This window comes from Candoia aspera, chromosome 10 (assembly GCF_035149785.1).
Source record: "Candoia aspera isolate rCanAsp1 chromosome 10, rCanAsp1.hap2, whole genome shotgun sequence".
Lineage (NCBI taxonomy): Eukaryota > Metazoa > Chordata > Lepidosauria > Squamata > Boidae > Candoia > Candoia aspera.
Genome location: NC_086162.1, coordinates 21,784,093 through 21,899,909, shown reverse-complemented (window position 1 = coordinate 21,899,909; position 115,817 = coordinate 21,784,093). Strand labels below are relative to the sequence as shown.

The 115,817-nt window shown below is 45.0% G+C and overlaps 2 protein-coding genes and 1 long non-coding RNA gene across 6 annotated transcripts; 1 reads left to right on the top strand and 2 right to left on the bottom strand.

The window, feature by feature from the left end:
* Positions 1 to 13,582: 13,582 nt before the first annotated feature.
* ZNF574 (zinc finger protein 574) lies at positions 13,583 to 20,171 on the bottom strand. Of its 3 annotated transcripts, XM_063311648.1 has the most exons (3): positions 19,996 to 20,171; positions 19,208 to 19,341; positions 13,583 to 16,962 (listed from the first exon to the last, which is right to left on the bottom strand). In XM_063311648.1, the coding sequence occupies exon 3, from the start codon at positions 16,940 to 16,942 to the stop codon at positions 14,273 to 14,275; it is 2,670 nt and encodes an 889-aa protein (XP_063167718.1). In that variant the 5' UTR covers positions 16,943 to 16,962; positions 19,208 to 19,341; positions 19,996 to 20,171; the 3' UTR covers positions 13,583 to 14,272. The 3 variants fall into 3 exon arrangements, with proteins under 3 accessions (XP_063167718.1, XP_063167720.1, XP_063167717.1); XM_063311650.1 differs by lacking the exon at positions 19,208 to 19,341 and having other exon boundaries at positions 19,996 to 20,058; XM_063311647.1 differs by lacking the exon at positions 19,996 to 20,171 and having other exon boundaries at positions 19,208 to 19,443.
* A 5,118-nt stretch (positions 20,172 to 25,289) lies between these two features.
* Positions 25,290 to 29,325, top strand: LOC134503612 (uncharacterized). Its single transcript, XR_010068564.1, has 2 exons — positions 25,290 to 25,733; positions 28,807 to 29,325. It is a non-coding gene; the product is annotated as an uncharacterized LOC134503612 (long non-coding RNA).
* POU2F2 (POU class 2 homeobox 2) lies at positions 26,448 to 58,024 on the bottom strand. Of its 2 annotated transcripts, XM_063312458.1 has the most exons (16): positions 57,905 to 58,024; positions 49,147 to 49,212; positions 47,286 to 47,320; positions 47,109 to 47,165; positions 45,021 to 45,152; positions 43,160 to 43,360; positions 42,700 to 42,805; positions 41,227 to 41,318; positions 40,224 to 40,385; positions 38,524 to 38,665; positions 37,803 to 37,951; positions 37,351 to 37,527; positions 35,721 to 35,787; positions 34,505 to 34,676; positions 33,737 to 33,810; positions 26,448 to 31,431 (listed from the first exon to the last, which is right to left on the bottom strand). In XM_063312458.1, the coding sequence occupies exons 1-16, from the start codon at positions 57,930 to 57,932 to the stop codon at positions 31,085 to 31,087; spliced, it is 2,007 nt and encodes a 668-aa protein (XP_063168528.1). In that variant the 5' UTR covers positions 57,933 to 58,024; the 3' UTR covers positions 26,448 to 31,084. The 2 variants fall into 2 exon arrangements, with proteins under 2 accessions (XP_063168528.1, XP_063168527.1); XM_063312457.1 differs by lacking the exons at positions 33,737 to 33,810; positions 43,160 to 43,360 and having other exon boundaries at positions 31,267 to 31,431.
* Between the last annotated feature and the right edge of the window lie 57,793 nt (positions 58,025 to 115,817).

Genomic DNA, 115,817 nt, shown 5'->3' with positions numbered 1-115,817 from the left:
GCTGTAATCCGCGGCTCCCCGTCGGGATCGCCCGGAGCGGGTGGCGGGAAGGGTTCGCTGGAGAGGAAAGGACGGGAACCGATCTTGCGCCGGTCGCCCCTCCCCTCCCTGGTCCTACCCCCCCATCTCAAAGCCAGGCGGGGGAGGACGGAGGCTGCGAGGGGGGGGCTGCCAAAACCGCAGCAGCCGGAGCGCTCCGCGTCTTCCGCCTCCCCGCGACCATCCCCGGCCAGCTGCGGCCCCGGGGGTAGAGAGGGACGGCGCTCGGTGCGCGCAAGCGGCGGCGGGGCTAAGGGAGGGTCCCGGCCCGGGCTGGGAGAGGCGTTGGCCGGCGGCAGCCTTCCTCTGTTTCATCCGGCTCCCGCTGCCCAGGCGGGGGCGAAGGGGGGAGCGCGGCGGCGGCGGCGGCGGCCGGAGGGGGGGGGGGGAGGGAGGGGGGGAGGGAGGGAGAGGAGCAGCGCATTGGCATGCGCTGCGGCGCTTCGCCGGCGCGCAAAGAATCTTGATGAGGCGCCGGCCCGCTGCAATCCGGACTCACTCCGGCGGGAATCCAAGATTGGCTTGGCTCGTGTCCAGCAGCCACCTGTTGATTGCGTTCCCCGCCCCCAGGAATAAAAGTTTAGCTATTTCTGGGGAGGGTGAGCGGGCGAAACGGGACCGTGCCTCTGAGCATGTGCAAAGCTTCCAACCGCTGCTTTGCAGACTCGTGTTCGCAGGCCAGGTGGAATATCTGCGGATGAAGACGGGGCAGGGGCCGTATAGAAAGGAACTCGGATTCCCCGGGGGTGGGAAGTCGGTGGCCCTCCGAAGGCTGCTGAACTACAGCTCCCGACGTGTGACCAATGGTGAGGGATGCCGGGAACTCTTCCTCGCCTGATGGTCTAAGCCAGTGTTTCTCAACCTCATCAGCTTTAAGATGCGTGGACTTCAACTCCCAGAATGCTGGCTAGGGAATTCTGGGAGTTGAAGTCCACACATCTTAAAGCTGATGAGGTCGAGAAACACTGGCGTAAGCGATCCCTCACTTTTGACCCCTAATTTCCATTTGCATCTCTCCCTCCAACCCCATCCGCCTCTTCTACTATAAGATCTTTGAGAATGGAGGCGTTTGTGCCCAAAGTATCTGTATTTTATGTATTTTCTATCATCATTTCTATACCATACCCACCTACTCCATAGACCAGTGTTTCTCAATCTCAGCAACTTTAAGCTGTGTGGACTTCAGTTCCCAGATTCCCCAGCCAGCATGCTGGCTGGGGAATTCTAGGAGCTGAAGTCCACACAGCTTAAAGTTGCTGAGATTGAAAAACACTGCCATAGACCCAAGGCAGGTTACAATACAGAACTAGCTCCCAGACAAAAACATCTAAAAACCCGCAGAAACAATAAACACCACCCAGCCCCCTGAATAAAATGTTTTGCTGCCTCTTGGAAGTGAGAGCCTGTCTTACTTCAGGGGATGAGAAGGGCCCCAATCAAAAATATCTGCCTCCTGGCTTTGACTCTTTTACCTCTCAAACACTTGGGAGCCTAAGGATCTCCTCTTGGTGACCACTCCAGGTGGGTAGAATCAGTTCGGAGGAGATGATCATTCGCATGTTGGATTTCTATCCCAACCTTTCCTTTGGGAGCCCAGGAGCAACAGAGATAGCGCTCTCTTCTCTTTTCCCCACAACAACCTCCCTGTGAGGTAGGCTGGGATGAAGACAAAACAGCTAGCCCAAAGTCAACCGGAGAGCTTCCATGATGGAGGATGAACAAACAGCTGAGTTTCCTAGTCCAACGCCTTCAGCATCCAGAAACTAAGCCTGGGCTTTATAGGTTCAACCCAGTGCTTTGAACTGGACTCGGAAACCTTTTAGCAGCCAATGCAATGATAGCAGCCCTGGAGTTCTGCTAAAACGGCCCATCCCCATTAACAGCCAGGCCGCTCCGGTTTGGGCCAACTGTGATTTCCAAGTCATCTTCAGAGGCAGCCCCACGAAAGAGCCTGTAACAGGAGTCGGAAGACATGGCGAGGAAGGTGGGAATCCCTCCCACCTGAGCTTCCTGTGCAGGAGGAGTTGCAGCCTGTTAGGTCAGCATAGTCTTCTCTGCTGCTCGGCCAGGAGCAGTGGGGTCAGGAGACCTCACGAACCTGCTCCTTCAGGAGGATGACGACCCCCGTCCAATGCTAGCATTTCCAGAGTTAAGCTCAGAACCCAAATCCCCAGAGCGCAGCCCTGAATTATGTTTTCAATAGCAGAGCAAGCTTCTGGAAAATGGAAAGAACAGAACAATACACACAAGGTCTCCCAGCATGTGTAAAATTCTTTTCTCTCATTAGCACGTGGCCACAGCCTGTCTTTGTATGTGCTATGTGTCAGCGATTCAAAATGATTCAAATACATTGATTATCATCTCATTCTGAATGTCACTTGTCCACAAAAATCGCATCCAAAGTGGCTTGCAATATTTAGAACCAGAACAAGGACAAAGCATAAAACAGCCGTGCAGAGGGAATGGCTCAGTTGTGGGCATCTAGTTTTGAGGAACCCCCCAGCTGGAACAACTCCCCTATGTGGAAAACATTAAACAAAGGGGGTGGGGTGTTATTTGATTTAGAAAAAAGATGAGAAAAATAGAGAGAAAAGATAAAAGGGCTTTTAAGTAAAAAATAGGAGGGGAAGGAGGGGAAGATATTTCCCCTCCTTTCATTTCCCTCTTTCACAACATCTATTCTTAATTTAAGAGAAACAAAAAAAGGATAAGCAGCATAGAGTGCAGGGTATCTTCTGGATGGTGGTCAAAAAAGTCAAGATGGTGGCTACAACACATGTGATTTACATGTAGGTTTTTTTTCTTATTGCAACCTTCGCAGATGCCCCCAGCAGGCTCATATCTCCTGTAGCTGAACCCCATCCCTTTCTTTTTCTCCCTATAGGTTGTCTGCGCCAGCACAATGTGCTTAGTCCCCAATACCTGATGTTTATTCTGCCGTGGTAACAAGGCTGGTGGGCAGTGCTGTCCTAACAGCTTTAATGTGAGACAAGTTAAGGAAGATGATGGTTAGATTTCCAGATGGTGGGCAAAACATCCACCGACCAGTCTTCCTAATGGGGGGGGGGGGGGTAGGAGGCAAGGTTTGACAGCTGGCTATACCATGGTTAGACCTATGTGAGAACCTGGAGTCATCCCACCCCCCAATGATCCATGCTTTTCTCTCTTGCTTGCCCTGTCATTCTGCCTCCTCCATCTTTCCATCTCTCTCTCTCTCTCTCTCTTACTGTCCCTTCAAGTCATTGTTGACTTCTGGCAACTGCCTGGACTAGTCCGTGCAGTTTTCATGGCAAGGTTTTTTGGAAGTGGCTTGCCCTTGCCTTCTTCTTCCTAGGGCTGAGAGGGAGTGACTGGCCCAAGGTCACCCGGCTGGCTTTGTGCCTAAGGCAGGACTAGAACTCAGGGTCTCCTGCGTGGTAGCCCAGTGCCTTAGCCACTACACCAAGCTGTTCTCTGTACCCATGGCAAAATAAAACATTCACAGCAAGCTTAGCATGTGATATTCAGGTTCCCTCCTGCCTCTGCTGAAATAGGTCTTCAGTTGGGTTTACACAACAACCTTCCATTGGTTATGGAATTAATCCATTGGGGGGGGGGGAGCCGGACAATACATAAATTGTGAGCTAAGTGGACAATATGTGTGTGCGTGCGTGCGTGCACGCACCTTCAAGTCATTGTTGACTCCTGGCGACTGCCTGGACGAGCCCCTGCAGTTTTCTTGGCAAGGTTTTTCAGAAGCAGTTTGCCATTGCCTTCTTCCTGGGGCTGAGAGAAAGTGACCGGCCCAAGGTCACCCGGCTGGCTTCGTGCCTAAGGCGGGACTAGAACCCACGGTCTCCTGGTTTCTAGCCTGGTCCTTAACCCCAAACTCTGTCTCTATCAGCATTTTCTCACCCGCACATGCTCTCCCGCTCCTGCTCGTCACTTGCAGCCTCCATTCTGTCCCGTCCCCTCACCCACCGTCTCCATTGCCTGCGCCATCTTCTGTTGGCTCCATTGCTCACCTCCATCACTTACTTTGGTTCATCTGTCTTTTGAGAACAAGAGATAGTCCAAAGAGCTGGTCTTCCCAAGTCTGCCCAGGGAAATTCAACTCCTTCTGAATCTCTGTCTTCGAGGTAACAGAAGCTGGTTGCCTTTTATTTTTCCTTTTTGGAGTGGACACACACAATATTCCGCACGCAACAGTTGACTTTCGGCTTTTATGACTATGCCGGTTTGTTTGACCAATTTCAGCATAACTGTGTGTTCTTTTATCATTTGTATTCTAGAGAACATGTGTTTTTATACTGTTATGTCATCAATAGCATTGCATAGGTTATCAGAAATTATTTTTAAAAAATACAGGCATAAACTACACGACCCGGTCTTACGGATGCAGACATCGCGGTTCAACATTTCCAGGCAGAATTTCTCGGAAGAGAGAAATGCTATGTAAGAGAGTCACTCATGAAACTAACCATGTATATGGAAGAGGAGCAGATTGAGAGGCAAGAGAGAAAGGGCATGTATGCAAGCAGAGATGATAACCAGTTTAGTATGCAGAGCATGTCAGAAGAAGGTAAAGGCATGGATAGATCTACCCTGAGAAAAAAGCTTCAGACAGAATATGATAAGGCGTGCCATTTCTAAAATCCTCACTCTGCTAAGGAGGCTTTCACATTTGGGACTGGTCTTGCTCCGTTTGGCCCCTCTTCACTGATTGTTTGTTACTTGTTTATTTTTAAAATTTATATAGCCGCCCATCTCACAAACAAGCGACTCTGGGCAGCATACAAAGAGCTAAAACAATCAATAAAAACATTAAAAATGTTAAAAACCAACTAAAACAAAGAATAAAAGACAAAGAGGTGTTAAAAATAAAGGAGCCACCTTGCTTATACAGTCAACTCATATATTTGTAAATGTCTGCTATTTAATCCAACGTACATTTAATCTGTAGAATTCACTGCCGTAGGATGTAGTGACAGCCAATGCCTTTACATTTAAAGGGATGTGTGGTGGAGGAAATACCGGTGGGTATTAGGCATCACTGATCATTACAGAGGCAGTATGGTGTAGTGGTTAAGGTGTTGGACTTGGAGTGGGGAGACCCAGGTTCTAGTCCACCCTCAGCCATGGAGGTGAATTTGGACCAGTTGCTCCCCCTCAGTCTAACCTACCTCACAGGATTGTTATGGGTGGGGTGGGGTGGGGTGGGGTGGGGTGGGGGAAACAAGTCATGTACTGCACTTAGATATAACTGCATACCAAATAAAAATACTACAGTAATATACACAATGGAAACTCCATGCTCAGAAACTATTTTCCATTCAACAACTGTTGCTAGAGCAGAAGGCTGCTGTTTTAGTGGTCAACTGGTAAAAGCACATGGCTGGGTTTTCACACGGTAGGAACCCAATGCTGGGCTGAATGGATTTTGGCCTGATGTGGGAAGATAGTTCTGATGCTACACGAGTCCAGGACAATTAGCTGTAATAACATTTCTATCATGCTTTAAAGCAGTGATTCTCAACCCTTAGCAACTTTAAGATGTATGGACTTCAACTCCCAGGGTTCCCCAGCTAGCATGTTTTAAGATGTATGGACTTTAACTCCCAGAGTTCCCCAGCCAGGGAATTCTGGGAGTTGAAGTCTACACATCTTAAAGTCTCTGAGGTTGAGAAACACTACTTTAAAGTGCTTCAATTCACCGTAGTGATCCTTACAACCACCTTGTAAGGTCAGTGTTATTATGTCCCTGGTTGCAGTGTAACGGTTGAGAGAGAATGTCTTGCCTAAGGCCATTGCTTACTGAGTCCGTGGCAGAAACAAAATCCAAACCAGGGATGCTCAGGTTCAGCATGAAGCTTTTTAGCTGCTAGGTTACACCAGTTATGCTAACTCAATGGTCCAAAATAAGTATGCAATTGAACGTCCCCTGGGTGGTGGAAATAGCAAAGCTCCATCACCTTAATGCTCCAAGGCATCCATGTGCTCTTAGAAGAGACACTGAATTTGGTGGCATTGGGGCCTGATCACAGCAGGACTCTGCTTATGCTTTCTGTGCGTCCGCTTCATAGATAACTACTTGGCTAATCATAATGAGTGATCACGATTACCTCTGAACACTCAATAGCCTCATACATAATCTACCTACATATTATGGGAGCTACAGGTTTGAACAGCAAGAGGAAGCGATTTAGGTAGAGGCGGCGAGAGAGGGTATCTAGCCAACTTTGACTGTTGTTGTTATCATTTTGATTTACTTCTAGGGTTGCTTTTATAATTTTAATCTGTTGTAACCCACCCAGTGTCTTTTGAGCTGGGCAGGCTATAAAAACTAAAATAAGTAAGAGTCAGTGGCTGACATCTGTGACTGTCTGGCCGATCGTTTACCAGATAAAATTGTTCACAGTTGCTCCGAGTTGGAAGCTGGTTGGACAACTGGATCTGATGAGATGGAAGAGGTAAGCGACTTACAATGTTTTCTAGGAAGTTTGTGTCCCTGAAAATCTCAAGGAAGTGGCCAGAGTTCTTTGTGATCTGAGATCAGCCATTGGTGGATTTGACCCCTGTCCCTCCTGGCTGGTTAAAGGGAGGGATAGGGACATGGGTCTACGCCACCCTGAAGGCCCATCCTAACCTGCTATTCCTGGCTAGCTGCCATCCTATATCTAACCTCCCCTTTATGAGGAATGTTGTGGGGAAAAAAAAGTGGTAGGGGGATAATTAAAACACGAGAAGCAGACTCTCTGGACCTATTGCAATCAGGTTTCAGAACCAGCCCTGGCTCTATAACTGCAATTGCCTCATGGATGGTTTTTGGTGGGACTCAGAAGGAACGCGGCCACCTCCGTACCACTGGATCTCTCAGCGGCCTTTGATGCCGTTGGCCACAGCATCCTTCTGAGCCACCCTTCTTGAGGCTTGGGAGGTCTGCTCCTTCCCGTATGGGCCAGCCCAATCTGTGGCTGCTGGAGGAAAGAGGTCTGACCCTCGGGCATTGCTTTATGGGGTGCCCCAGAGCTTGGTCCTCTCTTCCTGTTCCATGTCTGCATGAAACAACTGGGAGAGGTCATCCGCCAGTTCAGTGCAATTCAAGGTGCTGTTACCGGTCAGATGGCCTGTGCTGGAGAGGTTCTGCCCACGCGTGTGGGCAAACACGGAATGCCTGTTGAAAGCCCACCTACCAAGAAGTAACACAGGAGCCGGATCCAAAACAGGCATTCCGTTTTCCCCTCCTTTGCAACAACTTCCCTCCAAAGGCAAAGGTACCTCCCCCCCTCCCTGCCCCATCCTCATGGCCTCCAGAAGCTGGTAAAAATGATTGTCCAGGAGGCCTCTGGGAGTTGATTGTTTTAGAGTTGTTGGTGCGTTATTATTACTATTACATAAAGTCATGCTTTGATTTTATGGTAGGTTGCATTGGCTCTGGCGCCTAGACTCCTCAGGATGAAGGTGGCGGATAAATAAATAAATCAGGGGACCCCAGAGCTGTCCTTGCCAAGAGGGTGGCGTGCTTAATCATAAGGGCGCTATTTAAACAGACGACTAATAGAACAAACAGCTTGGCTCAAAGTAATTTGAAAACCTTTCTCCGCCCTCTTCCTTCCCTTTCCAAGGCTTTAGTATGCCGCAAGGGGACCAGGTAAGGAAATAGTCTAGTCCAAATGTTAGCAAAACGTGGCTTTGGAGGTTTGATTAGCCAGGTTGCTGAAAAGGTAGGTAACAAATGAACCGACGCAGGAGCAGTATTTCTAAGAAAAAGCCTAGGCTAATCAGTTGGATATATAAATGTTTGGCTGAGAAACTCACAGCCGCACTGAGCTTTCTGGAATGGCATTTTTATTTCAGCAGCAGCCTGATGGCCTTAGAGACAAGAGATACTTCAGGCCAGGGTTTCTCAACCAGGGTTCCGTGGCACCCTAGGGTTCTTCAAGAGGTCACTAGGAGTTCCCTGGGAGATCATGATTTATTTAAAAAATTATTTCAGATTCAGGCAACTTCACATTAAAGAGGTAAGTTTCATTCTTTATTTTTAGTTTAAGAACACTGTGCATATAGACAGGCCTACCCATGAAACGAATATAATTATTTTGTAACTTCTGGCCTATATTTGAGCCTGAATGGGCAGGGGTTCCCCAAGGCCTGAAAAATATTTCAAGGGTTCCTCCAGGGTCAAAAGGTTAAGGCTGCTTCAGGCAAGCAAGTGGCAAGGAACTACTGTACATTCCCAGGGTGTCCTCTGAGCTCACATGGAACCAGTTCGGCTATGGGAAAAAGGGCAGATGATTACACCCCTTCTCTATCAGAGCCTGGTAGAGTAGTAAAAAACCTTTGCTAGTTTATATTTTGGTGGGGAAATTATAACACTAATACATGCAATCATTTAATTGCACATTCGTAAATTCTTAAGTATGTGCACATTCTGTCAGAATGGTATATACAGAACTGAGAGCTTAAGGGAAGGTAGATTGTATATATCAGTGTTTTCCAAACTTGGCAACTTTGAGATGCATGGACTTCAATTTCCAGAATTCCCCAGCCATTAGGTGTGGACTTCAGCTCTCACAATTCATCAGTCAGCACGCTGGCTGGGGAATTCTGGGAGTCGAAGTCCACACATTGTAAAGTTGCCGAGGCTGAGAAACACTGATCTAAAGTACAAAAGTCCGTAAATTCAATTCCAGGGAGAGGGCTTGAATCCCATAGAATAACATCTTGGTTACCTATGTCTGAGGAGTCCCAAATAGGATGAAACTAGTCATGTGGTGCCTGCTTCCTGGTGGTCAATGTAAATATATGGATGGTCATCCATATTTGGCCATAATAAGGCTCCAACAATGGTTAATTGGAAGTGGGAAAAACTGTGGATTGTTACCGTATTTTCCATTTGACAAACTTGGTGTTATCTTCCCACAAGGCTCAAATCTAATTAAATTCCATGGCCCATCTAGCCCTTCTGACCAACTGTCTGGTCCAGCAGGAAGAGTTTTACTTTTTATCTTTCAATTTGTACACTGTCCTTCAAAACTAGGGTCATAACTTTTAATAGAGTGCAAAATGAAATCTTTCCAAGGAAGAGTTAAGAACAGTACACATCCTGATTAAAATCTGTATATATAACATTTACCATCAAGTGGTTTACAGCCGGTGCAGCTAATCTGTGCCATTTCATTGGCATCATTAATCTAAAAGGAAGTACAAAAGCAGAGAGGCTGAGATGGAAAAAAAAAATTCATCAGCCTTTCTCAATGTGGTGGCCTTCAGATATATAGATATCTCCCATCACCCACAGCCATCACATCTGGGGAAGGCAGGTTGAGGAAACTGGGTTGTGTCATTAATATGGAGTTTATGCAGTTTTGTTATGCCTGGCCCACAAAATGTCGGGAATTATAGTTCAGGAAGGATGCAGTTGGGCCTCACTCCCTACTTTCGGTAGAGGAACTAAATCTTTGACAGGCAACATGAGGCCACCTAGTGAGGAAGCCCATCCACAGTTGCTCTAAATCAGTGGTATGATTTCTTGCTATTTTGAGGCAGGGAATACATGAAAACTGAAGTGTAAATCCTAAAACAGCTGATCAGAGACTTCCCCAAACCTGCTTCCCAATCTACTTGCATGGCACGGCCCTATCTCACTTTGCCCATTGCAGCCCTCACTTTCCCGAAAGGCACTCAGCACAGCAAAGCATCTAGGCCTATTCCTGCCCTAAACAAAAAGAATGACAGGAAAATCTGTTTGCCCGCCAAAAAAAAAAAAGCGGGGGGGATATATTAGAATTCTGCCCTTCATTGATTTGGGTAATTAGAGCCAGTCCTGGTTGCAGAAAGGCTAAAATCTGTGTTGTACAGCATCTCTGACACGTGCCAGGAGAGGCCTCCTGGGGATCCTGCATTAAGTCCACAGCTATCACTTCCCCGTAGGACTTTCAATAGCCATTATCGCTGAGCTGTATGGAAACCCAAAGAATCCATCTGCAGCAGTGCTCTGAACAGTAATGTTTTATCCCTGCCTTCTTCCTACTTGCTTTTGTTTGAGGTGAGATTCCTACCTTAAATGGAGCCATTGCAGGATTCATTCCCAGCAAACTGCAACACAATAGTCTCTTTTCATTGGTACAATGCTCTAGGCTTACCTCCCTCTAACTCAGAAGGCATGACTAGACCAGAACCTGCTACAGAAATGCAGACAGAGATTTTCTGCTCCTACCAAAGAAACAAGATTGCAGAATTATTGTAACAATAGACTCTTGCACAGGTAAGGTAAGGACTAGATCAGTGTTTTTCAACCTTGGCAACTTGAAGGTGTGTGGACTTCAGTTCCAGTGCTGGCTGAGGAATTCTGGAAGTTGAAGTCCACACATCTCCAAGTTGCCAAGGTTGAAAAAGACTAGATTATTTCCAAAGTCCCTTCAATGTGACATTCAATGACTCTCTCAATATGCAAAGCATATTGCCTCATTTTGAGGAATGGAGAAAGAGTACCTCAGTGAGGTGTTTAGAAATCACAGGTGGACCAAACATCCAAGGACCCATTCCTCCCGTGTTCTTAATTATGTAATCACAAGGAAAACACAATATACTGTCTGTATGTGTGAGTGTAACTAATACACACTAGAAAAGACTGTAATGTAATGAGAAAAAAAGAAAAACACAAAGTCACCAGAGAACAAAAAGAAAAATTAAAAAAGAAAACAAAGAACTAAAGAAAAGTAAAAGCTCAAAATAAAAATTAAATCTAATTCTAAATATATGTAGAAAAAACTATTTAAAAACAAATTCTATCACTATTAAAATTAAGTAACTTCAATTTCAACATTAGACAATGCACTGAACCCAGACCAAGTAGAATCATATTGTCCAGTCTTGTATCACATTCAGTACAAAGCTGATTCAAAGGCCTCTGAGAGTTGGCAGATTTTGTGAAGCCAACTTTTAAAATCTGGAACACCTGCATTCTGCCAGGAGAGGAGACCATAAACCACCTTTTTCACAACAGTTCAGTCTTGATAATTCTGAAGTCCTTCATAGCCTTAAGGACTTAAAGTGTCTGGAATGTAGTTTTTTACTTCCTTAACCCTTAACTGCCAAGGCTGAACAAGCTGTGTAAGAGCTGCCATCTCCCCTGAAGTGAAAGGGAGAAATTTCTCCCACAGGCACTGGACATATTCATTGAAAACTTTGCTTCAGTGACTATTTCTAAAGCATGTCTATTTCTTCTCTAAACTCATCTATCATCCAGAATAGAGGGCCTTCTCTGGGATGATGCCCTAAAACCTGTTCCGATGTTAGGATATTTCTTTGTATTATGTATAGTTATTGTGGCCTTTGGAGCAGATGTTTTTCCTCCTCTCCCCTCCTTCCTGTTTCCACACATGAGTGGGTGTAGGTGGGAAGAGAAGGGTCCCTGCATCTTGCATGTCAAGAATGGTAGAAAAACTGTGTAACACAGTTATTTCTCTGTATTATGTACATGGTTGTGGTGTTCGCTACAGCGTCCTTTGGGGGATGAACGAACGGTCTGTGTGTGCATGCACACATGCCTTCATGTGTGTATACACATAAAAATGTGTGTTTGTGCACATCCCTTTTTAAAAAAAAAAAGCTTTTAAGTATTGGAGAAGATAGTCCTTCCTTCCATGCTGAGTAACATCTGCTCCAAAGCATTCCTTCAGTCAATCTTTAATGTGTTCCAGTGAACTGGAAGGCACACAGACATGTGGAAATGTACAGGGAGCAATAGCAGGAATGAGAAAAATGACCAGAATGGAATCCTTCCTCCAGCTGCTGCCACAAAACTGGAAGCGTACCATCAAGAAAGCACAAGAGGAACTGCTCTGCCATGCCAGGAGAATGGAATACTTGTTGCAGGGAAACCCAAAGGCAAATGTTCTTTGATCCAATCCATATTTACACGTCTGGGCCTTCCTGTCTGGTGTCCTCAGCACCACGGCCAGCTCCTAAGCTGGCCAAAGCACTGAAGAGGAAAAGGTTAAGAACTCCACCTTAGGGCCCCCCCGTGACATAAAGCTTTTTCTACCATTCTTGACATGCAAGATGCAGGGACCCTTCTCTTCCCACCTACACCCACTCATCTTGTGTGTGGAAACAGGAAGGAGGGGTACAAGAGGAAAAACATCTGCTCCAAAGGCCACAAGCAGCCTGAGAAAGGAACTGCTCCTGGGGTTTGCTTGCTTCAGTAGCGAGATACTGGGGAGACAGAGCAAGACGGGAAGGCTGCGTTAAAAAAGGGAAAACCCGAGAAGGGGAGAATCAACTCAGAACCAGGGTTTAACTGGCAGAGAAAGAAGAATTGTACCTTGCAACCTCAAACAACTCTCCTGATCCTAAAAACATTTAGTTTGGGTTGTAAAGGGAACAGGTTTCTGCCTGTGTTGCCATTTTGCATTTTTACTTACCCTCTCAGTATCAATTTCACTGGCTCATCTTACTTAAAGTAGGGCTGAGCAATTCTAATCCGAACTCTGTCTCTGTAACCCACCTCAATCTCAGCCCCTTTATCAGTTTCTTTAGGAATGGCTGTGCCTTGAAATTATCAGTGTGACAACAAAAAGCATGAACGGTAATTATAGTTAAGATGAAAGCCCCATCCTCAAAGCTCATACAAATGGGAGAAGACACCAGGGAATGGCCATCCTGCTTCTGATCTCTTCTGGGCTACATGACCGACTAACAGTGGAAGCAGATTGCTGGGCCAAACAATTTCTTAGTGAAGTTCAACAAGACGATTCTGGCGTACAGGCCCACCTGGTGGACGTTATGCCGAACTGCCCTCCTCCCCAAATGAATAGAGAAGGACCTACAAGATGTATTCACCACAGCAAATTCTTTGCCAGTCAAAAAAACCCCTCACAATATCTAGACAAACACATTTGTCACACCTCTTTACTTTCCATTAAAGCCAAGACTTTCTGGTAGATTAATTAACACTTGAGCTGATTATATCAGGAAGGAGGGCGTAGATTCAAAATGTAATGGCACATTTTAGTGTTACCTTAAACTCTAAAGAGGAAATATTGAATCTATTATTTCCTTCCAAAAATGAACAATTTTTCCTTATTAATTTTTTTACTCTCCAAAAGTCACTTTATATTTAGGGTTAAATGAAAATTTTACAGCTGGAAATACTTTGATTAATCTGTCAAGGATTTCCTCATGTTTAAATAAATATTATGACAAGCACTATCTTACAACAGGGTTCCCTCTTTCACGAGTAAGATGGAGGAATGTCTTTTTAAAAATGGTATCTATTTAAAATAAGTAACTACTTACCAGTTAATCAGGGACACTTTCCTAATTGATCAAACATTTCTCATCACAATAACAACTAATTAATCAGATAAACATATTTGTCTTAGAAAATTTCACAGATGATTATAACACAGATGATTATGAAACCCAACTAATAGGTTGAGAGTCTCTTTTTCTACTCAACCTTACTCCATCTCCATTACCACATTTCACTCACACTGGGATTTCCTCCTTCCCAAAATAGAAAGAAAAGCTACACTCAATTAAAAAAAATCACAAGTACTTAATTTCTATTTTATTTTAATATGAAATAACAAAATGCTCCCACAGCCATGGGAATGAGCCCAGTTAGCAAGAAACAAAATAAAAGAAGCTATCATGGATCGTGAACAATATCTGAGAGATGGTGACCAACAGCAAACGGGGAGAGAATCCGACAGTGAACAGAGCAGACTCAGCCAAGAGGTATTTACAGCCCAGGTTGATCCCAAGTAGGAAGGGAACCAACAACAACAACCCTCCCACCCACCCCCACAAAAAAATTAGCATGAGAGAGATTCAGCTGTGGAGAAGGTTGCCATGGGCACTGCTAGGGCTAAGGGTTGCCCAAGTTGTAAGAGAAAACGTTCCCTTCTGCTGAGTGGGAAAGAACTGCCCAACATCAGCCAGAAGGGAAGGGAAGCATCAGACCACGTAACGGCATGGAGTGCCCAAGCCAACAGCACGGCTATCTCAGGAAACTGAGTGGGAGGTGTGTGGGACAAAGCAACACCCAGCCCATCTGCAGAACTGGTGAAAAATAAAAGATGCAACCACATTCCAGGAATGCAGAGAGCAGCAGGAGCATGGAGAAAAGGCTGAGAGCAGTTGTTGTTGCAGTTACACCAAAGCCTGGGAAGGGGGAGCCAAAGAGCAGCAGCTCCCAATCCACGTCGTGAGACTAGCTGCCCCTCCTTACTCCCCCCAGCCCAACTCAAACTCCCCCAATCTGGACATTTTCCACTTGGATATTCTCAAAGTGAACCCCTCCATCAGTTGGGTAGATTTCAATGGTCTCCACAACAGGGATGGTTTCCATAATGGTCACAGTGTTGCCATAGACTTGTTCACTTGATGCCGCCGAGGCAGAGGACGTGGCTGTTGCAGCGGCTGCTGCGGCAGCTGCAGCAGCTGCGGCTGCAGCAACAGCCTCTGCCATGACCTCCTGCTCATGCTGCAGGCGCTGCTGCTGATGCATTTTACGATGCTTCCAGAGATTGGAGAAAGAACGGTACGCCTTGCCGCAAGCATCGCAATGGTACGGGCGTTCTCCAGTGTGAATCCGCTTGTGCTCTGCCAACCGCACGGCAATAGTGAACGCCTTCCCACATTCATCGCATTTAAAGGGCTTCTCCCCGGTGTGCAAGCGCCGATGATCCTTGAGGTGGGTGGACTGCCGGAAGGCCTTCCCGCAATCCGGGCAAGGGTAGGGACGCTCCCCGGTGTGGATGCGGCGGTGGACCTGCAGCGACGTCTCCGTGCTGAACAATTTCTTGCAGTCACTGCACTCGAAGGCTTTCGGGCAGGCGGGGCGGCGGGGCCGGGGTGGGGGGGGCTCAAGCGCCGGCGGCTCTTCTTCCGCCCCCTCAGGGATTTGGATGTCCCCATGCAGCCGCTCGTGGGCCCTCAGCTGCACCGTCGAGCCAACCTTCTTGCCGCATACGGAGCACTCGAAGTGGCGACTCATCTTGCCACATTTATGCTCCTTCAGCTGCTCGGCGGTGACAAAGGCAGCTCCGCAGCCAGAGGTGCAGCGGTGCGGCTGTTGGCCAGTGTGGCTCAGCTGGTGAACCTCCAGCAAACGGCGAAGCAAAAAAGAGCGACCGCAGGTCTGGCACTTGTAGGGATACTCCCCGGTGTGATGATAGCGGTGCATGAGCAGGCGGTAGGGTCGGTGGAAGACGCTGCCACACTCCTGACATTTGTAAGGGTAGTGGCGACTGTGCACCAGGAGATGCTGCTGCAGTGTGGAAGACTGTGTGAAGCACTTCTGACAGATGTCACACCGGTAGGGACGCTCGCCGGTGTGGGTCAGGCGATGGCGCTGCAGATTGGCTGGCGAATTGAAGCTTTTGCCACACTCCTTGCAGTGGTACGGCCTTTCCCCAGTATGAGTCAAGAGATGGTTGCGCATGTGGGACTTCTTCTTAAACATCTTGCCACACGTCAAGCATTTGTGGCGGCGCTCCATCTTGTGGGCAAAGCGCTGATGGCGCGACAGCTGTGTCTGCTTGGGAAAGGCCTTGCCACACATCAGGCACTGGAACTCAGATTTTTTCTCCTGAGCATCGCCGTCAACTGACATGACACTGTTGTCCACAGAACAAATGAGGGCCAACGGGACCACTTCTGGCTTTTTCTCTGATTGCTCTGAGGCTTCTGGTGGCTCTTCCTCAAGTGGCGGGTCCTCAGGGGGAGACGAAAGCAATTCGTAGGTCTGTGTAGAATTGGCACTGTGGGAGCGCCGATGATAGAGGAACTTTGTCATGTTGATGAAAGTCTTGCCGCAGGTGCAGCGGTACAGGGGGTTTGGGGAATGAGTGCGCCGATGGGACAACAGCACTGCCTCGGTGCCAAAGCCCAAGCCACAGTCCACACAGAGGAAGCGCGACTCCCCACTGTGCTCCTCCCGATGTTTCTCAAGGGCAGCTGGAGAGGGAAGCACCTTACTACAAAGCGGGCATTTGAAGGCACCCTGCCGATGACTCCTCATGTGCAGCTGGAGCTTATGGGCCGACGGAAACAGCTGGTCACACTCGGTGCACAAGTATTCCTTAGCGGCCTGCTTCACTTTGCGGAGTGGCTGCTCCCCAGGGTTGTTTTTAAGTTCGTAACTGTGGTCCGTGGCTGTGACACTAGTCTGGATTTGTGCTGGCACAGCACCGTTTTGTACAGCCATTAAACTTGGTGGCAACAACTCCTTTGGCTCTGCAGGGCAAGATACAGGCAACTCTCTCACTTGTGTCCCTGGGGTTGGTTGTATCACCTGATGTGAGGCCTGGTGTTCTAGGAAGTCTGTGGTTGACTGAAACAGCTGGAAACACTCACCACACTCATACAACAATAACTGCACAGTTCCGCAGGAATCTCCTCCATCCTCTGGCTTACGGTACGAATGCTCCAGGTTTACAAGTGCCTGACTCTGAGGAGGAGGAGCTGCTGGCTCTGGTGGCTTGCGGTGGCTCTGACGGTGGGCAAGCCACACATCCTGACTGGTAAACAGTGCTTTGCATTCTGTGCACTCATAGTGGATCTGACTGGAACTCAGAGGTTTGACCAAAGGTTCTGGTTCATGAGTAACCATCTTCAGGTGCATCTCCTGGTGTTCAAGCAACTGACTTGGAGACATGAGAATCTGTCCACACTCCAAACACTGGTACTGGCTTTCCTGCACAGTCACTGTTTGATAGAGACCAGCCTCACCACTTGCCATCAGCCCAGCTTCTGCCAACCCCACTACTTCGTACTGCTGCTCCTGGGAGCACATGTGGCTCTGCTGATGCACCAGTGCATCCTCTAAGGAACTAAACTGCTGACTGCACTCTGAGCAGACATAGCGGTGCTCTACATACAACAGAGTTTCTTCGGCTGGTTCCGCCATCATGAAAGATGGTTCCCAGTGTGCTGAGAAGAGAGAGAGAAAAAATTAGGGAGCTGATTGATTGAGACTGTGCTTGGAATATCTGGTTGATTGATGAGGACAAATGATTAAATTATTTTAAAAGTGCTCTCAGTCATGCAGACTTTTAAAAGGACCATTTGTAATGCAAGTACTTTCAAATCCATGGGTGGCAGGAAGCTACTCAGAAGCATTCTTCTCTTTCACACAAATTGCAAACTGCTGTGATAAATGACTGTCATCTTTAAACAAACAGCAACAAAAAAACCTTCCTCCATTCAATTGATGACCGAGATTTTTTGAAATTAAGTAACACCAGTCTCCCAAATTATACCTATTACAAAACAAACAGTGTAAAGGTCATTGGCAAATTCTCCAGCAAGAAGCTTGAGTTGTAAGAGCAAAAATGGCAAGCAGCACCATTCAATATGGACTGTCCCACTGGAGTTTACTCTCAAGTAAGGGTACAGAATTCCACTCTTCAGCAGTCAACTATGGGCTGCAGTTGGTTAAAAGGGAAAACTGTTAATTATTACTTGGTTTATTTGAAAGGGTTGTTTGGTTTATCTGATTTGTCTGGAAGACTTACTTCCATGCATTATTGCTTCAGGATATGAAAAATAAAATATTAAAGATGTCATTTCCTTGTAACAAGGACTTTCAGAAAGTGTAACAATGCAATGAAGAAGAGAGAGAACATTATTTGATTCCCGTTCAGCCTATTTGTCTGCCATATCCAATATTGTCTCCTGAGATTGACGTTGTCTCTGTGTCTTATTAAACATACTACTGCTCCTTAATTTGGGAGTGTTCCCCAGCAATCAGTCTGAATGCCAATTCCATTTCAAGATTATACTAAATTATTCAGGATGATAAAAACTCATGGAGGGAGCACAAAAAGCTCCAAAAGGAAATTTCTCAATTGGTAAATGAATTTCAGGGCAGGGCTGTCAGCAATTTATTTTTCACAGATTATAACTGCAGACTTCGAATGCACTGTTTTCAGATTTTATTTTAAACCAAGTTATTTTAATAACAGAAAACTCTTTTTAATACTATAATGGAGTCATTTTAAAATCCACGAGGATCCCTTTTCCCGCCAGCTGCCTGAAGACACAACTTTATTTTCTCTAGCCTCAGAGAATCATAATATCATATGCTGAAGAGGCCTTATAGGTTATCTAGCCCAACCTCCTGATCTGTGCAGGAATTTATTAAATCATCCAAAGCAGGTGGCAATCCAGTCCCCATTTGACAACTGCTAACAAGGAGGCGTCTTCCACTGTTCCAAGACTAACTTTTCTACTTCTTAACAATACTTAAAACCCAGAAATCTATATATTACTAAAACTCTCATTGTGTTTTTGTTTGTCTGTTTGTACCCTCAAGTTATCCCAAACAGTGCATTATACCACAACAATTTTTGAATCAAGGTACCTAAAGTCTGCTAACTTAAAGAATGCGTAAAAAATCCAGGAGCCATTATTCCCATGGATTTGAAATTTCCACAATGTTCAGACCAGTTTTATTTGTAAACTTGCGGCTGTTGCAGTGTCCCCGCAGCCACGTGATCGTGATTTCCAATGCTCCCTGCCAGCTTCCCTCAAGCAAAGTCAATGGGGAAGCCAGCAGGAAGTCGGAAGTCGCTCCCGCTTTTTTGCCTGCCTGTGGTCATTCTGTTTAGGTAAGTAAATATTAATATTAACTTATTACTGAAGTTCATTTGCCGCTACAATTATTTTTCTATTTATGATATGTACTCTTCTTAGATGATCACAGGATCGTCCAGCATTGGAGTAAAAAAAATATGGTCAGCCCAAAATTTAACGTTCATTGTGGTCACATCAGACTGCACTACCTTTCTCTCTAAGGATGACCCAACGGGTCACAGGGTTGTCTAGTTACCTCTAATATTCAGCCTGAATCTAATTTCAGTCCCTTGGTCTTTCTCCTATTCTTAGTTTCAACAGAGAACAAGTCCGTCCCACCCGCCCACCCCGCACATTACACCCTTTAAAATATTTGTACTCCACTACTTCATCACGCTTTATTATTTTCTTTTGCAAACTAAACAAGCCCAACTCTTTTAACTGTTGGTTTCCAGACCCTTATCAATCTGATGGCAATCCTCTGGCACCCCCCTTCAGCTTCTGTATGTTCTTTCAAAGAGCAGTGCCTGGTGCCCAGAAGCATATGCGATGCTCCAAATGTGGTCTAACCATTACAGTTTATCTAGTTTCTCTCACATACCTTCCAGGCCTTAGGTCAATGGGCAGTCCAAGAAGGACTTGGGGCCCTAGAAACTCATCCAATCTGGCCTCTTTCAGCAACATGCACCACGTTTCGTAGCAGAAGGTCCCTTCTGAAAATTTGAGTTTAAAAGACTACAAAGAAGACAGCAGAGAGGGTTGCAGATCATTCATCGGCCTCAGGTCAGGGCTTCTGACCCACCCTTCAGAATCAAGGACTTCCACTCTCCGTCAAGCCTTTCATTCTCAAGCTCCCGGACGAAGCAGAAACCCCCGCTCACCTGTCCCTTCACCTCCACACCTTTACAGTTAGCCTGGGCTACCTCGCATCTCACTCGCTTCCCCTGCAACGAGGAGCCCCCCAGGACCCTCGAGGCTCACTCCTTCGTGGCAGGGCAGTTCCAGGGATCCGAAGCCACATCCTCAGATGCAACCCCGCGGCCTGTTCCCCCTCGCCTCTGCCCGGGGGCACGACCCCTCCTCCCTCTGCCGACTTTAACCCCCACCCCGCTCTCCCTCGGGGAGCTCTGCCCCTCCCCTGCACGCAGGCGGGTTCCCACTCCCACAGCCTTGCAGCGTGGGGGGAGCACCTATCCTCCCTTCCTCTCTCACACCCTCTCACGTTGCGCGCTCCGAGCTCCCCTCCCCCACCCCGGCGGGGGGTGGCGGCCCGGCTGCTCAGCCGCTCTCCCCTATAGGGCGGGGAGGGCTCTAGCCTCCCTCTTGTCTCCCTCCCCCTTAGTTCCCCCCTGCACTAGGGGCGCTCTCCCCCAGTCCCCCTCCCCTCACCTTTTTCTCCCTTCTGTCCCCCACAGCCCAACCTTCTCTCTCACCCTCCTGCTCGAGCAAACCGTCTCTCTATTGGATTACAGGACGCAGCGAATCCGGAGGCGGCTTACTCAACGCTCGGCCAATCGGCGGCCTCGCTGGTGCGCAGCGCGCGAGCCCTTGCCCGAAGCCGTCGGGATTCGCATAGGGCGATGTCGTAATGACGTAGCTCCGAGGCCCGAGCCAGGCGGCTCCCTTCCCCTTGAGAAAGTGGGCGGGGCGGAAAGGAAAAGCGAGGGAACCGGCCGGCTGGGCTGTACCAACGTGAGCAGGCCGGGGGGTGGGAGCGTAAAAAGAGAGTGGCAGTTGGGCCGAACCAAAATGCCGGGCGAGCGTGAGGGCGGCGCTGGCCGTTTCAGAGGTCGGAGGAGCAAATGCCCTCCGCGTACACCTTCGTTCGGGAGGTTTATCCCGCCGTCTCTCTCGCGCACCGACCCGGACATCCTCCCTTAGGGCTGGTCAGTAAAGCAGGCCCGGGCGCCCGGTGGGCAGCGGCTGCGACTCCAAGCGCCGCGGAGGCCGGGATGGCGCGAGGCGAGGCAACTCCCTGCGGGCCAAGCGCGGGCCTCGCGGAAAGACGTTAAATGACACTGTTTATTGAGAACAACGAGCAGGGACATCTCCGTGGCAGCCGGCTCGATCTCCGCGCAAGGGGACGCGGGGTCCGCAGGGCAAAGGGCGGGAGGCGACCGTTATCCGGGCCAGGGACGCGCCCGAGGGCTTCCCCGGCCGCCCCTCCGCTCCCGGTTGGAAGCGGCGCCCGGCGAAGAAGCCCGCGGGCCGGAAGGGCCGCTCTTCCGTTCTCCGGCTGCCGCTCTGGACTTCTTGGAGGGAGGGAAGGAAGGTAGGTAGGTCAGTCAGTTGCATTAAGAAGACCTTTGGGCAGAGGCTTCGCCTTAAGGTCTCCAGTTGCAGCTCTGCGTTTGGAGAAACGGAGAAGGAAGGGAGATTCCTCAGCAGGACTTTTTTTTCCCCGGCTTCGTTGCACCGTCACCCAACTGAGGTCCTGATAGGCATCATGAGGGAGACTCTGAGGCAACCAGAAGAGGAAAGAAAAATGTTGGGTAAAAAGAGAGGAGGACCGGCGAATGAAAGCTCCCAGAGAAGAGGAGGGAGATGGAACGAAAGTGAGCGAAGGGACTGCTTCGCGAAGGAAAGACTGGAAAGGGAGATCAGAAGATCTGACGTGGTGGAGAAATACCATGAGGTTGTCCTACTAACAGTACAGTTTCAGAGAGAGAGAGAGATCTGGCATGTGTTTCTTGCCATTCAGCCAGGATATTAGATTGGTTCCCCCACCTCTCGGTAGTCTTCCTAGAGCGCAATGTTTAAAATAACTTTTTTTCCTTTATTGTATATACCTGGAGCACCATACTTTCATTATGTACTTTTCTCTTACTTCCCCCTTCCTAGCAGGTTAATTACTTAATGAAGGCTAGTCTTTCCTCCTGTCTTTTCATCCTTTGCAGACTTGTGGCGCTTAATCTTTGTACCATTCACAGTAATTTTTAGAACCCAGAGCTCCTTGATCTTTGTAGTACCTAGAGAAAACCTCACCCAGAGGCCCTTTTCTAAAGATGTGTATCAGATCCTGGCTTGAATCAGTTTCTTTTCCTAAGATCCTGTGGCCCATCAAGCCAAAACAGAGTGATTAAGAACTGAAGTATTTTCAAAGTTTTGGAAAGGAGTGGTCGTATTGGGGCTGTGAAACAATGTGTAAGAAAGCAAAAGGCTGATCTTTGCCTTGGCTTTTTCCATGTACAGAAAATGCTGTGTTTCAAGTGGGATAGGAGATGAATGATAGCCAAATCTGCCTTTGAATCATGGGGAATGGTCTAATAGGCATTCTCCAATCATAGATCTCAGGAATATGATGTCTCAGTAGTGCTGCATACTTTCTCTGCTGTTGATTGTGTCTCATTTAATACAGAACGTTTGAAGAACTTTTCAGTCTGGGGACATCTGTTCAGTGGAAGGCAAAAAGGTCAAGATGGTGGCCATGCAATCAAAGCCCTACTTTTTTTTAATGTGTATCACATACACGATGCACATTAAAAAATGGTGGGCTTTGACTGCACTGTCATGGCCACCATCCTGACTTTTTTGACCGCATCCTGTGGATATCCCTGACTGATTGAGGTTTCTTCCACTGAGTCTTATTCCAACTTCCCAGTTTAGCTATTAAAATTTTCCTTCTGATGCAATCCATTTGTTTATATTTGTGTTCCTTCAAGAGTAGGAATAGTCAGTCTTTTGTTGTTGATACATTTTAAAAACATCCTCACTTCTGTATAAATACTAAAGATGCAAGCACCTCTGATTTTGAATCAGGTTACTATAATTTGGTATTTGTCAGTGCAAAAGCAATACAAATATTACATAGTATTTAAAGTAGTAATATGGAACAGAAGTGTGGCATTGTCCTATCAGTGTGTTAAGTGTCTCACTCCTGGCATACACGATGCATGCTCCAACTTGTCCTCCTGACATTGTGGTCTACCACACTATCATGTTACTGTGACTTTGCTGCTAAATACACACATTCGAGTTACAAAGCTCCTTAGCAAGCCAGCAGCAGCACATCAGAAACCACAGGAAACACTGCTTTCAGAAATGGCAAGCTTAGTTCCACCCCCTCATTATGGGCTTTACAAGCAGGTGGAATGAAATTTCCTGTGCATTCCTCCCATGGTCGTGGGTTGCTTCTCTTTCATTGGAGAATTTGTCTATCACATACCCTATTTCCCAGCTCTCATTCTCAGGCCAGCCTGAGGACAAACAGTAACAATTGGGCTGCCACCATGGGACAGCAGGCTCAGAATTTGTTGGCTGAACTGACCTCATGGCTTAATAGCTAGCAAGGAGGCTTGTCTGCAGTGGCCCCCGCTAGCCTTTCTAGTGCCTTGGCCTTCTGATACAACCAATCCTTTAATCCTCTCTTGATGAGAAGGTGTAGACAACTTGCAGATTACATGAGCTGGGGTGTGACACTGTTCACTCTTTTCCCTCCAAAATCAGTTTTTCTCAAGTGCTTTTATGATGAGCTTTGCACCTGACCATCTGTTCCGCTTTGCATACTAATCCAAAGGACTATCTCCCAGATCTCACCCCAGCCAGATCCTAATTGCATCTAGAACGTATCTGGTGGTGGGGCAGGGGTTGCCTGCACTTAATCAGGGACACCTTATGTTCCATCTGCCTCTAGGGCACAGGGAGACAGAACAGAGCCATGGTTTCCCTGGGAGCCGCTGGGACTTCTTGTTTGTTTGAAACAAGGCCCAACCAGACTGCAGCCACTGAAGCAATGCTGGAGGTGTCCAGGTCCAGCTGCAGAGGCATCTTATCCCCATCCATCTGGTAGGGTTCAGTAGTTCTTTCTGGTCCATGCACTGCCAAATATAATGTGCTTCAAAGTTGAAGAAAATAAAATTGGCAGAAGTGATGGGAAAACATGTTTGTTAGGACACCCTGTAAATTCTGTTTTTGTACACAATTGTACACAAAAAGCCTCATGTGGAGACACTTGGGGAAAGTGTCTGACCTGGATTGCTCTCAACCAGCTGCAGGTAGAATTACAATGACTACATGCAGGACTACATACTTACGTTATCCACTAATGCCGCTCTGCGGAGACGAGATCCTTTTTTAATGTTTACTCATCTGCAAGCACAGTTCAGCAAAGGTTCTCTGCAATTAAGTTTCCCCTTGCAGGTTGTTCCTGTTTCATTGCTTTTTTGTTCAGTTTGCTGAGGGATTACTGCTGATTTACCACTTAATTAGAGTGCTTCTGTTCTCTGCAAAGGGGGGGATGGCAGCTTTAATTACTTGTTTCTTTTATTTTTCCCCTTTATTTTATAATGAAAAACTGCTTTTTCACAATAAAAGAAGGGGGGGTTAAAGGAAACTAGTTATTAATCCCCAACCCTCAGCAGGAAAGAGAAATTGACTAATTGATAAACAATGAATCTCTAATCTCTACAGAAGCACTAAAACAAGAAAAAGGTCTGCCTGTCTATGGAAGAAACTTTTAAATAAAAGATAGAATAATCCTCGGTGGTATTTTAGTCCACACTGGAAAGCTGATGCTAATACAATTGGATTTTTCTGTGAAGATACAGTATACATTTACAGGAAAGAAAATGGAGAAAGCTTATAAAATATCGCCATGCAAAGATTTAGCAAAGTCACTGACTGAATTTTTCTTTAAAAGGTGAGCGACCGAAAGATGGTAGGTCAGGATAAAGAGCTGGATGGAAGCAACGGTTGTGCCTCAAAGGTCACATGGAGCCCTTGAAAGCACTGAAACTGCAGCTAGAGTTAGAAGTGGGGTTGAAAAGATGATTGTTCAGCAATCTTTCCTATAACAATCATGAGACAAGAAATGTCTGTGTTCTATACGGAAGAAATCTCTGCCTTAATTTTGTATGAATCCACTTTCCAGTTGTGTTTGCATGAGGCATTTTTAAAAAGCTGTTAATGAGGTTGCATGCACATGACTTTAATATACTGCATATATATGTATGCACACACACATACATACATACATACATATTACACACACACACAGCCAATATGGCCAGCCTTCGAGCATAGTTATCCTGACCTACCATCTTCCCGGACTAGTCCCTGGAAGTGATTTGCCATTGCCTCCTTCCTAGGGCTGAGAGTGAGTGACTGGCTGAAGGTTGCCCAGCTGGCTTTGTGCCCAAGGCAGGACTAGGGCTCACAGTCTCCTGGTTTCTAGCCTGGTGCCTTAACCACTACACCATACCAACTCTTACCTAATACTCCCAGCTCTTTAAACAAATTGTATAAAAAGGTTTCCCTTGACGTAAAGTCCAGTCGAATCCGACTCTAGGGGGCGGTGCTCATCTCCGTTTCTAAGCCTTGGAGCCGGCGTTGTCATAGACACTTCCGGGTCATGTGGCCAGCATGACGACTCGGAACGCCGTTAACAATTGTATGGCTAATGGGAATTGTCTGTACAAAAAAAAACTTAACCACAATTTTGGGATTCCAGAAATCAGGGTATGTAATTTATGACAAATGTTTTAGGACTGGGTGAGATGATGAACCACAAAACTTGTTTAAAGAGCCTGCAGAAGAGTTAAAAATGGTACAGTAGTGTTTGTATGCTTTTAAACAGCTTTTGAATTTACCATATACCAATATGGTTTCATATGCCAGGGTGGAAATTTGACCTGGGTATACAATTTGATAGAAACATCCTTAGAGACAGAGATCATACGAACACATTTTCAAAGCTTGTTCCTTTCAGAGCTAATTTGAAATATCGAACAATAAACAAGAATGTAGACACAGAAATTTATTTCTGTTTTCTTTTGTTGTTAATAGCTGTCCTTTAAAATTTTTAAATTCTGTTTCTGGGCACTTCTACAAAGCCACAGTTGTTACTTCCCAAGTCTTGAGGGCCACTCTGCAAAGGTCCACCATCATCCCACAGCAGCTGTTGCAAGAACGCAGAATAACCAAAGAGCCCTCTCTCCAGGTATCCAATACAGGAGTGCCAAGTCAGCCTCCAGCCTTCAGGCCCGCTTCCTATTCTGTTGATTTTGCAGCAAAAAAAGAAACAAAAATCATGGAAGATGTTAGCTGCCAAGCTGCCAAATAGCCTAATGGAAAGACTGGGGTGCTACAGCAGCACAGGAACTGGGAATGCCAGAAGTCAGTGATGGGAGGTAAGATTGGCAGCATTTTCCCCCCAATACTTTTGATCCTTTAGAATAGGGGTCCACAAGAGTTTTGGACCAGGGAGCACATCTGGAATGTTGATGTGTTATAAACACTATCCCTCTCATAAAAAGATTGCCATGGTAGAAGTGGTAGAACAACATATCCATATATTAGAAGGCAAACAAAGTAATCAGCTGTAGATCACTTTATTTTCCAATAATAGCTTTGGGGTCTTACTGGGGCCTAAGGCATGACTGAAAATACAGGTTACATTGAAGGCTGGTGCTTTGCCAGCTTCCCATTCCTTTTTATTAATTAAAAGAACCAAAACAAACCAGGTAGGCTTCAGAGCTGGGCAGATGGCAAAGTCCTGTCAGTGGGCACGGTACTGTTTCCAGGTGCCATGTTGCTGGTCCGCAGATTAGAATGTTTCCCTTTCTGTGCCACAAATTAGTCACCATGACAGACTTTCAATTTCCTTTCAACTCATCTTTGGTTGCAAGATTTTTATTTTGTTTTTGTTTTTTAATTAAAAAAAAGACAGGGAAAAAAACACAAAACCACGACAGAATCAAATGAAGGAACAAATTAAAAAAGCACTCAGAATATTTGTTACATTATCATCATCATCATTAATTTTTTTCAAGTCACTTCTAAGCCCCACAGTTACAAATAAATTAACAAGACAGGATCAGACCCCGGAAGATTAAAAATTTAAAAAAAAATGAATACTAGGAACTAACTACCTTTGGCAAAGTTATCACACGATTTTTCCACTGCTCCCAGGTCAGCTACAGCAACAGGCGAGTCATGTTGGGGTGGTGTTGGCAAGAAATTGGGGTCTAGTGCAGCATCCTTCATGCAAAGGCCAGCCCATTTGATCCACTCCTCTGAGGCTATCAAACTGACCAATGACCCTCCTGGGCATATAAATGATACTCCCTTTTCTCATAACCTCAATACTGGTCAGAGCTGATAGAAAGCAACCTGGAGAAGTCAGTTCAGGGAAGGGAGAGAACCCTCCACTGGACCTTAAGCATGATCCCAGTCAAAATTTCTAAAGGAGATTCGTGTCCAGTGTGAAACAAAGCCCACCTTCAACTTCCTTTGATACAAGCATGCTCTTGCACCACAGCAGAATTACAGCTATCCTCCAATTTACTCTGGTGTACGGAGTGCCCATTACATCAGGGCAGAATTCTATGTAAGCAAGGCCCACAGAGCAATGTCCAGCCCCGAGTGTGTTTTTTTCCACTTCTTTGTGGATGCAGTCTTCTGTCCTTACCATGGTTCCATTCTAACCATGTTGTCCATTTCCAAGTTGATAGAAAAAGAATATCCACAGAACCCTGGAAGCTAAACTGAATAGACCAGATTTCATCGGACCTGGGCTGTCCTATTGATTTCCCTCTACGGGGTGAGAGGATGCTGCGCCTGATCCCCACCGCCCCAAGCAGACCTGTACAGCACACACCCTTAATAAAGCTTTTCTATTTGGTTTATCATTAAAGTATATGAGGTATATGGCGGGCTATCTCCAAAGAGCCTTGTGGTGGATGTCTTGGCACTGTTAAGGAGAGGGAGGGGGTTTAGCCTGCCTCCCCTCCCTTGTGCCCCCCCAACCCTGGGTCGGGCACTGGCACGGAGGCGTGTGAGCAAATATTTGGTTTTACAGCTTTGGTTTTACTTTATTTCCTTCCTCATTCTAAAACTTCTAGGAGTGGGGAGGTCAGCAGAACGAAGAGATGCAACTGTTTTCCAAGAGGAAGGCACAGCATCTTCTAACTTTTTTTTTAACCAGCCAGTTGAAGAAGTGTATGGACTAGAGAGGTACACTTGGTTATGGACTCTGAACTATCATGCCACATAAAATCATTGGCCAAGTTAGAACTGAACATCAGCTAGTTTTGCTCTGAATCAATCAACCTCAACACATCCTTTCCTATACCCAGATTAGTTTTATGTTTAATGCCTTACGTAGTCACCAATTTGGGAGGGAAGGGGAGATAGTGATGTCCCCATGGTTAATGTGTAGTTGTAACCTCCCATATCTCCATTCCTAAAGCTGACGCTAGACAACTTTGGAGAGATGTGATTTGAAAGAGAGGCATTGTTTCTACGGCCTGTCTCTGCGTACTTCCTTTCGTCCCACTGTCATCTCTGGTCAAACATCTGGCTGGTTTTTGAAGGCAAAAGAGGGAGCAATTACCAGGCACCCCCTTTCAAACCTTTTCAACTTTCTGAAAAAGCTAACGCTTGTTTCCAGGTTGACAGCAATCTAACCTACTTCCCAACATCCTTCCTTGCCCTATAAATCTTGACTGTTCCCCTCCATGCCATTCAACCACCACTCAGCTCCATGCATGGAGATAGGGTCATTTTTGGTCTAGAATCAATTTTTTTTTAAAAAAAACAACACATTTTGGTTTTTGGTATTTTTTTGTTGTTTTTTTAGTTTTTTTCCCCTTTTTATCTTTTTTTTTTTGTTGCAAACCTTTAGCGTTTGTTTTTTTGTCTTTTTCTTAATACAGTAAGAAGCGATAAAGCGGAACATAGAATTTTCTCTATAAAAAAAAATAGATACCCCCAAAAAAGTAAAAATGAAAGAAAAATAACAAATATCACTAAAACAGTTACATTCCACCTAGAAACACGTTCAGTAGCACATGAGAGAGAGAGAGAAAGTGAGAGAAATATTTCTCCCAAATGGTTTTTTTCCCCCAGATGTCCACCATTATACCATAACTGAAATCTTAAAAGGTCTGAATAAATACTCGGCGCTTCTCTCTCACTCACGCACAGAATGGGATGAAAACTTTTTTTTTCAAGTCAGTCTTTTAAACTAGGTGTTTCCTGGTTTTGTTGTTGTTGTTGTTGGTTTGTTTCTGTTTTGGAAAGTTTCACAGTATTTTTTTGTTATCTCAAACCCACCTGAACGCTATAGCACAGCAAAAGCAGGAGATAAAATGAGGTTGAGGGTTTTTGTCCTTCAAGAAAGGTTTCAAAGTCCTTTTTTGTTTGCTTGTTCATCTTTTTTTTTTAACTCTGTCCTTTTGTTTGGTTTCTGTTTTCTACCAGATCGCAGTATGCCATGGCTAACTTCCTTCTCTGCAACAGCAAGACTTTGGTTCGCAGGAGTTGAAAATAAAAGACAAGACATTCAAAGAGCCCCCAACACATCAACTAACCCCCCCAACACATTTTTTAAAAAAAAAATCCCAAACCATCCAGTTAAAACAAAGAAGACCAAGAAAAAAAAATGTACAAAAAAAGTTTAGAAACAAAAAAAATTAAAAAGTGTTTTGAGAAGCCATTTTTAAAGCTCTCCAGACTTCCGGGAGAACAATTACAGGATCTTCTGATCTTGCCCTCCCACTTCGGTCAATTTGGTTTGTTTATTTATTTATTTATCTGTCTCTTTGCCGTTTATAAAATCTTGGCTTCTCAACACAACTTTCCATGAGGTATTTTTTTCAGGACAGAGAAAGATGGTTGAGCCATTTTGTCTTAACCAGAGAAAGTAAAGATTTCCCCTTTATTCCCACATATTTTCATCCTTTCTTCTTCAATTACAGTTCTTTGTGGTTCTTTCTTTTAGTTTCCTTGGTTCGCTTGGTTGGTTATTTTTGGTTAAAAGTTTTTCTCTCGCCTCCGAGTCTCTGTGATACCCACTTACTGAGGAGATTTTTATCCCTCTTCTGTGGTTTGCGTTTATTTATATTCCCCAGTGGTCTTCATTTTGTTGTTTTCTGTAGTGATGTCTATCAATTTTTGGTTTTTTCTGGAAAATGTAAAGAATGCTGAAATTCCCATTTTTTTTTTGTTTTGGTTTTTGTCAGGCACTGGAATATGAGTATTTTTTTCAGAACACAGATATAAAACTAATAACAATAATAATAATAATAAAAATTACACATCCCCCGTTTTCAGAAAAATAACCCAATACTAACCCCAGTCAAAACCAATAAAAAAAAAAATTTTTTTAGCTAAGCTCAATAGAAAAATTAAAGCTAGCAAAGAAAAGGTTCAAGCTGATAGAAAAAAAGTACAGATTTAGTGCTGCCCATCCTTAAAAAGTTGAAGACTGAGACTTTCAATAATGCCTCATGTCCTGCAAAGAGTACTTGCATTTTATACCCTCTGAGTGGCCCAGCTAGCATTAATAAAGTAATTCCAGCCAGATGTAACTCATACCATCCTCACTACAGGAATGGGGAGCTTTTGAGAGAGACAGAAACAGGCGTTGCAATGCCTAGAGTCTGATGCACAAGATATCCCATGCTTGCAATACATCAATATCTCAGAAAGGTCATTAGCAAAGAAATTTTGTAAACTGGTTCCCCCCACCATCTTACTTCAAGCCCCAGATAGCTAACATAGGTTTGAGCTGGCAAGTAATCAGAATTTTGTGATCACAAAGTCCTTTTGTGGAGTCTGTGACATGGCTGAGTAATCTAATAACCCCTTTGCAAACAAAAAGAAGCAGAAATGCAAAAAAAAAAATTGCAGGACATCAATCAAGAAACCAGTTTCCATAGTGGGAACTTGGTGTCTGATTTCTATTATTGCCTTTGAAAATCCTAGCCTTCATTTCTTCTAAGAAACCCCATACGTGTATAAAGCTTCTCATTTGCTTCATTTAAAAAAAAAAAACAGCAAAAAAGCAGAAACATTTGTGAACAATTTAAAAAATAAAGAAACTATTTATAGGAAGATCCTGAAATTAAATCAATCTATTCTTTTCCTGCCCAACCCCTTCTGGATCCAAGGAAAAGAGAAAGAATAAATAAGAATAAATAAAAGCATTTTGAAAGACATTCGACCAGACACTGAAGATAGAAAAGTCTGTAAAAAGCTTTGGGTGAAGCTAGAACTGGTGATTTTTGGTGTGAGATTTGTATTCCCCTTAAGGATTTTTAAAGGTTTTTTTTAAGTATTTTTTTTCTTTTTCTTTTTTTTTTACAAAAAAAAATTATCCCCATTTTATCGGTTTCCTTTCTGGTACTGTCCAGGAAACGAGCAGATGAAAAAGATAAATCATTAAAAAAATCAAACAGACCATTGACTGTCTCCTTTTGCAGAGGGGAAAAACAAATGAATGCCAAAGGTTTGGGGAATTCTTTTTGGTTTCTTCCTTTTTTTTTCCCTTTTTGCTTTGTTTGTTTGCTTTAGGTTATTTTTTTTTTTGGTTCGTTGGTTTTTTTTCGTTTGGCTGTTGCTGACAATTCTTTGTTTGGTTTTGGTGGTTTTGTTTTTGTTTGGTTTTTTTTCTTTTTGGTTTCACGTGTCGGTTTGTACGTCCGCTCCTGGCTACCCCCACCGTGTCAGAAAAGGCAGCGAGGATGCTCCTGAGCCCTCATTCCGTCTTGGCATCCGGTTCAGTGGATCCAGGACCAACTTGCCCCATTGTCTGCGCCATGTCACTGGAGGAGCTGCATGAGGAACAAGAGGAGGAGGAGGAGGAGGAGGAGGAGGAGGTCAGAGTAGGGGACTTGCTAGGCATAGAAGCAGCCACGGCAGCAGCTGCTGATACCAGCCCCACGCCTCCTGGGGTAGCACTCAGCAAAGGCAGGCCCGCATGGTTGAGGAAGAGCGGTGAGGTCACAATGCTCTGGCTTCCAGTTGTGCCTGCGCTGGTACCCAAGACCAAGTTACCACTGGCATCAAGGCTGGTAATTGGCAGGCTTCCACCACTGGCCAGTGCTACATGGAGAGAAGAAAACAGTGGTTAGGCCACATCTGCAGGGGCTTCCTGTCAGTGGCCTTGGAGAGACCGAGCCAAGACTGCCCTCTTGAAGGATAATCTCGCAGGGAACGACCCTTCTCTTTGCAAAACAAACCTTGGAGGTCCCCCCCATGGGGGCTCTTCTCCCCTACCAAAAAGACAGCGATAATTGAAGTGGCATTTCCCTGTCCCACACAGCCCCACCATCTCTCTCCCCCAACATGATTCACACAGAGAAGACACATGGTATGTGAAGACGTATATGATGTGAAAGATGCGCGTAATGGAGCGTGATGCCTTCTGCTATATGCAGATTCAAGATGGAATGGAGAAAAAACCCCAAAAGAATGAGAGTAGGTTGTGGGGAACTCCACTGACTTGCTGCACTCTCACACACTTGTACTACGTTTGCACAGCAGCTCACAAGCAATCTCAGTCTTATCCGTTAGGCCAAACCAAGATGTGGGGAAGAGGCATAATTCAGTGTGTAACACTGAAGGTGGGGCAATGGGTTCAGGAAGCGATAAATGCCTCCTTGAAAGAGGAGATTGTGTGCTCTCTCTCGGAGGCCATCTCTTTACCCCACTGTGTTAGACAATTTCTATCTGCACAGTCCCAACCTCCTCTTCTGAGGAAAGATTCTGGAGAAGGCAGTGGAATTCCAACTGCAAAAGATCCTGGGTGAAGCTGATTACAGGTAGTCCTCGCTTAACAACCATTTGTTTAGTGATGATTCAGACATACAGTGGTGCTGAAAAAACCAACTTACAACCAGTCCTCACACTTACGACTGTTGCCATGTCCCCACAGTCATGTGATCATGATTTGGGCACTCAGCAACCAGTTCACGTTTATGACCATCACAGCGTCCCATGGTCACGTGATTGTCATTTTCTACCTTCCCAGCCAGCTTCTGGCAAGCAAAATCAATGGGGACCCATGTGATTCACTTAACAACCACATGGTTCACTTAATACCTGCAGTGATTCACTTAACGGCCATTGCAAAAAAGATGAAATCAGGTTGGCTTCACTTAATGACCGCTTTGCTTAGCAACCAAAATTCTGGTCCCAATTGTGGTCATTAAGTGAGGACTACTTGTATCTGGGTTCTCTGCAGTCAGGATCCATACCAGGGTGTGGGATAGAAATGGCATTGGTCACTCTTGTGGATGATCCTGTCAGCACTTGAATGGTGTGAATGCATCTCCCTTTGTCCTGGACCTCTCAGCTGCTTTTGACATCACCATCTGTTATATGCTTCTGGACTGCCCCCTGGTGGGGGATAAGCAGTCAAGTCTATGGCCCCTTTCACAAGGCTTGGCCCTTATTTAACGTCTATAAGAAGCCAGTGGAGCAGGTCATTCATACTTGGGTAAGTATCATCAATATGTGTGGCTTGCCCAGACACATGGGTTCTTTTTTTAACTGTTTTTCTATTTTTAATTGTAAGCCACCCAGAGTTGTTTTGGAATCAGGTGGCCATTAAATCAAATAAATAAATCACACAGATGAACCCAATTATCTATCTCCACCTGGAGCGAAACCGGAGATGCTGTTGGAGGACCTTACCTGACGTTTCTATCTTTTTTTCCTGACCTTTCTATTTTTTTTCTTTTATTTTTCTTAGTTCGTTTTAGTTTTTATCTTTTTAATTTGTAATGTTTAATAAAATTGGCTTCCAGAGAAGAAATGGTGAACTGAAGACAGCTCTGCTGAGAGCGGAGCCAACAACAGAGGCGAATGAAGAGCTGGAGCGAAAAGCCGACTCTTCACGGTCCCGCTCTGGACAAGGAGAGGACTGGGATTGCCCACAAATGCACACTCGTTCGCCCAGTCCAGCGGGGCTGCCAAATACATTAGAAAACCATCTGAATACAAGGAGTTCTATAAATTACTGGTGACAAACACCATCCTCCGTCTGAGAGGAGAGGGAGAAAATGCTGCTTTTGGAATGACGCCCACTGCAACTTTTGGCTGTCACCTAAAAACCGATCAAGTTAAAAGAAATCTAGGGATTTAACCTACAGATAGTCAACTCTTACCAATAATCAGTTAAGATTTCTTCAACTGGGCAGCAGCCAGATTACTTCATTCCCAGAGACACAAACAAATATCTCCCAAACTTTTTCAGACATGCAGCAATCACATGCGTGGTGTGCACATGATGTACAACCTCACAACCTCACATCCATTCCTTCATATATTTTTTCTCTCGCACAAGCAAGCCAGTGGAGTGAATGGCAGCGATGACATCATGGGTGTTCTTCTTTTTTTCACAAACCTTGTATGGTGGCCAGTGGGTTGGTGGCCATTAGAGCTGTGTTTAACCCTGCATTCACCCCTAGCACTGTGCTTCTGCAATCAAACCAAATGCAGGAAGTTAAAGTGGGGGGCTTTGCGGTGGAAAAGAGGATCATGCTCTCCTCACCCCCACCCCCATTTTTCCTCTCAGGTGTGTCCAGGAGTGTATTAATAGGATCCAACCTCCAATGGCTGAGTCAAGGTGGATTTTATATCTTTCTCTTCCCTTGGATTGATTTACTTACCTACTTAACAATAGACTCTCAGTTAACCAGAATTCAAGAAACCGGCAAAAAAATTCAAATAAATAATACAGTAGACTCTCAGTTCTACTCAGTAGGCACTCACTCTCAAGCAACGGGCAAAACATTGAATAAATAATACTTCAAATAAAATTTAATAGTAACTCTCAAGAAACCAGAAACTACATGTATCTGGCATCTACCAGTCCCCATGGGTGCCGGTTAACTGAGAGTCTACTGTATTATACTGTCAATTACTGAAGGCACACAGAGATTCACAATAAGAATAAACCCACAAATTAAAACCAGAGGTATTAAGAACAGTAAAGAACCCCAAACCTCTTTTTCAAAAAAGTGGCTGGGGGGCCTTAAGGGAACCCAGAAGTTACACCCCTTGACTCAACTCCTCAAAGAACTGGGGGTTCCAGTACAGCTCTACGCAGGATCACCCTCCAACCTCTTAAGGAGCCTGACCCACCAGAAGTTTTTCCAGTCTTGCCACTTACCCTGTACTGGGATTCAGGCCTTGCAAGCTGAGAGCTGGATGACTGCTGCTCTGTGGACTGGGATTTGTGCTGTTGCTTGGGGGTGGCGTGGCCGAGTTGAGGGTGGTGCCCCCTGCTCCTACTGCTGTCCGACTGGGGGTCAGGGAGCAGACTGTTGGGGACAAGGTAGTAACTACCCCCAAAATAAGAAGAGGAAGTTAAAAGGGAGGTTCATCTGGAGGGGCTTCGTGCAGAGAACCCCAAGCTGGGTAGTCTGCCTTTATTTAGTAGCAACACCACCCTCCCCACACAGAAGTCAGTGGAAGGGAACGGCGTAATGTCTAAAATTTATTCCATTTATATCCTGCCTTTCTGCCCAATGACTTGGCTTGGCTACTGAATGTTCCTGAAACTCAGGAGAAGGTTTCAAGTGAGACTGGATCATCTCTGACTTTGTGCTGGGATGGGCAATTAAAGACACAGTCACCAGGGATGGCTGCAACTGTGGATCTTTGCTCTTAATTCTAGAATGGAATTATGACACAAAACCCAGCATTTGATGCAAAGCTCTGGTGTGCTTTGGCTTGCATTCAACTCTTGTCTATCTTACGGGGAATTATTTTTTTAAAAAATAGGCAGTGTTGGTGATGTACCAGGTTCTAGTGGCTATCACTACATCTTGTGCCAGGGTATTGGGTGTTTGTTATTTTTTGCATGAAGAAAAGTTTCATAGGGAGATGCTGCAGAATGTCTAGACCAGTGTTTTTCAAACTTGGGAACTTTTAAGATGTGTGGATGGGGAATTCTGGGAGTTGAAGTCCACACATCTTAAAGTTCCCAACTTTGAAAAACACTGGTCTAGAACATCCTGTGCTGGTTAATGAATATCTCATGTTCATCACTTGTAGGGCATTTGCTCTCAGCCCATGGAAAAATATCCCTGAAGTCAGGATCTTGCAGTGGGTGCAGCAATGGTCCAGGACCAATATGTCCAAGTGGCCCCTCCAATACGATCAGTCCCTGGTTCTGCCCTCTTACAGTCCAGAGTCCCAACAATCTCAAAAATCCCTCAACCCTTTATGGGTCAAAGTTCAGGATGCTCTTATACTCCTATGCCTAACAAGAGTTCAATTTTGCAGAGTACCAACAAGCTCTCATCACTCCACCCTAGTAAATTGTTCTAGGAGGAAGTAAAGGAAGGGAAAATAAGGTCCTCCTCAAAAGGGGGAGTGCGTACCTGTTGTGCTCAGACTACTGGAAGCCTGGGAGAGGGGCAAACTTGTGCCAGTGCCTGGGCTGGTCACCTGAGGAGATGCAGCACAAAAATACACATAGAGACAAGAACCTGTCACAGACATAACGGATAGAAATATGTAGCAAGCTTTCTCCCTTGTACCTCCAGGGGGCAGGAAAGACTTGCAAAAAGTACTATTTAGGACTTGTTGAAAGGAGGAGATAAGGCAAGAGGGCATCGGCCATAGTGAGTAGCACACTGATGACACCCAACGGTATCTCTCAACCCCTGGCTGACCACGCGATGTTGCCAAGCCTTGTACCAGTGCCTGGAGGCTGTTGGGGTCTGGATGGGGAGGAACGGGCTTAAACGCTATTCCAGCAAGATGAAGTAGCCGTGGGTTCATGGACTAGCCAGCTCTGAGGACTTCCCAAGTTTAGTTCTCCACGGGGTTGCATTTCCCCAGATGGAACTGGTGTGCAGTTTGGGGGTTTACCTGGACTGATAACTCCTGCTCAGAGAGCAAGTGGCAGCTGCGGCCAGGAAGGCCTTTGCATATATCCATCTTGTGCATCAATTGCACTCTTTCATGGAATGAGAAGAGTTTTTCATGGTTTCCTATGCTCTCATCTCAGGTCTGGGCTATAGCAATAGGGCTGCCTTTGAAGACCACTCAGAACTTATAGCTGGTCCAGAATGCAGCAGTAATTATGGGCATGTTTTGGTATGCCCATGTAATACTTGCTATGTGAGCTGCATGGTTTCCAGTAGGCTTCCAGATGCAGTTCGAGGTGCTGGTTGTCACCTACAAAGTGCTATGTGGCATAGGCCTGAATATCTGAGGGACCTTGTCTCCCCAAATGTTTCTGCTCCTCTCATAAGATCCAACAGAGTAGGCTTGCTTTGGGTCCCATCTATTAACCAGTGCCACTTTGTGGGTCCCAGGAGACGTGCCTTCTCTGTTGCCACACCTGCCCTCTGGAACAGCATTCCCACCAAGGTCAAACAGTCCTGACACTGCTGCCCTTCAAAAAAGCCTTGAAGACCAGGCTAGGATGGGATGAATCTGCTATGAAGGGGATATTTATGAATTTTGGTGGTTACAGTTTTTCCCTTGTATGACTGACTCCTTGTTTTGCTTTTCATGTTCTTTGTTTTAATCCTTGTACACTGTCTGGAGTCATTGATTAATGGGTGGCAGGCAGGAAGACAAGGAGGGCTGAGGAAGCTGCTACCATATATAAGAATTATCAAGTGAGAAGGTCAGGAGTATGTAAACACAACAGGATTGGAGGTGAAGTGAATGTAAATAAAATTGGCAGACAGAATTCTGCAAAAGGATTAGGTAGATAGGCATTCCTTTGAATGACATATCAAGGAGGAAAGATGGGCAACTATGTGACATGTGGAGGCAGGTCAGATATATTCAGATATATATGATCCATCCAGGGCTGTAGAACAAGGGCAAAGAAAGGGGTATGGGAAATACTAAACAAGATTATAGCAGGCAAAAATAATGTAAGACATGTCCTTCAAGGGAATTTTGCAAATGTCCAGAGATATAGCATGGGAAAGCCATAGACGAGGTCAACTGAGACAGATTGTCACGCATGAGAGAAGTGTGGGACTTTACCATGTGAGGGCTATAGCCAGGAGGCTTGCCCTGGGCAGGCAATATGGGAGCAGAGCTGCAAGGGTTGATCCGTTTCTCCTTCTGGCGGCGGTTGCAGAACCAGACACGAATCACCTCCTTCTCCATGTTCAATTGTTCGGCAATAAGTAGGATCTCCTCTGAGGTAGGCTTCTGGTTCTGTCGGGGGATATAGAAGTGTAAGAATAGCATCCATTCCTAGGGAGAAGTGAACAGCTGAAGGACGGGGAACAACTTGGGTATTTCTTTTATACTCTGAAGAATGGATAAAATCGATCAAAATCAATTTTAAATCGCACACCTTAGTGGGAGCATTAAAGAAAGCAGCACATGTGAAAACTTAAAGTTTCTTCTCCACTGCATGGCATAACTTATATTAATTTGGGGAGAGAAGGGGTGAGAGAAATGATGTTTCTTTGTAGGGAATTCCTTACCGCTAGAAAGCTTTTTTCCAATGCAAAGCGGACATTGGTCTCAATGCTGGTCCGTTTCTTGCGACGTCGGCCTGGCAGCCCATCAAAACCAAGGTTGGGGCTGCTCAGCTGGTTGGGGCTGGGAAGCGTGGAGTCCACAGACATTGTCTCTGTAACATGCCAAGGATGGACATTTACTCAACTCTCGAGTAACGCTCATGAGGCACGTCTACTATACGACTCGAACCCTTCTCTTTCTATCTGCCTCTTTCCAAATGCCCAATTTCATCAAACTTGATCATCTCCAGAAATGGCATTCCCTTTCTCTTCCACTTGATTGTAACTATGTATAACTGCATCCTATGATGATGGAGCAAACAAGAAAAAGCTTCTCTTTGGGGGGTAGTCTACCCTTTATGGGGCCATAAAGCCCACCACTCAGTCCCACTTGGGCTGTGCTACCCTATTTGCATTTTGTCAGCCTCAGACCAGGAAGGCCATTGCTTGGCCCATACTTCATGCTAAGCCATACATGTCACTCTTTACAGTGAACACGTTTTCTCACCGTTTAAGACCCCTTGGGGTCTCTTAGTCCCTCATCTCTCCTCTCTACCACCTGCACCTCCAAAAATTCTCTTTTCTGTCCCTCTCCGGCATTTTCAACAACCCTACACTCCTTCCCTCCCAGGCAGGCCATCCTGAGCAGGATTCAGCTTCATCACACGCGACTGTCTTTCCTTACCAGCATCATTCAGCCATTTCTCCAGAAGAGGTTTGAGTTTGCACATGTTCTTGAAGCTGAGGTTCAGTGCCTCAAAGCGTGAGATGGTTGTTTGGCTGAAGTCATTCCCATAAAGCTTCCCCATGGCCAGGCCCACGTCACCCTGTGGAAGATGAAGGGAAGGAAGGGGAGATAAGCAATTATTGAAAGTAGGCCAAGGCTGTGCGTTCCACCATTCCCTGCAAACAGAGAATTACAGACTGAGCAAAACTGTTGAGAGTTTTAGCTTTCACATCACCTATTTTTTAGCATTTCATATAAGCTTCAGTGTAGACCATGGACAATCAGCCTCTGCCCTCCATAGGTTTAGAAAGATAAAACCCCTGCACCCCAGGTATCACTTGGTATCCAGGGTAATGCAAGCTGCCATCCAAAACACTCTGGAGGATGCAACCTCAGGTTTATACTAACAAGCATAAAAAAGCAAGCAGCTTCCCTCTGCTTACATTCTTCAAATTACACACGTCACTCTTTACAAGGAACAAGTTTTCTCACCGTTTAAACCATCTCCACTTTTTTCCCTGGTGGACTGTCTGCTTTTGGTTTAATTAAAATGGTGCTTTTTAACTAGAATAATACAAAGGCCTTTTTTTTTTTAGTTTCAACCTGAAGAACTACTTGAAAGAGGGGACAGAAGCTTGCTTGCAGGTATCACAAGTGCCCAGGATTCTGCACAGCCCATCTCACTATAGAGCACGTTCCTCATTCTAATCCCCAATTTGATTCTGGGGCACAGATGGAATAGGTGACACAAACATGGAGAAGATGCAGAGCAGAGCACCTTAGATGGCAGACTCCTTCTCCATCAAGAGCAGGAACAGAATCCAGGTGCACCTGACCTCATCCAGCGATTTCAAAGGGAAGGAAGAGGGGCACAAAAAGTTCAAAGTGCTCCTTTGTCACCACTGTGTATTCCTTCCAGAATCAGTTTAGCTCTCAGTTCCAGTTGGTGGAGGACAACTGGAAGGATATGGTTGCAATTATACCTTGCTTCCCTTAAATCAAGGTTTCTCAACCAGGGTTCTGTGGCACCCTCAGTTTCTGCAAGAGGTCCCTAGGGGTTCCCTGGGAGATCACGATTTATTTAAAAAATTATTTCAAATTTGGGCAACTTCACACTAAAGAGATAAGTTTCATTCTTTATTTTTAGTTTAAGAACACCATTTGTGCACAGATACAGGCCTACCCATGAAACAAATAGAGTAATTTTGTAACTTCTGGCCTCTATTTGAGCCTGAATGGGCAGGGGTTCCCCAAGGCCTGAAAAATATTTCAAGAGTTCCTCCAGGATCATAGAGTTGAAAAAGGCTGCCTTAAATACTTGACGGACATAATGCTAGAAAAGACAGGACTTTTGTCTTGTCCAGCACGACTTCCTTACATGGCTATGCTATGTAAGGGCAAGACGTAGTTTCCTCGTCTTGGTGACATTATCAGGTAGCCGAATCCAGTTGGCTTTGTCATGGGGTTATCGTGCTCGGTGATTTTGACTGACTTGGATTCCACACCCAGGAAGAAGGTAACATACATTGTTATGGTTTAAAGCACCAAAGAAATGAGCAACTTCACACCATTTTCACTCCGCACTTATCTATTCTTCTTTCATTAGGGAGAGCAACATCTTACTCTGCCTAGTTTGGGCCGAGCATTTGGGTAGGTACCTGCGTGAAGCCCAGTTTGATGCGCCGCTGCTTGAAGGTGCGGGCGAACTGCTCCAGCTCCTCCAGGTCACTGGGCTCCTCGGGATGCGAAGGGGTCTCCAGGCATTTGGGCGGCTGTGAGTGAGTGAGGTGGGACTCGGGGAGGCCAGGCCGAGTCACTTGCTGGGCATGGGAAGAAACCGGAGAAATGGTAACCCAGGAGACACAGAATTACCAAACGCAAGTCCGGGCAGGCTGTATTACCGAACTGAAGGGGAACAATCTAACAACCTCACTACTCACCGTTCACTTAATAGCCCATGCTATGCCTGGGCCAAGATGGGAGGTACTTCCCACCAACAGTGGAAAAATCCACTTCCTTCTTTCCATGTTTGGGGGGTTAGGAATGGAGGGACGTGCTAAACTTTTTGCATCAAATGGGGAAAAAATGCACTTATGGTTTGTGGTTTTGATGATTAGGAAAAAAAATGGGTAATAGAAAAAAGGGAGCTTTTAAAAAAAATTGTAATCGTAAGAGCAGTGTTTCTGCTGGCTGGGGAATTCTGGGAGTTGAAGTCCACCCCTCTTAAAGTCGCCATGGTTCAGAAATGCTGCCATAGAGAAAGAATTCATTTTGTAATTGTACTTATATTTGCTGCAGAAGAAATCGGAAGCTGCTTCTATTTCTTTTTGTCCCCTCTTTCTGCACTTTTTCTTTTTTCTTTCTTTGCTCCTTTTACTTTTTAGTAGTTTGTGTTAGTTTTTATGTTCTTTGTAAAACTTTTGATAAAATTTATTTAAAAAAAAAAAGGAGTAGAAGCATTTGCTCACTGAGATTCAGGGCTCAAATTCTCGCAACTGAATTTATTACTGGAGAAAGTAAACCAGTATAATCGTTTTTTTTAAAAAAAGAAAACAAAAAGAACAGGGGCATAAGACCACAACCAGAATATTTGCACGGGATTTATTTCCTTCTTTACTGCACTGCGCCTCTTACACAGAGGACCCCTCCTTCCTCGCTCACCTGTGCTGGGAGTCCTGCACGAGGCTGGTTCGACAGGAGGCTCCCTGGATTTTGCTGAGGTAGCTGAAATAGATTTGGTGTCGGAAGCAGCCCTGTGGGGAAGAGAGGGAGGAAATGACTTTGCTTCGCTCTGAAGAGACCCAGCGTACTCTGGTCCTTTGTGTGCAAAGTTACAGCCCCGTTTAGTTCACTGGTAAGCAGCAACACCTGTAACAAGCTACAAGGGCATCAAAATGGCATGTGTATCATGACATCATCACACCAATGCCATAATTATATAACGTTGCCTTGGCATCTGATGCAAGTATGTAAATTGCATCGTGTGCACCAGGGATGTTTGCAGGGTATACAAGTAGTCCTCAACCTACAACTGTTCGTTTAGCAACCGTTCAAAGTTACGATGCTGCTGGAAAAAGTGACTTGTGACATTTACAACTATCACAACATCCCCATGGTCACATGATCAGAATTTGGGCGCTTGGCAACTGGCATGCATTTACGATAGATGCAGTGTCCCAGGATCATGTGATCGCCATTTGTGACCTTCCCAGCTGGCTTCCAACAAGCAGAACCAATGGGGAACCACATGTTTCACTTAACAACTGCATGATTTGCTTAACGACCACATGATTCACTTAATGACCACCACAAAATGTCATGAAATTGGGTGAGGTCATGTGGTGCCTCGCTTAATGACTGTGCCATTTAACGATGAATTTTCTGGTCCCTATTGCGGTCATAAGTCAAGGACTACCTGTAGTACAAAAAAAGTCAAGATGGCAGCTATGATGGTGTGATTGAAGTTCTGCACGTTATTTATGTACAATGTTGTGGACACCCTGCAGGTACCCCTGATTTGCATGATGGCACATATAAAATTCTTTGCCCCCCCCAGCCAAATGTGCACGTAACCGTAACAATCTTTGGACTCTTAAAAATTGTGTTTTCTTAAATCTGCTGCTTCTGCACTCAACTCCATTTCAGCAGCTTACTTTTCTTTTCGCTTTTCCATCTGTAGCTTTGCTCTAAAATTCATTTAAATGTTAAGAAAGAAGTTGGGCAGTGTAGCCTACATAAAGAATCCCTTTAATGTGAATAATGTAATTCAGGAAAAGCATATTAAGCGAGGTAAATTATTTTTAAAATGGCTGGTTGGGGAAATTGATTCCCACTGTCAGGCCTCCCAAGAAGAATGGAACAGAAAGTGCCCCAGATGTGGGAGACAACTGCAAGGACAGAGAAGTGATTGGGTGGGGTTAATTGGGGCCTGTCCGAAAATCCTTTCCCCAGAAGCAGTCCTCGCTGACCTACACTTCCCATCACCCCGCCTTCCCTAACCTACCGACATCCAGACGTCTTGCACCACAACCCGCCCATCCTTGCTGGCTATCAGGCAGGCTGCAGGTCCCAGCAACTGATTCTAGCCCATCTGGGGGGACGGCTGTCCCCTACCTGCAGGTGAAATCTTCTCACCTTGCTGTCCCTGCTGGGCCTGTGGCAGCAGGAACTGTGCAGGTGGCTGGAGGTGGTGCCCTGGGACGAGGACTAACTGCTGGAGCTGCAGCAGCTGCTGGATATCCTAGAGGAGAAAGAAGCGGGAGGAGAAATACGGTGGATTCATCTCTGCGCAGCACATTGATACCCAACTTTTTGACGAGGGTGAACTTCATCAGAGAGTCCTGGGAATTATACATGCCCTGAGAGCACCAGCACTTTTCTTCCGTAGAACTGTGGGTCCCCTGATCTTCCCAGAAAAGAGGCGATGACTACGTGACCAGTTTCAGTGGACAATACAGGCCGGCCCGTGCCTCGGGCCATTTTAGGACCCTCCAGGACTGATAGACCTCCCTTCGGTGGGGAGGTGACCTGGCAGTGCAGAAAACCTGTTGTGGCCGGCCCTGGAAAGCTCCCTGTTTCGTGCACAAGCCCTTACCTGTGCCGTGAGCTGGATTGGTTGGGACAAGGCCAGCTGGGGCGTCTGGGGCTGGCTCTGTGCTGCTGGCAGTTCAGCCCCGGGTTGCTGAGAGGCGGCAGCAGCGGCAGCAGCATTAGACTGCTGCACGGCAGCTGCCAAAAGCTGTGCTTGCGCCTGCTGCAGGAGCAGCTGCTGTTGGGCGGGCATCAGGGCAGTGAGCTGTATGGGAGAGGGCAAGAAGAAGGCAGCAGGGCGGGTAGCAAGCAGGAGGCAGAGAGACAATCCCACACGAAGAATGGAGATGAGAGAAGGAAGGGAGGGAGGGAGGGAGGGAGGGAGGGAGGCAAAGAGGATAAATCAGAGAGAAGGAAGAAGCAAGTTAGTCAACCACATTCCCTGCCCTCAGCAAAGAGCCAGAAACTTTCTCAAGTAGGGCAGCCATGCAGTTCTTCTCCTGACAGAGACTGGGCTCACGCACAAGGAGCACTTGGCCAGGTGGGAGAGAAGAGGGTGTGTTGCTCATTGTCATCTGGGGAAGTTCAGGGAAATGTGCACCTGTTGGATTTCTCCTTGTCCACTGGAAAAGGCACAGGAGGGATGGGGTGGGTCGCTGATAAGAGGGAAGCATCAGCAGAGCTTTACTACGCAGGGTGGGATCAGAGTGCCTTCCCTGACCACCTTTGGGGCAGAGGCTGAGCGATCTCCTCCTTCTTCTTCCCCAGCCTCCGTCCATCCGAGAAGAGCCCTGACATGCGCAACTGAAGAGAGAGTGGGGCTCCAAAACTACCTTCATTTTTTAGGCTCAGTCAGCCTTTCCCAATCTGATATAGACCAGTTGTCTGGGAATTATGGCTTTCATGGCACCTGCTTATGCTGTCGAGATGCCACCATATGGGGAAGGGTTGACCACAGAGCTCCAAACAAAATTCTTTCCAGCTATCTCCCACCTACCATCTTACCGTCATCATCTCCCACCTACCATCATCATCCATCATCCATGGAAACAGAAATAAAATAGTAGCACCAAAATACAAATAAGCCCTACTTGGTATTTCTTTACTATTTTGGATCACCCAGTAACTTAGCCAGAGTTTGATGTGGAAAAGACGCTTTTGATGTGCAAGAACAAGACTATTTAGTTCACGTACTCAAAATTCAGACGTGAGTGCTTAGCAAAAATGCAGGGGATAAATGGAATACATCAAGAAAATAAAATATTACCCCAAGATCAATCTCTCGAAATAATAGGAATGCAGCAATGTTTCAACAATATTCCCAAGTCAAGGCAGCATTGACCTTATCATACATGGCTTTTTCAATTATTCAATAGGTTTCTAAATAAATAATCATCTACATAAGTAACGTATAGACACAATAAACTATTTAAGTATGCTCGGCACAGAGCAGTGTTTCTGAACCTTGGCGACTTTAAGAGGGGTGGACTTCAACTCCCAGAATTCCCCAGCCAGCATTGCTGGCTGGGGAATTCTGGGAGTTGAAGTCCACCCCTCTTAAAGTCGCCAAGGTTCAGAAACGCTGTCTTAGAGAAAGAATTCATTTTGTAATTGTACTTATTTGAAGTACAATTGTACTTAGTAATTGTACTTAGTTGAAGTCCACCCCTCTTAAAGTCGCCAAGGTTCAGAAACGCTGTCATAAAGAGTCTCCATTTGTTGCACATATTGTATGATCTGACCCTAAAGAGAATGCCTGCTCTCTTGCCAGCAGACTGCAACCTCCCTCCTCCACTTTCTTCAACTGATTGCAATACGCAGCGTAGAAATAGTTCAAGAGGTTTTGTTCCCAGGAACATGATCGTTCTGTTCCACCTCACCTCACTTCACCCCAAAGTCGGTCCTGCGGTGCTGCAGAAACTTACCCCGGCAAGTTGGCTGCCTGCTAACATAAGCTGTGCCTGGGGTAGGTGCGGCTGCTGAGCTTGGGGGGCCGGGGCTGGGGCCGGGGCCGGGGCCGGGGCCGGAGGCATTTCTGTAGAGTCTTCAGCTTTGATCTGGAGGGGAATAATAATGATGATGATGATGATGATGGCAGTTTGCTTTCTAACTCCACATCTTTCTAGCCCTGCTGCTTCCTTCTTTTGCCCAAGCTCCATTATTACAAGTACAGAGTTGATGGCTTCTTTCTTGTGTGTGTGTGTGCGAGTTTTGTAAAGCCCTGAAGCTCCCTCCTCTGAAGAAAATAGTTCTGTCTCACTCTGGAACCAAGAGTCAAAAAAGGAAATGAGGCAGCTGTACGAAGTATCTTGCACTGGGCAGACGGAGCCTGGGGTTCCTGCAGGGAAAAGGGGGCGATTCAGTGGAGACCCTGAACTGCAGCCAAGATGCTGAGCACTTCGAGTTCAGGAATTCCAGGCAAGGCAATCCAAATTCTGCAACTTGAATATCTAATGCCACATTGCAGATATTTAGCAGCAAGCCCCTCGGAGGGACAAGAAACAATGCAATACATTCACATCCCGCCCACTGACCAGTGGAAGATGATTTATCGTTACTTGGCTTCCTGTTTTGCTGCCCGGGTTGGAGCGCAGGGAATTCCCCCCTTAAACCTATCTTGATTCACAAGTTCCTATCTTGCTGATAACAAAAGCACAGGGCACTTCCACTCAGGTTCCTCCTTTGCAAGCACAATTTTCACCTGCTATGACCAGCCCAGGCACTTGTTGGGAAGGTGTTTCAGGATTTCCATGGAAGCAGCCTGCCATCTGGGAAGGGCCACCTAGATTTGTTTGCATTATGGCAGAGAGTGCAACTTTTTAAATGATGTCAAAAGCTGAGCTGTTGAAGTTATCTAATTCTGTCTTCAATGTCTCAAAGAAAAAGAAAAAGGAACAGATTGTGGTTTGGGCAATATGCAAATTTTTTTCTGTAGAATCAGTTAATCAAAATGCAAGTGATTAATCCATTTATATATATATACACATACACACAGTCATGCCACAGCATCACTCCCTGGGCAAAGCAAGCTTTGAAGGTTTCTGTCTCATTTCAAAGCTTAACAGACCCGGGACAGACACAGATAGAGGGGCAATTAAAAAATTGGTGTGTTGAATGATGGGCTATGACACCCTTTTCCATCATACTGCTAAGACTTAAAAAGATTGTGTGTATATAGTCATTGACAAATAAGATGTTTGTATGCTTGTCATAAAGACCAGCCTATGCAGTTTTAAAGCTAGGAAAGCAGGCATAAGCCTAGACAGTATCCCCTGAGATTTGCATGGCCCCCACCTTGGCCTTATTACCCAGCCCTTAGGCTAATCTGGATGGCGCGGTCCTTCACAGAGATCTTGACTATGTGGAGATATTTTGATTTGTCTGTGTCGCCATTATATTCTGATAATTGTTGTTTTTTTATCTGTTTTTAATATTGTATACCACCCAGAGTTATTTTGAACTGGGCAGTCTTACAAATCCAATAAATTAAATTAAATTCATTGATAAAAGATAAATGCAAGTCACTACCGAAAAAATTAGCTTGAAGTATGGCCAATAAATAAATACAAATAACACCCCACTGCACTGGAGGAAGTTAATGTAGAGACAGAATTATCTGAAATGCCATCTCCTCTGCAGCAATCATAGCTACATCCAGGAGTCAGAACAGATATATAAACAGATTGATAATTATTACAATATGTGTGTGAACCAGCGAAGATGATTCTTCCATCATGCGAGTAGGTTATAGAGTCTTCATGTGGAGAAAGAAGGTGGCTACCTGAGAGGAACAGCATGATCTGGCATGTTAGGGTACAGTAAGAACACAGAGAGCTTGTTCCTTATCTGCAGTTTAGGCCAGATTCACAGGAATTCCACAGCTGGACTGTGTTGAAACCTTCTTGGTGATGGCTATTAGTATCACAGTTGAATTGGGCATTTGCTACCTCTTCCACCTATGGGAGAAAATTCCTCCTAGGGAAGAAATGGGACCGAGAAAAGACAGGACTTACCTTGGTGCCCGTGATGGTTGGGGATGGGGAGAACGGGGAAGGCTTGTTCTGCTGAGTCTAAAAGGGAGAACATGAAACAACATCAGCATTGACAATCTAAGACTGTGGCCCACCTCAAGATACTACTACTTCCCTAATCCCACTTTATACCTCCTGCTCCTGCCCAAATGTTCTCACCTGATGGTTTGTGTCAGGTCCATTTCTTTCTGTATCTAGAAGCAAAGAAGTTAAATTCACCACACAGGGTCCATACTAAAATAGTCTCAAGAATCCCCAGTTTGTTCTGAACAATCCACCCCTATCTCACATTCTCCATTATAGATCCCTCAGAGGCTGGTCCACCTGTTTTTTTCTCGCATTCCTTTATAGCTCCTGCGCCTACCTCTGCTGCTTACAGTGACCGGAAGAACTCCATTTCTGGTGACGAAGTTTCTACGATATTGCTGCGTTATTTCAAAATATAAATCACTGAGTTTAGGCCACTGATAACCCCTATGCGTTGGGATGGATAACACACTCCAGAACAACACATCAAGGGGTGAGCTGAATAAAAAGGAGACTTCAAATATGCCTAGAATACAATGCATTGTCTACTGCAGTGTTTCTCAACCTTGGTGACTTTAAGATGGGTGGACTTCTGGGTTTTCTGGGAGTTGAAGTCCACCCATCTTAAAAGTTGCCAAGGTTGAGAAACACTGGTCTAGTGTATTTTAAGTTCATACCCTTTGTTGGGACAACTCCAAAAACAAGATCACTGTGCAAGCCTTATTATGGCACTGATTTTTTTTTTATAGTGCTGATAAGGAAACAGAAGCAATCATCATTTTTGTGACACACAATGGTTCAATTTATTTACATAATTATATTTAGATACAGATAGATGCTTCTTCTATGTTGGTCTATGACTGTATTAAACAACTGATCTGATTTGATTTGATTTATGTGATCATCCATAATGCTTCATCATTAAAAAGTTATTCATGTGTCTGGTTAATGTTTGGTTTAGTTTAAGAATCATTCTGGAATGTTGGGCTTCTCTTCTTTCCTCTAAAACATAGTGGGGAATATTTTCCAGCTGGAGGGACAAAGTGGCTCTCAGAACATTCCCCACCTTCTCCTAATTCATTCCCTCCAACACCTTCTTTCGGAACAATCGCTCTCTGTCCCACCTTCCCTTCCTCCCTGCAGAGATGATTCTTCATGCCATCCACAAATGGAATATTCTTGGCAATTCATTAAGACAGAGTCACAAAGCACTTGCTCCCAGCTTCTCTTTGCACAGAGAATGGGATTCCCCAATGGAGCAAAATTGTCATTTTATTTTATTTTATTTTATTTTATTTATTTGGTGATGGTGGCCCACAGGGAGATTTTTCATCACTGCTTCAAGGGCTGAAGTGGCACAAAAAACCAATGAGTAACAATCCTTTGTACTAAACATTGCCTGATTCCTTCTGCTTGGTCCTCAGCCATTCTCCTTTGCTTAGTTCCTTATCCTTCCCAGAACAGTAACTGTTAATAGTTTTTTTTCACTGCTTCATTTCTCAGTGCACTGAGGACCCCTCCTCCCTTTCTTCCTCATTCTCTCTTGTTCCCCTTCATCCGCTGCTTCTGGTACTAAATCCGATTCATGGTCAAAACTGGCTAAGGCAATACAGTGGCACTGAGGTATCTCAGCAGTATATTAATACTATATACTGGACATAAATGCTCTGTTATATCTTGCAGACGACTGGAAAAAATTATATATATGAAAGCCAATTTCTGGGTTCAAGACTGACTTTTCTGGCAAGGCTATCCAATGGAAAGATGGGAGTCTGACCCTGCAGGACTCATCTTTATTTATTCATTCACCTGCTTACTGTATTTCTAGTATTTTCTTAAATTTAAAAGGAGAAGGAAAATGAATTAGCTTCAAAGAGGCCACAGTTGCGGAGAGTGAAGGGAAAGGCGTGTTCTCATTTCAACCAGCCTCCCCAAGAGCCTTTTGCTATTAATGAATAAATACACTCTTATCCTTCCCATCAAACCAGCTTACCCGTGTGTTCTTCTTGCAGCTCCAGCCGCACCTTCTCCAGTTCCAAGGGCTTAGACATTCTTACTTCTATGAAAAAAAGGAAGGAAAAAGAATGGAAAGGAAAATGCCGATGAGTGCTGAACATAAAGGCACACTGTAAAAGGGACCAGAAATCAGTGCCAAATCTATATAACTTGGCTTCGACCAAACAAACAAATGGAAAACTGAGAAATGGAAAGAAACCAACATTATTGATGGATTTAAAAAGGAAGAAATTAAAAAAAAAATCCAAAACTGTCAGGTTTGCCCATTCCTACTTTTTCGTATCGGCACTGCAGAATTCAAACTGTATAAAATCTGAAAATAAATGCCCAATGCAGGACAAATTAGTCTAACATTGCATAACTTTGAAATGTCTGAAACTATTGCTTGTGGGTTTTCTGTGTTTTAATCTTTCTAAGCTGCCCAGAGTCACTGGTGTGAGATGGGCAGCTATATTAAAAAAAAAAAAAAAAAAGTGGGCAGACTATTGCCTGCATATTTTTTTTTTCCTAAATCTCCTCCCAGAAATAAAATGGTTTAATCTTGGTTTTATTTTTAATGAAAACTGTAATTCAGCAAGCAGCCTAAAATACCCCTGAGAGATCCAGGCTACACAGCTACGTTCCTGCTTGGAACACAGGAGCCCCCTCTCTTGTCCCCATAAGAGACTCTCACCTAAAACCAAACCTTTTGCTGAGCACGTTACAAAAGATCTTTAAAAGAGAAAACATTTTAAAACATTTGGGCAACAAATGCATGGATGGATTGAACAGGCACAGAGGAAACAGAAATGAATGTATACTTTGTTCGGGCTAAATACTGGAGCTGCAGAAATCTGGATGACCACTAGATTTTGCTGCCATCCAGTGATCATCTAGATTTTTGCAGCCCAGCTATGGTACCCTTAACTGTGTCAAGAATTTGTGATTCTTTCTATTTACTTTTCAGCATCTAAACACCTCCTCTATGGTGGGTAGGTAATACAATAAAATAATACAAAACTCCAATAAATAAAATAACATCCAAGGTGCTCAGAAGCCACCAAGGCCAAAAGATGCTCAAACCAAATGGTTCTCAGTTGTCCGTGAAATGCAAGCAGGGACCGGGGAGAGTATTCCAAACAGTGGGGGCCAGCACTGGAAGGTCTGTTGCCTGGTTCACTCCCCATGGAACTTGTAAGGAAGGGGAACCCCTCAACAGGCCCCCGGCTCCCTCTAGATATCAGGACCAGATGGGCACATTCTGTTCTAGAAAGGCATTGCCTGATATTCTCCTAGGACAACTACTGTTTTCAGGAATCTGTTGTTGTGGGATGGGGTTACAATCACTGGCTTTAACAGAGGGTTAACACAGCCACGGAGAAGAAAAGGTATGTCGCTGCCTATTGGCTTTGTGAAATGGCACTGAAGCTATTGCTGGAGGGAGGACAGAAGGGTAAGGCGGTTACCTTCAAGTCTTACTTGTGGTTTTTCCTGAGACATCTGGTTACCTCGATCAAAAGGACTTTGCCCTGATATATCATCGTTCTTCCTAAAGCATCTTCTCCCATTATAGTTGAGAAAAATAACCTACTTCTGACAAGTTGCTTCAATAGTTGAGAACCAGGCTTATTCCCATTCTGAGGCAGGAAGCAAAGCCACCCTAGGCAGGAAGTTTGTACTTTTAACCCTGAGTCTGCCCATTATTAGTGGATAGATGTGAAAGGCTCCATCATGGGCATGGACCTGATGAAGCTTTATTTATTGATTTCTTTCCAAGAAATTATGCTAACTGGTTGTTGGTAGTATTCATAGTGCCAGCCCTCTCATTAGATAGAGTGAGGCAGTGGTCTCTGGCAGCAGATGCTGGGAGTGGCCAGCCCTGGCAATCCACCAGCTTGGATTTCCTGGCTGTTTTCCTCTTTTAGAGAATACTACAGTATATATACTAAATAACCTGCCCTAGCCAAATCTAAACTATGTAATCTAATCTAGTGGCATCAGGACTGCAAAAGGACACCATCCCATCACTAGCGTCCAGCCAACTTCTGTTCATGGTCCATTAGATGCACAAGAATCTACAGGTTTGCATTATGATGTCATCATCAGCCAAGATACTTCACTCTTTCCAGCAGTGATGTTCTGCCATTGGGTAATCTCATAACCACCACTTTTTTAAACCTAGCATAATACTCTGTCTTTTTAACCTTCCTGAATTAATTGGTGTCATTAACAAACACAACTGCTTTACAGCTCACCTTCTTACCTATATTGTTTCTCCTTAAAATGCTGTCCCATTTCATACAGATCTAATTCCAATCAATGTAGAAGACAGTCTGAGAAGGAAGGAAGGAAGGAAGGAAGGAAGGAAGGAAGGAAGGAAGGAAGGAAGGAAGGAAGGAAGGAAGGAAGGAAGGAAGGAAGGAAGGGCTTTTCCTACCTATTAATTACTTGTCCCTGACTTCACTGATTGATAATAAGGACTTTCCACGCCCAGAGTTGTGTCTGAGGTGGGTGGTAGAAAAATGTGCTGGCTGGCTGGCTGGCTGGCTAGACAGACAGACAGAGTACTGCTAATGCTAAATCCTCACTAACATGGTTTTAGTTTAAAGGAATCCCATTTCACATTGTTTAGCAGGCCCTCTATTTTTCAGGGAGACTGCACATTTTTCTCAAGTAGTTCAAACATTCAGAACAGGAGGCCTACACCATCTTCTATTTCTCCAGGTTAGGACAGAATGGCATAAAAGATACAGACATAGCAAAATCTTTTGCAGGTTCCTGAAACCATAGCCACCTATTCTCACCTCAACCCCCAAAATTCCCACCCACCTGCACCAAAGAACGCAGCACAAAAAGGCATGCTGTTATAGCATGTCCGAAGAGTGTCACATCCATCACTTAGCCAAAAGTAAAGAGGGTGGGGTTTGACTATAGTCCTCCTTCACACACACAAACACACACACACATTTGATGTCCCACCATTGCAATTTAAGCACTTGGGTGGCTTGAAGTAGGGTGGAATGACACCCAGACTTGCATTCCTAAGAGCATGAAATGACTAAGTTCCGATGGGACTGAACCTTCATAAGATGTAACTGAAAGTGAGTGAAAACAATCCACCTCAGCTTGTCTTCTGCAATGGAAAACGTTCATGAGCATATTGCCCCTGGTCTCCACCTTCTTCCTGACCAAAGGAATGACGTTTAACCCTTGTCCTCTAGGGCTCTTCTAGTCCAATTCCACTTGCCTTGGCCTTTACCTCCTACCTCATTGCCTCAAGGGCTAGATGATAGAAGGTTAGAGCATTCCATCCAAGTTGCTGCATCTGGTCCCATCCTCCCACTCTGAGCAAGCTTGGTTGTTCTTCTCTGATTTGCATAAACTTAATGAGTCATACTAATAAAGGAGATGAAGCCTTTTCGAATTAAGGAAAATCTCAGGACAGATCTGGTGGGGCACAAAGAAGTCTCAGGAACCCTCTTGGTTTTCTCATTGCGTGAATATCAACAAGCAATGACTGCATAATATTGAGTACAAAACACAGGGAGGTGTTTACTATCATCACATGGGCCAGAAGCCGCTAAGTTATTTAATCCAGCACATATGTAAACAGTTCTAACTATACCTTGCCCTGACTACAGTTGACCATTTTCAATCCCAATGGTAAAATTCTCCTTCCCATTTAGCAGGCTACCCTTTTTCTAGTGATAATTGAATTATTCTACCTTTGAACCCCACTTTTTCTCTACAGGAGGGGCGTGCAACCTTTTCAGTGCTGCGGGCTGCACTTAACATTTGGGGAGAGGCAATGTGGGTAGGGCCCTTTTTTTTCCCCTTCAGAAAGTTCGAGAAATTTTTTTGTTTTTCATCTCTTTACTCCTCCTAAAGGCAGGAAATTATGTTATCGGTTTACAGCAGCCGATTATATTCAGAGGGCTTCCAGAGTTGGGGCTGCAAAGGTGCCCAGCTTTGCTCTATGGAGCTCTAGGCAGTGTGTATGGGGAGTCATTTTATTTATCCCCATAACAAAAAAGCTGTGAAATAGTTTGGGCAGAAAGAGACATCACCTCTGAGCTCATGGTCAAGTGGGGACTTGATCTTGGTCTTCTTGCTACCAATCCAATCTTCTAATCACCACCTCATACTAACTATGCGCTGTGTTTTCTGGTCAGAGGATTACTTTTGCACCTGATCAAAACCAAGGGAGGAGTAAAATTTCTGGTTTTGACAGGATGATACAGAGAGCTGACCATAGAGGTGTTTAAACAATCCTTATGGGAGTCAATGGGACAGTTGGGTGGTCTACGTGTTCCTGCCAAATGGAAAGGAGAATCATCTTCTATCAGGTGGTCCATCTCTGGGCTGTCATGTAGTGGCCATCTGGATTTCTTCAGCCCAGTTCTGGTAGCTCTATTGTGAAGATATGGAAGAAATGCCTTTGGCCAACTGATGGATCAAGCAGTCACTTGCTCAGTGTGGTAAATGCTTATCTGTGTTCTCCTATTCATTCAACACCAGTCGGAATCCCACTTGGTCTGTAAGCAAACACTGAAAGCTATCGCTTGTAAAAACTGGACATCAGAGGAGGAGTTCAACCAGTGCCATCACTGATTTTACCTTCATACTATGAGAAGGATAAGTCCAACAGATTTAGCCAAACATGCCCCTATTAAAGACACAGCAGTCATAACAAAAACAGGAAGGAAGGAAACAAACCTTTTCAGCATCTATCATTACATTCCCTCATCTACTTCGTATTAAAAAACAATCCTTAGAAGATAGCTCCATTCCTACTTCCCCCTGCCTTCTGCCAGTTCTCAGGTTATGCCATGCAGGAAAAAAAAGAAGCAAAATATTCTCAGAACTTGCAACTAAATGTTGAGACTTATAACTAAAGGTTGCTAGATAAAATTATCCTTATCCAGGGCCCATCCTGCCCCTGTTTCTACAGTAGTCAGTTTTATTCTTTTTCCAGTCTGGTTTTCTCTTTCACTCCTCCTCAGGAAGCTAGCAGGCTGAAATATGGGACACTTCTGCTCTACTCCCCCCCCAGGTTTTTTTCTTCCATTTTTCAAAGTAATTTGGCCAATCTGGTGGTTCCCAAAACCTTCTGATATATTCTTTTGTGCAAGGCTAATGCCATTCTAACTAGAGTTTGCACTTGGAGAACTGAATTCCCGTAGTAAAATGAATTTCAGGACCACAAGGAATTATGTTTGCTATCTTTTTAACTGACTCCAACAGAGAGATAGCAAACAGATGGAGCTTTTTCCTGGTACAGCAAATGCATAAGTTCATACCCCAGCTTCTTTCTATCAAGCCCACCCTGAAGACACAGTGTAATACAGGGCAAATGGCAGTCTCATATATCCGCCACGATCTGCACAACTGGCATTTATTGCTGCAAGCATTCTGTAATAAGGGAATAATCATGGCTACGATACCAGCTGGAGAAAAAAAATCAGAAATGTCAATCTATAATCTGTGATCAAAGATAATAGAGAGGCATTATGTTCATAAGAATCAAATTGGTTTTGAGACAGAATAGAAGCTGAAAGGGAGGTTTTTATGAGAGAGATAAAAATACCTCTTAGGTGTATATATTGTGTAATGCACAGCCAAAATATAATGAAGCCTATTTTAAAGTTAAATTCATCTTCTCATCAACAATGTCCTAATTTCTTCAGAGTTGAAAGAAATTCAAGCGTCATTCTCATTTTGGATAAAAGCACCCAGGATTGGATTTTCTTAAGCAAATTTCACCTGGAATTGTGTTTCTGTTCATGTGTCTCTAACAAGGCTTCTGACATGCAGAAATTCAATAGGCAAAGCTTTTCTTGATATGCAGAAAACGAATGGAGAGCTAATCCTTGACTGAATTTCTGCATGCCAAGGAGTTTACAGGACAAATACTGTACAGCAGGAACTCCTAACTCATAATAAAGGCTGAAAAGTCCAGCAAGGGGGGAAAAAAGTAGTTCTGAAGTATCTTTATTTATTCATTTATTTATTTTTCTAATTTCAAATTTCCATCACCGCCCATTTCCCCCAAAAAGGGGGACTCTGGGCAGTATCTTCCTACTTTATCTTTATTTAGAGGGGAAACAATTTTCCAGGTGGTATGCTGGGTGTAGAGTCACTACACAGAACTGCAGAAGATACCATTTCTGTAAATTGGGGGGTGGGGTCCTACTAAAATTTTTGCTGATTTTCTGTACAAGACCTTGATAAAGTGTTCCGTACAAGTCCTTGATACAGCTGCCCAGAAAGTCCAAATAAACGAGCAGGTAAAGTATGTAAAGTATTAAAGATGGTAAGATGGCAAAGTATGGCTGTGTATTGAAACACTGAATATGGGATGTGTCTGACTCTTTTGTTCATTTTTCACTCAAGTAACCAGTCTGCAATACAGCACTGTTAAAAAAGTTTAATCTGCTATAGATTAAAAATAAAAAAGCTCATTGTTTCATCCGAATGATGTTGATTGGGTTGAGGAAGGTCAACAGCAACGAATTCTAGTTAAAAGTGATATAAAAACGGATGTCGTTATTTTTGTGTTCTTGTCGACATTGTTGATTTTGCTTCTATATTATTATTTCCAGCACTGTTTCACTCCTTAACTATGAGCATTATTTGAATTTTTAGATGTTGTAAGCCACCTTGTGAAGGTTTTTCTCTAAAGAAGGACTCCAAATAATTTAAACAAGCAAACAGTAGGTTGGGGTTGATCACTGGGTTGAACCCTGTGCTAGAGTAGTCAGACCAAAGGCATCACTGATTTGGTTGCTGAAGATTTTTTAAGAGAAGGAGATGGAGGAAATGCAGATAGAAAGAAAAGGAAAAACAGACAGGGAGCAGGAGAGGCAGAGACAAGAAAACATGGCTAAATACATAAATTTTGCTAAGCCATAAATGACGGTATGTTTTTCAGAGCTACAGGCTCCAAATAACAAGGGCTCATATCTTGTGCTAATCCAAAATGAAACCAATGAAATTATAGCTTATTTGTAAAATAACTAGCAAGAGGGAGAGAATAATGCACGCTCCAGAATGGAAAAGTAGGTCTAGTGTTACAGATTAGGGTTGAAGATGCGTCTGGAATCAGAAATGGTTCAGAACCACTACTTTGACTATGTCTGTTTCTGCTCTGCTCCCAAGCCTTTATCAGCCACCAGTCTTACAGGCACAGAGTAAGTAAAACTGTTTCCCTTCTCTTAGAATTTCCAAATGAGGAAAACCTTCACTTGCTGAATGTCTGAGAATCAAGTGGATGTCCCAAAAACACAAGCAGGCAGGGTGAAAGAAAGTGGCAACTTCTCTGATGAAATTCAGAGTTCCTGGAGGCATGAAGTATTGCAGAAATTTTTACTAAGCTGGGCTTATTCTTGGTGGAACACACCACAGGTTGGAAAAATTGTACCCGGTGGGATTTTCTCTTTAAGGAGTTCACGAGATACAGGAAGCCTTTCAGGAAGAGCTGGCCATTTTGTCAGGACCAGGGATTTGCTTTCCATCCCCCCCTCTCCAAATTGCTGGCCACTCTTTGTCGGCTTTCACTTCTGCTTCCCTTTCACATTTTTAGATGGTTTAAAAACAGCCTCCAATTTACTGAAACTTGAACTAAAAACAGAAGCCCCAAAACCAGCCTCCTTGGTAGCTCCGGGCAGAGCTCCTCCTCTTCCTCGCCAGCCCTAGTTCCCCTGCCTCACTTTCTACGGCTCCTTCATCGCAGAAAAGTTGGGATCAAAAACACTGGGGTGGCCTGTTGTAAAAGGAGGTAGGGCTCATCCGCTTTGCAGGTTTCCAAAGAAAGGGGGCTTTCCCACTTTTGCCTGCCTGCCTCCCAAAATGTATCTTGCACGCCAAGGAAAGTCCACTAAAACAATTCTCTTCCAAACGACAAACCCTGCCTTCAGTTTAGCAGTCGGATCACCCTACAAAACACAGAAATAAACAATGCAATGCTTTCAGCCAAGGCCAACATCTGGCCTGCTGATATGCCCTGAACAACTTCTTAATCTGCAGAGATCAGCAGAAAAAACTTCACAGCAAGGAAAGGAACAGTGATTGTGTATCAAACCGCTGTCTGGGGCACAGCGACAGTGGCTGGTTGACAAGACAGTCAAACCCTCGCCAGTGCTCCTAGTTAGACTATCCTCCTTTTCCAACCAGGGATCCAGTGGCTTGAATAGCTGGACAGAAATCCAGTAGGTATAGCTTACCCTCTGCTGGTTGGGAAAGCTTTCGTGTTTAATTTATATCTAGCAAGCAGATCTTTGGTGTAGGGTTGCTCCATACTTCCCAAAGTCCTCTCATCCTTAGGCATCACTGAGTGCTGCCACTCCCCTTACAACCACTTCCTACCCTCTCCCCCTGATCTCAGGCTTACTAGGACCTCTCCCAGTACTGTCCTCTCCCTCCCTTCACCCCATGCAAGACAGGACTGGAGGCAGACAAAATTTGTTGTGACATCCTCCATTACTTGTCTGCAGATCAGGGTTTGTTTCAATGAGCCCTGAAGCTTACGACAGAGCAATTATGAGTTCCAAAGCAGGACCAGCGGCAGCCAAGAAGGTCAGCAATGCTTCTGCCCTATCGCCGCACCCTGCCTGTGGCCGGCCTCCCCTACATTCAACTTTTTCTTGGCATCGAAGAAATCTCCAGAAGAAGATGGCAATGCGTTCCAGAGAGAGAGCTGGAAAGAAAGCAATGGGAGGGAGATGTCTCCAAGTTGCAGTGTGCCCCTCACTGCTTACCTGTTGCCCACAGTCCCGAGTTCACCATGGCTATGATTCTTCTGCTGTGGAAGAGACAGCCCCGAAGGGCCCTGCCTGCCAGCGACGGCTGGTACTTGTTCCAGAGAGGAAAAAGCAGGTGGCAGGACAAGGAAGGGCCTCAGAGCTAGGGGCAGGTCTGGGGAGTCCCCGGGTGCTTGAGAAGCAAGAACAGTGAATGTGGCAGGAAGCAGCTGGGAGGAAGAAGCCATGGCAGGGTGTGTGTGTGGGGGAGTGAAGAACACTGCAAGGACTGACACGCAGCAAATATATGTACGTGTACAATTGCCATGGCACCCTGCTGTGTCAAAAGTTCGGGGGGCCCTTCCAGACTGCTAGTCAAGGGTAGTTCAAAGGATCTGTATAACATCTGGGTGTTCCAAGGCTATTGCCGAATAGCTGAGGATGGGCACAGAGAAGGTTTCTCTTGCATTTTAAACATATTGTTTCCAAATATCATTTGGAATGTCATTTGGAATCTTTCTGTTGGCATTAAGAGTTAAACAACAGCCTATATTTTCATCCCCAAAATAACTGGGGGTGGGTTTGCCCAAATGCTAGTCTTAGCTAACATGGGGTTGGGTAGTTTTTGGGTTAGTATACCGCAGAAGGTATACTAAGGGACGCGGTAGCGCTGGGGGTTAAACCGCTGAGCTGCTGAGCTTGCCGATCGGAAGGTCGGCGGTTCGAATCTGCGTGACGGGGTAAGCTCCCGTTGCTAGTCCCAGCTCCTGCCAACCTAGCAGTTCGAAAACATGCAAATGTGAGTAGATCAATATCAATAGGTACCGCTTCGGCGGGCAGGTGACGGCGTTCCGTTTAGTCATGCCGGCCACATGACCATGGAAGTGTCTACGGACAAACGCCGGCTCTTCGGCTTTGAAACGGAGATGAGCACCGCCCCCTAGAGTCGGACACGACTGGACTTAATGTCAAGGGAAACTTTTAGCTTTACCCTATACTGCAGAAACCCAAACACCGCCTTACTATGTTGAGTGGACCAGGACATTGCATTAAACCACATGCCTGGTTTATTCAGGCATGACCCATTATGTGAACAAAGCAATTGGGTTTATAAATATGGGTTTAGGATTTGGTGTGTTATGTGATGCCAGCCCCAACCTGGTGCTGGAGCTTCACTGTGGTGTCTCAACAGATTCATCAGAAGTCTTGGACCTCCCTTTCTGTGGCTCGGAGTGATGCTGTGTCTCTTAATTGTTAATTGGCATTTCCATGACTGCTCTGTTTTGGCTGGCATGCCATTATGCCTTGTTCCTAAGCCACAGTGGGAGCAACACAGAGGGTAATACAGGAATGGATGGGGAAACTGCATCTCCTTGACTGTTGCAAGAGAACTGCTGTTCTAGTCAACCAACATGCTAAATTCTAAGACCGGGTTAACCCAAGACAAATGTTATACCCAGAGAACATATTATAGTTTAATAAGACAGCCTAGTTCAGAACATGCTAAGACCACTCACTTAACCATAAAATGCCCAACCCCATTTTAGCCTAGCCTAGCATGCAAACCCAGCCAAAGCGATCTGTTTGACCTTGGTTTAGTATGTTGTGCAAACCCAACTGTTGTGGTCTGTAAATCATGACTATGGCTTAGCAAAATATGTGAGTCCAGCCACCATGGCTATTCCAACAACCCTCATACTTGGCATGGTGCATGAACCCAACCACTTTCATCCTGGTGGCAACATCTCTGAGTCTGGATTAGCAATCATGGTAACCCTATCCCCATCACTTACACAGAACCTACTAATGAATATCTTCATTGCAGGGAGCCACACAACTACAGTAACTGCATATAACCCAAGATGTTAGGTAACAGAGGTATAGGACCTCTGTTAGGTCTAAAATATTTACAGTACATTGAAGTACATTGAAGAGAATTGTTCTCCTGTCTTTGTATCTAGGGAAATTTCAGAGCAGGAAATCTCAAAGACCAAGTAGGAAGAGTCTAGCTGTGCTGAACTAGTCCTGAAGAAAAGACACCCTGTTCATGCTCCATGGCACATTTTATTACTTCATACATTTTAGGGCTGATCTCTGGCATCTAAAACATGGTTTGAAGTTGAGTCATCATAAGCCGCCCCAATCTTTAAAGTCTGTAAGACAGCCACAGACAGCAGCTGCACATTAGCTATGAGACCTGCATTTTTGTCCACTCAACACTTGGGGGAAGCAGAATGCCACAAATTCTCCAACTCACCTGTGGCGATACAATCCACAATAGTAGAAAGACAGCAACGCAGTTGCAGCAGAAGACTTATGATCATCGTGTTTATCCTCAACATCAGACACAGAGACCGCTGTAGCATCCACTAAATTCTACTCCTCCTGATCTCCCTTCCTCAGATGTTGACACAGAGGTGTCTCTCGTTGGAGCATTCAGTTGCCACATTCAGAATGAATCCACATGATGCAAAAAAGCCTGTCTCAGGACAATCACATTGCAGATGTACCCAAATTCAGAGATACACCTGAAGGGCATTAAGAAATGGGAACTGGAGGGCCAAGTCCACCAGTTGGTGCACACCCACTGCCAAGCCTCAGTGCGTGGCACATGCAGTAGTGAGTTTATCCAAAGCTGACTTTTTCTACCAAAGCTGGCAACTGGGGCCACACATGTAATACCAGTGCAATTGCCCATATCCACACAGGTCTGCAGTCTGTGCCCATAGCATTCAGACTAAGGGCCTTTAACCACACTCACACCTAAGCACTGGCAACATCTTTCCTGCTGCGTCCCTGTAATATTGCCATGCTGTTGTCCCCCGCCCATGAGTAAGCCAGGTTTAAGTTAGCCTTAGCAGTACCAGTGTTTAGTAGTTTCTCCCCTATTCCAACACTATTCAAGGGCAGCCTCAAGGTGTATAAAATTTGTTAGGCTTTATGTTCCGTTACCTTGGAAGGAAGTCAAGTGACTGCTGTGACTGGCTATAGAGGCGACAGAGGCGGGATGGGGATCCGCAATGGAAGCAGCAAATTATATTATGCTATAATTTTCTGCTGACTCAAGAATGGATGAAGAGCAGTTTAACTCAGCAGCAGGGAAATTTACCAAGCTTACAGAATCAGTAACAATCCACCTTGCGTAATTTTGTCCTCTCCCCTTTAAAAGTTATGCTGTCCAGAAAAAATCATGCATAATCCCTACTCCCTACTTGTAGTGCCCAACTCTTCTTGTTTAAAGGTTTAAGGATTGCAAACTTGGGAAGGAACTCTATTTGATCTCTTACAGATCCACTGCCAGGTTGCATAGATATGACTAAACTAAATGAACTTCATATGAGACAGTTTCATATATTTATATATTCAGTTAAATCAGCCTCAGTCCACTATCTGTAAAATGGGAACCACATCAAGTGTGGTCAGCCATATAAAAACAGTTTTGCAAGTTTAAAAAAGGATATAGCCCCTGGTCCACTTAGGCCTGCAAAATTGGCTTACTGCTGATCTCTACAGGGCTCTTAAGGAAAAAAAACAAAAACAGATTTTGGCTTTAGCAGCCTAATTCTAAAATACTTACCTGGCAATAAATCCTTCTGAATTTAATGAGACTTACGTCTTAATCAGATGTTTAGGATTGCAATGTGAGTCACTGAAAGCTACCTGGCTCTATTTTAAGAGAGCAATCTAGGTTCTAATATTTGAACTGTTCCAAAGTTGATTTTAAAATTAGGCTTTTCTGCAAAGATGGACCCCATGCTGAGGTCAGCCTTGCTGCTTTCTTAAGTTAAAAATAAATGTCACCAAAAGTTTTTGGACTCTTGTTCACTGAGTCAAGATCCCAAAAGTGCACAGAAAGCTGTTAGGTTTGACTATCAAAGTTACAGACAAGGCCATTAGATGTGGAGCAGCTTGGGAACATGATTCTAGGAAAGCTTTCCTGTGACCTGAGGTTTGGCTCATAGGCCTTGTGGTGGTACCTTCTCCGTGTGCATCTCCATGGATCTTGCCTTCGCAATTCGAATTGCTGGCCACCTGGAGTATCAGGATCTCTTTCTGCCTGGTGTCTGACTGGCTAGGTAGCTACAGGTGGAAAGTATAAGGCACAGAGCAGAGCTGTGTCTTGGGGGAAAGGGGGAGATTCATTAAGCAACCAGCCATGTTTCCTACCCCTCCCCGGCACTGTATATGAGGAACCTGTGGCTAGAATAGCAATAGGCCCATAGGTCAGTACTGAGGGCCAGGAGCCAAGGCACCCTGCCCAGCCCGTCTCCCTGTTCCCGTGGCTGGCTGAGGCAGGCGGTAATGAGAGGAGACGGCCGGTGTCGCGGGCACTCCCCCGGGGCTGTGGTTATTGTATGTGACGCGCCGGCTCCATCGCGCTGCTCATATTTCTCCCCCGATCAATACTTTTGACTCCCTACAAGACAATAATCGCTTGTCCGCGGCCGCCAGTCGATCAAATACATTATTAGAGTGCGCTCCCAGGGGACCAAGGAGCAGGGTGGGCAGGAGAGGGAAGGAGTGGGGGGGGGCGGAAAGTAGAGAGAATGTGGCAGGGGGGGCAGGATGGCAGAAGGCAGGACAAGTTTGTGAAGAGGTGGGGGAAAAAGTAGAGAATCTTTGCACCTTCTCTAAGGAGGAATGATTCTTTCCAACTGAATGTCCACAAGTACTCATCACGGCTGCACATTCTCGCTCGGACCTGTGCCAAAGTTACTTGAGTTTTACTCCTGCTGTTGAAACATCTGGCCCTCCTTGGAACTGCTCCAGGGTTTCACCTAAGGATCGGCCCCCAAATTTCCAACCTTCAAATTCAAGCCCTGCTAAGTGGCCAACTAGGTAGAAGCCTGCTGAGAAATTTTGCTCAGCTCTTTAAGATGTTTTTTAGTTCCCTGGATATATTTCACTGAAAGGGAACACACTTCAAGTTCTGTGTCAGAGGAGCAAAGGAGTGTGCTGTGGACCAGGAACAAAACTGAACAAAAGTCCCACCTAGTATTTTTGTTCAGTTCTGCTCCTGGTCCACCACACACTTCTTGGCTCCTCTGACGCAGCTTCTGCTTCCAGGGAGGATTGAGTACAATTTAGCGTGCCATCCAAACTGAGACTGTGATTAATCTTAATGAGGCTTAGCTGAAAGTAACCAACTTCACAAAGCCCAGTTTAAAAGTCTCATTTCCACAACTAGTAATTAAGATGAACACAGATCGTCAGCTTCTGGCAGTACAGTAAATGTGAAATGCAAGTGACAGTCTCCAAACGCATCTTTGTGGCTGCACCAGAGGAGAAAGAAAGGGCAGGATCCCAAGATTCAGAGCAGTTTATTCTTTTCTCTAAACCACTAAACTATGTTTTAGCTTGTCTGAATATGGCCTAATCCTATTTTTGTAGCCCCCTCAGCTGCTGCAATCTCCCTTCCCTAATCTCCATCTCTTGAGCCACCTCCTTGTGTTCTTGGCTAAGTGTCAACAAGAAGCTATTAATGCAAGTTACAGAGTCTTCTTAGTCTTAAGAATGTCCTCATTTTATACCTATGCAACCAGTTCATCGCCACATCAACCTCGTGGCTCAGTTCTACCCACAGCTTAGTTGACAGATTTATTTTGTGACGGAACATAAGAGGCTGTGACAAAAAAGGTCACCTTTTTTGTATGTGCAGAACATAGGACTGAACCACCAAGCAACCACATTATGCTCTCGCATCTGAGATGGAGACAGGGGTACGGTAATCCTGCATAAAGAAAAGGGGGGGAAGAGGAAAAAAAAATATGCCTCCTGCTGTAGATTTAAGGGTTATCAACCTGAAAAAGAAAACTCTGGGCTCTGCACTTTTGAAGGGTTATGCATTAGAAAGGGCATTTGGCAAATGTGTTTTACCCTCCCTTGCGTGAGAAGCTGACCCTTGATTAAAGGTAGATGATTCCAACTTCATCACAATGGTCACTGGTCAGCAGCGAGTGGCCAGAATTCAGAGGCAGGTTCCAGGGAACCTGGAAATGTGCAGAAAAACAAAAGCCGATGAGCATTACATTGTTTTAATAGTTGCATGCAAGACTGCTTTGGCCAGCTAACTGCAGAAGTCTTTGCAGCTGGAGCTTCTTCAAGAAAGATCCCTGCACTGAGCAGCAAGTTGGACCTCACAGCCTAAGTCAGGGTTCCTCAACCAGGGTTCCACGGCACCTGAGGGTTCTGCGAGAGGTCCCCAGGGGTTCCCTGGGAGCTCACGATTTATTTAAAAAAATTATTTCAAATTTGGGCAAAGAGGTAAATTTCATTCTTTATTTTCAGTTTAAGAACATTGTTAGTGCCTATATATAGGCCTATCCATGAAACAAATAAATAATTTTGTAACTTCTGGCCTATATTTGAGCCTGAGGCCTGAAAAACATTTCAAGGGTTCCTCCAGGGTCAAAAGGTTGAGAAAGGCTGGCCTAAATGGCCTCTTCCAAACCTATGATTCTGTGATTCTAACAAAAATCCACTTTTCCAAAGAGAGTTGAATTGTGGCTGTTCATTTTTTAAAGGAAAAACGAATGATGAATTTCCTCCCCTCGGGGCTGAAACAAATCAGTCTCTCGACCAGATAAGAGGAAAGGCATAGGAAATGTTAGTTGGTACCCTCCTTTAGAGAACACCCCTCCCCATTCCCAAGCCCCACCACCTCCCCTAAACGCCTATTCCTTAGGAAAGGGACCCATCCTCATAGCCTCCTACTTGTAAAATCATCTGCCTGAATGCGATTTTCACAGAATCTATACCAGAGTCTATAGTTCAGTGGCTGAGTTCGTATTTGCATGCAGAATAGTGCAACTTCAAGCCTTGGCATTTCTACTCAAAGCCATTGTGCATAGGAGGGTGAGAGATTCATGTTAAAAAAATAACATGAAATGAAAAAACCCACGTAGCAGCGCGTTGAAAAACAAAAGAAAAGGTACTCTACACGGGGGCTTCCTCAGCTCCCCAATCAGCTTTGTATTGGTGCAATCCTATTCTGCTGTCTCTGTTTGGCAGCTGAACCCATTTATTTTCAGCTCAGCTGTGAACCCGATTTTCTATCAGAAACTCTGGTGATCTGGGAATCCCATTGGTGGGAATTCTTGCCTTACCCTCCCTCCTGGTTCCTAGTTTCTCTCTCTTCTCACAGAATCATAGAATTGTTGAGTTGGGTCACCAGGATCATCTAGTCCAACCCTCTACAAGAGGGTTTCTCAACCTTGGCAACTTTAAGATGTGTGGACTTCAACTTCCAGAATTCCCCAGCCAGTCATGAATTATGGGAGTTGAAGTCCACACATCTTAAAGTTGCCAAGGTTGAGAAACACTGCTCAACAATATGCAAGAAAACCATTTCAACTATCTATGAGAGGTGGCTGTCCAGCCTCATCTTAAAAACCTCTCGAGATGGAGGATCCACAATTAGCATAGAAAGACTGTTCCACTGTTGAACCGATCTTACCATCAGGAAGTTTTTCCTGATATTCAAATGAAATCTGGGTAGCTGCATCTTATACCTATTATTTCTGGTGCTGGTTTCTGAGGCCATGAAAAGCAGTCAATGACCATCTTCCCTGGAGCCATCCCTTTATGTACCTAAACATAGCTATTATGTCTCCATCACTGCTAAATCTACTTTTCTTCCGACTGAAGATCCCAAGTTCCTTCAGCCTGTCCTCATAGTGTATGTACCCAAGTAATTGAGTCATCTTTGTTGCCCAATTCTGAAAACTCTCCATTCTGTCAATATCCTTCTGGAAATGGGGTGTGCAGAAATCTTTCCATATAGATTCAGTTAGCTACACACTAGCTGTTCATTTGAATTTTAAACTGAGCAAAGATATGGCACCTTGTCAGCCCCATCTGGGCCTCCCATGTTGTCACAACAAGATTCACCCAGCTCAGGACAGCAACCTCCCCCAACCCAATGCCCTCCAGATGTGGCAGATGGCAATGCCCACCATTTTCAATGGAAATAGTGACACTAGTCTCCAAGCCTGTGAAGTGTCAGAATGAACAGACTGAGTTCCACAGTGACCGGCAGCACTCCCCAGATTTTTAAACATGACTCTTTTTTCAGCCCAACCATGGAGACATTGCTAGAGATTGAACTTGGGACACATTTGCATATATTGCGTTAGCCAAAATTAACCAGAAAACCCACTGCCTCTGGATCTGACACAGTTTCTTAGCTATTTTGATATCCCTTCATGCCAATTCATAGAACCCTTTTACAACAGGGTGTAAGATTCACCACTCCCTCAGATGGCTACATGAGATTCTGGGCAGAACCTTCCTGGATCAGATGAGACATATTCTCCACTCCATCATCTGTTCCCATGGTGACCAAAGAAGAGGGAGTCTACAAGGATCTGTGGTCAATGGACTCAGCAAGAGGCATTTTGCACTGATCCAAGAACTAGATATGGACATCCTGGTTAGCCATCACTTTATTGTCCATAAATATTCTATTCCCCCTTTATAAAGCTCGCCAAGCTAGTGATTCTCACCACATTCTTGTGAGATTCTATAAGTTAACTCTGTGGCTGTCTGAAACAAGTGCCTTTGTCTGTTCTGAGCCTCTCACTATTGAATTAGCTAGAGCTTCTTTTTGGCCTCTGCATGCTTATCACAAGCATATCTAAGAGTAATGGATTTGAGCAGATAAATTATCCTTAAGAATGCAAAAAATTGTCTGGTTGGATCCCACCAAAAACTACTTAGTCTGGAACAGTTTCCACTGACAATAATCCCAATGCTGGTGGGGCCTCACAACCAGGATATGAAGGTCTGGAGGTAACATTTATTTCCTCAGGAACAATAATATCAAGTGGTATTGATGTCATACCGAAGACAGAGTGCCGACTGTTTGGGGGTTCAATGCCTCATCAGTAAAAGCAGACACCACATTTTAAATGACTGAGTGGCCAAGCCACTCTGCATTCAAGTTATGGTGTTAAAGAGGGATGGTGGGAGAAATAAATCTTCATGTTTTTTGCAGATTATATTATCTGGAACATGTGTACTTTCAATAACCTTTCAACTTTCTACAAGACAGCTTGACTTTGTGTGGTACATTCCAGGAGCGTTGGTCAAGCTGTTTGGGGATGATGGGAACTGCAGTCCCAACATTAGGAGAACATCAGTCTCAGGACAACTGACGCAAGGCACTGGCTTTTCACGTCAGGGCATAGAAGAATATTAAACAATATTATATTGGCAACAAAGCAGCAGCGATGATTCCAGCTGCACATCTACACATCAGATCTGTGGAGCTTGCTAAATTGCAAACTGACACATTTGACCCACCCATTTGTGCGGGACGTAAAACTAATCTCACCTATAGTTAGTGATGGATTTCGCCCAGTAAAAAATAGACCAGAAATGCTGGATAGAATTTCCACAGTTCTGCAGATGCTTTGAGAATCTCAACTTTCAGCTTTCAAAGAACAGGTTTCTAGACCTTAATGCAGCCAAGATAAATTTGAAAGGACTTGATGAACTCTAGGAAGCCTTACCATGAAGCTGATGAGGACTTCCAGGGCTCAGGGGACAAAGCAGGTAAGGAAGGGAATACGATATCCATCTTTCTGTTACACTTTGGGTGAGCATACATTATGCAAAATGCTTCATTTTGCACGTGTATTCATGGCTCTTTGCATTTGCACTCACATTACTGTCCAACGTGTCTTCCTTTTGTGCACATTTGGTACATACACACCCTCATACCTTACGTGCTTATATGTACACAAGTTGCTTTTTTATACTCATCTTAGTCTCTTCTTATATAGGTAGTCCTCACTTGTCTTCCTATATAGGTAGTCCTCACTTAACAACCACAGTTGGGACCAGAATTTTGGTTGCTAAGCGAAGTGGTCATTAAGCAAATCTGACCCAATTTTGCGACCTTTTTTGCAGCAGTCATGAAGCAAATCACCACAGACATTAAGCAAACCATGTGGTCGTTAAGCAAATCAAATGGTTCCCCATTGATTTTGCTTGCCAGAAGCCGGCTGGGAAGGTCGAAAATGGCAATCATGTGACCCCGGGATGCTGCAGCAGTCATAAATGTGAAGCAGTTGCCAAGAGCACAAATTTTGATCATGCGACGGTGGGGACACTGTGATGGTCGTAAGTGTGAGGACCTGTCATAAGTCATATTTTCAGCACCGTTGTAAGTCTGAACCAACACTGAATGGTTGTTAAGTGAGGACTACCTGTGGTAGTAAACATAAATGGTCTTCTTTATATTCTGTCTTGTGCATGCCCTACATCTGTGCCATGCCTGCTCTGGGCCAAGCAATCTCCCTCGAAATAATCTAGGGTTCCCCCACATGCTCTGGATTTCAAGATGCTAGAGCTTCTGAGTTCTCAAAGTGCCCACACCTCAAACAACTCCAGTTTCTCTACATAGAAGGACAGCGATGCATGGAAATCTGGAGAAGGTTTTTGAAAAGGTGTTTAACTTGTAGGGGAAAGCTCACTTGCATTTGTGGCTCTCTTTTGCTTCTCCCTGAATATCTCCTGCTCTTCTCTTTTTAAAAATACTTCCGATCCTTTCTCCCCCTTTTGCAATATTTTTATATTGTAACAAAAGACTGAAGAAAGAAAAGGGTCACCAAGTTGCCATGTGTGTATAAATGACATTTATTAGATTTTTTTTCATCTCCCTCTGCGCACGCTTCCCGTTTGCACCTTGTCAATAATTATAAGGAACGTGTCTTTTTTTTTTCAGTGTCTGTGAAATGCTCTGTTTATTTTAAAACTAGAGGAATGACAAATAACGAACACTGACTCCACAGGGAAACAAATTCTAAGGCTACGTTTGCACTCAAGAGGAGGGGATGGATATATATGATGATGGTGAAACGCTAGATAATTTGACATTAATCAGAACCAAAGATTGGCACTCTTGTTTCAGTGCTTGGCTCAGTAATAAAGATCCAGTCTAAACATGGACTAAGTGCTTGCCCCCTTGCCAAGAATAAGCCTCAGCCCCCCCCCCCCCCGCCAAAGAGTTTGGATCAGGGGGGTTTCCAACTCAGCGTATTGGTACCCAGTTCTAGAGATGACCAGAGTGAATACATGAGAGCGACTCATTCCTTGTGAGACACCCATGAAGCCTCACCCATGAAGGCACAATGGATTGAGAAGATGGGGGGCTTAGCACATACAATAAATTCTGTTTAACAGAAAGAATCTTAACACGCAACAATCCCACATTCTTCCTATATTATGTTCAGGACTTTGGATCGTCTGCCGATGCTGTGCCTATCCACCCTAATCCTCAACAGCTTTTTTTTATTTTTTCAAGGGAGGAAAGTATCTTTCCTCATTTTGGTGTGCTTTTCACATGAGGTGAAAAGTACCACCAGGCAAGTATTCTTTTGTAAGTAGAGAGATGGAGTGCGGCAAATGGCTACCTACATGAGAGGTAAAAAAATCTACAAAATTTGTGTTCATAGTGGGTGAATGAAAATAATATTTGCATGTTCTGTCTCACAGTAAAAGCAACAGAGTGATTTGGTAGGTGTCTGTGGGATGGTATCTGTGGATGTAAGAGAGTGCCAGACATAGACATGCTCATAGATGTGCAAAAGAATAATTGCCAAGTAACAAGATGTTTTGAGGAGGGAACCCAAAAGGCCCACCTGTTTACAATGTATTCAAGGGAGAGTGAATGAATGGGGCAAGAAATTGGGTGAATGTACATCATAATGAATGCAGATATCAGAATTTGGCTGGATATCATGATGGAGGAGGAAAAAGAGGGACTTAACATGTGGATAATTTTTTATGACATTATTTTAACTGTTTACATTTGGTTTGTATTTGTTTTGCCCAGAGTCCATCAGTACTGGGACAAATTATAAATATTGTGAAGTACGCAAATAAATGTTCCTATGTGGAGTTTTCACAAAATGCCGTGTGAGAGGAAAAGCATGTTTCAGAGCCGATTCACACAAGTGCTTCCTGACTCAAATGTGATGTGGGATGCCAACCTCCGCTCCATATGGATGTAAATTTCCTGAATTATTTGAACACGTACTGTTACTCATTAGAACAATCCATGCTGAGAACACTTCTGAGGATGGAGAAAAGGTGGGCTGAAAATATAATACTTATACCATCTTTTCATTTCTGTCTAGGCTTAATCACACCACAAACGAGCTGTAAATAGTTGTATCTGCACACAGTATGTATCACTGATTGTAAAAATGGCGCTACGGGACACAGGCTCTTGTCTCCGCAAGGACAGCACTTGAGAGTTTTCCCTTTCTTTCTACTCAAGTCCCAAACTTGCTTTTACAGAACCTCCATTTTTTAATGTCTTGGCACATTTTTTTCTCAGTCCTCACAAAGCTTCTGCGCTTGGTGCTCCTTTTATGCCCAGGCCTAGAAGCCTGGCACAATCCACCCCCCGAATCACAACGCACAGATTCAACACAATGAACCTTCAGTCAAGTTACTTATTAATTCTCACACAGGATAGGATCAGTACAGGACAGCACTCCATCATACCATCGTATCTGGTGGGGACAGAGGACATATATCCCCACCTCTTCTCATTCTTGCCTTCAGGTTAATTTTACTGTGAATTATTTCCTGGCTTTATATTTACACTTTCCAGCCTTGATTAGGATCATGTAGGATCTGAAGCACTGAAAGTGTGTGTGTGTGTGTGTGTGTCTATGTATGTGTGGGCAACTGCATGTCCCAACCTCTTTACCACTCTTGAATGGGTCTGCTTGCAAGTGTAGACGGGTGCTTAATATGCGCTAAGGAAGTGACTAATCTATGTTAAGGGGTCTGGAGTATGCCCCCATGATAAGAGGGATTTGAGAAACATGAAGTGCAGGTGGGGAGTGGCGCACCTTACAGTGAACAATGCGTCTTCTCAATGAACAACAGAGGGAAAAAATGGATGGGGACAGGGGAGAAAGAGAAATACAGAGGGGGACACTGGAATTCGCAGTGAGATATTATTTTGGAGGGATAAAAGTGAAGCAAGGATGATAAATAGGATTAATATGATGGGGCGTGGGGAGCCAACCCCCAAGCTGCAGCATCCCTTTCCATCCCCCAGCGGCTGCGCTGTGTGGGGGGGGCATCCGTCAGCCCAAGCGCCTGACAATGAAAATGGTTTCAAGCCACGGCTGCCCGATCGATACTGTGCGGGGGGAGAGAGGGGGCTGCTAGCTACGGCAGGGCCAGGCCTCTCGCTCACTTGCTGGCTCTCTCACCCTCCCCCCCACCTTTTCCACCCAGCGATTTCTCCCTTCTCCTCGCTTCAGACGCATTTCATTTTCTTTCCTATTCCATTCCCTGGTTTCTGCGTTGCAGCAGACTTGGGGGGGGGGTTTCGAATGGGGGGAGGTGACATCCCCACCCTGTCTGGTCTCTCTCTCTCTCTCTCTCTCTGTGTCACAATTTCGCAGTTCTCAGCATGCCTTGCCAAAGCTATAATAGTAATAATAATTTTTTAAAAGCAATAACAGCAACAAAACCTGGGGGAACAGCTGGGTTTCTTTCCTTTCACCCAGCTCCCCCCACCCCAGCTCCATTAAATTAAAGCACACAGTGGAAAACCAAGAGATAACCCCAAACCTTTCTCTCTAGCCTTTGTAGCCACTGACAAAGAAATCAGTAACTGCCACCACCATACAGGTAAAGGAGCCCTGCCAAGGTCACACACAGGCATACAATGGATTGGTGGACAATCACACCCCGATTCCTCCTTCCTGCGTCTCCTATCATTAGCCTCCACCCAGCACAGGCCTAGAGACATAGAGTTGTACCCCCCCCCATGCCTGCTGACTCCCAAAATCAGCACTGCCCATTCCCAAGAGAACAGATCTGCTTGTTCCAGCCATGCAGGGGACATCATCCAAGGACCCAGGGTGTGGGGGACAGCCCTGGGCAGGCTGGTTTGACTTTGGTCCTCTTGAGAAACCATTTAGGCAGAGGGAGGCCATTGCCTAATGCATTCAGTTGTGTTAAAGGGCAGCAGACGGCGATTGTTTAATTTATAAGGGCACTGTAACCACAGGGAAAGATGGGGGGCAATTGGGATGTTCAACCTTAGGCACCAAAACATCTCAGCAACGACATTACAAGGTCACTTAATCACGCTGGAGGAGCTGCAGGGAAGAACAAGGAAGGCTGGGAAGAACACAGGAAGGGGGGAGTAGGGTGTACAGAGGCATTTGGGATGGAGAAATGCTACTTTGTGGAGCCCCAGCACCCAGCATCATCATGTTCCAGTCCACCCACCAATTTTCCCAACAGCCTGTTGCTTCTGAACTCTTCTTCTGTCCTCTTACTATCTGCTTTATCTCTTCCAATGCTGTCAACAGCCCCCAGCTGCAGGCAATCCATTTCTCTCTCTTCTCCATATTCAACCTCATGTCCCACACATTTCCTGAAAGATCTCCCTCCGTTCACCACGGATGCATTTCCCCAACTCTTCCTAGCTCAACTCTCATTTTCTCCTGTCCAATAAGGTAAATGAAATCATCATCATCTTAGGTTTCTATCCTACCTTTCCTTCAGGACAGCTCAAGGCAACACCCTTTCCTCCAATTTTTCTCCCAGAACAGCCCTGTGAGGCAGGTTGGAGTGAGCAAGTAAATGGCGCAATGTCACCCAGTGAGATTCCATGGCTGAGGGTGGACTTGAACCTGCATTTCTTCACTCCTAGTCCAACACCTTAATCCCTACACCACACTGGCACGTAGCTACCCAGAGTTGCATTGGTGAGATGGGAAGCCATATAAATCAATATAAATAAATGAAGTTGCTCATACTTTCCCTGGTTTTACACTGGTACCCCAAATAAGTTTTCAATCAAAGCTTCCCCCTTCTTTTCTCTTACTCTGGATTCAAAGCAAGATCATGTAGACAAGCAGCTTTTGCCATAATTGCATTACCGTTAAAAGGAACGGCAGACCATTGTCATTCTTGAGGTAACAAAGACTACTTATTATTTTAAAAATCAAATTATATATTTTTTTTCACCTTCTCAGATGCCTGTCAGTTACTTTGGGGGGGAATAAAATGCAGAGTACTTGGGGGGGGTAAGGTAAAATGCAGACTATGGGTATCTGTAGAGAGTGGGAAGCAAGGCATCACCCACTCATGATGTCATTGTGCAAATCTATGACATCATTATTTAATTCCTGTCAATTGCGCAATGGCATAATGATGCATGTGAAGTCGTGATGGCCCTTACCAGTCACCTATAGAGGAAAATGGAAGATGAAGACATTATAAACATGGTCAGGAGAAATGGGTCACTTAGCTGTCACTCCCACCTGTTGGCTTCTTTCAACTAGGGGGCAACCCACAGTTTACAGACACAGCATTATGGAAATCAACAGAAGCCATTCAAGAGTATAGTTTTTGCTCTTACATTTTATTTCAGCTGGACTTGGCGGAGAGAAGTTACTGGGAAATTGGGGCCCAAGGGTCAATGTCGTATTTTCTTCTCTCTGGCACCTTCTGCAGCCTCCCAATTTTGCTACCTGAGGAAACGGCTTGTCAGGATTAACACCTACAGACTGCAACTTCTTCCTCTGTTCCTAGCAGGCACTTGTCTTACAGTGTACTCAAGGAGATACTGGCTGGGTTCTGAAACCCACTTTAAATTTTGCTTAACAAAGCACATTTGCTGACGGTGTTCCATAACAGGCCCTACCCAAACCACTAAGCCTATTATGGTTGAACGTGATGGCCTGATTCATACAACATATTAAGAGCGGACGGCTTCCCACAACATAGCAAACACAAATGACTCAACCTCATTTTAGCCCCATCATCTAGCATTTGTATAAATGCAGCCGTCTGGTGTTGCAGGAAAATGTATTTCTTCCCCGAACGGTTAGGGCTTTCAACTTACTTCAGAGAACCACAGAAGAGATTGGAAGGCTCCAAATATCCAGGGTGCTTGTGATGGTGAGTTTCTGGGTTTGAAAGCAGTTCACCGAGCCACTGGCCCTCTCAAGCTTCTTGCAACTCCTGCTCCCCCTTTGCACAATTTGCCCAATTGCCAGACCTGTCCATCAGGCCTGCGTCCGCTGCCAGGAGTCACGCTGTGAGGTGAGGATGCTGCACCCTCAGGGGGTCAGGAGTAGGGCGGGGGGGGCATGGTAACACCTCCTCCTATAACAAAGGGGGGTTAGCCATGTCCCCCACCTCTGCCAGGAGATTCCTGATGTCTCTGTGCTGTCAGCCAGGGAAGAAAGCCTTACTTTCAGGAAGTCACCAAGATGAAGTCCAGCTCTTGTCAGACAGAACCTCTGGATGTAATTTGTTTTTTTTTCCTGTGCCTTCAGGTCAATGCTGACTCCTGGACTAGTCCCTGCAGTTTTCTTGCCAAGAAGTGGTTTGCCATTGCCTCCTTCCTAGGGCTGAGAGAGAGTGACTGGCCCAAGGTCACCCAGCTGGCTTCGTGCCCAAGGCAGGACTAGAACTCGTGGTCTACCAGTTTCTAGCCTGGTGCCTTCACCACGACACCAAACTGGCTCTCTCTGGATATAATGGCACCACAGAAACCAAGAAAAGCTAAGCATTACAACCCTGTTAAAGGCTGTTGCCACAGGAAAGAGGTCTTCTTGAAAGTTCCTCATCGTAATGTTTTTATGTCTTGTCTTGTTTTGTCTCTTTATTTGCTTTTAGCATTTCACTCCTTTGTATTTATGTTCTTCATTCTGTATCATCCGCTTGAAGAATATAAAATGACGATATGCTTATAATAAAGCTTTTTTCAACAACAGCAGCAACAACAAACCAGCGCTGAATATTATATAACAGATCAACCTGTCATCTCCCAACTGTCAACCCCCCACCAAAGATGTAGATGAATTCAGAATTTCCAGTACTACCTGCTACGTGGAATCAGATCATTCAGTTCAAATGTTCTTTAATTACAAGGTATTGGGATCATGATTCTCATATTCTTGTCATTTGTAACACAATAAGACATTAAGTCTCCATGTAACCGTAATCCATTTATGATAAAACAACCATTTTAACTTTAATAGGACTTCTCTGGAGTAGATGTAGATTTATGAGTGGAATATGCTTTTCTATGTTATTAAACTATAAAACTGGTGGGGAGGGGGAGAGAGGAAAGAATTCTAATCTGGACCGGGAGAGAATGAATTCAATACTCTGGGCTGGTCTTAAAAGTTGTCATCTCTGCCCCCCAGTCCTGCTCCTTTGCCTCTAGCAAGGCTGGCTGGGGAATTCTGGGAGTTGCAGTCCACACATCTCAAAGTTGCCCAGGTTGAGAAACCCTGCTTTGGAGAGACCAATAAAATGGAACCTGTAACTGAGGAGGGGTGCAGGTAGAAAAGAACACTCTGAGAAGACCATTATTACGCTTCCTACCTCAAATTCTCTCTTGGCAGCTTTTTCTAAAACTAGCAAGGGAGCTGCACCCCCATCACTCTGCTGGAAGCCAGTCTCCACTGAGCTGCTAGTAATTAAAATCCTGTTAAACTTCATTAAGCAGCTTCACTTCCGACCTCATTAAATGATGAGGGGAGAGAGACTAAAATGCAATTGCTCGCTAAAACATAGCTTGATCACTCAGTCTACATTTTCTTCCTTTCTCTCTCTCCCACCTTCCTCTCTTTGTACTGGACTAGGAACCCTAGATTCACTGTGTAATAGAGACAGGGTGAAATGCAATTTTCCAAAAATTCCCTATTGGTTTGGTTGTTTGCTTTAAAAAAAAAATAAAAATAACAAGCTGTAGTCCAGTATAAGCTTGGACCAATACAAGTTTTCTGCAATCATTTTTATTTTGACCAGATCCCTATAGCCAACCAACCAGGCACAAGTGGAAAGGAGGTTTCAGTGGACACAGACAATGAGTTATTCACAGCAATATGATCGGCATATACAGATCTAAATCTACACCTCAGTTACTGAAGAGCAGAAATGCAACAGCTTGAAGGCAGACGGAAGGAGAGAAATTTTTGTTGGCCATGAACTCTCAAAGAAAGAAAGCCTTGCTGGTTGATTGCAAATCATCCAGTGATCTCTTGCTCTGTTCCCATCTAAAATCTTTCCTTCCTGGATGCAGACAGTCACCAAGAAGGGCTTCTGAACCCCACAATTCTGCGTCATGGCTTCCCACCTCCCACATGAACTTAGAACATCCACTTCTTACCATGGAAATGCCAAGCACAGAATTTCCTTCACTTTCAGAGCCCAAATTTCTCAGCTAGGATAGGCAAGCTGTGACCCAACAGCTTACACCATCTGCAGACATTTCCTTCCCTGTCCCTTTGCAGATACAAAAGAGACAATGGCCCTTGAGGCATCATTGCTTAATTCATGGTAAGCCCCCTGTTTCAACTATAAAGCAAACAAGCTACATACCAGGTTCTAAGACTCAAGTAACCTTGATAGGCTATATTTCAAGCTTCTAGTCTTTCCTTCCAAAGAACTATGGCCTAAGCTTTTTTGTAGCATCACAGCTCTAAAGGCAGGTTTTGCATTACCACCAGAACATCACCGATCATATCTGGGTTCCACCAAGGAATGGGGTCTGTTTTTCTTTAGTTTCTCCCATCCAATCCTTCTAACAATCTATCAGGGAAATTTGCCTGAGATTGGCTCAAGGTCACCCAATGTGATTTGTGGGTAAGCAGTGATATAAAGCCAGGTTTCTCCATGCAAACACCCCCCCCCCCACGAAAACAATAATTAATATAATGCACTTTCTATTTCTACAGTTTTCAAAATGAAGATTGCCTAATTCTCCTTTCTTTTAGTTATCTGGCACCATTAATTGTAGAGAAATTTAGCAAAATGTAATGACTTCCAAGCTGAGCATCTGTGAAATGGCGCTGGCCAGATTAACTGCAAGGTGCAGCAGACTAAAAAGGTGATCCACTTGTATTTGATGCCACAGAAATGCTGAGGTCCCACAAGCGTGTCTTTGTCTTTTTGCCCTTTCTTCCAGAACAGCCTTCCTCCATCTGATGCCCTCCAAATCTGACCAAGTTACAACTCCCAAATCTCTTGCCAGCATGACTCTTGGTGCCCAACACATCTGCAGGGCACCAGAATGGGGAAATCTGTCCTCACTCCTTTCTTGGCTCAGGATGACAGCAATCAATTTCCCCATGTTGCTAAATCATTAGGCTTCGATTGCATTCACACTCAGATAAATCCGAACAGCTTGGAGTACAGGGAAGGACAAGCAAGTTACATATAAGAACGGGAGACATTTTAATTATTCAGCCACAAAGTCTTCTAACTTTAGGGAAGGCCAGCTAGAGAAGTTTCTAGCCTCCAGCATACCCCCAGCTGCCGTATCCTCCCGGGCCTTCCCAGGGTTGGCTTTCTGGTTGTGAAATGCAATTAAAAAATACCCATTTAAACAGCATTTAAGACCCATTTATTTTCCTTGGACATTTTTTGTCACCAAGTAGCATTTTATTTTTTTAGTTGCATATTTATACAATTTTTACACTGGCTTGTTTTAGTTTTTTGTAAGCTGCCTGGAGGGTCTGCTTTGATGGAAAGGCCCGGGGTATGTTTTAAATGAATAAAAAACTAAATAAATCCTTGCTGTTTCAATTTAACAGGTCAGATAGAAAATCTCAAGGGTTTTTTTTCCTTCCACACTTGAATATATCCTCCCACCATAGCTTGTGAAAAATACTTTCCTTTCCTCTCTCACTTCAACTTCTTTCCTCCATCATCTCATCTTCCTTTGTCCTTCCCACCTAAGCTATTTTTTAATGTTTCTGAATACAGTTGTATATTTGGAGAAGATTCAGGGGCTTTGCAACAGAGTTTAGCATTGATAAGCTCAGTTCACACACATTTTTTTGTCTTAGCGTAAAGTATTTTATGAACCAACCCCAACTGGTTAGTTCAATGTACTATACCAGTATTTCTCAACCTTGGCCACTTGAAGATGTGTGGACTTCAACTCCCAGAATTCCCCAGCCAGCATGCATGTTGCCTGAACCCAACCACCAAAAGATTTCTCTTTGGCAAATAGGTGGCATTTAAACTGCATTTACTGAAACGAAAAGGGCCACTTTTGTAGAGGAGAATCCCTGAACAAAGCGTGGTGCTGCCCTTTACTTCCAATCTTGGGGGCCAATTGGAAATGTTTGTAGATGGAGGGAGATGGGCTAAAAATGGTGGGGACTGTTTTAGAGAGACCTGATGAAGAGGAAACCCTGTCAGTGGGCCCCAAAAATATATTTCCCCTCTACACTATTATATGGCATTCATAACTTTCAAAACATGTAGCACCACCCAAAGTCTGCAATCATTTGTATGCTTATTTAGGAATTTTTTCCATTATACTGGTTGAGCTTTATTTTGAGTAAATATACAGAGGATTTGGCTGAAAGTTACTATGGAGGTTCCAGACCATAAAAAATGGCCCTTTTTGCTTGTCCGTGGAGTAGCCTTTTGGCTAAGTGCACTATTTACACCACTGCATGTCTCATGTTAGACCCTGTTCCCATTTGGTCACAACAAGAGATTAGAAAAGATCGTATAACTAAAATTTCTATTGTTCACTATTTATGCAGCATGTTTAAGAAGCAAAGCACTTTACATTTTAATCCTGGCCACACTCATGCCACTGCTTGTGAGAGGGGTTACCCTTCACACTTCATGGAAGTGCTTTGGGAGGCTTTCCACGTGATGGGAAAGTGGTGACAAATGATACATGAAGGGGGAACTTGCACCTGTTCCCTTCCTTTGAGGTCCTTAGAGGAAGAGCGACATCCAGATGTCATCTAATAAAAGTCATTTCACATCATAATCCCAACCGTGGATGTGGAGTTGAAAGGCAACACTTTTAGTTGCATCAGGAGCAATGGAAGACGCAAACACTGTCTCCAGGAAGGAGATAACAAACCAGCACCACAGATCAGCCAAGGAAGAAGCAATGCGGCTAGAGAAGGACTGTGTTCCAACACTGGTGTTCTTCTCCTTCTCCTTCTTCCTGTTTCCTTTGGTACTGTGTCCCTTAGATGACAGAACCTACAGCCAGGGATGGTCTCATGCTTCAATATCTGTATTCCACTTAGAAAATTTTACCTACTCTTAAGAAGTTAAATAATAGTAACAAAAGAGTGATCGTTATATTTGTCCTTGTGTTTGTCCTTCTGGACATTTGGGATGCTTCATGATTTTTCCTTCTGTTTTACTGTCTTTTATTTTATAATGTTTCATATTTATAATATGTGCTACCAGGGGTCATCAGGAACCAGGCAGGCTCTAAATTTAAACAAACAAACAAATAAATAAACTGAAGCTAGAACAAAGCTAGGCATGCAGGAGCAGTCTAGCCTTGTAATACTGTGGCTACAGTCACCAGAAGTATATTATTTTCTATGATATTCATTTCCCGCCATCCCCTCTGCTTTCTCCAACATAAATTACCGTCACAAGTAATAGAAAATAAAGGAGTGGACTTGGGGGGTTTTGTGTTGAGAAACTCTCTCCATCTCAACTTCTGTGTGCTCACTGGACGAGTCCCATTATACATATAGCACAAAAGAGGCATATGCCAGCAGGCGATTTTGGGGTGGGTAACAGCTACCTTTAATGTGGGAGGGGGCTGCAAGTGGGCGGGGTCACAACAACACATGGGTGGTGCTGGGGAGAATTTGAGGGGAATGATGGCCTTAGAGGAAGGCATTGAGAGCTTATGCTAGTTTTCATCTGCTCCTAACCTCTAACGGGTGGCAAACTGGGATGATGACATTCAGCATTCTGAGAGCCACTAAAGAGGGGCATGGGCCACATTTCCTCTTTTTTGCATTGTATCCTTAGTGGCTGCTATTAGTATGTAAGATCTCCCTTCAGAGATACACACACACCATCTAGCATTAATGATGGGGTATTCTTCCCCACCACAGCTTCCAGTCTCTGATTTGAGATCTAATTCCTTGGCTCAAGGAAGCATTCAGAGACATTTTGAAAACTGTAAACGATGTTCCTCAGCAAGGCAGCCTATTCCATCTTCAGGGTCCCCTGTAAATTCCACTGGAAGAATTATTTTGCCAATGCCTTCCTCTAAGGCCAAAACACCCATCTATGATAGCTTTTTCTACCTGCTTTTTTCTCACGTGGGCTGGTTACGTGTGGGTAACTGTTTCCTGGAACAGCATACTTCAGTTAAAGCTTTCACCATTCTAATATGCACAACCACAATAGTCTTCATAGACCCAAGATCATACACATGCTGTCTCATGCAAAGAGGAGTGGATGAAAATGCAAAAGGAGAAAGTATCATGTTTGTTTGCAACAAGAAAAACTTAAAATGTGTACTAAGGGTGGATTAAATGCAAACTATAAGCCATCACTTGCATCTTCAGCAACTTAAATGTACAGTCACTATATAATTTATACATACACACAAACACACAAACAAAACAGCTCCATCATAAAGTCTATATATGTGTTTGTTGTTTATTCGTTTAGTCGCTTCCGACTCTTCGTGACTTCATGGACCAACCCACACCAGAGCTTCCTGTCAGTTGTCAACACCCCCAGCTCCCCCAGGGACAAGTCCAACACCTCTAGAATATCATCCATCCACCTTGCCCTTGGTCGGCCCCTCATCCTTTTGCCCTCCACTCTCCCTAGCATCAGCATCTTCTCCAGGGTGTCCTGTCTTCTCATTATGTGGCCAAAGTATTTCAGTTTTGCCTTTAGTATCATTCCCTCAAGTGAGCAGTCTGCCTTTATTTCCTGGAGTATGGACTGGTTTGATCTTCTTGCAGTCCAAGGCACTCTCAGAATTTTCCTCCAACACCACAGTTCAAAAGCATCGATCTTCCTTCTCTCAGCCTTCCTTATGGTCCAGCTCTCGCAGGCATATGTTACTACAGGGAACACCACTGCTTTAACTATGCGGACCTTTGTTGTCAGTGTGATGTCTCTGCTCTTAACTATTTTATCGAGATTTGTCATTGCTCTTCTCCCAAGGATTAAGCGTCTTCTGATTTCCTGACTGCAGTCAGCATCTGCAGTAATCTTTGCACCTAGGAATACAAAGTCTTTCACTGCTTCTACATTTTCTCCCTCTATTTGCCAGTTATCAATCAAGCTGGTTGCCATAGTCTTGGTTTTTTTGAGGTTTAGCTGCAAGCCAGCTTTTGCACTTTCTTCTTTCACCTTCATCATAAGGCTCCTCAGTTCCTCTTCGGTTTCAGCCATCGAAGTGGTATCATCTGCATATCTGAGATTGTTAATGTTTCTTCCAGCGATTTTAACTCCAGCCTTGGATTCCTCGAGCCCAGCATGTCGCATGATGTGTTCTGCGTACAAGTTGAATAGGTAGGGTGAGAGTATACAGCCCTGCTGTACTCCTTTCCCAATCTTAAACCAGTCTGTTGTTCCATGGTCTGTTCTTACTGTTGCCACTTGGTCGTTATACAGATTCTTCAGGAGGCAGACAAGATGACTTGGTATCCCCATACTGCTAAGAACTTGCCACAATTTGTTATGGTCCACACAGTCAAAGGCTTTAGAATAGTCAATAAAACAGAAATAGATGTTTTTCTGAAACTCCCTGGCTTTTTCCATTATCCAGCGGATATTGGCAATTTGGTCCCTAGTTCCTCTGCCTTTTCTAAACCCAGCTTGTGCATCTGGCAATTCTCGCTCCATGAAGTGCTGAAGTCTACCTTGCAGGATCTTGAGCATTACCTTACTGGCATGTGAAATGAGTGCCACTGTTCGATAGTCTGAACATTCTTTAGTGTTTCCCTTTTTTGGTATGGGGATATAAGTTGATTTTTTCCAATCTGATGGCCATTCCTGTGTTTTCCAAATTTGCTGGCATATAGCATGCATTACCTTGACAGCATCATCTCGCAAGATTTTGAACAGTTCAGCTGGGATGCCGTCATCTCCTGCTGCCTTGTTATTAGCAATGCTTCTTAAGGCCCATTCAACCTCACTCTTCAGGATGTCTGGCTCTAGCTCACTGACCACACCGTCAAAGCTATCCCCGATATTGTTATCCTTCCTATACAGGTCTTCTGTATATTCTTGCCACCTTTTCTTGATCTCTTCTTCTTCTGTTAGGTCCTTGCCATCTTTGTTTTTGATCATACCCATTTTTGCCTGGAATTTACCTCCGATGTTTCTAATTTTCTGGAAGAGGTCTCTTGTCCTTCCTATTCTATTGTCTTCTTCCACTTCCGCGCATTGCTTGTTTAAAAATAATTCCTTATCTCTTCTGGCTAACCTCTGGAATTTTGCATTTAATTGGGCATATCTCCCCCTATCGCTGTTGCCTTTTGCTTTCCTTCTTTTTTGGGCTACTTCTAGTGTCTCAGCAGACAGCCACTTTGCCTTCTTGGTTTTCTCTTTCTTTGGGATGTATTTTGTTGCCGCCTCCTGAACAATGTTGCGAACTTCTGTCCAGAGTTCTTCCGGGACCCTATCTACTAAGTCCAGTCCCTTAAATCTATTCTTCACCTCCACTGCATATTCCTTAGGAATATTAGTGAGCTCATATCTAGCTGATCTGTGGGTCTTCCCTAATCTCTTTAGTCTGATCCTAAATTGTGCAAGAAGAAGTTCGTGATCTGAACTACAGTCAGCTCCAGGTCTTGTTTTTACCGACTGTATAGATGTCCGCCACCTTTGGCTGCAAAGGATGTAGTCAATCTGATTTCGGTGTTGTCCATTTGGGGAAGTCCATGTATAAAGCCGTCTCTTAGGTTGTTGGAAGAGAGTGTTTGTTATGCAGAGTGAGTTGTCTTGGCAAAATTCTATCAGCCTATGTCCTGCTTCGTTTTGTTCTCCCAGGCCATGCTTACCTGTAATTCCAGGTGTCATTTGACTGGCCACCTTAGCATTCCAGTCTCCTGTGATGAAAATAACATCTCTTTTAAGCGTGTTGTCCAGTAGGTGCTGCAGATCCTCATAGAACTGCTCTACTTCAGCTTCTTCAGTATCTGTGGTTGGAGCGTATATTTGGATCACTGTGATGTTAGATGGTTTGCCCTGAATTCGAACTGAGATCATTCTATCGTTTTTTGGATTGTATCCAAGCACTGCTTTAGCCACTTTACTATTAATTATGAAGGCTACTCCATTTCCTCTGTGGTCCTCTTGTCCACAGTAGTAGATCTGGTGGTCATTTGATGTGAAGTGGCCCATTCCAGTCCATTTCAGTTCACTGACGCCCAAAATGTCTATCTTTAATCTTGACATCTCACCAATAACCACATCCAATTTGCCCTGGCTCATAGATCTTACATTCCAGGTTCCAATGGTGTGTTGATCCTTAGAACATCAGATTCGCCATTCACCACCAGCACCGTCGGCCGCTAGCCGTCCTTTCGGCTTTGAGCTAGCTACGTCATCGTGTCTGGGGCTAGTTGAACTCATCCTCTGTTCCTCCCCAGTAGCATTTTGACCATCTTCCGACCTGGGGGTCTCATCTTCCGGTGGTATACCGACATATCTCTGGTTGTACTGATCCATTTAGTTTTCACGGCAAGAATACTGGGGTGGGTTGCCATTACCTTCCCCAGGGATCGCATTTAGTCTGACCTCTCTGTCATGACCTTCCCGTCTTGGGTGGCCCTTCATGGTTTAGCTCATGGCATCACTGAGGTGCTCAAGCTCCAGCACCACGACAAGGTAACAATCCTTTGCTGCAAGCTATACATGTGACTCCCTAACAATCTGGACCAGATGGTTCCACCACCATACTTTTGATTCAAGCTATTTTCCTTATATTTGCCTGTAGAACAGAAAGTCTGGATTTATACAAAATGCCTAACCCTACACTTGGGTTAACAAACATAATTGGACTGTTCATATACAGTAACAGGCTATGCCCAGAGAATAAATCATATTATAGCTTAATATGATGGCTTGGTTCACATGCTAACATCTGGATTTGCCATGATATGCTGAACTGCTAGCTACCCAACCCCATTTCAGCCAGCTGATACATCTAGGCTTGGCCACAAGAAATAGCACACAAAGATAGCAACCTGTAGGTACAAGCTAACTCATGTCAACCCATTCAGACAATCTGTTGCTATGCAGGCACTCAGCAAGCTTCCATTCTCCTGGACCTTAAATTGGACGCAACGCTCTCAGCCTTTCGGAAGGCTCTGAAGACATGGCTCTGCCCCCATGCCTGGGGGCCTGGCAACAGTGGGGAGCTCTTACAATGGCCTTATTGAACTGATATAGAATGAATTCTGCTGCTGATGTTGAAGTTATGTTTTTTAAATTGATTATGGACAGTTTTTATAAGTTTTTAACTTGTTTTTACCTATTGTGAGCTGCCCAGAGTTGCTTAGATGATGTGGGCAGCCATACAAATGGAATAAATAGCAATAGCAATAACAATATTCTGTACAACAATAGATCATCACACAAAGTCCTATTTCAAGGACAGAATATTGGAGTTCTGCATGAAAACTTCACAGACTTCATCACACCACTGCAGGGCATATACTGAAACATGCAATGGATGAAGAACACCCCTGGAATCGATAGGGATCATACACTCCAGGATGTTTTGCAAATATTTGTGTGCCAGGAGTGAGTTTGCATTCCTCTTGCCAATGAGCCTTCAGCATCTCTCTCTATAAACTAGTTGTGAACTTTATATTATGGCCTTCCTTAAGCTGGTGTACCCAGATGTTCTTGAAATACAGCTCCCATCATCCACAGCTAGCATAGAATCATAGAGAAGGCATAAGCGATTTAGGTCACTAATTCCAGCCTCCTGCTCAGCGAAGGAATCCAGATGCTGATGTTGGCCTTGGGTGATGGAAACTGTAGTCTACACCCATCTGGAAGCTACCTGGGGTGACTTCCAGAGAAGAAGCAGGTTCATATATTAATGGCTTCCTGCCACTGATTTGTACAAGCTAGAACAAACGGGTTGCCATTCATTCTTACAGAATTGAAATCTGGAGGCAGTTTCATTAAACACCTTTGTGAAGTAAGTCACTGTTATCCTTTCACCTATTGCGGGGGAGGGGGCATACAGCAGACAGGTGGTTCCTTATCCAGCTTTAGCCTGCCATGAATATGGGGATCAGGTACAAGCTGGCAATGATGCCTTGATCCCTTAGATACTCAACACACTCATCCAAATACTGTCCTCCCTGTCATCTCTCCATTAGCACGTGCAGGAGCCTTGAGACAATTCCTCCTGGCCACTGTTCACATCAGGAAAGCAGCCATTTTACCTTTGCTACCAAAACGAACCCACCTGGTATTTAGCTGCGACAAAACTGAGGAGAGGGGGGGAAAGACATCAAAAAAAGAAAAAAACGGTACAGAGGGTAAATTTGGAGACCTAAAACTCCAAAGAAAAACAGAAATCAGACAGCAGAAAAGTGCAGGGGCTAGCTAGATAGGAAATGCAGATATTGAGATCAAAAAGAATTCCTTGCACTGAGGAAGATGTGTAGTCAGCAAAACTGAAGGCGGTGGGGAGGATTCGAAGGGAAGGCAGAAGAACCAGCAGACATTTGCTCTTGGGAATTTCACAACTGTTACTGCCTCATAGCTTCCATCTTCTTTGGTTAATTGGCAACTCTCATACAAAATTCTCACAATCATCTACTCGAGGGCTCAGTGTAAATCTTGGGAGTTCTGAAAAAGGGGACATCCCAGAACTTTGATTTCTAGCAGGACTGTGGTGGGGAACAGCTGGCCAGAGTGCGGGAGGTGTTTTGGGAAGCGAACCAGGATAAAGAAAGGACAAGGGGAGAAAATTGAGATGTGGAGAGAGAAAGGATGCTTACGGTAAGGGAGAAAGGTGGGATGAGAAACACAGGGCATGAAGGCATCATGGAAGGAGGAGGAACAGCATAGGCCAGAAGGACTAAATACTTCAAACTAAGAGTCAAAAGTGTCTGAGGTGCATGCTTGGTATGTATGGGGAGGATCAGAGCACACCTTTATCGACTTAGGCTTACATCCTGGCCAACACCATTTCTAGTGACATCCAGACCAGATCAATGGTGGCAAAAGGGTGCATCATCCATATGGATGGAGGAAGCTGGACAGAGAGCCAGAGAAGGAAAGAGGAGAGCAAAGGTTGAGGGTTGTGGATAGTTGGAAAAGCTGCCTCTGCAAAAGAAGATTTTATACCCTGCCCTCATTCCCCTGCTTCGTACACACACACCAGCTTCAGCACTGACCCCCTCTCTGCACCATCACCATGGCCAGTCCCTTGGGAAGACTGTCCTCCTCCTCCTTCCTCCCCCCAATCTTGCTGACCCTGGCGCGTGGCTGTGCCCGGAGGCTCGGCTGGAACAAAGGGCCCAGAGCTCGGCCAATCAGGGTGTGCAGCTCTCCTGCCGCTGACCTTTTTATGATTATTATTTAAGGGAAAAAGCAGAGGCAAGGAAAGGAGAAGAGGGGGGAGGAGGCAGGAGGAGGAGGCAAGGGAGGGGGAAGAGGAATGGAGCTTTGCAAAGAAGAGCTGGCCTCTCTGCAGCCACTTTATGGAAATACCCCTACATGGCTCATGTTCACCCAAACTCCCTGCCTAGCCTCTTGGGAGTCCATACTGGCCGGGATCAACCAGGCCATGACCCAACAGGAGCAAATTCATGTGTGCAATGGCCGAAAGAAAGCCCCTGGCAGTCTCCTCGCTCAAGAAGGTTGGAAGGGATGAATGTATTTGCCCCCAACTGTGCTAGCAGAGGGAACAGATTCCTAGGTTTTCACCCAGGACTGTTCCTTGCTCCGTATAAAGGATCACCACCGTCTCACCCTGGTGATTGGGCCAACTGGCCATTTCAAGGAACATCCCACCTCTGGAGCAAAGCTACAGAGCCCTTAGGAATGATCCTCCTCTGGTTCCTCATTCTCAGAAGCCTGAGCAATACAGCTGTTAAATGTAGCCATTCTTCTCTTTTTGCATATAAACAAGTTTATACAGTGGTGCCCCTGACCCAGCTAGTTTGTGTCCTCCATGTATTTGCCAAATCCTTTCTTTTTTAACTCTGTTGTTTTGACATCCAGCCCTACCCCCACCATACCAAAGATTGTACCAAGTGTTAGTGACCATAGTTACTCACACTTGCAAAGTATACATGCACACACATACAGAATTTTCAGGTACTAATAGCTAGTGGATCTGAGAGAGCAGAGCTCTATCACCATCATAGCAACAGCTTTCTTGGCCAAGTGATCTGTAAAAATGTGCATGGCTTTCCAGTGCTGTGAATGGTCAATCAAAGGATGAAATTACAACTCTATGATCCCTTCTCTTGATTTAAGACACTTCTGGTTCAATTCACACAATGCTCTTGGTTAAGTTAATTGGGGTTGGATAGTTTGAGGAAATGTTACTATAGGAACTAGATCATCATTAAACTATAACATAGTTAATTTCTTTGAGCACCAAACATGGCGGCTGTGTTCCCCTCACCCAGATCTAGGACTTAGTATGTCTTGTAAACTCAGCATCAAAGCTGTTATCTGAGCATTCATATGCGATGGCTCCTATTCAGGAAGTATAAAGCATCCACTGCTTGAACATGTGGCACTCATGCCATGGAAATGGTTGTGCAAAACAAATATTATCACCATGTATTTGAATTGTTTAGCTGGCGTTGGTATACTTTATAGCTTCTAAGTATGAGCAGCCTCTCATAAAGCATTGTGTAGAATATAAAGTTTATATTTCATTATAAAATAGCGTAGCATAATCCCAAGCAATGCATGTTCACCCAATTTCTCTCTGTGTTTGGAAATTTGTCCTTCAAATTCACAAAGGTTTCATGCTCATAGAAGACTCAGTATGTTATTAACAAATATATTACTTGCCAGTGTCAACTGAGTAGACAGGAATTCAAAATATAACTTATGCTCAGAATTTTTTTTCCTGACAGAGGCATGTTTTGATTTTAATCAGTCCTCAAAGCAAACTAAACAGGGTCTCAGATACAGAACTATGGAAACCAAATCAAAGTTTAGTCAAATGAAAAATGCAGAGGTGAAATTCAAATTTAAATCTCAACAGCTGCCAAAAAGCATGGTTGCTCAAATCTAAAACTATGTATGCATTTATGGAACATTTTAGAGACACAGAGTTAGTCTGATGAAGGTACATAGGAGGTGGTCTTTCAAATGTTTATACTTTTGCAATGGACATAGGGATTATTTTATTTTTCATCACAGCAACCTTCATTCTTCTCACACTCTCTCTCATATTTTGGCCACTTAATGTACAAAGACAGATACTAAAAATCATTTGAAGAGCACATTTGTCTAACTTAAAAGCTTTCTACCTTATCCTATTAGTAAACCAGGCAATAAAAGCATTATCCAATTATGAACACCTAAAGTTTTAAAATGCAGCACTGAAAAGGACATTCTAGTATGTGGACTTTTTGTCTATCAACTGGTAAAAAAATATTAGGGATTTTCATTTAAATTACAGATAAGGGAAAAGAAAAAACAGATCTTCCTTAGTAACACACATTAAAGCATGGAAAAACATGTATGCATCGCAGCATAAAGCAACTATACACCGTTAAGGGAGACACAATCTTCTGAGATATCAGTATATATTTACCAGGACAAAGATCCTGGTAAATATATACACATCTGTGAGTGCACACATGCGTGTATACCCACACACAGCAACACAAGAGCGCACAGAGTGACAAATCCACAGTCTCAACATATCTGGTTGTCTATCTGGGCCTCTGTCTCATACTGAATTCCCCAAGTATGTTTCCAAAACCAGGAAAATACCTGGTACTCCTAACATTTCCATCATCTCGATAGCTGCCCCCTCAATTCGGATTCACCCTTTCACTTCTGCGTGTAATATGAGCACTGATGCAAAAAACTCCAGAAATGTGATGCCCAAAGTCACAGCCATATTATGCCTCTCCTCACCTCCCCCTTGCTCCTGTGTAAAAACTACCCAAGTTTTACACCTCCCTTTACGACAACTTTAGTGCAAACCCTGGCTGGCTTTTTGGACACCCCATTTCCAGCCCTACATAAGAAGGCACCAAGGACACGGACATTCATACATGTGCATATGTACACACACACACACACACACACACGTGCATACACATTTACTACTCTGGCCAGAGAGAGAGAGCATGTGGGGGTGGAGGGGGGGCAGTTACTACAGGCTGGAAAATCGATTTCTGCTTCTGAACAAGCTTCGCTTCCCAGACCTCCGGGTTCATTAGCACAGACTGGGCTTGACACCAATACAATTTCCACGCCAAGCCGGCTGCAGCAGAGCTGGGGGAGGGGTGCGCAGAGAGGGCCAGCTCTGCAGCCACTTCTCTGAACCCCCGCCCTGCCAGCCGTGGAACGTGTCAAGAGCAGATTCTTGGTTTGCATTTCCCCAGATCGTGCCCATGCCTGCCTTGGCACCTTCTGAGGGTCCCACTGCCCACGTTTCTGACCCTTCCCCATTCCCATCCCTGCAACTCCTAAATCTCATCTGTCAGATCGATTGAGGAAAGATGACTCTCACAGGATAAGCTGGGTAATAGTAGAAGCATCAGTTATCAGGATGCCTGGTTCTCCTCTTAACTTTGGGAAGCAGGAGGGAGATACAAGGAGGGGAGAAACAGAGAAGAATGGAGCTTAGCACTGCTCCCATCTACCAAAGTCCCAATTCTGGCATATTTGCATCCATCAGGCCTCATCCAATGTACTGCCTCATAATCTCAAGGGACAGAAGTTACCTTTTCCCCAAGGTCACTTAAAAACATCCCTCGTAGATTCAGGGAACTCCAACTCCAAAACAAATCACCTCTGTGGCTTCTGGCTCTACCCACTAGTCTCCTAACCTCCCCTGCAGGGTCAGTCTCTTCAACCCACTGCTTATCTCAGTGTCCATGGCTGAGCATTGGAGAGCTACAGCAGTACAACAATCTGTTTAAGAACCCCCTAGATATAAATTAATGATGGGGCGGGGAGGAGAAGGTGGTGGGCATAGTGTTATGAAGCAGCTTGACAAAAGAAGATAGAGTTTTGTGTTGAGATTAAACAACTGGATTGGGGGCTGAGTGCTTGAAAACTGGGGACAGCAGGGAGCCCCCCAAACTGACTGCAATTTGGGGAGGGGGAAATATGGTTTCTCTCAAAGCACAAGACAGCAGTCATATTTATTGCCCCCACCAAGAGAACCCCATCCCATGGAAACAGAGAACTGGATGTTCACACCTCTAGAATTTACTTTGAGGGAACTAGAGGAGGGCTGGGTGGGAATGATTAACATGGAAAGAACCCGCTCAATTTTAAACATGTTAGGAACAGGAACCTAAATGCGATTAAACAGACTGGTACTCGGAGGGGAGATGGGCACCACTGACAACTTAAATCAGAAATTAGTGGATCAGAGTAACTGCATGACCAGGGTTGTACCTGAAACCCCAACCAGATATTTGGGGGCGGGCGGGGGGGGGGGGAAGGTGATTTTGATGCGCTGAGACAAATGAGAATTAGGCAAGACTGAAATGGGGGGAGGCTTTGGGGCACCTGCGAAGATGGTCGCAGAACCTCACAAGTGCCTCCTCTCTGCCCCTCACTTCTGCCCCCCCCATTCCCCCCGGTCCCGAATATTCTCTCCCTCCTCCAATTTTCCATCCCTCCTCCCCATCCACCGAGCAGCCAAAACCTCGGTTTGTTTTCAACCTCCGGAAGCGACCAGGGGAACCCTAGCAGAAACAATTGCGGGGACGCGGGAAGCTCTTTTAAGGGGAAGAGAAACAACCGCGGTTACACTCGTAAGGTTGCTGCTGCTGAGATCGCGGCGGCTGGGGCGGGGGAGGGAAAGGAGCCAGCCGGTTCTTCCGCCCCCCCACCGCCAGCCAGAGAAGAGATCCAGCCGGAGGGTCTTTCCCTCCCCATCCCCGCGTTGGCCGGGTCCGCTTCCGACCGGCGCCCGCGCCACCGTCGCCTTCGGCCGGCGGGCCGCTTTTCGCATCTCTCCGCTGCTACGGCTGCTGCTACCATCCACCATCCACCCCCTCTGCCCCCCACCCCCTCCGTCTATCGACCGCAGGATGCCGGCGCCGGAGGTTCGATACGGAGCAGTGACACTCCGGATCAATACCGCCTGAATAAAAACCCGCTCGCCCCTCGCCGCTTTCCGCTTTCCCCTCCTTCCCTCTCTCGCCTCCTCTTCGGCGGCCGGGCGGGAAGAGTCGGGGGCGCCTCGCGCTTCCTGGCTTGGCTTCGCGGCCGGGCCGGGGTCCCGCGCCCGTCTTGGGGGCTCCCCTTCCCTCTTCCTGGGCTTGCTTTCTCTCGCTTCCCTCCTTACCGTTTGCAGAGCGCAGGGCGAGCGGCGATTTGAGGCGCCATCCGTGCTCCGGGCCGGCGGATCTTTGGAAAACCAAGGGGACCGGCAGTGGGATGAACATGGCGAGGACCTGTGAGTGACACTCCGCATAACCCCACGGAGGGAAAAAATATAAAGATAGAGAGAGAGAGAGAGATAAGGATGGGGGGGCAGGTGAGCGGAAAAGGGAGCCGGGCGCGGGGGTGGGGGAGACGCACGCCGGACAGGGGACGCTCTCCCGAGAATGGCAGTCAACGAGGGGGGTGGGGGTGGGAGGGGGAGTGGGAGTGGGACAGAGCTCGCTCGCCTCTCCCTCCGCTTTCGGCACTTACACACGTGCGTGCATGGGTCCGTGGCCAGACAAGTATGTGTGTGCGTCCGTGCGTGCGTGTCCGCCTTGCAAGGCCGCGTGGGGTTTGGTCACTCGACCGGGACCAGGACAGTGGGAATCGTTTTAAGGCCTTTGCAACAAAAAAGGAAAAAAAACGGTGGGGGGGAGAGAGCATGCATGCGTGCGCGCGTGTAAAACACACCGATCGCCCCCAACAACGCCTGTGAATGCGTGTTTCTCTTGCCCCCGTTCAGAGACCAATGCCCCCCCTCAGCCTCGTCCGAATTTCTTCTTTCCCCTCTTCGCCGTGCCCCCCTCCCATCACACGCAGCCCGCAATTCCCACTTTATTGTCTTCTCCGTTATCTCTCTCTCGCTTCTCCCCCCCGTCCCCCCTCCCTCTCTCCTTCCAACCACCCCGCTTTGACAGATGACATCCAAGCAAGCGACTTGCCGTCCCTTGCAATCCCCCCCCCGCGGGGGCCTCTGCTTCCAATATCCCCCCCCTTTTCTTTCTTCACTCTTTGCACAAGTACAATCCTTACCCAGACAAAAGCAATTACTCCTTAGGTGTGAGCTTACTGTGAGTGTAGAAAAGAGGAGGGGAAGCCGAAGAATTGGGGAAAGGGTGAATTATTGAACCCCCTCCCCCAGCAAATAAGCTTTCCTTGCCTGCCCTTCCTTCTTCAAAAATTAGCACCAACACGCGCGCGCGCGCGCACACACCTGACACCTTCTGCGGGTCAAACTCCGCTTTAGCGGCGCTAAAAATAAGCTTCCTTAATCGCCTCGTAGTTTCTCCGCTGGCTTCCTTAAATTAACGTGGCACCTGCCCTCCCCCCCCACGCCATCGCGGCTCCTTCCAGGTTTATTATTACGGGAGAGATTTACACGGATAATCACTGCAAAGCACCGCGATAATAAAGGGGTGACCTTCCCGCTCCCCCCCAAACTAGCCCCCGGGATACATCATTAGGCGGGCTTTTTGCAAGTAGTAACTCTTCCCCCGCCACCGGCTTCTTCCCAGCCGGCCTTCCCCTTCTCCCGCTTTCGCTCCAGAGTTCACGCCTTCGCCTCTCCCGGAATCGCTCCGCCGCTTTCCCCGCTTCCTCCTCCCGAGGAGGGAGAGCGAGGCCGAGCAACTCTCCCGGATCCAGGGCGAGCGCCCCGTCCGCCACGCCGCCGGCTTCTCCGCGCCCAGGCAGGCCTCGTCGCCCGCCTCCGCCGCGGCCCCTGGAAAGAGCGCCCGCGGGGAGAGCGCGCTGCCGCCCCGGGCGACCCGGTGCCCTCCCCGCCCCTCCCGCGGCCCCGTGGGTCAGCGAGGCCAGGAGCGGCTCCAAACCGGCCGGGGGGCCGCGGTCCCAGGGAAGGAGCCAGACCCGCGCGCCGGAGAGTCCCTTCCTCGAAGTGGCTGCCAAGGTCGCAGGCTTCGAGTCTCCCCGGCGGGGCACACGGGTCTTTGGCCGGAACCGAAGGGCCAGAGTCCTCTTTCCGCTGTTCGCGATTTGGGAGAGGGAAGCACGCGGGAAGCAACCATTCGTTCATCTGTCACCACTTTCCTTTCCTTCTTTCACCCCCCAATACCGTCTACGGCCCACTCCGTTAAACCAACCAGGAACAGGTAGTGCCCAGGGCCGGCCCAAGACTCGAATCCTGCTAATAATCGCCCCCACTCCAAAGAGCAGATCGTTTCCTCCTCCTCCTCCTCCATTCTCCAGTTCATTCCCTGCACAAAGCTGGATCTTTTTTCTCTCCCTTCTTACTCTAATTCTGCAACTCCTGTTCAGCTGCATTTCAAACCAGCCCCCCCCCAAAGGAAACCAACAGCCAATGTTATTTCTGTGTCCCATTCGAACAACCCTTTCGTGTACCATTTGACCCCCTCCCCTTCCTCCCCCCCTTCCTGGAAAGTAGACCAAGGAGGCCAAGATGGGGACATATGTATGTATGTATGTATGTGGTGAGTGCGGTAGGGAAGATGGACAATACAGTATATAAAAGGAGGAGAGAGGGGTTGTGGATGGACAGAAAATGTGATGGAAATATATTACTGACAGGCAGAAGGAGAGAGGGGTATATATAGTGCAATATAGAAAGAGATCAGATTGATGGTGGGGCAAATAGATGAATATGTATGGGGCGGAGGGGGAGAGGGAGCCAGAGTGAAAAAGAAAGGAGAGAAAATAGCAGAGTTGATGGGATAGAAAGAGTGCAATTACTTGATTCAGTACCACAGTGTGGAGGTCAGAAATTAACTGCCGCTAGCATTAAAGTGTGTGTGTAGGGAGGGGGGACTAATATGTCCCTTCTCTCTCTTTTTCTCTACTCCTCCCCCTGTCCCTAGGTCACAGAAACACAATATACAGGACACACCTACAAACACCCAACCCATTGTAGGAGATGTTCCCCAATATTATAACAGAAGCCAAACTGGAGATTTTGAAGTGTGTCTGAAGAAGCAGGGAAAGAGGCTGTTCCTGCTTTCAGAGGGAAAAGGAAGGTTTGTACATGCTAATAATAAATCACTGCAGGAAAGAGGAGCTGAGTTATCACAAATCTGCCCATCCCACCCTACCAAAAAAAAAAAAAAAGAACCATACAAAGCAGGGTCACCTAATAAGAATTGTGCTGTTTCCACAAGACCCCCTTCAACCAGTTAAGTGCCACAGCCCACATGTGTAATTTAAATGTACCTGGAGAATCATCTTGTCCCACTCCCTAACCTGTATTAACAACATTCAAAATGCCTCTTCCCAGATGAAGGTGGCCTGTGAAAAAATGCTTTTCTCTCTGCTGATCTCCAGATGCCTTGTCCCCCTTCCATTTCAACCCAAGCAAAACAGGAATACTCTGCTCTTTAAAAATATGGTGGATGTGTATTTTTCAGTCCCCACCCTTTTTGTACTAGTGTGTACTTGGATAGTCAGGGAGAAGCACAGGTTGAACAGGACTGTTTTAATAACGTAACCTGCCCCAAATCCCTGAGACCAGAATGGGAGAGAGGTAAAAGTAACTGTTCAAAATAACTGCTTTCCAATATAATGGTTGCCCAAAGTATTTACTATTATCTTTATGTATTCTTCCAATTTATACCCCTTTTTCTACAGCAGCATTCAAGGATGGGAGAAGACAAAATGGGAGCTGAAAGGGAAGACGGCACATGGAATAATGGATAAAAAGAAGTATTTTTTTATATATAGCCTTGTGTTCAATGAGCCTCTTTAGGTGAGCTGAAAGGCAGTGGGATTTTGGACTGCTTTTTTCTATAAGCTGGTTCTCCTTCAAGCTATATCACAAACTGATTTTAGTTTAGTTTCAAAACTAGTGCCTGCTTGATAACAGTGTGCTAAAGCCCTTTTCAGTGAAAGCACCCATTCATGGTGTTCTTTGGGCCTTCATTTCTCTCCAAAGAACATATAGATGTGTGTGCATGTGCGTAGGTGCTTAATAAACCAGCTTTCTAGCTGCAGTTCAGAGACAGTTGAGTGCAAAACGGTTTTCCACACAATTAAAAGATGCAGATAATAACTATACACCCTGCATGGAGCATCCTATCTGTACCTCAGATGAAAGGGAAGACACATTCTATCCACACCGTGGGTGTTGGGCTTGACTGAATGTTTCCTACTATCAGGAACTGCATGTACAGGCTAAATTCCCAGATGCTTGCATCCAACCAAAAGATCCATTTATGCAGCAACAGGTTTTGATCCAGAAAGAATTTTTTTTTAAAAAAAGATCTAACTATCCATAGATCTCTCCTGCTAAACTAAAGTTATCACATCCCTTTTTCTCTGAATCAATTAAATTAGAACAAGTAGCAGCAGGTAAAAAAGAATGATCACAAAACATGTGCATATATGTTCTTAGCTGAAATATTAAAAACCATCCTGTAATAAGGATCCTTCAGAAAGCATTCTTGTTGTTTTGTCCAATGCAGGGGCCCGTGACTCTGCAGTTCTAAATCATATTCTTGCATTTATTCAGATTTTTTCCCCTTCATTTAGAATTAAAAGTGGAAATTATGCAACATCCCTCCCATTGCTGACCTGTTATCTCTTTGCCATTTAAGCAAGCATTGGAAGAGAAAAGATGCAGTTTCAGCTCTCCTCCTATACAACCTTAGGCCATGCATAATAAAAGCAGCCTAACCCCCTCCAAAACTTTGAAAGTTTAAAGAGCTATGTAGCTCAATACAACATAAATGAGGATTTGAATATTTTTTTAATAAAATGATCTAATAGGATGGTTTGTAGACTCTCTGAAAAAGATGCTGAAAAACCCGGAATGATCCTTATTACGGCTCTTAATTCCAGTCCTTGCTAAAATCCTGCAGGTTTTTTGTTTTTTAAAGGCTGTTTACTAATTTCCCAGCAGTTACAGAGAAAAGCCTTAACAGAGCCTTGAAAGGAAAGAGGTAATCCTTTCTTTAAAGAGATAAATTTAATCAAAATGGCTCTTCTCTTCCAGAAAGTAAAATAAAATTAAAAGGGCATTGAGGCAACAAAGGGAGAAGAATGGAAGATGGACTTTCCTTTGTTGATAGAGAACACTCACTAGGGTGTCATCACTGAATGTAGGAGGGGAACATCATCATTTTTCCCTTTTCTTTTTCTTTTTTTTAGGGTGCAGGTAGGGGGATATTTAGAAAGCTTTCTATCCTGTGCACTTTTCTTAGTAAAGAAGTGGAGATATTTTTTTTAAAAATGATTGCTGCAAAAGGACAACAGCGAAGGTTCCAAAATAAGTATTCTCTGTACAACACAGAAGGGAAACATCTGGGCTAAACCTCCATCAACATGTGGCAAGGCCTCCGTGTTTTGCGTTACTTTATTCCTGTCATGGGTATTGATGTCAGCAGGCTTTGGGGACATTCCTTTATACTTTTAGCAAAGACATCGTCCTAAATCTTCCCACCTTTTCCTCAAGAGGCCAATAACTGGGCAGAGGGCTGGTACGCAGGGAAACTCCACTACAGTAATCTGTGTAACATATCCAAAACTGTATGGTCTGTTGCTTCGTGCATGCAGAATACTCAATAAAGGCAAGTCTGTATTTTTAAATATATAACAGGAGACTGTCACTTATTTCAAAGACTCATGGAATCAGCGGGCCCTGCTAAATGAAGCAGAGACCTTATAGGAATCGGATGCATAAATATATTTTATCCAATTATTCTGACTCTGGATTAGAGACCAATAGAGGATTTCGGAAGCCAAAGCCACTTCCTTGCCACTCCGGAGAAGGTCTGTAAAGGTTTGGCTTGGATGGATAAAGTTCTGTTTTCAATCCTTGCTCTTCAGTTTGAATTACTAGCAACACTACAAACCTGAGTAAAATACCTATTGGATGGTAATCATGATGGTGATGGGTTAATTCTACAGCACTTTTTACGATCTCTGGCCATCAGGCAAAGATGGGAGAAAGTGTCTGCACAACAGGAAACACCAGCACCACAGCAGCTCCCGTCAAGATACTGCTCAGTTTTGAAAGTGGCTTGCCTCTTCAGCCTTCCTTCTGCAGGAGCAGCAAAGAAGCCACTGTTCATACACAGCTGGAATTCCTGGCTCCTGTATGCTTCTTTCAATCCCATTTTTTAGCACTGTAGCTTCACACGTTAAATTAATCTTAGAAGATTAACTATAGTAATACCTATTTTACAGACACCCTAATTTCTTTAAGCATCCACAAGAGACATCAGCATCAAACATTTAAGTGCTGGGAGACCAAACATCCAAGGTTATTTTCATCCTTTACTGGGTGTGCCTACAATGTCCATGGATCTCCCCATCCACATATGGTCTATTGCTGAAGCAGAGCTTAATGCAGTCAAAGTTACCATTTTCCTCCAAACTCCCAGCTTCCTTCCATGCATTTATTTGTTAGATTCATATGTTGACTTTCCTCCTGGAGTTCAAGATGATGGTACATAGCACTCTCCTCCAATTTTTCCCCAAACAGCCACTCTATGAAATAACTTGGCTGAAAGAGAGAAGGCCCAGCCAGCCAATGAGTTTCCATAACTGAGGGTGGGCTAGAACCTAAGTTCCCTCAGTGCCAGTCCAAAACTTTACCCATTACACCACTCTGATTCTCATGGATTCCCGTCTACTATTTCTGGCTGTCAACTTGCATGGAGAGTAGGATGGTTCTGAAGAAAGGACCAAAGAGAATTTCAGGACTGCACGGCCAATTGGTGAATGGTAAAACAGTAGCATGTATCTAGATTGGCAATATCGGCTTTCCGGCCTGTGTGCCCTGAAAAGTAAGCATTCATCTTGGATGCTGAAGCCAATGGGGAGGCTAACCGAAGTCATTGATGTCCCCAAGGCAGAGCAGCGTTCTCTCTCGGTGCTGGCTCTTGCTTAAATCAAACTAGATACAACCTTGGAGTTCTGTGAATACTCCTCCCAACATCGTTCAGCTTTGTTTTTGCCTAATAGGAGCCACGGGTAGATTTACTAGAACTGAGGCTTGGGAAGTGGAATTAACTGCCGTGATAATGCTGATTCCAGACTGCAAATCACATATTGAGATAGCAGCTGCTGTTGGCTGCAGAGAGAAAACATTCATCCGTGTTGTGCCTGTATATTTTCCCCTGTATAGCTAACAGCAGCTTTGGATTAGGGAAGGAGGAGAGGATTAAATTCCCTTCCTCACTATGGCAGCTGTCTTAGAAGAAAATGTCCGTAGGAGATCCAATTGAGTTCAACCTTCCTCAACCTGTTGCTTCCCAGATATGTTAAGCATGTCTAAGGAACAATGGGGAGTTGTAACCCAACATATCTGGAGGGCACCACCAGGTTATAAAAGACTGATTTAGAGCTCAGGGACATACTTACTGTTTGGAGCTGACAGTTAAGAGTGTATGTAGAGAAGCTGTCACAGAAATGAAAAAGAACTCTGGAAGTCCACTGTTTTCCTGGGGTGCCTTAGAACAGCTCCGAAACCCTTGCATTTTTATTCCAGTAGGAATGTCTCCTATCTTTTCAGCGGGCATTTTTTGGGATACTTTCCACACATAAGGCTTTAAACTTGTCTACCCTCCCAATATTAGTTTTATGCAGTTTAGCCATTATGGCTTCTGCTGCAGCATCTTGGGAGGGCTGCTTTGATGGGACTACTGAACATTACCCCCTTATTTTGTACGTCTGCAGCTTACAAACACCTACAGCATCCGTAAGAAACGTGCTATAGGATCAGTGGTATAAACACTTGGCTCAGAGTGCTTCCATGCAAGCACCACCTACCACTACTGATGACAAGGCAGGGGGTATAAGAAAACGTGGAATACGTGGTACAAAAACACAAGACAGACAGAAATGGAAGGAGGCCAAGGGCTCGTCCTCACAGTCACGCTGATGTTCATTCCTCTAGGGCAGTGTTTTTCAACCTTGGAAACTTTAAGAGGTGTGAACTTCAACTCCATCCATGGACTTCAACTCCATGCTGGCTGGGGAATTCTGGGAGTTGGCCCACACCTCTTCAAGTTGCCACAGTTGAAAAACACTGCTCTACTGCTTGAATTGGCCGAAAGCTAATAATTGGTGCTATCTCAGCCACCCAGTTCCAACCTGCCTCAGTAAAGAAGCTTGCAAGTGATCCTTTACTTAGAGCTTCACTGTGGGACAACTTAACAGTGACAACTGTTGGAGTCTCCTAGTTTCCTTTCTCCTCCTGTACAGAACCATGGACTGCCCCTGGAGAAATCATGCAATGGGAGCTACAGAAATAGAACCGAAGCCCAGGACAAGAAGAAAACATAAGAAAGAAACTTAAATGGATTCCATCTTAACTCCCTTGGGCATAAAGGGAGGGAAAACATGATCGGGTTTTCAAGGTTCTGTTACTATAGCTGATATCAATACAGTAAAGTTCCAGTAGGTCACGCAGTGTCTGTTTTCTGTCCTGGTGAACCTTGAAGGGCTGATATCTCCCAAGCAGCGTTCCCAGTGGGGAGACCCACCAACTCCTCTACTTAAAATATGATGGGGACAAGCGTGGGCACGTGCCTGAGATGGGGACAGTAGTCCTGGATTCAAAAACAGCCCAGTTATCCCACAGTCAGAGTGAAAGATGGGCAAAGTGGGAGGGAGCTCAAAGTGGCTGAACTCTTGTCAATTTCATCCCACTTCCAAAAGCCCTAAGTGCTTCAAGGAAAGGGCAGTGCTGACAAGTGGCTGCACTCAACAGCACCTGGAAATATCCCATGGATTTTGAAAAATCGTGTTTTGTTAGGCAAAACGTCCCCTCCTAAATAATAACAATGGTAGGAAGCACAGCCACACAAAACCTCTTTTGGGCAAAACCACTTCTTTGAAATGCAGTGCACTAAATTGGATAATGACCAGAGGGGAATGGCAGCTACTTCAACCAGCCTTTAATAGCTTGGCAGATGCCAGTCACTGACTGCCTCATCACCAAGACTGGGAATGTCATAGATTTGCCAAGACTTGAGTCAGAAGAAGATGGAAAACAATACTTTAAAACTGGAACAGCTGAAGATCAATTTAGGGTGCCTCTCCAGCAGAATGGGGATGAGATGAAGGCTGTGTCATGAAGACGTGTGCCCTAAAAGTGGTTAGCAGGGCATCTCTGTGCCACAGTAGAAGAATGTGAAGATAAGCCCACTGCCAGGGACCCCATTCCATGTGCAAGGCAAAACAATTGTACAGCCACAGCCTGTCCCAATGCATTTATATTTATAATGAGTTTATATTTAAACAGGTCTGTAGCGTGAGCATACATCTGTATTGCTGAGTGTGATTTTCTTTGTTTTGAAACCCATTTTTTTAAATCAGTGTTGCAGCATGCATCACTAGATAACAAACACTTTAGGAACTTTGCACAGGCCAATTTTTGAGGGGAAAAGTTGTAGGAAAGTATCTAAATCCTTCACTGCCTCTCACTCTCTGGACCAAATTGGACTTCCCCTTTATCCTAAGAGAGACTCTCTCAGAAATATATATTTGGAGCTGGGATGATGGCACCTGACTCTGGGAACAATGCGGAGTGGCGGAGTAGGTTGAAAAAGGATTATCCATTCCATAAACCCCTAGATCACCTTTCTCCAACCTGAAGCTGTCTAAATCAGTTTGATTAAAACGATCAATTCCCTCAAGCAAATATAATGGCCATGCAGATGGAGAAGGATGGGAATTGTAGCCAGAGGTGCCTGCAGATATAGTCAAAAAAGTCAAGAGGGCAGCTGCAACAGCGCAATCAAAACTCTACCTGTTTTCATGTGCATTGCAGATAGAAAGTTGAGATACAAAGTTGGTCATGCCCTGCGGAAAAACCCGGTTGTAGCCCAATGATATCTAGAGGGCATCAGGTTGGAGAGAAATACTTCTAGCCCTAGATGTGTCTCTGCCAAAAATTAACTTCTTTCCATCCAACACTTTCCCAGGAAGACCAGCTATTAGACTTCTGCGTGTAATTTGAGTATAATAAAAGTTTGGTTTTAAAAAAAAATGGGAATTTTCTCAGGTCTGTTTTTTCTTTGGGGGGGGGGGTAAGTCAGCAGGTTCCCCGTTGGCCACAGACCCCAGAAACAGACTTTGGAGAATCACTGACCTTTTAGGCAGAAGTGGCAGCTGTAGTACATTCACTCCAGTCCAGTCCAGAACCTGAAGAGAGAAAACTGTGTTAGAAAAATGAGCCAGCCGCGGGAAGAGGGCGCTGGGGATGATTCACTGGTGCCACTGAAAAAGTGGCACTCCAAAGTGCAGCACCTGGGCATGAACTGCATAAACTATGCATGCATAGATATTGTCTGCATAAGTTCAGAAGAGCCAGTGTCAACGTATCTCATGATCAGAGCAGGCAATAGTTTTTGAGAAAACAGCAGCGACAGACTTGTCTCAGTACTGCACACGCTCATTTATTCTGTCCCATGGCCATCTCTGATCAAACAGGTTTTGCAGGCTTTTGAAATGCTAGCAAAGCCACCAAGCCTGGTGGGTCAGAGACAATACTAGAACAGGAAAAAGAGTGAGTGTCTTTCAAGCCATCTCACCACCCTCTTTGCCTCAACCTCAGCCTATCCAGAAGCCATCCATCTAGCTTGTAGATATAAAGCAAAGGGTTTTAGAGCAAATGGTGGAGGTGGGAAAAGGAAGTTTAATCTTCCCCCCACCTCTCCATCCACAGGCCCTGACAAGGCCTGGGACCAATTGTAGCATGAGTCAAAGATATGCCTGTAGGAAGTCAGACTTTCTGGCAAACGTGTAGGGCCAGTTCAAAGTCTGGACACCATTGTTGTTGTTGTTCAGTTAAGCAAATGCCCTTCAGCACATCCATGCTCATTCAGAGCTCCCTGGTGATGGACAGCAATGGTGCTTGGATGTAGCTGCTATTTTAATTGCGTATTATGCTCTGGAGCAGAGCTGCCTCAAGGGCATTATGGGAAAAGGGAAGGGCAGAAGGACTACTGAGGGCCAAAGTCAGCATCTGTCATCATCCCTGCCGATGGGCCACCTATCAGAAGATACTCCACTCAGAGAAAAAGACAAAGAGTGGGAAAGCTACACTATGGCTTTGCCTCTTCCAGTTAAGCTTGGGAATACTTGGAAGCGCAGTGCTTAAAGAGAGAAATGGCCCACAGGTCCAACTCTCCAGCAGCCACATTCAGTCCCTCCTGCTTTTATTTATGAGCACTACAGAATCCTCAAGCTTGTATCATTTATAACTGTGCCATCCTTGGGCTTCCTGTGGCCTTTGCCAAGCTACACACCAGGGTACTGAATTCCAGACTCCCGTTAGTCACTAAAAACAGGGTCATGCAACTGAGAGAAATCAGATGCTTCTTCTTGTAGCACCTAAAACGAGTGCACACGCCAGGCAGTAAATTGCACCCCCCCCCCGCACACCCCGCTGGATTATGCACAGTATCACAAAAATGGGTACAGTTTGCAGTTGACCAACTAGACGAGCTTCAAAGTGCCTTCTTTCGAAGTCAGGGCTATTCTCAAAAATAAATATTTCAACCCTAAAAAGCCTGGGGAATTTTTCAAGGCCAGCCTTGGAAAAGGATAAGGAGAAATGTCTTTTCCTCTGTCTTTTTCTCTCTTTTCTTTTTTGGCTCTCCCCCCAGCAAATATTTCAAAGTACTCCTGTGAAAAGAAGGGAGAGAAAGGACTCTCTGTGTGAATAAAACTGGTTCTGTGTTTCACCATGGACCGGCAAAAGAATTCACAAGTGCCCGTGTGACTCCCCCGATTATTCCAAAATAGCCCTTGCAGTTAGGCTTCTACGTCTGGATATTCTCTTCTCGGAATGCCAAAACCTTTCCACCTGTAACCCTTTTTTGCCTGCTCATCTTTCCGTACTCTGTCTTGGTGTCTTGGTTCTCAGCCCCTCTAGAATCAACCTAACCGACACCCCCCCCCCGCCCCTTGCCGCCACCCCCCATCCCACCCCTGGCGATGGCGCGCACCCACAGTTGTTCCTGCTAATCAGCCGATGTCATCTGCGGAGTGAAGTCTTTGCTTAAAGAGATTTAGGGCAGGAATCAATAGGAAATTTAAAAATCAATGCGGTTAGTATGAGAAAATCAATGCCGTTTAATCGGCCTGCCGATCCCCAGTCACAACAATTAGAAGGCTGGGATGTTCTACATCCTGTTACACAGCCATTAGCGTCAATATTTGTGTAAGTGATGGCAGGGGGTGGGGGGGAGGGAAGAGGGGAACCCCAGACTTGCACTAGAGAACTTGAAAGCTGGAGGAAGCATGTATTTGGGGACGGGGAAGGAAATCCTACATCTTCCACTTGCTGTTTCCTTTGGGAAGGGATTACGCATGGTTCTCTCCCTCTTCTCCCCTGCAGAGTTCTTAGGATAGGCTTCTTCTGGGTGCCCTTCTGGGGCCACAACGGAGCAGAGTTTGGCATTCTGAATCAACAAGGAGCCTAGGCTTCACGGGCAATAGAAATGTTTCTAAAAAGGGATTCTTGATTCTGTTCTCCAGCTAAAGGGCCCTGGGAATTGAAGGGGGGAGAAGGGCTGACTTTGCCAAAAGCTAAGCACCGGGCGTTGCTTAGGACAGCATTTTGAAACGAATGGGTGGGCAGAATGCTTTAGCTGTAGCAACAGATGCCCTGGTGCCTTCTTAATATTCATCCTCAGGAGCAGCTGGGATTGAAGGAGGAGAAGCAAAGAGTTGAGAGCTGCTCCAGGAAGACGGAAGGTTATAAAATGTTGAGGGTGGGCAGCGTTTGCGAGGTGCTGGCAGTAAGCCCTGAGAAGTAGAGTTGATAGAGGTTTTTTCCTATCTTAATGCAGCTCAATGTCCCATAAAGTACCGGGTCGGAGACGCCTGAAGAAGAGCGAGGGGCCTGAGATTAAGCGCTAGAGACTGGGTCCCCTCAAAAGGGGGCCAACCAGGATGCCCCTTCGATCAGGGACGGCCAAGCTTTTGATGGCTGAGCATCATGCTAAATATCTGGGGGGACACAGTGGGAGGAGCCATGATGCAAACCGGAAAGAGTTGGGGTTTGACCCTGGTTTTGGGGAAAAGTTTGGAAGCATATCTTGGGTTTTTGAAGCACGCTGGGGCTATTGTAAAACTTATGCTGGTTCTCCCTGCCTTAAAATGGCAACAAGCAATGCCCCCCATTTTTAGCAGCAGCAATCAGAGGCAGCCTGGGGGGCTGCAGGGAAAGGGCTTGGGGCCTCCAGGACCAAACTATCCTGGGCCATATTTTGGAAAGAGATCAAAGAGGCTCATCTTAAGCTTGTCTTTGGCAGGCAGTGCAGCTCCAGAGTGGTCCGCTTCAAAACCTGGTCTCAAAGCAAGGTTTGCAAAGCAGGGGATCGGACGCTGCTCTTCCTGCCCATTTGGAGGAGGCCACTGTGGCCTAGTGGTTAGAGCAAGGGACTGTGCATTGGGCATTTAAAAAAAAATATATCGTTTGGCTACAAAGGCAGCACCTGCTGCCTCCCAGACCAGCTTCTAAGTATGGGGTTGACTAGAAGTGGCTGGGACAGGAAGGCCATCCTGCTGCGAGGCACTGACAGAGCGTCCATTTGCCAGAGCCAGATCAATGTGTCAGCACAGGGGTCGCTGGGAATCCCCCCCCCCCAAATCAATGTGCTGGTGTTCCTGGGCTGTGGTCGGCTAGATTAGCGTGGTATAAAGCTGACAGGGGCACTAATCAGGCTGTCAATAACCTTGACCCTGGACAATTAACTTATCGACAGGAACAGGGCAAAGGGAAATACATGGGCTGTGGGGTAGGAGGTATAGGAATAGGCCCACGTACAGCCTATGAAAAGTAGGGAACACCTTCTCAACTTGCCACCCTATTGCCAATTCCTTCTTCAGGGCCAAAGGCCCCCCCAACTGGAGAGCCACAGCTAACTGGCTTGTTTTAATGACACGTCTCTACCATCATCCTTGTTTTAAAAAGGTCCACAGTTACAGCACTGTTTTCTACCCCAAGGCTGGGCAGTCCAAATCATTATTTTCCAACCTTTGGCCGTTCTTGTCTCAATGAAAATTGGGTCCTAGAATCCTGAGATCTAGAAACATCTTTTTTAAAAAGGCAGTCTGACATTTTGAGTCTTTCCATGTTCCGCCATGTCTACAAAGGAGGATCTGTGGGAACATCAGTATCAGACATCAGTTTGGTCTGAAGTGGTTTTAGCCCCACAGAGGTTAAGTCTCCACTAAAACAGAGTCCCAAGATCAGTTTAGGTTTTGGAAATGGATTTCGTTCCTGTAGAGCTACAAACAACCAGGAAAACATAGGACTGCAAAGGGTGGGGAGGGAGGGATCCAGCTTTCTGAGTGAGTACCTTCATGCTTCACTAGATGTAAGGTGAGTTAAGAACATTAGAAAGAGATCAAGAAATATGAGGATTGTGAGGGACTAAATGGAAGTTTGGGGATTGCGATCTGATTTAAAGTTTAAAATTGTAATTTAACCTGGGTTTCTTAGATATCACCACCCGCACTGGAAGTTGACCTCGTATGTAGCAATCCTGCCTCCAGAATGTATTTGCTTTTGGAACAAATTTTCAAGTATCAGCCCACATTTGACATCCATCAGTGCTAAATGTGTATAGCAGACAGCAACTAAACAGAGAAGAGTACATTCTTCCAATTTACAAAATCTTTACTGCTCAGTCAGTTGCAAAGTAATTTGTCATTCACCAGGTAAGTCACAACTTGCAAGTCTTCTTTATCCCATTCTGAAATATATCTGTTTTTCTCTCCGATAATCTGAATGCCATGGTTAGAAGATACCAGGGTGTCTGCAGGTTGTGGTCCAAGGTGGTAGCTGTGATGGGGCAATCAAAGCTCCACCTGTTTTGTGTGTGTGTTGCAGAGCTTTGTTTGAGCTGTCACTGCTGCCATCTTGACTTTTTGGACCACAGGCTGGGGACACCTCAGAAGTTACATCTCTAAGTTCACATCTCTGGCAATAATAAGGACTCATAAAGGGTCAGCCATCTCAGGAAACCAATATAAAGGGCAGGGCATCGTACAAAGCTTGTGGGTCTTAATGAAGATATTCAAAACGTCAAACCTAGTCAGTAGTATTGACGCATTTGAAAAGAAAAGGCTGAAAAACAGTTCTCCCTTTCAAATACTGGTTTCACCTCTGCAAAATCTGAGCAAGAAAAACAGACTGCAGAAACCTCGACCAATGGGCCACCCTACCACGAATATTTCATGAGATTCAAATGTCATGAAGTCGTGGCGGGGGTAAAAAAGGGGGCGGGGCTTTGATCACATGGCTGTGGCTGCTGTCCTGACTTTTTCAACCCCACCGTGGGCCTCCCCGATAGGTCAACTGCATTCAATGGCAACCACATTTTTATACCTTGCAGACCACGCTTAGAGCGCACTGCTCTCTTTCAACTCCAAGGTGGGTTCTTTTCCCCTTTTCTTTCACCAGCAGCATGCACAGGACAAGAGGAAGCATGGACAGCGTCAGTACTTAGCCATTTGGTTTTGTTTAATTAATCAGATGCTTTGTGTACTTCCAGGCACAATTTAATCTCAGGCCTTTAAAGATGAACCACAATTGCATACTCCTGGATTGTGCTGAGAATATACTGTGTGCATTGGTGGGAGCGTCCATATGGCCTGTAATGTATAGGGTACTGTGGGGGTCATGTTTGCCCTGGATCCCATTGTGTTGCTACTCCTCCCCCACCCTCACCTTTTATGACCCCATAAATATGAATTCGAAACCATCCTGGTAAAGGTCACAAGGGCAGGGAAGGAATAATGGCTAGGAGACATGATTGGTGATAGGACCCTGATATTTCCATTGGCCACAAGATATGCCAAGGTCTAAAAACGAGCGAGAGAGAGAAAAAAACTAGAACCACGTTGGGGGCAAACAAGCAAGGAACAGAACAATGTAGCATCCATCCCAAAAGCCATACATCTGAGAAAATGCAGACAAGCCAGCACTGATACAAAAGCAGGGGAATTCATCCATGCTACAAAATGTGCAGTGAGGAGAAATACATCTCTTGATGTTTTCGGAGTAAGTAACAGTATATATGTTAATGATTTTGCTCCAGTGGTTTTTAATTTGTTTCCCTGGGGCTGGAGACATAAATAATTATTGCTTTTTGAGAACTGAAAATGGTAGGAGAGGCACTGTTTTCCCATAATGGTCACTCACTACTCATTGGGTTTGGAGTGATTTTATTCAAACCTGCCACACCCGTACTCCAGAAATGAAAATACACAAGTTGCCCCTGTTTCTTCAAACTACCTTCCACCGTTGGAATAAAGGAACATACAAACTGTCTTCCAGTTTTAATGAACCAAATAAAAAAAGAGAAAGTAGAAGAGATCAAGATACAGTCAGGGCTGGTTCCTATGATTTGCATTTTGAAATGCTCAAAAGTCAAATTGTACTGGATACATGCAGGAAAACACCAGATTAGGCCAAGATCTCCTCGTGTGCTGAGGACACAAGGCAGGTATGGGGGAAGACACATTTAAGTCTTGCTTGTGGGGTTCCCAAGCCATTCCCGTGAGATACTTTTGGAAAGAGGATGGTGAACGAGGTGAATATTTAGCCTGGTGTAGGAAAATTACAGAGTACTTTAAAAGCTTGCCTGGGTGTCTCGTATTCCCGAATAGTTAAGAGTGTTTTGTTGTAGGATGAAACAACCTTCATGGATGTAAATATACCTTCTAGCATGGCTGTCTTATTTTAAAAACAGCATGTCTGCACATTTGAAATGTATTTTACATTCACATGTACTCCCAAGCGTTCTGAGAAAAATAAAAGCCCATTGGGTCATAGGTGCAGCTTGTCCAGAAGTGTCTGCAAAAGGCAACGAAGCAAGGAAAGTGCGCATCTGCTGGGCGCTGTGCTCAAATGTACACATCTATTAATGTTCGCAAACTTGAATGTATGCACTCAAAGATGCTAGTAAGTTGCATAGTATCTCATTTTGTATGGTAGCTATCACCCATGTTTTTTCTGCAGAAGAAGGAACACAACTCATTTTGAAACTAACAACAGGCCAAATGGCTCAGAGGAAGAGAAACTGCTTTATACCCAGGCAGGATACACAGGCACCCTTAAAGAAAATAAGAATCTACAATATAACCTTAGTTTCTTCTCTCTTCCCTTGCTTTCAAACTGCTGGACCGGAATAAATGTGGATGGAGAACTGTACAGCCCAACATCTCCAGTCTGGAATTGCTGAATCTGTGAAAATCTGCTCCAGAAATCTAGTTAGCAGAATCAGTTATAGCCCAATGCTCTATTCTAGGAAAGGACAGTAGGAGGAGAGGCACACCGTCTGGGAAGTTACAGATCAGGACTTTACAATGGTGCACTCGCAACAGGACCAAGGTATGCAAATCCAGGGCTTCTGCAGTCCAGGGACCTTCATGATGATTGTGGAATTTGCCACACCTCCTCCCCCCAGACAAAACGTACACACACAAACTGTAGCAACGAAGTTGGCTGTAAAATAGACTTTATAATGCTGTGTGTGGAAGAGAGAGAAGATAATTTACACTAAAATAGACATGATGGATGGATGGATGGATGGATGGATGGATGGATGGATGGAAGGAAGGAAGGAAGGAAGGAAGGAAGGAAGGACGAAGGAAGGAAGGAAGGAAGGAAGGAAGGAAGGAAGGAAGGAAGGAAGGAAGGAAACTAAACATCAGGTCCAATTTTGCAAGCACCGATCTATTTTCTTTTTTACTAAACCTCATGGGTTTCAAGCTAGTTTTTCTGCAAGGGAATCTTTTATCAGGGCAGTAGGATGGGGGCTAATTATGAAATAAAACTAATTAATCACTGCAAACCACAAGGCTGGCCCAGCGGGGCATTAAAGAGATGGCTTTTCTTCTCCTCCTCAGGGCACAGAAATTATTTGCTGCGAATGAATTATTTAATGACGTGGTGTTCATTATGTATTATTGATCAGGAAGGACGGTTATCGTTGCCAAGATAGCCTAAGCTCCTACCTAGTCACAAAATCACTGTCATGGAGGAGGAACTGGTCTAATAAGGCATTATTCCTTCCATTACAGCACCTAAAAATCTGCAGTTCTCATCTGAGCTAACAGCTCAGGCTTTGCACTCTCAAGTTTTATTCCCAACTGATTCAATTTGAGGTTGAAACTTAAATCACCAGCATACCCATCCATGTTCCTTTTTTATATCTTTATTTATTTAAAACATGTATGTGCAGCCTTCCGAAAGCACCGGCAGCCGACCTTTTAAAAGATGGGGAAGAAACGCTATGTTGCACTGCCTTTGAACTGTCCCTGCGCAGCAGATTGAGAGCATGCAACATCTGAATCTTTGGGTAGGCTCCCTGAGTCCATCAGGTTGTTAGTACCTGTCCTGTCCCACAATTCAAATTATATGTGCCACTTGTAGGTCCAGTGCCCTCTTTGATACCCTGCCCTGGGCAAAAGCCTCTTATCCAAGGATCCCTCAAAGAGATCCTTCTGCCCCCCTTTCACCCCTTTACCCCACAGTGTTTTCAGGGGCAATGTTTCACAGAAAATCACCTGCCAAGGCAAGAGAGAAACACTTTCCTTCTTAGTTAAGAGACAACTGAAGGCCTATGGTGTGGGACCATCCCTTTCGCCCTCTCCAGCTTTGGGGTATGATGGCCTGACTCAGAGCTCAGCTCTGGAATGAAGGATTCCCTTCCCAAGACCCCTGGAGTCTATCTCCCTTTTTCCACAGCAACTTCGCCCAAAAGCAAGCTCCCCCACTTCCACAGCACTGGGTGATCCAACACAAGTTAGTCAATGTTAAGATCAGGATCTACGTTTCCCACAGATCTGCTTCTTGGCTCATGACCTCATCCAAAACATCTCCGTCCCAGACGGTGTTACCCCTTCCCTATTTCACTGAACTCTAGTAAAACATTTACTTCAGAGCATCTCATTTCCAGCACTTTGGGCACTAAAGTTCAGCTGAACTGACGTACGTATACTCATTTCATTTCTGCTTCATTTTGACTTGGTTTCTGTTCATCAAGTGCAGCAAGAATTTGCCAGCATCCCTTAGTTTTGCAGCCCCAAACTGATGAAAAAAACGGAGAGATTCCTCCCCCCACCCCACCCCACCCACCCCCTCTCCACAGATGCAATACATCTATCAGGTTGCCAACTTCTTCCTCGGTCTTTCTTTTAGGCCTTTAAACTAGGAGCCGTTTGTGCGGATATTAAGCAGGACAGATTCATGACAGACCAAAGATAGAGCTTCTTTGCAAAGGATGTAATTAACTTATGGAAACCACTACCACAAGGTATGGTGATGCCCACTAATTTAGACAGCTTTGAAAGGGGGGGGGGGTTAAACAAATTCACTGAGGACAAGTCTGTGAAAGGTTATTAGTTCTGACTGCTGCTGAGCACAGCCCCAATGTTCACAGGCAGCATACCTCTGAAAACCAACCTCAGAAGACGAGAGAGAGAAGTCATTGACTTAAAACTGCCCTTTCAAGCTTTCCACACAGGTCTGCCTCACTGCATTTGGAAAGAAAATGTTGGACTGGAAAGACCTGCTCCAGAAGCGGCCCTGCTCCTGTTCTTATGCAGCTGAAGCTTCCTTGCCAGATATAGAATTTAACCACTTAATTTCACATCCCAGATCTGTTGGAAAGCCAGCAGCCCCTACCCTTTCCTGCCAATGCAAGGCTTTTGTACTACCATCCTATCAGCAAAACTGCAAGTATTCGATGGATTTCTGCCACCCAAGCAAACCAGATGGGCAGCTGCCCATCGACCACATCTGCTGTTGAGAGTCACCGGGCAAGATCAAGCTAGCTGCTTTTAGGACTGATTATCTGCTAGTACAAATCTCACTGAAGAATCTCCCAATTTTCCAAGAAAGAAGACTTAGACCAGTGACCTTTTTCTCATTTTAAGAGAGGCAGGGAACAAATCTAGTATTTTAACATTACAAACCACTTAGGAATCTTGTCACAGCTAGGGGCCTGGAGAGCACCTGGTTGGGGAAGTCTACAAAGGGACCTCCTCCGAATATGGGGCCTTCCTGGCTGGATCTGCTGCCCCAAGCCCCAAAGACTGGCCCCATGAAAATCCCTTGCCAACCAAACCAACATTCATTCCCATCAGAGCGAGTGCGTTTGGTAAACTTCCCTTGGCTCAAGGGAATATGCTCCCTTAGTCTCCTAGAAAGTTGTTACTATGCCCTCAACAAGGAGAGCCAGAAAATAAGAAACTCCCTTTCTGACTATAGATTTACCATCTCTATATGGAGAGAGGTTTATTTCTTTTAATAGCTGGAAGACCTGATAATACTGTCCTAAGGGACATACAAAAAGATCAATATTACTATTTATCATTTCTACACTCTTTTGCAGTATGATGCGCTGGAGCCAGTTCTTAGCACTTTTGTATTCCAAAATAATTATTCTAGAATCCCAGTGACTTCCTGATAATTTAAAATTGGGACTGAGTGTATAAGCCTACATTACAAAACAAGAATTTGGGAGGGAGAGAGGGAGGGGAGAGAGAGAGAGCGAGCCAGTTTTTAATGAACTTAGTTGCACACACAAAAGCATAATTCTAAATATAATACGCCCTCGGTAAGAGCTACTTCTATCCTCCTAGACAGCTAGATGGAAAGATTAAACTTTTGAAAAGTACCAAAATTCCCTGCTTTGTTAGAAAATCCAAAGGAGGCGTAGGAAGTAGAAGCCACCGTAGATCGGTCTCACTGAAAACAGTAGAAAAGCAGCCAGTGAAGTTAGCATGAGAATACTGTGGTGGTAGTTTCTGCCCGTCCCACCAGTTCTGGGCATGTTCTGGATCTCCTCTGTGAAACAACGTCACTTGGAGGGACCCAGGAAGTATGCCTTCTCTGTCACAACATCTGTCCTGTAGAAAAACCTCTCCCCCTCCCAAGATTCAGACAGATCCAATCCTGTCCACCTTCTGGAAGCCCCCAAAGATCTGGCTTTCCCCCCAGGCATTGGGGTCAGGATGTTAGTGGAGTCTGGCACATGTGTTCAAGTTGAGACAATTGTTAAGGGGGCCTCAGCTAGGTTTTTAAATTGTTTTTGTCTGAAATGTGTATGTGTATGTGTGTGTGTGTAATAATCTTCTTGGCCATCACCCAGAGTTACACTGGTTAAGATGGGCAGCCATATAAATTTATTAAGTAGGGGAGAGCAGAGCAGAGCAGAGCAGAGGAAAGGAGAATAAAACAGAGTAACCAAGAGGCAGGTGTGGGCTTAATTGTTTCACGCCTACTGCATAGATCCTGCCCAGTCTAGTGCTTTCCAGATGCGCGGCAAAAGTATTTCCATTAAGTCTTTCAGGCTTCTGTGCGGTCACTCATTAAAAAGAAAAATCTAAGGTAGTGGACAAGGTTCTCTAAAGAGAGTCGGTTTTCACCACGACCACCTTCTACGGAAGATGGCTGACGATACCGTAAATCAAAGATGGACAAGCTACAATCCTAAGGTTAAATAAGGCCCTAGGCCTGACTTCAAAAATCCACTGCAAGGAATTAGTTCAGGTCTCTGGAAAGTGATCCCTGTCCTTTCCCTACTGGAGAAAGTGAAGAGGGTGTCAGAAACAGAAAGGATGAGAGAAAAAGAAGGGAATCTAAGGGAGAAAAGCTGCTTTTGGCTTTGGCCCACCCACTGTTTATTTTAGCTCACGTAGCATGCAGCTATCATGGACTACGCTAAAAAAATGCAGCCCTCAACGGAAAAAGATTGCAGGCCAGAGTTTTAGGTCATTTTCTCAATGCAAGGCTTTGCCTGAACTGAGTAGGCACCGTAAATAACGACCCAGCACCTTCCATGCTTGTGGGTTCTAACCTACCTTTGTAGCATTCAAAGTCCAAAGTCTGTCCAAAGTCCAAAACTCATTTTTCTAAGTCATTGGATCAAGCTATGAATGAGCTAGAGTGGTAAGAAAACTACAGAGGACCAAGGAGACTTGCATTCAAATCCCTTTTAGCCAAGAAATTTACTTGGGTGACCCTACACTAGTCAACTTCTCCGCATCTAATCTCCTTCAAATAAACTGCCCTCCCTTCAAACCTTGCTATCACTGACATTCCCTTTGTACATCTACAGCTTTAAGAGAAAACTTGAGAAGTTTGTTGGATCCAATATGAGGCTCCATTTCCTTTTCATTATAAGGGTGTCAGGAGAGAAACAAGGACCTTACTCAGAGAATCGAAGTTTCTAGGTTAATTCCTTCTCTTTGCAACAAACGTCATGTGTGATCTTGGGCAAGACCCTTTGGCTGCATCAACATCTCCAGTTAAAGTAGAGTGGTTTTTAAACACATACCAACCAAGTGGTGTCAACTATGTGTTCTAATCAATCTATTCATGCCCCAGAATGTTTAAATGTATCCCTAAAGGTAGCTTCATTTAACCAACCCCTGAGCAAGGAAGAGCTTAGTTGTGAGACACACTAAAAGAGAACAGCATCAACTATTAGCAAAACTTGAGAAACTGCCAGTTAGAACCCCACTATTCCTGATGCCTCCTTGTGAAAGCAAGTGTACAATTTCCACAACTGAAGGAATCTTGAAAGCACATCTCCTTTTTGCTCTTCTTATTTTAAATAACCACACTTACCCCAGAAGATCATATTCAATTAAATTCTGTGGAGTTCTCTGTTCTCCTTGGTTGTCACAGAGCAAGCTATATTCTGCTGACAGCTGTCTGTAGAGGTACCCCCTTCTCTTTTAAAAAGAACATGTACTTTTTCTCTGGTTTTATTATTATATACGCTACAAGTGCTGAAGCCAGTTTAACAGTAATACTCTTTGTCTATGAAAACCTACAGTTATGATGGGGACCAGCAATCTCTGCAATATCCTGATTCAACACACTTTACAGCAGCATGAAACCTCTCATGAATAACTACATTTGCCCATGGTTTCAAGCTTCCTAGAGGATCCACATATACTTGCAGAAGCCAGAGGTTTATATGGTACAAGGAAACATCCATCCCTGGCCAGAAATCTGGGAACCAGAGAGATGGGTAAATTCTCTTCCTCCTTGTTTTAGCACTGCAACAGCTTTAAATATACACTGCCAGTGTGGTCACACATGCCATTCCATGCATGTTCAATTCTGTGCATACTATATAATGTGATATTTATGTGACGTTAAGCACATGTACCTCAAGTTTTTAAATTAAATTGAGCATTCTTATTTTATAAACAAGAGATTTAATAATGTATTGGCTTCAGACACCCCTGCAGGGCAGGCAACTACAGAATACAGTGGACAGTGGACAAAGAAAAGCCTTCTGCAATGACCATAGATGGACACAGTTAAGCATAAAAAGCTGCAGTGAGTCTGAGGTTGCAGCTGTAAGAAAGTCTGCACTTCCTATTAGGAGATTAACCCTAGTATGTTACACTGTCTGAACAAATACAACTTTTATTGATGACAGCTTTACTATGGATTGCTTGAAAACAAGCTCACTTCAAATTGTGCTTTGATCAACTACAGTTTCCAGGCCAGATGACTTAATAAGCAAAACTTCCAAACTCTGCCCAACTGGGTTGGGAGACGGCTGGAAATCACATAAGCCCAAAACTTGCAGCAGCTCCATCTCATTACCCCCGGTGGCTGTCTTTACCCTCTGATCCCTGGTTTTCCGTGTATGCCCAGCCCACTGTGCCACAGTGCCCAGCCCAACCGGCCAACCACATTTTTAGCCTAGCATATTTTGTGATACCAGCCAATAAATAATAAGGGAAGCAAAAGGTGTGTGACAGTGCAAAATTGAAGGGGATGCATGCCAATGAAATCAGAGGTGTCCCTATTTTTCAACAGACTATCTAATGGATGCTTCTGGGGGGCACCCCTAATGTGTTCCCAGTCCAAAGGCACTCGGTGTCTATTCTGCCTTTTCCTTTGTGAGGACATTCTGATCGCATAGAGATTCTACACTTTGGCCCACCAAAAGCAGCTAGGAAGTGATCCAGAATTGTCTTTATTTCTGCCAACCTGAAATGCTGAGAATAAAGAACAGAAATCACAGCCCCACCAGGGCTGCTGTACATCCTGCAGCAAAGAAGGAAGGAAGGAAGGAAGGGAGGAAGGAAGGGAGGGAGGGAGGGAGGGAGGGAGGGAAGGCAGAGGCAGGCAGGCAGGCAGGCGAGGATGTTGCATGCCAACGCCTCTTGTGCTGAAGAGAGGGGGAACTGACCAAACTCCTGGCCCTTTTGTCTGCACAGCCCTCAGGCAAGCTGCCTGCTGTACAGAGTCTGAAGCTCAGGTGCTGGAGGAAAGTTATAAAGAGTTCCTTCCAATGGGGAAAGAGAACCACATCATCTCCCCCAAACAAACTGCATCACCGCTGAGCCAGCCAAAAATAAATCCGCTCGGCTCTCCTGTGTTGCTGAAGTTGCGGAAGCAGAAGGGCCTGGAGCTGCTTTCAGACTGGCACCGAATTCTCCCTGGGACAGGGAAGCCTGAGAGGCCGCAGCCTGATGGAAAAGAAAGGATTGCGCAATGACAATCACCTCGTAATTAAGTAGGTGCAAGGATACAACATGCTACCCATATGAAGATTCCTCTGAAATCTCCTTCTCCTTTGAAGTGAATGCCAAAAGCAAATTCTCTTTCATCAAAAGCAAGGCAGGAGAAATGCCTCTATGGCAAGCTCTTTTTTTTTTCTTTTGAGTCGAACTCAGCTCCCAGAGGCTACATAGACACTTCTATGTAGTTTCGTGGCAGCAGTGCATACATGTTTTGTCCCTGCTTACATCCTTGATTTTTTTTTTTCAATTTCCAGTCTACAACCCTAAGATTTCTGGGTGGTCTCCC

Excerpts from the sequence above, each read along its gene's own strand:
- ZNF574 (XM_063311648.1), bottom strand. The coding sequence starts at position 16,942 with ATGATGGCGGAACCAGCCGAAGAAACTCTGTTGTATGTAGAGCACCGC.
- POU2F2 (XM_063312458.1), bottom strand. The coding sequence starts at position 57,932 with ATGGTGAACTCGGGACTGTGGGCAACAG. Across the intron at positions 38,666-40,223 it reads TCAAACTGGGCTTCACGCAG|GGTGACGTGGGCCTGGCCAT; the intron begins GTACCTACCCAA and ends CATCTTCCACAG. Across the intron at positions 37,952-38,523 it reads GAAATGGCTGAATGATGCTG|AGACAATGTCTGTGGACTCC; the intron begins GTAAGGAAAGAC and ends GGCATGTTACAG.